This window comes from Diplotaxodon limnothrissa, linkage group LG18, assembly GCF_057381915.1.
Source record: "Diplotaxodon limnothrissa isolate DT_005_m linkage group LG18, D_limnothrissa_male_GT1.1, whole genome shotgun sequence".
In the NCBI taxonomy this organism is placed as follows: domain Eukaryota; kingdom Metazoa; phylum Chordata; class Actinopteri; order Cichliformes; family Cichlidae; genus Diplotaxodon; species Diplotaxodon limnothrissa.
Genome location: NC_140613.1, coordinates 17,894,218 through 18,016,113, shown reverse-complemented (window position 1 = coordinate 18,016,113; position 121,896 = coordinate 17,894,218). Strand labels below are relative to the sequence as shown.

General features: G+C 42.9%; 3 protein-coding genes across 10 annotated transcripts in view; 1 reads left to right on the top strand and 2 right to left on the bottom strand.

Moving 5' to 3' along the window:
* Positions 1-464: 464 nt before the first annotated feature.
* On the bottom strand, positions 465-88,960 carry LOC146613402 (zinc finger protein 521-like). Of its 3 annotated transcripts, none has more exons than XM_085378269.1 (9): positions 88,267-88,960; positions 81,138-81,194; positions 74,194-74,394; positions 45,396-48,907; positions 45,176-45,260; positions 44,827-44,859; positions 17,329-17,460; positions 11,395-11,510; positions 465-844 (listed from the first exon to the last, which is right to left on the bottom strand). In XM_085378269.1, exons 1-9 carry the CDS (start codon positions 88,304-88,306, stop codon positions 815-817), a joined length of 4,206 nt encoding a protein of 1,401 aa, XP_085234395.1. In that variant the 5' UTR covers positions 88,307-88,960; the 3' UTR covers positions 465-814. The 3 variants fall into 3 exon arrangements, with proteins under 3 accessions (XP_085234395.1, XP_085234396.1, XP_085234397.1); XM_085378270.1 differs by having other exon boundaries at positions 81,138-81,191; XM_085378271.1 differs by lacking the exon at positions 44,827-44,859.
* A 21,748-nt stretch (positions 88,961-110,708) lies between these two features.
* Positions 110,709-120,812, bottom strand: ss18 (SS18 subunit of BAF chromatin remodeling complex). Of its 6 annotated transcripts, none has more exons than XR_014907078.1 (10): positions 120,667-120,812; positions 120,108-120,184; positions 119,922-120,006; positions 118,001-118,157; positions 116,591-116,821; positions 116,195-116,365; positions 115,794-115,871; positions 114,228-114,350; positions 112,282-112,900; positions 110,709-111,527 (listed from the first exon to the last, which is right to left on the bottom strand). XR_014907078.1 is itself a non-coding variant. In XM_085379116.1 (10 exons), exons 1-10 carry the CDS (start codon positions 120,733-120,735, stop codon positions 112,327-112,329), a joined length of 1,140 nt encoding a protein of 379 aa, XP_085235242.1. In that variant the 5' UTR covers positions 120,736-120,812; the 3' UTR covers positions 110,709-112,326. The 6 variants fall into 6 exon arrangements, 5 of the variants coding, with proteins under 5 accessions (XP_085235242.1, XP_085235241.1, XP_085235240.1 ...); XM_085379116.1 differs by having other exon boundaries at positions 110,709-112,344; positions 112,770-112,900; XM_085379115.1 differs by having other exon boundaries at positions 112,770-112,900.
* A 633-nt stretch (positions 120,813-121,445) lies between these two features.
* The window catches only part of psma8 (proteasome 20S subunit alpha 8), a 3,307-nt gene continuing 2,856 nt past the window's right edge, over positions 121,446-121,896 (top strand). Inside the window, exon 1 of the mRNA XM_085376960.1 lies at positions 121,446-121,640. Within this exon, the coding sequence (XP_085233086.1) occupies positions 121,539-121,640 (102 nt within the window). The 5' untranslated portion in view covers positions 121,446-121,538. The remainder of the gene's footprint in view (positions 121,641-121,896) is intronic.

The window sequence follows — 121,896 nt, the reverse complement described above, 5'->3', positions numbered from 1 at the left end:
CACTGCGTTTGCATATATCAGCATCTTGTCCTCTGTCCTGTTTTTTCTGTTCTCTGGGATGATTTTTTAATTTATTTTTTTTCCTTTTCACCTCTCGTCTGAACTCCAGCGCAGGCAGTGGAGATTAGCCGCACCACAGTTCACAGCTGGTCCTCTGGCAGCCATATTAGGACGAACACACAGACAAGGTTTCAGCCTACGCTGGTGAATCGAGCTTTTTTTTTTTCACCCAATAATGATTGACCATGTCAGGATACAGAGTGACGTACTGCGCAGTAGGAGTGGCACTGATGAAAAGAGTCTTCCTGACAACACTCACCAGGTCCTACAGTTTCCTATGCTCTCAGTGGCACCCTGTTTCTCCTTCAGTCCCATCTGGTCTGACTGACAATGTAATGAATCTTTTTTTCTTTCCCTCCCTCCCTCCCTCTTCTCTGTCTCTCATTTTTTTTTTTGGACAAACATTTTGAACTGTACATCGGCAAATACTGTATAAGATTGCAATATAGCTGTAGTTAAGCAACACATGAAGAAGTCTATGTACAAACAAGTTGGCTTTTTCTTTATTTCTGAAATAATGGTTAGTAAAGTAGGCCTACTGAGAGGTTTCTTTTTTGTTCTCCCCCCCTCCTTCTTTTATTTTCTTTGCTTTGCTTTTCTTTTTTCTTGCTCTGGCATCGTTTCTTGTGGTGTAACTGAAAATTTCAGTGCAAGACAGTCAGTGGGAAACTGCACTGACGGTAATTGGCGGTCGGGCATAATTCTGTGCGTCATGTGATCCTTGTTCTCGGCCACGGCGCTGAGCTTTGCCATGTTAGCTGCTGTGCTGAGTCAACGTGTGGTTCTGCAAGGACACAAAAAGAAAGAGGGAAAACATTATGATGGCATACACCGCAAAAACAGAAATCCAAAAAAAAAAAAAAAAAATCCTTCCCCTTCATTAAAAAGACATAACAAAACCTCCTTATATGGCTGTAGATGTTCTCAAAGCTTACAGTTCTGTTTAAATTCGATGATCCAGACATGAGCACTGCCGTGTGGTCATCTCAATGTTTGAATATCATCGTCATTCCCTTCTAATTAACTTGCAAGGAAGTCAAATCGGTCTGTAGATCAATAGTAGTCAGCTTTGGGCCCATACCACAGTTAAATCTCAGACACATAAGACCACTGACCGATAACATCCCACCCTGCCTGTCCAATCAAAAGCGAATCCATAACAACACACTGACAGACCCGATGGAATATCATCCTTGGAGTTCTGTCTGTCCGCTGACTACGTGCATTAAGCATGCTGTAAATGTACCCCCAAAAAAGGAATACTTCACACGCAGATAAGGCCTCAGAAGATTTGATCCTCCACACTTCTGTAAGTCTCTAACTGTGCACAATTCACTATGACAGGATAACAAGCTGACAATATCGCACTGTTGTGCTGTATCTTCCAAAATTATGCAAGCACACACACAGACCGTCGAGAGTGGTTGTAGTGTTGCAGCTGTGCCAGGTTCTTTAAAGGGAGTGTGGACCAGGGGGTGTGTAACTGGTGTCCCTGGTGGGCTGAATCCAGGTCATCTTTTGAAGTGACTGCTAATCCCTTTAATGCAAACTACATGCCCCACTTGCTGTGCTCTGTTTAAAACACAGCCTTGGACTCTCTAAACTGGCATGGACTAGACACACCTGTCACAGAGACATCACTACGCATGCATGCACAAATACACACATCCGCCGCACACTCGGTACACACATACATTTTACCCTACACATAGGCACGGAAATGTGTAATCAAAGTATGTGAAATTACACTACTTTTACTGCTTAACTAGCCTTTCAAATACAACCGAAAATGAGTAGCGCAACCTCAGTCTGAAGGTTTACCAAAGCAGTCACCTTCAGTGGTGCAGAATCCCTCGGGCAGCAGTAGGGAGCAACTATTAGCCCCCTTGCATTCATTCCTTCCCTCTTTACCCTTTCGGCTGCCTCCATATAAAGCATTTAAACGCCTCGACAGCTTTCCTTTCAGCTAGGACGATTACTTCCCGACAGGTGGGGTAATAAGCTGTTTGACGGGGAACAGGATTGTGACCCCCGTACGGGTTAGTGTAGCTCACCTGGGCCCTGCGCTCCCTTTTTTAAAGAGAGGCGGCTCCGGACAGCTCCTCTGCTTCCATCTTTCCTCTCTTGCTGAAATAAAGCTCCTTTAAGTGAGTCTGGGAGGAGACTCCCCATGGGATGCTCTCTCTCTCTCTCTCTCTCTCTCTCTCTTTCTCCTCACCTCACCTCCTCCCCCTCCTCACACTCCACCAACCCCCTACCCCCCGGTGAAGACATCCTTGGCGTTGCTGAGGAGGGACAGGAGCACGGCAACCTTATTAATGAATGCGGCCCATTACCCGTCAGCCTGGCTCCTCAGCGACTCCCAGAAGCCCCTGCAGTACGTGACTTCAAATGGCAGGATATTGACACGGGGAGAGCAAAGCGGCTAGAACTGAGTGTGTGTGTGTGTGTGTGTGTGTATGTGAAAGAGAGAGAAACACAGAGAGAAAATTTGTGCTCAACTGAGTGTGCATGCCTTTGTGTGAGTGTGCCAGTGCGTCTAGGTGTGTGTGTGTGTGTGTCTGTGGACCCCAAAGGAATGTAGCTCCTTGGATATAATGTAGGGCTCGTAACAGCTATTAGAGGGGAAAATAACCCCTCTGGGGAATGGCTCCCCCCTCTGCATGTCCCAGCTCTGTCTGACACACACTGCATTCTACCTTTTCCTTAAACATGCCAGGAGTTTTCTCACTGAGGGCTTTCTCAAGGACGGTGTTAAACGACTTCAGTGGCTGTGGCAGCCATGCAGACTAAAGGGAAATAGAGGAAAAGAGGGAGGGAGGAATAAAAAAAACATTAAAAGAAAATGAAACTGATACCTTTATCTCTGTGGATACTGAACTCTGCAGAGTAGCTATAAACTGTTCTGTGTACGAGTGCGGAAGGTGGTAAAAGGGAGGGAGAGTGAAAATTCACTTTCCTGTCTTCATCCTTGTCAAGTTCTTCGAGTGCCTCGGCGCAAGTGTTGGATAAGTAAAATACCCACGGTGCGCTTCAACAAATGTCACGTTACATAGAAAATCGCATTATTCACATCAAAATGACCAAAATGTCCACTGCCCTAGGAAGGAGGATGTCACTAATGGTGTCACACTAGAATCACTGCAATTTAGGATTAGATGCCCTCCATTAAGCCTTTTAGCTCTCATCTTAACTCCCTCCTTCAATGCCATCCTATTCCCCCTGAAACTCTGCCATTCCCCTTATCATCCATTTCCTTCCCTTATATCCAACCCTTAATCTCCTCCTCGATCCTTTCAACCACCTGCTGGCCACACAGGCCTGCTGCAGGGCCCAGTTACCAGCAGTGTTCAGGTAAACCATAGCAGTCAATTCTCCACTAAATTAAATTTTGCACTGATCAATAATGCGCACCCGCTTCTCCCTTATGAGCACTGGCTGCACTGGCTCGGAGCGAGCCTCTTCCTCCTCTCCCGTTCTCTCACCGACTCCCCGCCACCGTTAAACCACCACTTTCATCTTATTACATCACCTTACTGCAACGCCCTCAGGGGTAGTGGAAGAGAAGGGAGAACACCTGGCAGGGGTCTTGTGTACCCATGCAAACAGGTGCAACATGTCTTAGGAATTTAACGCGGCTGCAAAGAAGGAGAGAGCGAGGGGAAAATATGGGGAACGATTGGGGAAGAGCGGAGACCGGGAAAGAGCAAGCAGGCTAGGGAGCTGATTTATTAACTAATCATTCTTTATGTCGTTCCCCATTGCTCTGGTCTCCATCGATAGCACCCGGTCTCCAGTGAGGCAACAGAGGTGCATCTCTTACATCAGCTCTGCAGAGGAAGGCCAGTGGACTAGCAGACACGTTCTCCCTTTCATCTGATCTTGCCGTATTAAAGACAATCTTCAGATTGCCCAACATCACAGAGAGAGGATGTAAAGCTTAATCACAAAGCTAACAATGTTTGATTAGCATAATGTTAATACCTGCTGAGCACATGTTAAGTACATTGTATCTGCTCTTCTACCTGGTGTTATCCGGCATGTAACATTAAACCCGGGCTTTATTGAGTGGTTAGAGAGCTGAGCGAACAATAATGACTTTATAAGCTATGGCCTATTTAAGGCTTCTTAAACAAATAAAACATTGTGCAGCGTTGACTAGTGAATAGACCAGAATCTGTCGCATTATGCCACCCTCAAAAAACAAGTGTTGAAAATGTAACTGACCTGTAATTAAATGGCTTAACTGCTGCTATAAGCTACAATCGTAAGAAGTTTATGATAAAGTCACATTTACACTAGCAGCATAATTACTATATTAGTAATCCATACAAAGGTAGGAAGAAATGCAGCTAGAGTATGATAATGTTACTCACTTTTGATTTTTAGTAAAGGAAGCTCTAACAAAAAGAAATAAAGTAGAGTTAGAGTCTTGGAGTTAGAACATTTCTTTACATGATTGGAGATGCTGGTGTGACAGCAATCCATAAATCAAACTTACTTACAGTGGAGATTAAAGATCAGATTAAAGAAACTGTTTATTTCAAGAGTTCAGCACATCCATGTAACACCTGCAGCCCAAGTTCCTTTTTTTATTTATCTATGATGAAATATTTAAAAAGCTAATCAAAACTATAAACGCCGCCCTCCCGAAGCTCCGAATGAAAGCCTCTGCCTTTACATCACATGCCTGGCATGCAGTAAGTCTGCATAGCCGCATCTGGAGCACGGGGACGACGCACAAAACCACTGAGACCTACGCATACCCGTAGTCATCACTCAGGAATTTAATTAAGGCATAAGAGAGAATGTCACCGAACGATACTAAAACAAAGAACCTGCATTCGTTTCTGCAGCCTCCACATTGTAGACTGACTTGAAGGAATTTAATCACTTAGTTATTTAGGCTCATTTATGTTTGCGTAACGACCGAAAGATGTACAGCGGCCTTCGATCAGTAATGGCCGCTCTGTTTCTCTGGTGATTTTTTGCGGTTGCAATTCATGCTTTGCTGCCACGTAAAATGTTTTCTCGCTGTTCAAAACTACTGTGGGGAGTTTTGTTTTTTGTTTTTTGATTTTCGGATTATGTGATGGTTTCAATTACTTCTATCATTGTAAGTATTCTTCCCTTATGACTTGGATGTAAATTAAAATACTATTTCAGTATTTAAGGCAGATAACCTAAGTATGAAGAATGCTTACATGATGTACATACTGTGAATGCCTGCTTTTGAAACCTTAATAAAAATATGAATTAAAAAAACAAACAAAACTACTGTGGGGATAGACAGGAGCGTTGCATTCCTTCTTGATCTTTAATGGTGTGCTGAACTCGGCCCAGTATTGACTCAGTCCTCCCTTTGTGCATTCTCTGCTGTTGACCAGTCCACTGAGGGAGTAATCCCTTCCTGCTTTGACCTGAGGCCAGGCTTACTGCTGGCTAGTTTAGCCAATGAAGAACACAATCAAATAAATAAATAATACAGCGGTTGGCATTCTCCACAGTCATCACTTATCAGGCCGTAGGGAGGGTTGACCCCAAACACTGTTATGCCACAACCGGCCTGGTCTCCTTGGTAACAGACTGCCTTGTTTGAAGCGAGGTGCTCGGGGAGTCATAGTCATACAGTAACAGCAAAACGCTAGGGTGGAGTTGACAACAGCAATGGATTTCAGCGTCTTCCACGTGAGTCATTTCCACACCGAACAGTTGTAAAAATATATAATAAATCCATAATGTTCAAAAAAAGCTTTGATTAGATGTCTAACTACCCCAACCAAATACTTCTGAGGTGTAACTGGAGATGACTGACCACCCTTTTTTGCGAGCTGGTGCTTTGTAGCTCCAAATGATACTCATTACCCTGTCTAAGTAGACAAGTGAATGGTACTAGAAACACACTATGCAGTGATCCCGCTGTTTGACTGAGGTAGCAAAACAACTGCACAACTGCTGTGTTATTATGGGGCCTCATTAAGTGAGGAGAGAGTGGGAGACGGGGAGAGGGGAGAGAGGAAAAGCAATAGAAAGAGGGCCAGCAAGAGGCAGAAAAAGAGAGAACGAAAAAAAAAAACACAAGAGAGCGATACAAACTGTATTCTGAGGTGATAGCAACACACAGATGCCTTTCCAGCCAAAATGAAGACTATGACTAAAGAACCCAATTAAGGGCTTTCTTAGGGGAGCCATCTTGGGAGGGGGATGGGTCTTCCTGGGACATGAGCCCTGGGCTACATCCTCTAATTAGACAGAGCGAGGGGGGAGGATCTCTGCCTGTCACTAGGAGGGAGATGGGGTCCATGGGGTTCCACATGTCAGTCCCAGAAACAAAACACAATTACTTTCACATTTAACCACTTCAGTCAGGGACAGACTTTGACTAGGGATACTACAGAGCACCCCCCCCACCTCTCCAGCGCCGCTGCAGTAGATATGCCACTTCACAAATGCAGCAATTTATTTGAGGACTATATTTTCTCTTGCACTTCCACGCTTTCACACGAAGGCGACAGTCGAGCTGCGCTCTCCTGTTTTCCTCGCCAAAATAGAGGAGCGGATCGCAAAATAAACTTTTAATTGACCCACAATTGGTGCCATTCAGCCTGCTTTTCCAGAGCTGAAGAGTCAAATTACTTGGCTGTTATGATGTGCGAATATGAAATTCGAGGGGGGAATAATTGTTCTAATGCTGTTTATTTTGGCCTCTGTTGCATTTTGTTAACATCAACAGCATAACAGACACTTGAAAAATCAGATCACCACGGAGAGTAAATTAAACCTGTAGTGAGTTTCCTGGGAAGCGCTTGAAATGGTATTTTATCAAAGTTGCTGGAAAAAGTCAACTAAGAAAAGTAAAGGAGACATGTTTGAGGGAGAGATCCGGTGATGGATTCTAGCACAGTACACCAAGCGTCTCCTCTTTTGTTTGGATTTAACTTTCCCCAGTGGTGCAACAGAGGAAAAAGGAAAAAAAAAAGAGTGGCTCAAAGGCTTCTGGGAGTTTTTGTCATGTCTCCCTCCAGACATTGTGTTTGCATGCACATATCAGACCCTGGGAGAGATGGAGACAAAGACAAATACATACAGCACGCACGCAGATGTATACACACAAACATACTCTTGCACCAAGAAAAAGAATATCCTCCTAGGATCATTAGGTCTGTCATGCTGTCTAATTCTGATCCACCTACAAAACTAGAACACCAGTGATTCATCACGAGTCGTCTAAGAGAGTTTATGTCCCCGTTTACAGTGCAGAGCCGTGTGTGTACAGTGTAATTACAAATACGCTAAAATATTAATGATGGCACCTCACAAAAGCCACCGTTACTTTCTTCCTAATTCCTTGTTCTTTTATTTTGTAGTGCAACTTTTTTTGAAATGGTGACAGGATGCGGAGCACCTGGGGTGATGAAGAAGAAAACAAGTTGTCATATGAAAGGAAATATATATAAATATATATGCAACTTCCAAAAGCGTGAAGAGCTGTCACACTTGGCAGATCAAGATATTCAGAGAAAATTTGGTGTTTGAGCACCACTTAGGGACAAACACATGAAGCTTTACTTCTTTTTTTTGCCGCACGTTTGGGACTCGGGGCAGTTAGGGCATTTTTTCGGGGCATATTTTAAAATTCATGAGGCAAAAAAAAAGAAAGAAAGAATAACTTCTGGGGAATTGGGTCTCTGTGCTTCAGACTGAAGAATGCTTCATGAAAAGGAAGGAGGGAAATAAAACCCAAAAATATTGTTTTTGCTTTTTTTTTTTTTAAAGATCCATCACTCAGAGAATCAACTCCAGACATTTGCTGCATTGTAATGCGCAAAGCATACACTGCGCTGATTTCTTTGGCAACAATTATTTCCATCTAATACAGCTACCCCCTTCTTCTCACTCGGTGTCCATCAGTCCCCTTTTTCTCCCTATTTTCTATCCTGGACACATGTTATGACATACATAGCTGTTTACAATGACCTGGTGACCGCAAAGCCTATAAATATGCTTAATTAAAACAGCAGAATTGGACACAGCTTGGCAATAATGGGTATCACACGGGGAGAGGAGAATCTCATTTGTGTGGGGAAGTAGAACATGATGCAGATGTGCTCTTGTCACTTTCAGCACTCATTAAGGCCAGGGAGCTTTGAATTGTCTTTGAAGGAATCCTTTTAAAAGACACTCCAATTAAGGTATGTGTCCTGCGGGCGTCTGAGGAGAGAGGGAGAAGTCATGCAGCATCTCAGTCCTTCCACTCCTCCGTCGATCACGGCGCGACTTAACACATGACTTAAAATCTCATGTCACTTCCAAGGAATGATAATGAAACTGGAGGATGGAAGGAGCAGAGACAACCCCAGCTTAAAAGGAACAAGGGAGTCTCACGCAGAAAATGTCATCTTGACTGTTGTGTAACTTCAGCCTCATTGTCTTGTCTATGGAGAAATTGAGATCATTGGGAGAGAATCCTATGATTGCAGCCCTCCAGTATACTGTGGTACGAGAGCTGAACTTGTCCGTTTCTTCACAAACGAACTGCACTCGGAGAAATGTCAGATTTAAGCTGTGGCTAATACTGCGCATCCATCAGTTAATGAATCTGGCTAATTAATCCAGCCTAGCAGCATTGTCAGTGGCTCTGTTCTTTCTGCAATGTGAAAAGCTACTGTATCCGACGGCAACATGAAGGGGAAAGGAAGTTCATTATCAAGTTTCACATTGCAATATGGCCTTTATTAGAACCCAGGGACATTTTTTTTTTGTCTCAAACGGGGACGCTAGCAACGGGAAGACAGTGGATTTTATTTTGGTGGGAGTGTATTCTGAAGTGAAGCTATGTCTGTTTGTTGCTCAAGGGGTGGGCAGAAGTTGAGGGTCAGAGAGAGCAGAGCACAGCCAGCCTCCTTGCCCTCCCTATCAGCACTTCATGAAATATCTAGACTGCTCCATATTTGAGGGAAAGGGATGCGCAGGGTGCAGGCTGTGTGAGTTTGTGATGGTAGAGGGGAGTCCTCCGGAGATCTTCGAAGGGAAGGATGGTCTATGCGTCTCACAGCTTATTTTTGTGAGAGAAATTGAGAAATGGAGGGAAGGTGAAGAAGAGAAAGAGAGATTATTCTCCATTGGAATATGGATTCTGGGGCACACAGGCCCAGGAGTCAGTCAATCTGGCCGGTCTGAGGGGGGTGGCTGGGCGGGGGGTCCTAGGAGGGCTGATTAGACGGATGCTCTCCCATCATCCATCTCGACAGGCTGGCGAAAATTGGCTAGCCCCTTGCAGGGTAGAGTTCACAGGGGGAGGTGGTGGGGGGATGATGTGGAGTGGTGCGCTGGATACCTGTCACAGCCTTTGGTCTGTTTCCGGATCTCAGCAGCAAATTAATAAAATATCTTTCCTGCTTCCCTTTACCTGCCGTGGCAGCTCTCCCTCTCGCCGCTCCTTCTCCCAGCTTGCACCGGCCCTTTGACCCCTCCGACTACTGTGAGAGATGAGGAGCCCAGGCAGCCAGTGAGTGGGCCAGAGTGTCAGGGAGAAATAGGGAGAAACTCCAAACTCAAGACCCGGCGAAGAGAGAGAGCTCTCGCTGCTGGAAGACAGCTCCACTTCTGACAGACTGACAAACGACTGCCCTGTGTCAGTGAGACATTTTGAAGTGTGATGCATGGGAAATGGCAACCGCAAACAAACAGCAACTAAAAAACAAGCCTCCAACCTGCACTCTTTGTAAGGTTTTAACTGGGCGATGCAGCAATTCCAACATTTACTGAATCAATTTTTAGCATGCTAATATAAAAATGTGAAAAAATAGCTTGAAGATACGAGCTGGCCGTGGCATGTATACAAAAAAAGTCGCTGTTTTTGCATAAGAAAGCAGTGCACATATTTGTATCTATATGTGCTCCGTATATGTTTGAGACTGTGAGCATGCAGAGACATGGGACTGCCTTGAGAGCATGGCACATGTTGAGCATAATGATCGTCTTATCCCCCAAGCTCGTTCCTGCTCTCCTTTCATAACCCTCTGTTTCACAAGAGAGTGCCATAGGTCTTTCATGTTCTGCTCTTGTCTCTTCACACAGAGTAAAACAATATAATCATGCATGAAACATCACCTCCGGGAGGTGGAGATCACTTCATTCCAAAAAATGTCAGACAAAAAAAAAAAAAGTAGGAAAACATCCCCAGGTTATTTGAGATTGTTTACAGGTACCTGCTACAACCCTCGCTATATAGAGAACATTTGTACCAATGAGAGATGAAAATGTGATAAATAGCAGAGCTTGAAGTGAATGAAAGGCTTCCACATTGGCAGTTTGGTGGAGTGCGAGCCTTGTTAAATAATCTTCTCTGCAGTGGAGTTGCATGTCAGTAGATCAGGCCTTGTTTTATTCATGTTTGTATGCTCAAATGACCAGCAGATAATGATTGCATTCACCTTCCTCCTGGCAGACGCACACCTCTGCGTTTACAACCTGAATCTCAATATGAAAATCATTGCCGATCAATTGCCAGCCGAGCCCTGGATATTTCCACCAGCTACCCGGCTAATACATGGCGCAGCTAATCCAAGTTTCAAATAGATGCACATAGAGGATATGGTCAGGGGCTACTGGCTTCTCTTAGCACTTTAAGGTGAATTAAAATACTTTAAGTGATTACGCTGAACACGGTGTTCTTTTAAGACCGCTCATATTTTAATGATTTCGTTTCAAAAAGGTAAGAGATAAAATGTGGATATGAGAAGTGTGCCATGTGTATGATAAAGAATCCCCCAAACAAAACAGAGCTGCTTGAAAGCACCTCCACAGTGAAATAATATAATAAGGTTTGTTTCATTTTTTCAGGTTCTCCAAGGACCATGGAAAAAGATTGCTAGAAAATGGATTATCTCTCTAACATTGCGAGTTCATAAGTCCAACTACTAACTTTGTTGAAGGGCAGATACGGTCTCCCAGAGGACAAAGCTCATATTTAGCCACGAGGCCTCCTCTGTGATTAGAAGGGGAGATGCAGGCATATTGACTCAACTGTGTTTTTGCCTCTGCACCGTATGTAATTACCTCTTCAAAAACGAACATTCCACTAATCCTCTAATTCCAGATATTTTAGTGCTCTGCTGGTCTAATAAGCAAATCAAATCATATCTGCACATCACAAATGAGTTTTGGAAACGGACTGAAATAATTCCTTCTGAGTCTCTCATCCCAGCCGGGATGGAGGGGGATAACCAGAGTGCTGTGAGCGGTGTTTAGTGTTTGTTAAGCTGCCATGTGTGATTAGCAGTCACAGTTTCTGCTAGAGGCCCCTTCAGCTCCCCCCGGCCCAAGGCTCACCTGTAACTCTGTCTGGAAGAAGAACTTCTGCGGGCACTGTGAGCAGTCATAGATCTTATCCTCCTGTCCGTGGGCAGAGAAGATGTGCTGCTGGAGCTTATTGGCCTGGACAAACACTGCTCACATACATGAGAAGGTAGGGGGGGTGTCAAAGGGTAGAGAAGAAATTGATAAATATTAGCATACATTAGCTTACACGCTGCAAGATTAAGACTTGTTTTTTTTCTGCTTCTTCTTCTTATTGATGGGGCTAAATTAAAGAAAGATGTCGCTTCCATCAAGGCAACGTCCTGAGTGCTTTAGCCCGAATAAAAATCAAAAGCAGACTATGTCAAATGGCAAGAAAAATAAGTTAATCACAAACAAATGCATGCGCTATGAGTCCCCCAAAAACAACAGAGAACAATTTAGGTGTTAAAAGTAAAACTGCAGTGGTCATACGCATGGCGCCACAGCTAGCGGATGCATAATGTTTTGAGAATAACAACGGTCTTTATTTAGCGCTACTGTGGGGACAACAAGCCGGAAAATAAACAACCGCAAAAATTGGCATGGCTTCAAGTGCAAAACATGGCCTCCATTAGTCTACATCGCTAATTATATTGACAATATAAATATTCATGGTGTTGCGCTATTTATTCATGCAGACTACATTCACCATCATGGAAACACACAACTTGCTGGTACTTAAAACATATACCGTACATTTGTGCTTTAATTAAGCCACAGTCCACGCTGAGACGCCAAGGGGGACGCAACTGTGTGCGTCTTGAGTGTATGTGTCTGGCACGTGTGTGTGTGTCTGGATTCTCTAAGGAGCACTTCAAACATGCCGTTTGTTATCCCAGACCCTTGTGCTTTAAGGATGGCTGCCTAATCTCAAAGGTCTGGATGCTCTGGAAAAGTTAGCATGTGGGGGCTTCATTTGAATTTCTTACAGCTCGAAATAACTTTTCTTCTAATGCATGCACTGAGAGCCACAAGGAGAAAGAGGGGTGGGGGAGCAAAGCCACAAAAGGTGAAGTGTCTGCTGGCGATTGCTTTGGGGAGGTTGCTGCAACCCCCTTGGCGAGGCTCCGCAACTTCAGCGTGTCCCAGTTTGAGCTCACGTGAGAGCCGGGTTATTAATTACTGAGTCATATAGACTTGAGACGCATCGAATGCCACACGCCTGACCTGGGAAATAAAAGTTTAGATCCAAAGCAGACGCAGTGCTGCGATGCCTTACGACTGCTAATGCCTGGGTGACAGCTGTCTCTGGAACACGGCAGCATGTTAAACCAGAAATGAACAAACCTCCTCTAATTGACAAACAACTCCATGGTCCATTTCTGAAACTAATGGCTGCGGCGATATGAGGATAAACATAACTGCGGCTACACGGCTGCTTTTACAGTCGGGTTACAAAATATTACCGCTCAAGGTTAAGGCCTCGGCTATCATGCACATTTGTGCCTCTTTTATGCTCCAAAAACGATGACAATTTTCTTTGTGGGGAATACACAGCTTGGAAAGGAAAAATAATGTGCTGATAAACAATAGCCTATTTCTTTAGCTGTGTTTTGTCTGCATATACTGTACAGAAACAGGTCACAGCAGCTGCAGGAAGCCTTCATTATGTCTTTGGCTAGAGGAGGAAAAAGTCAATACAGCAAAAATAAAAATGGATTTGAGACTTGGGGGGCCTTCAAATACTGTACAATAGGGCCAAACACAACTGAGATGTCAAGTTAGCTGTTTCTTGCTATTTACATGCATCTCTGGTCCACTTCCAGTAAGAGTTACATTTAATCAGCAGCGCATTTATCAATTTATAGCTTGGCAGTCACTTACACACAAGTGGGAAGTGACAGTTGATTTAAAGCACCGGGGGCCTGAAATGTTTTAATGCCAGTGTAAGTCCAATAAATACTTTTCTGCTAATTTATATATGTTTGTTTTTGACATTTTTAAAGGCTCGGGCTGTATTTATGTTTACTAAAGATGATTGCAAGAATCAGCAATCACTAATATTTACTGTGGTAAACATTTAATTAACAGCAGGGTTCAAATTTGGAGTCCTTTGTCTTCGTCGTTGTTTTTCAAATTAGCATGCAACGTGTAATAAAGGGATAAGCTGAAATGGGCAATGGGGGGACATTGCATTGGCATTTGGCAGCATGAGTCAGATATAAAATATGCCATTGCATTGCCCATTTAGAGGAGGAACACAGGCATGTCTTTCTAGAGGGTTAAAATGAGGACATAGAAAAACAAGGAAGAAATAATCCAAAACCACATCCAAACAGGATCAGTGGCTGCCCATTGTGTCTCTCCCTGCTGAGTATGAGCGAGGGAGAGAGAGAGGGAGGGAGCGAGAGAGGGAAAGAGAGAACTTTGTGGAGTTTGTTGGCTGTGGAGTCGGAGCAGAGCTGAACAGAGCGCTGAGCCGGGTTGGGCGTCAGGGGTGTCAGGGCTGAGGGGGCTGAGGGGCCAAGGTCTCCTCGCTGTGGGGGATATTAAGCCCTCTGATTAGATCTCAGGGGCCGCCCATGGCAGACGTCTCCTTTACTACAGGCCCCAGCTCATCTTTATTTTGGCAGGGTGGTGCTCTCTGCAGGCTGCACTGCACCAATACTGAGCTGTTTGTGCAGAGAGGAAAAATAAGTTTATCCTTCCCCCCCTCTTTTTCCTTTTTCCTTTATTTATTCATCTAGCTTACACGTACTGGTTCCTGCTTAATCCAAGGGTTCACAATGCAGAGGCCGATACGAGAGTTTCGAGGCAACACAAATAAGTCGGCCGCGCGAGTTGATATGGAGCCGATAACTGCGAAATTTCGGGAAAAGGCTAAGCCCGTGTGTTTTATTTGTTTTTGGTGGTAAGATGTCATAATTCTAACATCAAGCACCAGCGCAAACATGCGCAGCAACTAAACACAAAAAAAACTAATTAAACTACTGTAGTTGTCAGACTCGTGTGGATTCTAAAGCAGCGCCTCCTCTAGTTTTTTTAAGTTTCTACTTCACGCTGTGACATAAGTAAAAGAAAAGTGTATACGTATACACACACGTACAGACACACACGCGCGCACACACATACACAGGACTTTCATCAGGCACACTTTCTTCTGTTTTGTTTGTCTTAAGCACATATTCCCAATCACAATTTCCACACCAGCCCTCGCTACTGCTCCTAAGGGTGCAGGCAGACACTTCTAGCTGCAGGCTCCCCCACTTCTGAAACCTGTCAAATCTGTCCTGGGAGAGTCAGCCTCTCTCTCATCATCCAGGGGCTTATGGACCTCTCTCCATTTACCCTCCCTCCCCTACACAGTTCTCTTTTCCTCCTCCACTTCCCTCCTTTCATCTCACATCCAAACTTGCCAGTTGCAACCTTCTCAGTTTCCTCTAAGTTTGTCTCCTTTTCTCTTCTATTTTGTCTCTCCTCATCCACCATCGACAACTTACTTCCCCCCCGCTCCATACTTCTGCTCCGGTCTGTTTTGTGCTAGGTTTTTTTTTTTTTTTTGTCCTCTCGCCATTCCCATTGGTGTGGATTGAGAGTAATCAGGTGTGTCAAAGAATGACATTCATTCTCTACCTCCCGTTGCGTTTTTCAGGTCGCATGGGGGTAGATCAAACTAAAACATGGGCATCACGGGGGGATGATCTTTTAAACAAAGAGTAACCTTGTTAATCAAGCGGACTCAATAACCCAGGAACTACTACCTCCACCACCTAGTTTGATCAAAGTTTTGCTTTCATGTTCATGTTCCAATCATTATACCTAAAATGGGAATCCTTTTAATATGCAAATATGGATTTAAAATGGTGCAAACAAAAATGGTTGATTTTAGAAAGCGTTCTCTGAAAACAAAACAGTTTTAATGACCAGAAGTAAAAAGTACTTCAGTCTATTTGGTAATACACTTAAGTATTGTTTTAAAGTGTTTCGATGTGAATATAACCGTTTCATTTACCATTATCACTTGATATCTGTATATTACAACTTTATGTATGAATCACCGGATAATCTTGTTATATGTTAATGCACTACCTTAAACTAACAGTTAAAATTAGCTCTACTTTGGACAAGTATGTTGCAACATATGTATAAGAACTCATTCATAAATGTACATAATAGCTGTTTTTTTTGTTTGTTTTTTTACCTTTTTGCAATTTTTGTACTACATTTTTCTGATAACACTGAAGTACTTTTTATTTACTTTAAAGTACTTTTGTGTGGTACTTTTTAGTAGAAAACTATTTTTTTTACATCATTACTGCCTCAACAATGCAACAAAAGTACTAAAGTGCAAAAGTTAAATGGCTTCTATGGTTTCCATTAAGTGTCAGTAAAACACAAAGAAATATATAGAAAACATTATTTTGTTTTTTGCTGCTTAAATTTACTGGTATCTTAACTTAATATGTATGTTCTATCGATGAAAAGTTGTAATTAACTTTTTCTACTACTCTGTGTAGTGATAAAAAATCCAAAAAAGTCCATGAAATGAAGCACATAAAAAAACGAACTTAGTGCATATTATCTGACAATATACTGTAAGTAGAGTTATGTTAGGGTGTTAAACAAGTGTTTTTTCTTTACTTTATGTCAAGCTCAGCTTGAAGAGATACATTCAGCTGTTTAGCCAATCTCTCAACTGCTCCTTTTTCTCCAAGTGCTCTGACTTCAGTCTGCCTGTCCCCTGCATCCCCAACAGAGGGAGGCCTTTCCGTTCATCCCATACTCTCCACAGCCTTCCTTCCCCGCTACCATAGGCCTTCGCCCATCTGTCTGTCTGCACTGCGACCGCTGTCCTGAGGGTGTACTCTGTCTCTCCCTCCTCCCCTCTCCCTCCCAGCATCCCTCTCTCTCATGCGCCGTGATCGATATGGACGCAGAGGGAGAGGGGGGACCTGTCTGTCAAAGCCGGCGGTGGAAAATGAAGGCTCAGATGAAGGAGGCATGCTCTGTATATTAAATGCCCAGACCCCTGTGAGGGGTAGGAGGAGGAGGAGGGGGGGGGGGGGGGGGGGTTCGGGGTGGGGAAATATCAATAGGCCTCTCCTAAAAGAGAGATAAGGCCAAAACAGCAATGAGAGAAGTGGAGCAGACTAGAGGGAGGGGAGTGGAGAGAAAGAAGGAAAAGGAAGAAGGAGCGGCGATGTGAGGGGGATCTGGAGTTAAAAAAAAAGATGTGAAAACAACTTTGAGCAACGCGCAAAATGGGAACTAATGATGTTAATTGATGTAACAAGTGAAGGAGAGACAAATTAGTTTTTGTGCAATGGGTGGATGGGGGGTTACAGGAAGCACAAGAGGGGGAAATGAGCTGAGGACCAAAAAAGTGTTAGGAAGAGTAAAGAGCTGAGATGGGAGAAAGAGTGAAGAGCTGAAGTTAACGACTTTGCAGATTTCATTATAGAGATAGTTAACCCTGTTGACACTGAAGGAGGGCGCTATCCTCTCAGGAGGAGTCCGGTCCTTCCACCTCCACGCACAGAGACAGATGAGATCATTACAGCTATCAGCACCACTGCCATCCACAATTAGCACATCTCCTTTTCTTTCCCCACTCCTCAATCCCCCATCTCCCCTCAGCTCACACTGCCTTCCCCCCTGCTCTCTTTCTTTCTCCCCCTCTCACCTCATGACACTTCTTTGGCCTTGATTTGGAGGCAATTTGACTAAATAAAAATCCACATGCAGCAAACTGCTCTTAGCTTTAGCTGGCCTGCTTGATCGACCTTTCCCAACTCATTTAGAACCCATTTGCCTTCAAAGCGAAAAAGAAAAAACATGCAAAGAAGCTTTGTTGAAAATGTAACTGTGTTAGAAAAGTTAACATAAAAAAAACTTTTAATTTATAATCTTTCCATGTGTTCACTGGGCTGATACTGCACGATACACACACGCTTGCATGCACACAAACACATGCACAATACGCACCTGTAAAGCAGACCGGGCACTTGAAGGTTCCACCCATGCCCTCAAAGCTGTGCTCAATCAGGTGGCATTGAAGCTTCGCTGGTGAGTCAAATGACTGACTGCAGAGCTTGCATTCATGGTTCAATCCTTCCTCTGTAGAGAAGAAACAACAAAAAAAAGAAAATACGCAGAAAACCATAAGAGGCGGAAGAAGCAGAGCATGAATGGCTGAGGAGTTGCAGAGATCTCACTTTGCCCTGGTCCTTTTTTCCCTCTTCCCTTTTAACATGAAATTTAAATGTAACAAATTTATAGGAACACTCTTGTGTCTGTGATTTTCATGACTCAAACAGGAAAAAAAAATATTGTGTGATCTGCTCCCATCAGGCATAAATTGGATGACCAGCTGGGGTCCTAATAGCTCAGACGAGGGCTTGCACTTTGAACATGGCGAGTGTCATCTTTTTTTCCCTTTTCTTTTCATCAACTTACATAAAAATAAATCTGCAAAGTCTAAATGGAGGAGGAAAGAGTCATATGTGCTTCGCAGACTGCGAATCAAAAATAAATCAACAATAGTCAAACAGTGCATGTCAAACGGTGCAGAGGGTCATTATCAGTTTTTCAAGGACAAAATCCCCCCCCAAATAACTGAAAAAATGCTTCTCAAACCTTACTTATATGTCCCTGATCTCGGCTCTCATCAACTCGTATAAACCCAACTCTCCTTTACAGCACGCTCACTTGCACGACAGATTATCTTCTTTGCTTTAAAAATACCCAAATGTCTATATCAACATTTGACTACCTCAACCACAGCCAATGATAGCTTAAATAAATGTCATCGTGGTAGACCTGCACATTTCTTTGCAGCACAACAATCTGCTGACTCAGACTTTTAGAGAACTGCCCATCTCCAGTGTGTCAATAAAAGGCCTATGCACTCTGCCAGACTAGTGCTCGATCAAACTCTTGCTACTGTACGGCAAAGGGGCGGGGGTGCATACCTCTGGGACTCAGCCATGGTTTATCCCCAGGTCTCTGCAGCCCAGTGCTCACCGCATAGACCCTGGGTGCCAGAAGCATGTATACATAATCCACCTAAACAGCTGTGCAGAGCTTGATTCCTGGTGGGTCCAGGTAGAGGGTTAGTTGAACATGCTTTAGGCAAATTTGGCAAACAAGTAATCTGAAAAGCAAAGCTTTCCAAGAATATGGTCACCTTGGCCACCACATTTTAAGCTATACTGGGCAATTATTTCTAAAATATTAGAGAATGAAAAAAAAAGCCTTAGCTCTAAAATGTTTTTCTGAATTTCTTAAAGCTGAAACTAGACATAAAAATAGGCAGTATCGCAGTGTTTGCACTCATCGACTGATACTGACAAATAGAGACAACTGTGACCCAATAACCCCAATATTCTGGAAAAAAAAGGAATGAAAACATCTCCTACAGTGTCAGGCTCTTTGCAGTACACTGCAGTTTTTACTATAACACATTTTTTCCATTTTTTTTTCTTCTTAATCTTCTTTCATCATGCATATCCTTTAATATGATGTCTGAAACCTAAAAAAACCCAAATTAGTTGTGCATCAGCACAAGCTCACAGACAACATTCCTGTATGTCTGTCTCACAAAAGGTAAAAGCTGATCAAAGCAGCTCATGGTAGTTTGAAAGGGAAAGAGTTGATGCTGTGTTCTGCAATCATGCATTTGACAGATGAGATACTCTGTAGCCTACATGTGCATCTGAGTGTAGCAGCAGGCATCAGCGAAAGAGGGGAAGGGGAGGGGGTGTTTGCCACGAGCGCATCCACGCAGCCGTGCAAGAGGATCACTGTCCTCTTTGATCACCATTCAGTGTGCTTATCTGTGTGACGGTGTACACTAAGGTCAACCTTGCTGCAGCGTGCACAGATCTGTTCTTCTGCCATATGTGCAGCCCTCATTTGACCCTAGTGCACAATGCGGTCCCTTTGGAGACCTGGCCTGCTTCATTATGCATATAACTCTGCACCTGCCTGACTGACCTTGCATGTGTGCATGTGTGTGACTGTGTCTGTGAGCAGGTGCATCAGGTGAAAATGACAGATATAAATGAAACAGAATGTTCCCAATTTAAAGAATACAGGAGCAATTTTGTTTTTTTCTTACTGTTAGCAAATCCATGCCTTAGAATGATTTCTCTACAGGCACTTTATGTGGCCACAATGCTCACAAGGCTTTTGGCCACAAAGCTACTTATACTTGTGGAGTCAAAGTATTAATTTTCACATGATTTGTCAACATTAAGATGACGCCACTGTTGATATATAATATCTTTTAGTGTTGAGGATATGCGACTGAGAGGGAAAACGAGGTTTAAGTGAGGGCCTATCACAAGCAAATTCTGCTCCGTTAGCACCTCTAATGTAGCCTGTTTAGGGCTGGGTTTGTATTCAGCAGTGTAACAGGGGTTGAATCAGGCTGGCAGCTTGTTTCTTAGTGAGAGCCAAGGGAGGAAGTCGGCTTGCTCGCCCCTATAGCTGCCTCATTGGGCTGAGGTCACTTCCTGTTGCTCCCCCAGCCCTTCTCTTGGGCTGCCCAATCAGCATGGCCCTGCGTGAGCCCCCACCCCTCTCTATCCACCGAGCAGACTCTGGATATAGTTACAGGGCCACAGGGGACTGTCAGCCCTCTCTCTCTATCCTCATCTCTCTCCCTTTCCCTCCTCCCACTCTCTGTTTCAGAGTCTCCCGGGTGTTCTCCACTGCCACCACCCTGTCCCTCCGCACTCCTAAGAAAATCCTTTAGATGAGAACTGCTCCTGTGTCTGCTCCCTCTAAGCATCCCTGACACCAGCAAAGTAAGCCCATCTGCATATCCACAGGGCCTTGCGTTCCTGTGGCTCATGGTTTATGTATTTCACAGCTCCTTAAAACACAAACGCCTAATATCTCTCCCATGTGGAGGACAGGAGAGGGGGAGAGGAAAAAACTATTCTCAAAAAGAATGGTCTTTATTTCTCTGTGCTGTTTACTTTTTTCCCTTTTTTTTGTATCCAGGCTGAAGTTCATGTGCCGTTGAAGGTTGTTTGGGACGCTGGGGCTTGCAGGTCTCGCTTCCATAGTTTAGTGAACTCTTTATGTAACAGCGACACAGCTGCAGCATATTGAATTTTGTAAGGCAGCGGTAAAAGCGCCTGCGATTCTGATAGATGTTTTATTGTGCTTAAGAGTACAAACGCACAGCCGTCAGCTGACAGTGACTGAAACCGATGTAACTAAAAGGCGCTCTAACTTTCTGACAATAATGTGTAATTAAGTATATCGCAGGGCATTGCTTAATTAAAAACTCTCCCTCAGCTTATTCCGTTCCAACGCCACCGCTTCCCTCACCACCACTGCCCCTTTCTCCCTTTAAACAATTCTGCCGAGGAGCAGTGAGAATGCGAAGGGAATTCAGGACCACTTTCAGCGTTTGACTTTGGACAAGAAAAATCTGATACTTAGATCTGCGCTCTTCTCTGGGGCATAATGAACAGTTCTCTGAAGCTCAGGCTCACAGGGGCCCGTGTTTCTCGTGTCGCCAAAGCAGATGATATTAACGGCATCAATCAAGGCACTTCTGCGCTGAAAGTAATGAGCAAACAACTGGGGGAACAAATTGGGAATATTTAGTGGTTGTTTTAAACAAGATACAGGCACAACAACCATAGTAATCACAGGGAATGCGTGAAGAATGCGTGTGTGTGTGTGTGTGGGGGGGGGTCGATTTATAACTAACAGGTCAGTGCTGAGTTTCTAAGCTGCCAAACCTAGCCATAAAAACAGAAATGCCTTTTTTTACATTTATTTTCAGAACAATCTTGTTTATGAGGAATTTCACCTTTAGCAAGAGTTTGGTTTCTATTCCACCATCTGTCTCCTGCTATTCAGCCACATATTGGAGTTATATGTTAATAATCCAAGAAGATTCGGTTTTCAGCGGACTCACTGCTGTATATACAACCCACCATGGGATTGTGGATGGTAGCAGAGTAGACAGCTTCAGGCCTGTAAACAGTAGGTGGGTTTACTTCTCTCTTCTCTCCGCGGGAACTATCCATTAACAGATAATGGGAGGAAAATCAGAGTGATTAAGGCCCAGGGAATTATGGGTGAATACAAATTGACTCCACCTCTGTGTGGTGCGCTCTCTTGAGGTGGAGGCACTGCTCATAAGGAATAAACTCATTTCAGAAGTATTGCTACACCCATTAGGGCCTGGTGAATGCAGCATGTGGGGGTAGGGAGGTTGTAGGTGGGAACGCAAAGGGATGGACTCCCCCTGGACTGAAGCTGATTGGAGAACTGCCCGGGGGGAACAGCACTAATATCTATCTCCTGCCTCCACAGTTTTAGAAGGACAGAGTCAATCAAGTGCAAAATGTTTGAGATTCAAGTATAAGATTTTACTCAGGCATTGTAAAATCCCCCCAACCCCTCCACACACTCCATCAAAGACCTAATGCATTACACAAACAGTGATGGTAATGTGTTTGAGCTAGCTAATGGAATCGAGATACTGGAGAACTTACTACAATACAAAATGAAAGGTGTTGGTACTGTAGTAAGACCTGCATGGAAAAGATATAGCCTGTGTCTGCAAGAAAGAAGTAAAAAAAAAAAAAAGATAAGCTGAGCCCCCATGTCAGGGTCCCAACGCTGGAGCGCGGCTGATGCTGCTTTCCAACCTCCAGAGGGAGAATGAGAGGTGAAGTGAGATTGTTGGCTGTGACATGTCAGGCAGTGGTGACGCCCTCGCACAGCGAGAGCAAAGGATTCTGGGGGAACATGACTCTCGGAGAATGTCAGCTCTGATGCATGGCAGCTCGTTGGAGGTGCTAATCAGAGCAGGGCTAGGCTCCTGCTAGGATCAGCCACTCTGCGCCTACATTAACCGCTTCACAGCTCCCTTGGCTACCACGCCAGAGGTAGAAACACCAAACTGGCAGGTTTTTGTGTCGAGATAAACATGCGTAACGCTTGAATGGGTGTTACAAAAGGTTTAGCCGACTAGAACACCTTTTGGGTTTTACAAAACAAGAGGGATGCAAGCATAAGGACTTTTCTCCTTCTCCATAAGCACAACGAGCAGACATTTTTAGTTGAGCTATTTGCTCCGATTCCCTACACATGTATATAGCAATGCTCAGATTTTTATATATGTAAATAAAAATGTAATATATATATAGAAAAAGGCTATAATTAACAGTCATTACTGAATTATTAAGGACACCGCTTCGCTATGAATTACTACAATACATTAAACCATTTTCTACTAGAATACCTGAGGCCAGTTATGCAAAAGAGTCTGTGTGCCACTGACTACATGAACGCCAGTATTTGTGCAGAGCCTTCTGTGCTTTGTTTTATGTTTAATGACTCACCTTTATGACAACTTGACTACATAACTACATAAAAGAAAAATTGGACGGAAATTATGCAGACCTGTTGCCTCTCATCCAGGAATATATATATTATATATATATATATATATATTTCAAATAAGTCCAGATATCTTGGAATATCTGGTGTAGTGGCCAGAACACTGTCTATTTTTCAGTTTTTGTGCTTACAGATAATTTTAGATTTGAAACAGTGAATTGAATGTTTCACTCTTCAGTCTGCCAAAGGGAGAGTAGCTGGTAAAACCAGATGAAGCTGGCGTTTCAGCAGGATTTGGATCTGCAGTACCGTTTGAAGAATGCGCTGCCATTTTGTGTTTCCACGCTACCTGCAATTCTCGCAGCTAAAGCCCGCAATGGCTAAAACTCGGTCAAATGAACAGTGTGCAGGTCACGGAGACAGAACAGAAGAAGAAAGAAAAGGGAGAAATCCACAACAACAAAGGCAAGAGGCGAATACTTGTTAACGAATGATATGTAGGCGCTGCAGCTGCAGGCAGGTACGGAGGTCCATTGGGGACAAACAGTGCAGGCTGCTGAGATGGATTGCATGGAGTGCCGGACCCCCTGCAGCCACACAAACACCATTCTACACTGAAATGCTCTAATTTACTCTATACGTGCCTATTCTAAACTGCTGGGCTTTTTTTCTTGTTAGAAGGAAACAAAGGTCAAGTGACTATGCCCTGACTTTCCAAGGATCTTGTACTCTATGAAAGTTGCTTCGCAAAGTGAGGGAAATTTTTTTTACAAAGAAGAACAGAAACACAACAGCGAGGAAAGTAAAAGTAACGTAAAAGAGCAAAAAATAAATACATGAGATGTGAATACAGACCAGACTCTCTTTCAGGTCTCGACAGAGTGAGTGGCCTGAATGTAAAAAGTTCATTATGGACACATGACCGGCTTTTTTTGGTAGCCTCACTGTGGCATTGTCGCGCCGAGGTTTGTGGGTTTATGGGGTTTGAGGTCCGCACAATGGAGGAGGGAAGGAGAGCGTTGAGCAGAGGCCCCATGGCTGGGCTCGCGGCATGGAACACTGTACAATTAGCCAGCCTCTGCGTTCTGCCGGCTTATAATTATCAGCGCTTGCCTTAATTGACTCCCTTAGCCTGCTGCAGAGGGACCCCCCCCCCACACCCCTTTCCCCCCTGCTCGATGGAGGCCGCCAAGCGCCACGCCAGGCTCTCCAAAGTCATTTAGAAAAGCGCTCATATTTTCGACACAAAAAAGGGGGAACATTTGGTGAGAGAGAATTCATCATCAGGTGTCTAGAGGTTTTCCTTAATAGAAAAGCTGAGTCCCACTGAGTGCGCTCCATGTAGCGGCCAGCCACGCATGCTCAGGACCAGCAAGCCGCCATTCGCAGCGGGCCACAAGACATTAACATAATTTTATATAACACAGGCACCCGCACTGGAAATTTAATACATCTCAGCAAATACGAGACAGCCGTTTTGCATAATTTTTTTCCCCCTCATTCTCCACCTAGCTTTCTCTCTCCCTTCTAGCTCTATCTGTCCTCCTTCCATGTCTCTCTTCCGTCTCGTCTTCCCTCTCTCTTGCTGCCACTCTCCTTTTCCCCCACCCCCCCTGCACAACCACCCCATGGTGCTGCTCTCACTAGGAGAGGGGAAGTTCATTACCTCAGCTAAATCAGAATTAGTCCCTTCATTTTGACGGGGCGAACTTCATTAGAAAGGCCCTTCCTTAATCCAGCAGGGAGAACTGATGAATCTACATGGGGGCAATAATTTGCTTCATGCAGCACATTCAGCCACTTCCTCCACACTATCTCTCCCTTCTTTTTTCGCCGTGTTTCTGGCTTTATGTACTTTGGTCACATTTTTATTAGATCTACAAACAAAAAAAAAACAACAATGAAAAAAAGCAGAAAGGAAAACACCTGCATATAATTAACTAATAGTGGTGGAGATGGTGTAAAGAATGAGTTATGCTGTTTGGAATGTCCTGTCTCCCCAACAGACTTCTGGGTCTCTGGAGCAGCCACGGCTGACTTGGCTGACACTCAAATACAGACTGAGTGAGTACAGCCAAAAGCAGGCTTGGTCTGTGGGCCTGAGGTAACTGCTAAAGATGATTTTTAATGCCATGATTATGCTCCAGAGTTTTAGGATATACAAATCTTTCACGAGCATGTGATTAGAGGAAATAAAAAAAGAGAGCTGTAGAAGTATAAATATTTGCTGTTATGAAAGTGAGACTCCATCTGTCCTTTATTTTTGGTTTTCTTTTCCAAAAACCTGCACAGTTTTAAGAAGGATTTCAAAAGAGATAGGCTTCAAAAGTTGTCCAGATCCTTACAACAAACTAGAGGGCGAAGAGACGTGAATCGGGACAGACAGCCCCTGACTGCCATACCACAGCGCCTGGTGTCAAACAGATGTGCAGCTTGGCAGCTATGCTCCCCAGAAAACAGAGAGCCCATGGATTCCAGGGTGGTGCTGGAGTCTTGTTGCCCTCCCCCTTCCCCCTTCCCCCATCCTCCATCAGCCCCAACTCCCTCACACTGTGCCCCTGCAGTCGCCCTCCCTCATCACCTCCACACAGGGGTCCCCTGACTGGTAATCTCGTCCCTCGAATGTGAAATCTCCGACAGTGCTGCCCCGCACTTTTACCCCCTACCTCCACGGCTGATGGGTAAATTGGAATGGCGCACCCTGCTGGTGCAGAGAGCTCTGAACAGACAGCAGTACACTCACGCTGAGGCACCCCTCGCACGCTCCGTCTAATATAGTGGACATGCACACGCTCTCCAAGCTGCAATATCCATGCACAGACACATAAGAGTCTCACGCTCACAAAGCTTTAGGTAAATAAAAAAAGAAAACAAAAAAAAGCCTCATAAAGATACACACATCGAGATGCAACCTAGGTGTGCCATGCATGATGCGTTCACCCTCATCTGCATAAAGATTGAATGTATGATAAATAAACGGAGAACTCCATAGTCAATATATGTACAAATTTAACCCTTTACAGCCGATCGGAGCGGGCACGCTCTGTTTTGCGTAACTATTTTTAAATCCCGGTAGCTCTGCAACCAAGTAAGCTAGCGCAATAATTTTTTTTGCATATGAAACCGGAGGAGTTGTACTTACATCTTATGCCATCAGCTTGTCCTAGGTCACAGTTTCCTTCCACATATAGCTTTGCAAAAACTGCATAAAAATCACTTGCAGCAACAAAAACATGATATTCCAGAAACACGCTTCGCCGATCCATCAGCTGTTTGTAACACTTCCTACGTCCATCAGCGCGAACTATCACATGACCGCATGACCTGCCCGAAACCGGAAGTGACGTCATTTTGCGGAAATGTAGTTTTTTTACGATCGGGGCCTTATGAGCTTGTGTTTTACTTGTTATGTGTTTTAAAAAGTTATGTTTGACTTTATGACTTTCTGTGTCGTTTCTGGGATGCTTAAGACTCATATTGCACTGCTGGAAATAGTTTATTTTGATGCATATGCTGTTATTTTGCAAATTTGCACTATAATATTTATTTTCGTTTTTCCTGCAGTATATAAAAATTGGTGTATTTCAAAAATAAAACTATGAAGACACTCAAAATAAATTTCCTGTGGTGGGAAACTAGTTTGTGTAACTTTTTTGTATTTACAGTTTTGAGGGATAAGCCTCTTAAATTTCTCTAACTAGAAATATATGTTAAAAAAACAAAAACGATTTTCAATTTTTTTGTAGTTTATTGCACTTTTTTGCAATTTATGTAATTACTATGCACCTAATGCAGACATATTATTAAAGTTTGGGCTATAATGGTTGTATTGATGTATAGCAACTTGAAATGCTCCCAAAAATGGCTCCACAGCATGTAAAAATATAATATAAGCTCTGGCGAACTTGGTTCTATGGTAGGTCTTAAAGGGTTAAATGCGCATCATCTGAAATGGCTCAGCTTGGGTCCTCTTACAGACACTGCATCTGACTTCTGTTACCATGGGGTCTCTATAATGTGCACAATGTAGGACAGAACACACATAACAGATAAACAGCATAAACCGCAGAGTAAATGTGCACATTGCTAGGCTCCCAGTGCGTACGATAAGCATAGCCAACTTGGTGTTTTCCGTAAGCGTACTGTAAAACATTAATAAATAGTAACAGGATAGAGGTTATTTGTTATAAAATGCAGTCGGGAATCAGAGTAAAATTTCCCACGGGGCTTGTTTAGCTGTCCAAGGCTCCCACTCTCATCTATCTGTCTATTATCTGTCTATCACTTGGTGCTCTGAAACATGTGTGGACGGTTGAGTCCACCCTCAAATCACAGGGACATCCTAAATAGTCAGTGGGACCTGAAGGGGCTAAAGATCACTGCAGCAGAAGCCACAGAGGCCTTCCTGTCAAAGGCAGTGCTTTCAGGGGGCCAGGGGTGAGGGGAAGCCAGAGGGAGCGAGCCAGAGACATGACATACATTTCATTACACTTAAACCAACTGTGGGTTCAACTCAGAGCCCTGGATTTCCAATGGCGTCTCAAAGGATGGAGTAAGTGGAGGTGTAAGAGAATGGTTTTTACAAAGAACACAATGGGTAGGTGGACAAAGGCAGGCAGCTGGACTAATTGCTTGGGGCCTTGCAGGAATATTTTTCTAAGTACTTCTGTTTAAAGCTCAATTTAGTGGCTTATGTCATGCATCTGCGAACGAAAACGGTATTTAGGATTCATATTTGTTAATGCATTTGCAATTTATCCTTTAATATTTAAATGCTTTCTGTTGTACAGTGCTTGTTTGACATTAAGGTGGCATCAAAAGCATCCGCTCTCCACCCTTGTTTTCTGTTTTCATTGCTCTCTGAAGGCTCGGTTTAATTTCTGCCCCTTAAAAGCAACCTTAGATGGGTTCGGGGCAGAAGAGGAGAGGAGAAAAACGTACTTATTCCAGCGATGACGAGAGCAGTCTTTTCAGCGAGAGCTCTCCGATCCTCGTAGAGAATACTTGTCCATTAAGACTGTCAGAGGATGCTCTCAGAAATGAGAATCCATATCTCTGGAGAGGACAGCAGGGAGCATGCTCAGATAGGGGTTAAAGGAAAACGAGCAGGATGGGCGTCCTGTAAAAAAGGCCAGTGTGGCCTAACGCTTATGGCGTCGTCACATGCAAGCACTGTAAATACATGCAAGCACTGTAAATACATGCTTGTAGTCACAGCTGCTTCATTATGGAAAATATAATTTGCAGTCTAACCTACTTTGTTTTACAAAGAAATGTCTATTTAAAATTCCTTAGAGTATCATTATAATGGCGATAGAATTACAAAACACTATTATTATTGCTCGCTTGGGGGGAGCCCCCACTCATTAAGCTTCTAAGATGTCGTGGGTTTTGATTATTCTATCAGCGTCATGCTCTTATTATAGTGACAAACTCCTGCTATTTTGTTGCCAATCTCCTTCCAGCTGTCATATCTTTTGAAAGATCAGAAAACCCTTCAAACGCACTCGTGATATATCTTCAGATTCACCAGACGTTGCTTGATTCCCCCATTGAATTTGCAGGATTAACTTGAGGAAGAAACGTCTCATATTTCTTAACTGGTTGCTATGTCTGACATCAGAGTGTATGAGATTCTAGCATACTGGTATTGTCCAGGGGAGGTAACCCTCACTCTAACCGTCAGCGCTTCACCAAGTGGGACAGAGATGATTAAAACACACCATGGCTGTGACTGACAGACTCCCCACTGCTTCCAGAAGATGACATGTCTCCAAGTCACACAGAAAAGCAACTCCTCTAATTTTAACTCTGACTATAACACCAACCCCCTCTGTCAAAATCCACAAAAACAGCCATGCTGAGATTCTTAACCACAATAAAAGTGATAACAACTAAACAGAGAAATAAGTTTAAAAACAACAATGGGGAGGGAGGAGACAAAAGGGCTGAGAAGGCGCCATTTCCCTCTGGTGCACACAAACAGCAGGAACCTGTGAGCTTGTGACAACACCTTCAAACATTTCTGTTACTTTCACAGAAATATCTGATGCTGATGCTCCAATGTGATGCTTCTGCAGCAGTCTTGTCCCAGCGCACATTCGTCTTGGCAAGCTCTTGGTTACCAAGAAGAAGAAGAAGGAAAAAAAAAGGGTTAGAAAAAAAAACCCCGCTCTCCTAACTGACTGTGTTTGACATTTGTCATGACAGGAATACAGTGAGAGAAGGAAAGAGAAGAGGAGTGAGAGATGGGAGGGGAAGAGGAAAATGGAGGAGTGGCAGAGGGTGATCGATGTGTGAAATTGTATGTGTGAAAAAAATAATTCTGCATTCTCCGGGTTTGTTGCAAGTCTCGTTTTTTCATGATGAGGAGGACAGAGGGGGGTTTCCTGTTATTGTCACGTTGTGTAGAGAGCTCAGGGTCGCTGTACTAAATGATTCACAGAAAACTGAATCTTTTACATTGGCGTCAGCAATTCAGCCGGGCGCCCTTGTGGGGGAATTCTTTTTGTGTGTTTTTATTGAAGTCTGCATTGAGCGCGCCCAAAAGCTCTGACAGGGGGCCCCCGAGGGCGCTTGTCTTCACCTCCAAATCATAAGATGGAGAGACGAAGCTCCCTCTGTGCTCTAAATTATACCCCTCAACACCCCCTCTTGCACACAGACTTGCAACCCTGCCCTCCCCACCCAAAAAAATAAAACACAGAGGCAGAGAAGAAAAGCCTTCAGTAATACACTCCCAGTGGAGCGCTCCACGATCGCTCCGCGCTGCCGGAACAGCTGACAAGCTCGATGCGGTGGGTCCGTTCCCTGCGGTCTGTCAGAGTTGGTGCTACAGCATGACGGTTAGTACTTCTTCTCTGGGGACGGGCCTTCTTTGACTGCCCCTATGTGCCCCTCATATGACGGGCCCCTCCGCTGACCCATGGAAGCTCCGTGGCTTTGACCCAATTACTGTTGCGGGTAGGTAAAACTCTAGGTTAGGTGCCCCCTTTTGTCTCGTTGCCTCTCCCTTGCTCCCCGGTGATGGCGAGACCCATCTGAGGCTCCTTTCATATTCAGAGGAGGTCAGGGGGAACAAGCAGAAAGGGCAGAAGGAGGCGAGGTTGTTACAAGAGGGTTGGTGTAATTTGATCGCCGGGCACAGCTGCATAAACATGGGTATCGAGGAATTTCTGTCTACTTGATGGGATTGACTTTGCATGAATGCCCCCTATTTCCCCTCCAAAATGGGCCATTTTCCACATGTCTCAATGAATATGACAACCTCTCCAGCAATACGAGTGCAGTACCGAAACTGCAAAAACCAGCTCAGGGTAGCTTGTGCCTTTTTTCGAGCTGTGAAACTCACCCTCTCTGGCTGTCTTTGTTAAAGACCTTATCCAAGTCCTGCTGCCTGAACTGTCAAAAGCAGCCCCATCCTCTCCAAAATGCCCAAACAAAATAAACCAACAACCGCTGGCAGGGTCAGAGGGCAGCAGCTCTGGGTGCCTGGACTCTGGCGAGCCCTCTGATTGGTGGAAAGGGCAGTGAGTAAAAGGGAATCTTTTCAAAGTGAAATCTCCAGCTGATGGCTTAGAGCTCCACACCCCACAGTTTGTTTCTCTTGCTGCTGTCAGGAGTTTTGCCCGAGCCATTTGGAGGGATTAGAAAAAGTAGGGAAGGAAAAAAAAAAAAAACCTCAACTGGGCAGATCGTGTGTACTGTAGGGTCTGAGTGATGGCTCCAGGACCCCTTGGAGAGTGATAAACCTTTGACCTTGACAGCCCCCTGTGGTGACCCCTGACCTCTGGCTTTTTGCCACAGACTCAGTAAGACAGGTGCAAGCAGGAGAGTGACCACAGCCTCACTGTCTTGGCCAAATTTTCCCTCATTCGACCTACAGTACCTGTCCTGGAAGTCAGCACAAACTATGTAAAGGAGTAGAAACAACTGAAGCTACGATATAACTTAGATTTAAGCAGGAGTGCATAGAAATATTAGCAAAGTGCACACAATATGTATTACATAAACCAAAATCTTTGTGAATCAGTAAATTATTCTAAGAAAAAAAATGCTAATAGGAAAAATGGGAGGGGGGGGGGGGGAATTCAGGCAAGAGTACAGAGGCTCTAAACTAAAGCCAGTTTACAAATGGAACAGTTCCATTTTGGAAAAAAAACCACTTTGTGAAATAATACATGTTGTGCAAGAAATCTAAGTGTGGATATTATTAAAGATGAAGCACAGTGACACGTCACACAGTTTTCTGCTGCACAGCGGGCACTAGCTCCAAGGTCGCGCCAGTCCGCGCCAGTCTTTCTGCAGATCCATTTCCTCTCCCTAGGCACTTCCCTCATGTTGTTGGCCTAGTGATTCAGTGCCTTGCATTAAGAGCAATTCACCTGCCTCCGGCGTCCCAGCGGCACAGGTCCCCTGGGGAAACCAGGTGGAGCATAAAAAAGTTCCACATATGGTAAAGTCAAGCTGCTTGGAGGCTGCCGTGTGTCTGCTGTGGGGATAGAGGCTCCTAAAAGGCCCAGCTGGTACTTGGAAAAGGGCTTCTGCATTACTACACCTCAGTGTCTGTTTGGGCTCCCCTTTGCAAAGTGTTGGCCGGTGCACATGACCAGCCATTTTAGATTTCTCCCTCTACCCCGCCTCATCCCTCGCTCCCTCCCGTCTTCCAACTGGTTCTGTATCCAATTGAACATTTGGTCCTACACTGCTGGTTAATCAAATTCCTCCATCTGGCCCCCTTATCCCTGTGGAACACAAAAGGTGCAGCCTGAGCCCGGGTCCAAGTGCATATTGGGAGGGAGGAGGGGGGATGGAGACAGGGACTGCCTACCTAACTTACACAGCCCAGTCAACTAGATCAGGTAGAGAGCACGAGGCCAGGCCTGATCGTTTTGGGCAAACAGGAACAGCTTGGGACTAAGTATCAGAGCCCTGCTGTTCATATAGAGCTCAGGGACTGCAGTGGGTTCATATGACAGTAGGAGGGTTTTATGAGCTAATACCTCCACATACACTGTAGAATACAGAATAGAGTGGAGCCTAAGTACTACTGGCTACAACAGAAGGCAAACACTGCCCTGAAACACTCATGTTATTCAGTCTCCATGGCAGTAGAGGGCACTGCTCTTATCTAGGAACAAAGAAAAAAGAAAGAAAAGGGAAATAAAGACATTTATGTTAAAACTGCAACTTTGCTTGTTGTCTTCTCACACCGCTTCCTTGAGTTCAAAGTGTATCAGCAGCTAAGTAGCGTCTTTACTCTGATCAAAAAAGAGCTTTCTTAAGATATCACACAAAGCCAGCAGGGATCTTTTAATTCTCTAGAGAGACTATGAAGCCTTCACAAAATATCACATTAACTACACATTTATTAGAAGAGACCTTTAAAAAAGCAGTCCTGCCTCCAAAGTTAAACAGGTTTCAAAGTGCGCTCACTTCCACATAAAGCTTCCCTTACAACTTTGACACACGCAGCCGATCACGACTGCTCTTTGCTCTGATTCAGGAGGAGGACCTGAGGCGAGGTGAAGAAGGGGACATAACGTGAGTCACATATACGGAAACACATGGCATCTCAAGTGCTAGCTCTACCCTTTCATAATATCTATTGTTTGATTTCTATTCATGTCCAACCATCCTCTCCCCTGCCAGGTGGCAAAACATGTGTCAATAATTAAACTGCTTTTACATAACAGGATACAGGAACACAATGCAATTTGCTCCCCATATTTCATTGGGCCTTTATGAAAGCACATGAGAGAGTGTAATTAATCAAACCACTGGAATATGTGAACGGCAATTTCCACTTAATGGCACTTACAGGGATTGGGTCCCTTAAGCACCACGTTCTATCTACCAAACGAGCGGGCTTCATTTTCATCTTCATAGTTCAGACAATAAAATCTGTGGATGTTAAACAACACCCATTTGACATTATGAAGTCAGAAAACAACATCAGACTGGATCCGTGTAGCCATGTAGGTCTTGTGCTTTTGGACACGCACACACTGTAGCAGTCGAGTGTGCTCCGGCCAAGTTCGGGGTGAATGCGAATGACTGTTGTGCTTGGATTTCAGAAATTAATATTGTTTTTAATGATCTTGCTTTGACCTCAAACCTGAGTGTATTTTCTGTATTCACTTAACCACGGGAGGCTAACCAACTCCCAGCCTGGGACAGGAAGAGGATCATTCATTGCTTTTAGTGGCTTTCTGTGAGAAGATGGTCCTAGTCTAAATGGCACCCATGTCCCTAAAAGTGTTTCTCTCTTCCCCACCTCTCTTTCTCTCCCTCTGCCTCTCCAAAGACTCCTCTAAGTGCAGCATCTTGTTTCAGTAATTCAGCCAGGGCAGAGACAGTGGAGAGAGGAAAGTAATCGATTTCTCTCTCATTTGGTTCCTCCTAGACTTGCTGTAAGGCCTCTTAGGGGAGTTCTGGACTATTGGACAGGACAATGTTATGGGAAAGAGTGTCATTGTGTTTAAGGTCATCGTTACACCAAGGTTTCATTTTGAGTGTATTTTTATTGGTGTATGGAACCAAGTAGACAAACAAACAATGCTGCCGCCATTTCCAGGATGGCAGACATCAAGATAGGCCAGCGCTGTTCATAATGGCAACACCATTTGAATGATAGAGAGAAATATCATGCTCCACAGCAACATGATCCACTGCAGAGATATTCTCAGAAAACTGCAGCTAAGTACTAAGCTTTTAGGTCCATAGGTAAATTTGTGTCTATAAAAAGCCACTCTTGCTAAATAATTTAGAGGAAATGTCTTTACTGTATGATCACTATTTCTGCTTCATGCTTCATATCATCTTTCCAAAGGAGGAATAAAAAAAAAATGACATGGAAGAATTGGGGAGGACTTCATAGTTTCAGCAGAAACTTTAAAAAGGTCAAAACAGAGAAATTCATTATTTTTACATCTAAATAATCATCATGGTGAAAAAAATGTTGTTTTTTAACATCTTATGCATCTTTAAACTGTGAGCAGGGGTACAATTCACCTTCTCTGACCCCTTAGGGCACCTTTGCTGGGCAGTAGTAGCGAAATCTTTAGCCTCTATTCGGCGAGGCCTCATCAACAGGTCGGTAGCTGCTTTAGCCAGTCTGCATCTCTTTTGCATCTGGGGCTCTTTACAGTGTCTAATCATTCATTCTGTGTTTCAACTCCATGCCAGCCTCCTAAATTCTTAATAACAGTCGGTAACTCTCAGGTTGGGCTTCCATTCATTTACATCTGATTGAGATATTCTTGCACAAAACCAATTAAAAATGCAGTTTTACTACCTGCACCTCTTGGCATGCATTATTTTCAAAATAGAGACCAATCTCGTGTGTCATTAGAGTGCGGCAGCTGCAATATAAACAAGACAGATCTATCTATTGTTTATTACCACCTCGGGCTTTTTACCCAGAGGGCAGAATAAGAAAGGGAGGGGCAGAGGTCAGCGTAATTACCATTCACTTCTTCCTTAGAGTCAGACAGTGCTAAGACATGCATTGGCAAATTCCATGGCAGCATCGTATATCACATTACCATAAAGCCCCAAAGAGCTAACCTTTGTTCAATTCCATTTGATTCTAAGAGAGGAAAACACTGACAGCCTCATCCAGGCCCGGTGTTTCAAGAGTTCAGTTGTTTGTCTTTCAGTCTTGTGACTGTTCTTGCTAAAGATGTGCTATTCCAAAAATAACGCGTCAGGGGACACTGGGGGATCACTGAATCATCCTGGGTAGAATATCACATCATCTGGAGAGATTCAAGGTTCAGTCTCAAATTAAGCCTGAGAAAAAAAAGAGGCAGCTTGCCTTAAAAACATTACAAATTATTTATTTCCAAGCCTTTTTAAATAAACACCCTAATTTAATAATTGTATATTTTTATTCATGCCAACATCATCTATATTTCTAATCACAATAGCTTTATATTTTTCTGTGATGCCTGATACTGTGCCCTTAAAGAATTCACCTGAAAGCACTTTCCATTTCGGCTTCTGTTAACAAATAGCAAAGCACGAGCATTTGCAGCATCACCTCACTCTAATATGCTTTTTTTTGACTGAAAATACGAACACCGGTGCTGACAGAATGTGAAATACTGTTTCTGAGCAGAGGGGGCTTACTCCCAATGTCTTCAGTCATGCTTAAAGTCAATAGATCCAGTGCTTTGTAGCAGTCTTTAGGTGGCACAGAAGGACAAATGTTGCCATGGAGGATGAAAGAAATGCAAAGATGAGAAACGAGTAATAGACCACGCAGGAGAGAGAAATGCAGACGACAAAAAATAAAGAAATACAAACATAGGAACGGGCAGAAAAGGGGAAAATAGAGAAAAAGGCTGTGAGGAAAGAAAGAAAGAAAGAGAGAAAGAAAGAAAGAAAGAGAGATCTGTGAATTTCCTCTTCCTCCCCTGAGACCTCCCTTGATGCCAAGCATTCATCATCCAGCCTCTAATATCAGTTATTCTGTGGCTCCTCTGCTTACAGCAGAATTAATTTCTGCTTTAATTACTCTCATCGGCGGAATGCTGATGAAGGAGAGGGACGAGGCATTCTGGGACTCGGGCCTCATTCCACCGCTTTAATTTGAATGAATTCCACCCGGAGACGCTGGCAAACAACTGGCAGCCGAGCCCCGGGAGCCACTCTGGGACTGCGCAGAAGAGCTGCAGCCATGGCCCCCACCAACCAAGCTACCTTGTGTGTGCGTGCGCCTCTGTGTGTTTCCGTGCTTATGTGTATTATGCGGTGTGTGTGGATTGTGCGTGATTCCGAGTGCCGAAGTGAAAAGGCGTGGAGGAAGAACACACAAGATGAGGAGGAAAGGAGGGAAAAAAAACAGATTGATAGATTAAACGATGAGCGCCTGTACAATGTGTAAACGCGCTTGCAGTGTGTGAAGTTGCATGTGTTTTGCATCCAGACATAAATGTACTTGAGGATATGGGGCGAGAGAGCAGAACTTGTATGGAAAAAACAAACTGTAAATGATTTCATAGACACACGCACGCACGCACACACGCAAGCACGCACACAAAGATTCAGTGCAAACAGCTCTGTATGGACACAAAACATATGAAATATGAACAACACCACTGACTGCAGCCCACTGTGCAACACAAGTGTTAGTTTGAGAGCAAAAATCATTAATACTTAATTTGATTATTCTAGATATGGCACATCACACTCTCCAACAACCCCCCAGTTCATGTATCATACAAGAACTGCAAGTATAAAAGAGAGAAGCAGGAATTAACCACACGAATAGGAAAAAGGTTGCGCGTGTGAGATGCACAGTCCAGATTTGCATAATGAAAATAACTGCAGAAACGGTATAATATCACACACAGCTACGTCGGCAGTGGATGAGAGAGAGTACGGCCATAATTGACTTCTCTCCAAGCCAGCTTGGTAGTTACAGAATGTAGCATATTGGATAAGGATTGTGATTGATTATGTTGGTCTGCCATAAAGATTCGTTTGATTAAATGTAACCATGGGTTTCTTTTCCAAGTCCTAATGAAGCAGCAATTTGAAACTGAGAGACTGGAGGTGGAGCCAGTCTGGCTTGCACCATCTATCTATGGTGATGATGATATAAGGCTTCAAAACAATAGCCAGTGCAAAATGTAAAGATTTTTTTTTAAATCCAGTTAACACAAACGTATTTGTAAAACTCTAGTTTAATGCAAACAAATTTAGTATTAGTGTAGTGCCTCTAAAATGGGCTGAAACACGATTTAATGCCACTTAAGAATTAAAGGATATAATTCCCCATATTACTATTTATTTAATATGTATATATAAGACAGGGGATGCACACAGTCACGGTCAAGCCCGAAACATAGCCCGTTCCATTACACTTTTTAACATCATCCCACATAACACAATTCATCTCCTCCAATTTTATGTTCTGAGCCATCCCTCCGCTAGTTCAGCAGAGTGCAGAAAGGGAGGTAGGTGTGACCTCCACTGACCCTGAAACCTCTGGACAGGTGGGCGGTGGCCTATGTGCACTGTCCATTTTGGCAGCAGCTCACTTCCTTCCCCCGGCAGGTAGCTCGGGCCATGATGAGCAGCTGGGTCGCAAACACTAAGCACATTAATATCTTCTTAATGATAATAATCATTATGGCATAAGCACCTTCCCCAAAGTGGGAAAGCACACGAAATGTGCCAGAGTAGCATCGTCGTTAAGGTAAAAAAAAAAAAAAAAGACAAGAAAACCTGAGATGAAATGACTCTTTTAATGGGCAGCAACTTACAGCCACGGATAACGCAGACACTAATGTAATAATGTGATAATGAGATACACCGATGACATTAGGGAGACCAAAAACTCAATGAAACCAGTGTGAATTGCTGCATGAAATCTGCACTTGAAACTGGCTTTGACACAATTATCAAATCAGATATAGATATCGTTGCATGTTAAATACACAGCGCATATATAAAAGTGACGTTATCAGAGAGCTACATGCATGCTTTAATTAGTACAAGCTACTTCTTTATGCCTCACATGCTTTTTTTTCTGGAGTTAGTGGTGCACTTTACCACCTTGTCTCTGCATGGCTTTTGGAATCCATGCTGCATTTCCCATATACTCGCCTCATTTAATATAACTGTCAGTATTCACCTATCATAGGCCATTATCTGTCTCATCCGCGTTCATTATTGAAGCTAATGATCTGTTGTCCTCTCTGCTCCCCATTGAAGGAGGACTACATTAAAAGTCTCTTACTAACTTAATTAGTAATTATAAATGTTAAAAGATTAATCAGCGAGTGAGTGGCTTAAGGTTTACGTCTCTAGGCAGCAGTGGGACGAATGGAGAGACAAAGAGGCCATGTCGCTTCAGTGTTCACACTCCACTGTCATGCGAGAAATGGAACAAGGTATCTGTAAAAGGAAATTGGAAGTGTGACCATTTTTCTTTTTTTTAAATTCATTTTTAATGAGCATGTTTGCGTATGCAAAGAAGTATGGCAAACAACGTGCTAGCTCGTGTGTTTTTAGCCCTCGTCTTTAAGCGACAACTGTTTCAGATAAACATAGCATTTCCTTTCTATAATCTGCAAGCACCACTCTAGAAGATATAATGCTGTTACAGGAAGCAGCATTTAATATGGTAACCTATGATGCATGCGGTACTCACATTATCTCTTTCTAACAAGATGGAAATAGATCCGCTTAATTAAATCCTGGGTGTACACTAATTCCTTACTAAATCTGCACCTCTCTGACAATTCTACATCAGCAACACCGCGCACTCAAGTAAACATATAAGCACTGATATCAACATTAAACCTTAATAACGCATAAGGCTTTCATCCAGGGAGTTCCTGTGTGATTTCCATTAATGTGAGGGGAATCGCCCAGGACCATCTCCCTGTTTTCCGGAGTGTGTTGATGCTCAAGCCGGGGGGTTCGAGAGGAAAACAAAAAGGAGCGTTAGCTGTGCTTAGTTGTGGGATGGCGGAGTTGCTAAATTTCTTGTCTGAACTTGAGCCACACTCGCGAGAGAAGCTATACTTTTATTTACTTCGCCGCTTCGGTCAAAGGAGACGGAAAACACTCATATATAATGGAGACGGGGAAACATTTCGCATTTAGCTCTGCCCTCAATCCCATGGAGGAGAATTGCTGGTGCTCTGACTGTTGAAGTCTTATCACACAAGACACGCAGAGTGGGGTGATAGTGGGGAGGCTGGCGGGTGGCCTGCAGCACCTGAAACCTATTAGAGAGTTTTGGAACATTCCACAGGGTTCTTCCACTTTGGCCAGAGGGCATCATAAAGGTCCTCGCAAAGAAGGTTCATGCGACTCAGATGCTGACAAACAGCCAGCAAGGTGAAACACTAAAAACTGGATATGGGAGAGTTTGATGAAGAAAAAAAAAACTGTGTTATGTTGCTGTGTTTAGGAAGAAAACATGAGTCTTTTAAAGTCCAAAATGGTCTACATTTTCTGCACTTATATTCAGAAGGAGTTTGCCTCCATAAAAGAGCTGATTAAACACATTTACTGTTGGCAAGCAAAGCGAAACTTTTGTCAACTTTTTATCAAATGGTTTGCCATCTGGATTTAAAGCAGTAGGGGCCCAATAGAGTGCTGATAGTAAAAATAAACATGCATAAACACAGACATAGCTTACTGCCAAATTTCTTGACTGCAGCCTTGCCTTTCATATATATATATATATATATATATATATATGCTGTGAGGAAAGAAAGATATATATATATAGATATATATATAGATATATGTGCGTGTGTGTGTTTTAGTGGTACCAATGCCCATCACTTTGGCTGGATTTGTGTCCATGCCTCAGTGTTATGCTCACTGGGTTTAGCTCTATGGGTGTCTGTGGCCTCTCCTCTGGCCGCCCGTGTCCATTTGCTCTGCGGGTATGGCAGGCCTGAGCTGACAGATGGCCGCCCCTCTCCATTCCGCTCCAGAGTAACACAGTAACTGGTTTTTCCTCCGCCGTTGACCTTGCCACAGCCAGCCAGCAATCCAGGCTGGCACTCGGCCTGTCGAACAGGAGGGTAATGAAGTCCAGCGCTGCTCACATGATTATTAAGGCTTTGACGCTGGGGGGCCTTTCAGAACCCTATTCCCCTCCCCGCTCCTCCCCTGTCTACCATTCACACAGCCAAAGTTTGATGAGGATAGTTATTTGTTACATGGTACTTTGGAAAACCACCATTGTGGTCCATAAAGCTAAAACTTTTTTGCGGCACTCTTTTGTTCTCTGTTTGTTTTCTAAAACAAACCTCTCTACACCTATGAAGCTTGCTTAATAACAGCTTTGAGAACAACACTGGAAGCCATTTCTATTCAGCAGCATATGATAGCTACAGAATGACATTCCAAAAATACACCAGGTAAGAGCCCCTACACAAAGTTAGGTCATATCTATCACACTACTGTTGGTGCTGACAACCTCTAAAAGCAGTGCAGTTCAGTGGTTGCACTCCACTTCATTCTCACTGCAAGTCTCCCTTACCACAAGCATCTCTAGGCACGCCTGGAACCCAGGTCCCATCAGGGCCAGAGTGGGATTTGAGAGGTGTAGGTTGCAGATCTGACCTTTACTAAGGCAGGACTGTCTGTTTGCACTTCTCCCATAAGCCCCCCTCCAGTCAGACTGCTAAGCAACCCCAGCAGACCAGGGGTGTGCATGCACCTCCGGCCTTGGTGACATCTTAGAGACCATGGGGAGGTGGAGTAATGCAGAGGTTAATTCTGATCATCCAGTATTTATGGGCTTCACTTCAGAACAAGGGTTGGCATTAACACTCTAAAGGAGACATCTCTCCTGTATATCAATAAAACATAACAGAAGGACAGGGAGAGCCTACCTTTATTCAGGTCGCCAAAGTCCTTAACTAAGCCTAGGATGGGAAAATTGGAAAAATATGCCAGTGAATGTCTTTAAATTCAAGGTATTTAAATCTAAATGCTCCTTTTGAACTACTATTAGTCCCGTACAACGATTAACTCAACAACTGAGCAGATTTCAGCCAATCACTGGCAGGAATTTGCCCCAAGTCACCATGGTGACATCAACCTACCAATTGCGATGCAGTCAGGGGCAGCAAGAGTTCGCCCGGAGTTTGTACAAACAGGCTGTATGAACTGAGAGCATCAGATATTTTCTCACATGTTGGCCTAGTCTGTGAGGTGTGGGGAAATGTCAGGAAAATCAATAGATAAGGACCACATCAGACTGAGCTTGTCTGGCCTAGCAACAGAGCATCCCCATGGTGATGTCAATTACCTCTGCTTTACAACAAAAACACCAGGAAGAGCAAAACAGTCTCTGCAATGCTGTTAAACTTTTAATACAGTCTCCTGGTTACATTGAGGAATTTGTAAAGAAAAAAAGAAAGAAAGAAAAAAAAAGCCCAACTTTTTCTTGTTTCCCATCCAGACAGGTAAGTAACACAGTGGGTGCGAAAATCTTATTGATAGCTCTTTTTTATGCAGCTCGCTCTGATTTCTATTCTCCTCATGGACCCCACATTAGTCAGGGAGAGGTATAATGTAACGAGCAGTAAGGTGCGCATAATTGCATATTAGCAGCAACACACTTGGCTGCACGGGAGGTGACTATGCTAACGAACAGAGAGGCGTTATTAATCACCAATTAATAAAAGCAGGCAGATATCACGCTCAGCATAAGGCATGCATGGTTTCCTTTGTTTCCAATGGCTGGTCCAAACCTGTTCTCTTATTTATTTCATAAGATTGATCCTGTTCCTCTGCTGTGTTGTTTATTGAGTTCTGACTCTGATTTAGCCCCCTAGGAGTCAAATGAGGAGTGTTTGGTCATGTTTGTTAACAGATTACATGTGTATGTGCTCTATGAATGAGCTCTAGAAACGGAGGGAACACCATCAGACGCACCTAATCAAAGAGGATTATAGGAAAAGAAACAAAGAATGAAAATACCACATTCTGCTTATGTATCAAGAGGGAAAAAAAGCACTTAATGGGGTAGTAAATGTGTTTCCACCAGGGCAGAGACAGTGATGGAGACCATATAATCAACATACACTGGCCAAGCTGCTCTAGGGGCCCAAGACAAGAGGATATGTGTCAAGGATAATTTGCGGCCCTTAGCAAGAAACAAAACAAGGCTTTCAGCTTCAAATACTGTTACAGTGTGCCTCCTGTCGGTTCTTCCAATAACAGCCAACACAGTGTGCTTTGCCAGGATGGAGCTCAGTTAATATGAAAATGCAAACACTAGATACTGAGACAGAGGAATATTGAGAGATAGTGGACAGGGGGAATGAGAACGAGAGAACAGAGCGGAGGAGGAGAAACTAGAGGAGAGCTAAAGGCCTCTCACTCGCTCTCCTCTCCAGCTCTGTAACGGCCCACAGTGCCTGCTTCACACAGAGCGGCCAGCTGTACAGCAAATGTGCCTTTCCCTCTCCGCCCCCGAACCTTTCCACCCCTCCAGTGCCCCCCTTTGCCTGGGCCGACCAGGCCACTGGCTCCACTCTGAGAGAGAAGCCTCCTCCCTGACTTGGCTTCAAGCTCTGTGCTGTCACCAACCCAAAAAATCTGTAGAGGTGACCCCAAAAAACACTTTTTTGGGGGGGGGATGTGGTTTGGTTTGTTTGTTTACAGTTGTCCTTCTCAGTACTGCCACCTTGGCAGTAGCTACTTGGAAAGGACAGAAGTGAGATGAGAATGAGATTGAAAGCAGATATCACAAAAAAAGCTAAACCCTCTTTCACCTTCAGAACCCTTTAAGACAGAGCCCATGCTTCAAAACATGTCAGGGCTCTGAAAATCCACACAGGGACATTTGAAACAGTGCGATAAATGGGCCAAACGTGCCCCCCATGAGGCTCCAAATGTCATAGTTTACACTGGGGTCAAAGTGAAGCAATGGGGTGGCATGATGGCATGCTGATAAAACCAAACAGGCTTTTGTGTCAGTGAAGGACCTTCAAAGGTCCTCTTAAAAAAAAAAGAAAAGAAAAAAAATGAACGGGGACTACTATTTACATTTTTTTTTTTGCAATGCAGTTATTACATCTCAAAATGAGAAATTTTTATTCACGAAGAGGCCTTTCTTCTAATCTCAAAGAAAAACAGAAAATTAAAGAATTGATAGTGACTGCGACAGCTGAAAGCTGTATAAATCTGTCTGTCTCTGGAGAAAAATCGGACACCCTCAATTCTGTAAGTGTGCCATGCCAAAAAAACTCTAAACTAAAGAGTGGCCAGCTGTCTTCTGGCCTGCTATTAAATTGCTCCTTGGATGGTGGCGATATCATTTTTTTCTCCATAGGAGTATCACACCAGGTCCCCAAACAGAGCGACCAGCTGTACAGCAAATGTGTACTGATCCATCTGGGCCCTAGCAGGCTGCAGCCTCCATCTTAAGACACGTGGGGCCGTTCACAGGCTTGGCTGGGGCTGGTCCGCAACACACCCTTCTGCACCCACGGCTACCTCCGTCCCTTTCATTTACCTCCATTATCATAGTAAATGTTGAGTAGCTGAGCACCAGAGCTGCCCTTTATGTCTGAACCAGGAGCGTCATCATCTGAGTGTAATATCCATGCATCAAAATGTGCTGGCAGTCGGACAGAAGAGGCAGCCGCGACCACTTCGGCCTGATGGGAGGAGGTAAGGGGTGGAGGCTCATTGCGCCGGGTTTGAGGGAGACTATTGTATTACAAAGGCAGCTAATGTGGACTCGTCTGGGTGAGACGGGCTCAGGTTTTGTTGTTCCATACACTTAGCACTATGGTTATGTCACGGCACATCACTATATATAGAGTTATCAGTGTGAACTGACACCATGGAGCGGGGCATGGATGAAAACAACACCCCTATGAATCCAGCGTCTGCTCCATTACCTACGCTAATAACGCTGACAGCTGAGCGGAGATGACCCCAGCCCCCTGTTTCCCCTCTCCTGTGCAGATGGTCATTAAAAGGAGAAAATGTCCCTTTTTTTTCTGTTGAAAAGATATTTAGAGCTTTTCCAAATGTGCATTTTTTGGGGGGTTGTTTTTGGCCCAAATTGGCTCTTCAGTGATTAAAGTGTGGGTTGAATTTAACCATGCTCCAAATTAAACAGAGCAATTTTTCAGAGGGTACGTAAAAGAACAAGATCAGCGCTTGAAACACGGCTCACATGTCGTACCTCACGCCTTGTCCATTAAACACATTTCCTTAACTTTACTTCATTCTGCTCTGTTTTCCTCTTGTTTGTTTGACAACTTCACATTACAATGAGTTTTGTTTTCTCCTTATTTTAGAGATCACAAAGCAAACGTATCTAACAGAAACCCTTTTGAGAAGTCAGATGAAACCCGTGATCATGTTGAATACAAAGCGATGGCATATCAGAGAAGTAAGACATCAGACAATAACCCAATCACCTATCCTCCTGTTATCTTAAGCTGTCTGAATTCCACTATTACGGGGAAACTGTGAGCTTGTGCGGCTGAAAAACATAAAATAACCAGTAGGGGGGTTTGTTTTCTACCCTCCCAGTGTGCTCCGTGCCTGCCTTTGCGAGAGAAAGGACTAATGCTGGCATGGTACTGTATTAGGCACCCCCAGTAGACTAGTGGGTGAGCAGATCGCAAAGATGAATACAAAATACACACCTACACACTCTCAGCTCATCTCTCTCTTTTGCAAATACACCGCAGCATCAAAATCACAAATCACATGCTTCTGATTGTTTATGCACAAACAGTGGGTCCCTGATAGAATTGCCTACCGGTCCTGATAGAATTGCCCACCGTGTTTAAATTCACCTGCGCCTAGAAGCGTGTCCCAAACAGAGAGGCGGTTTGGTTCCAGATCAATGAGTCTCTCTCCCACTGAAGACAACAGATAATGCAGTGTAATGAAAGAGCCGCCAAACGAGCTGAATAAATGAATGAATAAAGGAACGTGAGACCGGAATTCAGACGCCTACTTACTGCAGGCAAGAAAACCTGTTTTCCAATTGTCTGTTCCCTATAAATTATTCTGCCTGCATACAAATGACAACCAAAAGTAGAGACATTTTGAAAATGTGGAGCTTAGTCGTACACCAGCACTCTTAGCTGAGAAATCTTGCGAAATGAAATGCAAAATTTGGAATATTTCTTTTGATATTAAACACCGAAATGGCAAATATCCATTTTTTCAGTTGATTTGACGTCATAAAAGGAGAGAGCATGAAAGTATAAAATCTAGTATGCAGATCTCAGTCATCTGAAAACAGTACTTGTGTGACAAAGTACAACAGACAAACAAACCAAAAATACATATAGAAGAACTAGAGAAATTTTTACCTTTTTTTTTTTTTCAGAAAATTGATTGATAATCTTTGGGATGATCAGAATGATCAAATCTGTTTGATATTTCAATATTTGAATAATCTGTGTATTTTATTTTCCACTACTTCAAACTACCTTAATTACAGAGTGGTTTGAAGTGGAGAAATTCAGCTTGAAGCATGCACACGGACCATATTATACCATTCACATGCATGGAGAAATGAAGCTTGTGGGTTTATGAAAGCACAACACTGGGGATGCAGTTGATGGTCAAATAAAAAAATAATTCCACCTATTTGGTGATGTGATCCAGATACTTGTGAGCCTGAATGAGACAGGGTCAAATATTTTATTACATATCACATTTATTTTTAGTATGTGATTCATCTTTAAAAAGGTAGGAAAACACTGAAATTGGGTGAATTTTTCTTAATAATTTGCACACTGCGCGGGTGAGATTTTAACACTTAAATTGCATGCCTAAAAGATATGTTGATTAAATTTACGCTAGATTTTAGAAACACTTGGGAAATTTGGACAAACATATTTGTATATATTACACAAGCACTGTATTTAATGACTCTTGTTTCTGGAGTATAACAGAAACCATAATAAATGAATCAGAAAGTGCTATCTCCTACCCAGCATGTGGTTGGCCACATGAACTTGGATGTCCCATTCACTGTAGAACACCATCTGACATTTGATGCACTGGTATGTCTTCTTCTGTAAATCAGACAACAGGGATTACAGTCAAGTGTGAATAAAAGATATATGGTAGAAATATTTGTGTCATTTGTAAATTGTAAATTCTCTGCATGTTTTCATTTACTTATTTAGTGCGAGGCTACTTAGCAATACCTCTTCAGTTTGCGATGGACTGGCTCTTGGCATGGGAGACACCTGGGGGGTCTTCAGCTGTCCACTGTTGCTGTCCCCAGACTGTTCCCGATGCACTGTCTGGACATGGTTTTGCAACTCTGCCTCAGATTCAAACTTCACATTGCAGCTGGAACATCGTGTCTTGGCTGCAGACGAGGATGACGTGGAAGAGGATGAGGACGATGAAGAAACACCTTTGCCTTTTCCATCTCCAGGGCTGAGACTCTCCCCTTGGACCCATGTGGCTGTAGTTGTTGCTGGAGTGGTGGCTCCCCCCTGCTGCTGCTGTTGCCTCCCTCCATTCACTGTTGGGCTGGAGCTCTTGGAGCCGGCAGCCGCCACACAGGACGCGCAGAGTCCATAAGGCAGTCCGTTGATGTCCAGCTTTACCAGGTCTAGTTTGGACCGGAAATCTTTTAGGCAGGAGGCACACTTGAAAAATTTTGGGGCGTGGTGTTGCTGCTGGTTTTGAGACATGGCATTGGTGCGGCCCATGGGTTGGTTTGCGGACATAGTGCCTGTCTTTTGCATGTGGAAAGTACCATGGATCTTGAGCTCCAATGTGGAGGTGACCGTCTGCATGCAAACAACACAGCGGAAACCTGTAAGGGAGTTCCTCAGGTCAGGGTGCATCTGGCAGTGCTCCAGGAAGTCCTCCTCACTATGCAGTGGCATCTTACAAATGCGGCAGCTCCCCGTGTCCAAACTCTTGCTATGGGTGACCTTGTGCTCTGTCAGGGTGAGCAATGAGGGGAAGCGCTCCCCGCAGATGGGACACATGTAGTGTTTGACAGGCCCAAGGTGGGTCTGCATATGTTCCCTCAGCCCAGCCTCAGAGAAGAAGGTACGGGAGCAAACATTGCACTTGTGGTTACCCTTGATCATCTCAGCCTTTCTTTTTATCATGGCACTCTCACCAGGGCGTATATTGTGATCTCTCAACTGGTGGTTAGTGAGCAGTGACTCCATAGTATAAGATGCCCCACATATGTCGCATCCATACATGGGCTCTGCAGTGTCCACCTCTTCCTCACTTCCATCATGGCTGTTCTGGGACTCCATCACAGATCCACCTACTGCCCCTGAACCATGGCTGTTAGTTAGGAGACCTTGTAGCTCAGCATCTTCTTTAGGCTGGCTTTCCCCACCAACTACAGTAGAACCATTGGCGCCACAGTTCTGTGACTTTCCCTCAAACACACAGTGTTTCTCCCTCAAATGTTTCTCCAAAAGAACAATGGCATGGAAAGCCTTGCTGCAGAAGCGGCAGTTATACTTCTTGCTATGGGTGGTGATGTGGCACTGCAGCTCCACTTCCGTTCCAAAGGACTCCCCGCAAAAAATGCAGCGGTGGGCACGGCCTTGGTTTTCCAGGTGGCTGTGTTTGACGTGAAGCTGCAAGTCAGTCTCATGCCTGAAGTCCCAGTTACAGGAGGTGCAGCGGTACACTTTCTTCTCGTTGCTGTGCTTCACAGCCAGGTGGAGCTGAGTAGACACTTTTGAGTCGAACACCTCTTGGCACAGAGTGCAACGAAAGAACACAAAAGTATGCATGTCGAGTAGGTGCTTCTGCAGGTCATCCACTGAAGTGAACTGCTTGTCACAGCTCTCGCAGATGTAATAAGTCGACGTAATAGTGAAGTGAATTGTCACATGCTTTAGCAGAGATTCCTGGTTGGGAAACTCCTTGTTGCACTGCGGACAGGTAAGCTGAGGCTGCAGACCATCCAGATGCGTTTTGAGGTGAGTCTGGAAAAGGTCTAAGCTTGTATACTTGGCACCACACTGGTTACATATGAACTCACTGGTGGCACGGGAGGCTGAGCTACCTTGTTTCAGCACGGCAGTTTGTTCCACAGATATTGGCGAAGAGGGGCTGAGAGTGCGGAGGGATTTCTTCCCATTGTTGATGTAGTTCAGGGCTAGTGGAATGTTCTTGTGATTCTCCTTGATGTGCTTGTTAAGCTTTAGAACACTGTTGAATATGGGGGAGTTGGTGCAGTATGAACAGGAGTACACTTCGACTATTGGCTCCTTGGGAGTTACAGCCAAGGGGGAGTCAAAGCGTAGGCTCCCCCCATCACAGTGAGTCTGGCGAACATGCTCCTCCAAGGTAGCCTCTGTCAAGAACCCCATGAAGCACTGGGGGCAGAAAAAGGCATTGCTCTCCTTGGCCACTGGACTGGGAAAGCCATGAGAGCAGCGGATGTGTTCCTGGAGGGCATTTAGGTCATTTAACACCTCGGGGCAGAAATTACACTGAAGGAGGGCATCAGGCAAGCTCGCTAACAGGGCAGCGTGATCTTCTGCATTGTGGACCTGCTTAAGATGTTCATTCAGATTTAGTAAAGAGGGCAGAACTTCCAAACAAAACTGGCAAGTGTGAGCCTGCTCTGGCTTGTCCAGATGCATGGTTCGCAGGTGAATTTGAAGCACAGCCAAACTGGAGAACACTTGCTTGTTGCAGTAGATGCAACTGTAAGAGACTTTAGGCTGCTTAGAGGAACGTCCTCCCATGTCTGAAGTGTTCTGTGCAGCCCTCTTTCTCCTTCCCCTGGTCTTGGGCACAGGTGGTGCTGTCTCCACCATTGTGGAGCTGTCAACGGAGAGGTTGGAGTCCGGAGTTGTGCTAGACACAGAGGTGTAGCCTACAGTCAGCAAGGAAGGGCTGTTACTATGGTTACTAGATTCAGGGAGCTGGTGGATGTCCATATGAGCATAGAGGTCCTCAACAGACAGAAAATGCTCTGAGCAGATAGCACAGGTGTGGCCCTTCCTATCTCTGCTGTGGGCTTGGTCAATGTGGGTCAGCAGGGTGCCCTCATCGCTGAAAGGCTCGTGGCAGTAGATGCACTGCAGGGTGGCACCCAGGCCTCCATCCTCTGATGGGGAGCACTCAGGGTGGCATTCTGCGATATGCCTTTGGAGCTCTTCTGGAACATCGAAGCCTTCCTCACACCGGCTGCATTTGCGGGTTTCTTTCAGCTTCCATTCATCAGCCCTAGAGAAACCGGATCCCGTGCCATCTTTGCCCCTTTCGTGTACTTGCATGTGGCCGTGGAGAGAGCTGGAGGAAAGGAAGCCTCGACGGCACACAGGGCACTTGTGGGGTTTGTTGGAGGCGTGGGTTTTCATGTGGATTTTGAGGTGATCGCTGCGGGAGAAGGCAGAGTCACACTCTCCGCAGTGATACTTCTTATCACCCGTGTGTAGCTTCACGTGTCGATCTCGGCTCCGCTTGTGTTTAAACAGGCGGCTGCAAAAGGTACAGCTGAAAGGCAGCTTATCACCGTGGCTCTGCTCGTGACGCTTGAGGAAACTCAAACGACTGAAAGACTTGTCGCAGAACTGGCATGGGTACGGTAGGCCAGGGCCTCCTTCTTCCTCGCCAAAATCATAGTCCTCACAGTGTCCTGGAGAAGTCTGATCCTTACTAGAGGGAGATGATGCTGGCCAAGAACACGATGGGTCATCCTCAAGATCAGCGCCGTCTGGAGAAGAAGACAGAAAGAAATGTAGAAATGAAGGCATTGAGGGCAGGTCAGAGGGAAAAAGATGGAGGAGGAAAAATGGAGAAAGTGAATGAGTTAGAAAGGTGTTTTGTAAGCTAGTCACTATATTAGCAAGTCAGTCTTGAAAAGGTAGGCCACCGTGGCGTTATTTGTCATAGTAATTATAAGGTTGTGGTGTATGATTTTCAAATTCTTTGCAATGTAGACCATTTTTTCTTCAGCTGAAACAATACCTCTCCTTAGGTGTTATCTAAAAAGTTACATTAAATATGCAATTTAAAGTATAATTAGAGAAGAGAATAAGTGGAAATACTTTTACTACAATTAACCTTGTATGTGGCCATGTAATGGCTTAGCCCACTGTGACTCAAAACACAATCTCTCTGACATTTAAAGCCAACACAAGACAATGGGTCTACTCTAGGATGTAAGCCCTGCATGAGGTAAATTAGAACATTTCTATTATTCCTGAAGAATTATTTGAATATTTTTGAATAACAAGAGCCCTTGAAATGACCTTAAGACAAGAGAAAAACAGGCAAAAGCAGTTTTAAGGATGAAGGAGAAGATTAAATATGCAATTTAAACCACAGCTATGCATAGCCTTTGGGAACGCTCTGCTGCAAAACGGATGATTTTCATGAAACATAGACCCATCAGAACATCCGTCAATAGATATCAGATTATAGAATATGCATTATTACAAAATTTGTCTGTGCAGTCTGCGTTAAGCTGTGAGGCAAGTGATCGTGGATGGATGAACGTGCCATCCATGTTCTGATGCAAGGAGGGGTAGGGGGTAGGTGGCTAGTGGTGGCTTACTGTCTCGGTCAAGGACAAGCAGGTGCAGAGAATGACCAACTTTTTTTTACAATCACTTTAATGTGTTCCTATTCAAATGGCTCCAACATTCCAATCCACTGGTTCACTGTGCGGTTATATGCATGGAAAACAGAGCACCACTTTCCACAGGTTCAAAAGGTTACAGGCCACTTCTTCCCGCTGCTGAAATCTAAGTGATGTGAACTTCCTTACCTAAATAAAACAACATAATCCCAACCTCTTCAGAAAAAAAAAATGTCAAAAGGCCATAACTTGGAATGGGAAAAACAAGAGGAAGCTGCAAAGATTTATGAGAGGGACGGAGGAAAAGCACGAGCTCTTTCCAGGATCCAACCTCTGTACTCTCCTTCAGCTGACAAATCTAAGTCTTTCTCTCTCTCTCCCCCTTTCTGTTGTTTTTGCTGGGAGATCTGCCCTTTGTCAGGATATCATGCCCTCTCTGAGCACTTACCCCCATCAGGGCCTATCTTCAGGAAACAGATGGGGTCGGAGGCCATTCCCTTGCCCCTCCAAACTGCTGAAAGCGGCACATTGAGAGCCCACCTCCACACCGTGGCCCTCCCGGAAACCTCCCACCCCTGGCAAGGCGCCCACTCTGTACACACATCTCACTGAAGGAGCAAACCTTGCCTGATTTACTTGCTTTATCTTTCATACATGTCTCAATGTTTTCTCTCTCTCTCTCTCTCTGGTTTGAGGGAGGATGGGTGACTCAGTGCTATGCCCTCCTCCACAGAGGGGGCGGATCTGCCCTATCTCATACTGCCTCTCCGGGTATAGGAGAAGAAGACAGTGCAAGAAGAATGACCCCAGCCAATGCCTTACAGTCAAACGTATTGGCTTCGAGACAATAGTATAAAACAAACAAATAAATGGTTCTGTATACAAGGCTAAATGAAATTCTGCTGTCTTAAATGAGGATGTCTTGATGCCTTGAGACATTACTAAGCTGTCAGGACAATCTCATTCCATTCTCGTTGTTTGTTTGCTCAGTGTATATTATTTATTTAGGGCCTTACGGTGATGACATATATAGAGTAATATCTGATTCATATATATGGAAGTTGCAATGAAGGGTTTTGAATAAGTAGCTATGTTAAAATTTGTGTCTGGATAGCAAATATAACACAGTTAGTAATAATGCATCATTTGATTTCACGTTGGACTGCATAGGGTATAGTCACACTGGCCAACAAATACGTTATAGCCATGCTGTAACCAGTAGACAAAGGTTCTCCTTTTGTGCTTCTTCACCTATTTTTTCTGGTGAGTCGATAGATAAAACTATAGAACTGCAGGAGTTTTACTGTGTACCGCTCACCCCCACCCAACCTCACACCAAACACACGCGCACACAGAGCAAGAGCACACTTGTGTGCATACACTGACAAGAATATACATGTGCACACATAGCATGTACACATAGAATACACAGATACAAGTCCAATGGCCGAAGCAAGTGTGTGAACAACTGCAGATGAAAGAGCAATCTTCCTCAGGAGACCTCAAGAGGAAAAAGAGAGAGAGAGACTTGTTTTTTTTTCCTTCTTCACCCAGACAAGAAATGCCCAGGCCTCAGCAGCAGCCTGAGTAAATAAAAGAACGGGCCTTACTTCCCTGTCTCTCGGGCCGGGGGCCTGTGCACGCCAGCACTCTCTGTGCCGCTGCCAAAGGGGATGCTGGGGCCTGAAAAACTACACCCTGCAGCTGAAGGGCTGTCTTTGTTGGTCTGCCAAGGCCTTCCTGAGCATCCTCCAGCCAACAGCCTGTCACGTCCTGGGAGGAAGACCTCCATCTTAAGGCCTGTCCCTCTCTGGGAGTTCTGTCCCTACCCCCCTCCCTCCTTTTTTTTAATGTCTCCTATATGGAACAAAACAACCTCATTTGGAGTTCCCCTATAGGGAATGGCACAAAATGTGCCACTGCCACATTTACCAGAAAGATAAACATTAAAGTCGAAGCTAAAGTAACTAAGAACTTCTTAAAAGTCACAAAAATATAACTTGGCCTGTGAAGTTCACTGATCAAAATATGCTAAATTAATAAAGACGTTTTCTGTTCTATACAAATTATGTTTTCTTTTTTTTTTTTCCTGGTACTGCAGAAGTAACCACTGAGAATTCCCGATTCACACGCAGGTCTCAGTTTCCTCTAAGCCAGTCTGAACTGCCTTTTGTGCAGCACTTCCTCTGTGTTCATTTATAGCACCCTTTCCCAAAGTAAATACCCCTGTTCAAATAAGATCCCTAATGCTGGGAACAGGTACGCTTACCATTTTTCTGCACAGCAGAATAGCTTTCCAAGCCCCTGAAGAATCTTTTATTTATGCAATTAATGCATTTGAAAATTAGCATGCATAAATATTTTTTGAGAGCAAGTCATTAATTTTCATGATGACATTGTTTCCCTTTGGACTTTAACACATATGGTGGCAAACTGTGTCTATGTTTTAAAAGCTAAATGATACAAAAATGTTTAAAGAATAATGTCTGTTGATTTCTTTGTAGACAAATACTATTGGGTCTCAGTATAATTTGAGCGTAAGAGTTTAAAAGAAGGCAACAAAGACGGATTTTCACATAAACTGTTCTTCAAATGTATGGCTGTATGCTGTGCTTAGCAGTGGCCCAATAAATAAAATATCCAAGTTATTGATATTAAAATCTAATAAAGCTCCTTTCCGTTAGAGACTGCAAAAAGGGAAACAAAGGTATACATTAAAGTTCAACTGGCAGGAAAAAAAATTTAAAATGGGATTATAAAAATATTTTAATGGCCTTTAAGTATTTGTAACAGGAATGAGTGCACACAAATGTAACTGAGTCTCTTGTTAAATGTAATTGAGATAAAGCATGGGTGCTTGGTTTGACATTTGGTATAATATTTAATGCTTTTGCATGTATATCCTAAAAAACTGCATCTTGCTTTGCAAAAGCATTTTATTGCTTTCATACACATGCACATAGATGTCTCGCTTTTTAAAGATAATTATGAAATGTCTCATACAATATGAAACAACTGAGCAAAAACAGCTACATCTGTATTCAAGCTGCTTTTGTGCAGAGCTTTTAAAATACTGAAAATATCCTTGGTTATTTTATTCCAGCTGGCTCAAAATACAAACCATGCCTCAGTTGACCAAACATTTTTTTAGAAGTGTTTTTTTGGGGGGGGGAATTTATTTTTTATTTTTTTTGTATCTACACTTTTTTAGTCCACATTATGAAAAGTACAAAAAAAAAGCAATAAAAAAAGCAATTATCTACCTTTTTTTGTGTTTCAGAAAATGTAATTTTTGCAGTTACACCCTCTTTAAACCTTTCAGGGACCGCATCATTTGGGAACAACTCACTTCTGGTGCCCAGACCTTCGTGTCTGAGGCACTGGAAGCTGTTCATGATGCCTTATCACTGTCTGACAGCAACAGAGTACATCTCCTCTATTTAGGAAGCCAAACTCTTATCCAGGTCCAGGACCTTATCTTATCAGAAAAAATGTTTCCCCCCCCCCCATCACTCATCTGCCACTTCTATAACAAGCTAGACTTTGTTCAAAAGCCATTCTAGTGAAGCAAAGCATGGCCAGGCTTTCAGTCGCCAAACCTTATCTTCCTGTGTGTTGTACCAGAGATCTGTACATAGTGGTTGTCATAAGAGATGTGTTTGTGTGAGTGTATTTGTGGCACATTGGGGATTGGGGATTCATTGAATAAACAAAAAGCTGACAACTTGTCTGATGTAACACCGTGACCCCACTTCATATTCAGAGAGGGGATCTTTTTACAGTTACTGGGAAAAGTAGTGAGCCTTTCCCATGAGATGATGCATGTGTCATCTCAACACTTTTCCCTGTTCTGATGTCCAAATAGCAGTGCGTGTCTGAACAACACGTATTCATGTACGCCGCTTTGTGACACAATCACTTAAGATCTAATAGAAGAAGTGGTGTAATATACATATATATATATTTTTTTTCTATATTAGCGCTCTTTTTCCTGACAGAGAAGCAGGATGAGGTGGGCAAGGATAGCTTTTTCTTTTCTTTTTTTTTCTCTTTTTTTTTTTCGGGGGGACTAATTCCAGTCAGATGAACAAATGACTCAGTTGATTCAGGACAGAGAGCTCAGAGGACACAGAGCTATTGGAAGAGGCCCAGTGCTGGGCTTTACTCACAGTAGTCCTGCTACATCCCTGTTTTAAGACATCAAATCCAGTCAAAATGAAGCACTGATAATTCCCAGTAGCTGTCAACAAAAGTACCAGGTGGCTTGATGTGGCTTTTTGCACCATGCAGCTGATTAACACACACAAATAAGCACAAGCACAGCTAGTTAAAGAGGCTGCTTTTTCACCACTTTTTCCCCAACCTCAGACATTGTGTTGTGTATGTGTGTGTGTGGGTACTAGTGTTGTGTGTATACTGGGTTTGTCTCTCTCTTTTCCTCTTTTTTTTTCTTAGCAAACACAATATGTTTTTACACATCGCTGAGAAATGTCAGGTCCCTCTCCCCCCTTGCTACAGATCAATCAAATCCACTATGCTACAGGATGAGAAGGAGGGGTGGTGGGAGACGGCTGGAGGATCAGCGAACAAGGATGCTGTCTTTTACTGGACAAGGTAGAAAAACATTAGATGGAATAAGGATTCACTTCCCGCGGTTTCATCAGTGCCGTAGCAGCAAGTTACTCTGGCCTAACATCATGTACATGCGCAACACAACACATATCCACACACACACAGACACACACAAACTTGAAGGGAAAATTGCAGTCAATGGGGATTTTTTCACGCAGGGCCTGACACAAAGAGCTGGAACATCAAGCGCTGTCCTGACTCTGTGGTCTGGGTGTCCATTATTCTGGCCCTCATGGCTCTGTCTCTCAACCATGGGGAAACGGCAAACTGTCAACTACTTTGTCCACATTACCCACGTCCCCCAGCTCAGACAGGAGCACTTGGTCACTGTCCCAGAAATCACAGCGCCCCAGTGGCAACACAGGAAAGTTAGACAAATGGAAGGCCAGAGCAAGAAAAGTAGGGCGGCCAGTCATCCTTTACTATGCTTTTTTCTCTCTGTGACGGTGAGACACAGCCAAAGAGGAATTTTATTACTTATTGCAAAGATGTGTCACTGCAGCACTAATGCGTCTCTGCCAAAATGGACAAGCTGAATAATAATAATCAATGATAAGGTTTCTTAAAAAGAGGGAGGATGTTTAGTGCATGATCTGACTCATTGCATTTCCTGTGAAAGCTAACATCGTACCATAATCCATAACCACAGCGACTGAACTCTAAAAGCATGTCAGGGCTGTCTGTCTGCTGGATAACACATTTATCATTCTGCATACTATTAAATATCTGAAGCCAGCAACAGACTTAAAACACTTAATATTAATAGAAGATGTGAACTTATTTATGAAAATGTTTTTAATTTAATAATTTGCCGTTTGATGCTTGTAAAAATGTGAATTCACAGCATTTGCAGGGATGTCATCTTGTATCGCTATTTGGCCCTGTGTGCGCCCTGTTGTGTTTTTCTGCCAGAAAAGAAGGTGTTATAGTAGGATGAGGCAAGCTAACATGGAGCGGAGGAATTAAATTGTCAGGAGTGCTTCATTTTCCTCCTTTCAAAATTAAGTCCGTTTTTCAAATGAGAAAAAGGAAAATTAACGAGAGAACGGAAAATCAAGGCATTTAATTAAACTATTATTCAAAAAGGTGAATTTGGGGTTCACCGCAGGTTATTATTCAGAGTAGTAGTGGGTGGGCTTGATGGCTCATGTTGGTGTTCTATCTATCTATCTATCTATCTATCTATCTATCTATGATCAACGCTGTATTTGCGATGTAGTTGGAGCAGTTTGTGTGTGGGAGTGCGACGGTGGCAGTGGTATCATTTCCTCTTCAACTGAGCAGCTGGTGGTGTTGGTAAGGTAGGAGGACCGTTGACCACTTCAGGTAGACTTCAGCACAAACAGGAAGGAGGCTGTTCCTCAGGTCTTGGCTGGACCAGCAGCCACAGTGAGCCTCCCAGGGGGAGAAAGGAGGATGACAATCTGTCCCTCAGCATGGCCCTTCACCGCCTGCCTCACTGCACTGGCTCTAAGGGAGTGCTGGGCCAGGCGGGACTGGACTGGGCTGGGCTTCAATAGGCAAGGGTGCCTGCGTGTGTGCGTGCTGTTCCCTCAACACTGCGGCAGACCAGGCGCAGGACCCAGTGGACAGTCAGCTAGCCAGCCAGCCAGCCAGTCAGCCAATTTGAGAGATGCTGCAGCACTGTGCCGCTACTATATTTTCTCACTGTGCGGGAGTTTACTTGGATGCTCTTTTATTTCCCCCTCCCCCCACAAACACTCTTAGTTACTCACAGAAATGTGATTTATGTGATCACCGTGGAACAGAAAAAAATTGTTGTGCATAGAGAAATATGCTGAGTTACTGTATGGTTGCTTCATTAAAATAGGGTTTGGTCTGCAAGTTTCCAGAGACGCTATCCATTACTTAAAACCCAACACAGCACTGACTGAATTCAGAAAATAGGGTCTAATTCTTTTTAATCAAACTACCTCAGAGTGACCCATAAAACTTGGGCTAGACTTCAAGAAAGGATCGTCTCACTTATTAGTTTAAGTTGCACTGGAGATATTTTAAAAGGGCCAGTTAGTTTGCCAAATGCCCATAAAAATACTTGTATCCTCATCTCTCCCTCTTTTTTCTTCCCCTCATCGCAAACAACGAAGAGAATCACATGCATGTGGACAAACAACCTGGAAATGAACTTGTATTAGGTTTAGCATTAGCATTTATCAGCGAACTCTGACTCTGTCTTTTGACCCATGACCTTTGGTTCCCCCGATTAATACACTGTGGCTTTATTTGATATCTCCTCAATACCAGCCCAGCTTGTCAGTGGTAAAACAACTGGAGACAGCCCAAGAGGGAGAAGAAAACATGCATCGTGGAGAGGAAAGCGGGAGGGGAAGAAAAACAAGCATCAACTCAAGCAAGACGATGTATTTTCATGCATCCCTGTCTTAAATGTCAAGATTTCTTAACCCTCAGTGACTGCAGTGCTGACACCTCTCCAAGGTTCAACAGAAACCGCATTCATTAATAATTAGCTTAGCTGTGAGGACAGGGAGTGAGAACGAGTGCGAGAGAGAGGGAGAGAGGGAGAGCGAGCCAGCTAAAATTCAAACTTCTGTCCTTTCCCGAGAGAATCGAATTTCACTACAAGTATTTTTTCATTCTTCTTCACTTCTTGTTTTCCTGGTGTGTGTTGGCCAGAATCCCAAAGGCGGCCCAAGAACGAGCATTGCAGACGTCGCATCAGCCTTACTACTCCCTCCCCTCCTTAATCATGGCTCTAATACCCTCCAGATGAATAAACATCTTCATCCCTTCTCTGTTAAAGCCAGAAGGCTCCTCCACTCTCGAATCCAACAAAGGAAGAAAGAACGAAAGAAAGAGAGATACAAATGGAGAGTTGAAGAAGGAGCACAGGAAAAGGATGACAGATGGAAGGGTGGATCAATGTCGGAATGAACCAAACAGCAAAGTAACAAAGCCATGGCAAGATTTTGTGGTTCTTCCCATAATTCGTCTGATCTATCTCCCCCTTGACACAATTATCACAGTCCTTCTAATTATTTTCCTTCTTTAACAGATTTCTAATGGCAGACTGTGTTTTTTTTTTTATGATCATCTTTGCAAAGTGAAGGTTTTGAGAGCTGTTGTGCAACCTTGTCGCCTCAGACTGCGTCCACAGACTGCGTCCACAGACTGCACAGGAAGGGGGAAGGGGGGGGGGGGGGGGGGGGAGAATGAGGAGGCGAGGGGAGGTGGTGGGGTGGGAGGTGGTGGGGTGTCTCTGGAGAATGGGCCAGGCCCCAGACCAGCACTTCCCTGGCCCAGTAACTGTGCCAAGATACTCATGACATGTGTGTACAGTATGTGAGCGCAAATGGCAGACAGATTTAGGGGTTTGCTTTGTTTCCCCTTCCATTGTTTTCTGCTGGTATCCAGGCAGCTCGTCATCCTATCTTAATACTAAAAGATGATAAAAATGCACACACAAGACGCCGATACAGGCAAACAAAATGCCAACACCTCACCGAGCGAAGCACGTTCCTCGCTGCCCCTCACCCTCATCTTCATTTGCAGAACAAGGATGGGATATGAGGCCTGAATACAACTAGACAAATGACTACAGGGCATTTTACTTATTCATCCATCACTTCACATTGATTTATTCATGTTTATCTATTTATCAGCTGAAAAAAAAACCACTTTCCCCTAGATTGTTTTGATAAAAGTTTGCATGCTGACGTACTTAGTGGAAAACTTTCAGGGTCACTGTAGAAAAATCCTTAAAAGAGATTACTGAGGTTCATCTCACCCTTGAATACCATCCCCTCACTCCAACACCTCAACAAATACTTATCTCCCTATTTACATAAAACCAGCGATTCTTGGGTTAGTACCTGTTTACTAAGTAAAAACACCACCTGGGGAGGTTATTTATCTTAGTCTCAGGAGAGGAGCTTGGCATGCCTGCCAAAAAATATCCCCCACATGAATTACCATCAATTCAATACAAGAAAATCAGAGGAAACATCTCAGATGCCCTGTATAATTTTACATATGATTTTTGCATCTGAAGCAACATATGGCGAGTAGATCGACGGTCACAGGCAAATTCTGTGATATCTTAAAAAGGAGAAGAAGAAGAAGAAGAATATATTCGGTCCTTTAATTTTTGTGGATAGTGCGGCCGTTTTGTGACATCCTCTTGGAATCTTCCTATCCTGCTGTAATAACAAGCTGTCCTTCTTACATGTGGCAATCTTAATGTCTATCTGGATGTACAGCTTACTGTGATGAACTCATTTCAAGGAGAGTGAATGTAATAATCCGCCAATATCAGCTCTCACTGACAGCAACATCCATATCAGCTAATTACTTTTCATGAGCGGACATCAGCTGTTATCAGTATATGGAAGGAGCGCACATTACTATTTTACTACTCGCGCGGATGAGCTAGTGTTACAAAACAAGTCCTTAATATAGAAACTGAACACAATGAGATGGTAATAAAACCCGTGTCACTCGCCCACTTCCTTGGCTATTTTAAATAACAAGACCATTTCAAAGAAGGTGACTTTTAATTTCCACGGGTGTCCTGATGACATATACATGGAGCCTTACCTACCTAAAACCAGGACAAATGGGGTATGCCAATAGGTCAGAGTGAAGCTTCTCCCCTAATTTGAAATTTTCTCTGCATTCCTGGGTTAGTGAGGTGACTGTCATCTCTGCAGCTGTTCATTGTCTTAGGGAAGAGCTAGAGTTGGGGGAATATAATCCCACACACTATGCATACAGCAGGGAGAAAATATGGGCACAGAGGTGATGCACGGCCCTCTGGGTAATTTGTAAAACATGAACCTTGGCACCCGAGTGGCATGCCAAACTTAGGGTCAGCTAAGTCAGTCACAGCAGGATTTTGTTCGTTATTCAAAAAAGTAAGGCACTGGGCACTACTTATTTTTAATTGCATTTCTTTCCTTATTTGCTGCCTATATGAAACTATTTGTTTAATTACTTTTGTGACAGTTAACTGCATTAAGTCAAATCTGCATATAATGTGCAAATCACTAAACCTAATAAGGAAAGCAAACCCAAGATCTTTCTGGTAGTATTTCAGCTTTTATCGCAAAGACGATTAATCACACTTCATGGAAAATGTAGTGACAGTGTTTTGGCTGCAGAATACACAGAGCTAAAAGCCTGTTCATCTCTGCTTTTGTTAGCCTTGACTGCTTGGTTGAGGCCGTTATACACTCACTTCTGGGTTGGGTGGTTTGCTATTAACCTTGTGTTAGCATGTCACGTTTGCAGCGACTTGGAGAGCCTTGATCTTGTGTTTGCTGCAGTAGATAGCTGCTTTTGTCCTGGACACAGTGTGCAAACGAAATTCAAAGCAATGTGCATAACTTAACAACTCAAAAGTCATAAACCGTCCTGCAGTTTTGCCATCGCCATGTTTTCACCCTCTTACCAATTAAGGTGAGGAGATTCTGGTGTAAGCGCACACAAAAAAGCTAATTAGGTTTTTTTTCTTTTGCCCTCTACTCGTCATGCAGATAATTGAGGAACTGTAACAAAAGCAAGTTCAGATTTGTTTGATTAGTGATTATCATATGATTACTGAATTAAGTCGCAGTTTTGTGTTACATTACTGTGTCATGAACAAGCTGATGAGATTACAGTAACACATTACATCCGACACTGATCACACATCACATGGGAGACTCCTTGGCACAATTTCCGCCATAGAGCACAGTGGGCAACAGTGTTTTCTCAACATGAAATTCTCCAGGAAATTTCTTGGAATTGAAACTCTAGCAAAGCCTGTTCTTCGTATTTTTTTTATTTTTTTTTTAAAACGATTTTTTTGTTTTATCAGCATGTGTCTGCAACTGAAAACAGACAGTCAAACATCATAGTGCCTTTCCTCTATCGATGAAATACCACTCTTTTGTAAAATTAGTTCCCGCAGGAACACAGATTTTAGAATAATAATATCACAGACATAGCGTACATATAATGCCTCAACCCGTACATGTTGCTTCACCAAGAAGTCTTGATTAGGATTCGTCAGACATAACATCCTGCATTCACGGCCTCTGCTTTGCTAGGCCTCAGATAACCTTTATCCTATAGGGTTTAATTAATGTCAGCCAGTCTACTCTGCCTTTCAGAAGGAAACGACTTATTCCTCTGCCCTCATGAAGCCCAAATCCCTCTGTTTCACTGGTGAGGCCGGCTGCCTTGTTTATCCCAACTACAGGTACTGCTCCCTATTAAGGCCAGCACTTGTTACAGGGAAAGGTTGAATTATTTACCAACAGCAGAGGGGGAGGAAGACAGAGGAACTAAGATGCAAGGAGAGAGGCATTTCATACATGGATGAGATTTTTATGTTGTTGTTTTTTTATAGGTTATGAACATGGCAAGCTTAATGATGCACAGACATTAGATACAGGCTCTGATTAAAAAGGCAGCTGGATTCAGTGAGTAGAAACTATACAGAGATGAGTAAATTGCCCCCAACACTTTGCTCTAAATCTCCTTGATGAAAAATATACTGCACTTTGCACCTTAACGGTAGGCGGAACTTAAAGAATTTGGTCATGTATAAATAGAATAATGTGTTTTGTTAAATAGATAACAGCGATGCTTGTGCACACTCTTCACCCAGGGCAAACTGTCTGCATTCTATCTGCATCTCAGCCTCTGTGCACAATACAACAAAACATACAGAAAACAAAAGGGAACACAGAGGGGGAGAACGAAGAGACAGACCAAACAATAAACTCAACCACAAGAGAGTTTAACTTCGTGTGTGTGTGTGTGTGTGTGTGTATTTATGTGTTTGTGAATCAAAGAGGGAGACAGAAAGCAAGAGAAGGACAAGGGAGATGAAGACAAATGCAGAAAGGGAGAGAGACAGAGGGCGGCAGAGAAAACGAAAGACAGAGGGAGAAATCAAATTTGCAAGAACATAACAAAAAGCTGTATCTCTGACAAAAGAGAACACACAAGGGTATTTGTCTAGCTGTCTGCACCAGCAGGATCCTCTGAAAGTTTATTAAACTAGAACCCTTCAAGAGAAGGCAGAGAGTAGTAAACTATACTACTGGGGAGGAAAAGAGAAAGGGAGAGGGAACGAGAGTAAGAGAGGAGGGGGGTGAAAAATGAAGAAAAAAAAAGCTAGCTTTTCAGCCTCTGTCTCTCAGAAATTCTTTTATTTCAGCCATGCATTAAGTAACCTCCCCACTGAGTTCTGCTCCCCTTCCTGGTGTGGATAAAGCCGTCCCTCGGGGGAGCCGCTGGTAATTTCCAGCTTCGCCAGAAACTCAGGTATTAGAAAAGACCGCTTGGGGACCTGCCACAATATACCTTCACAATTTCATACGCTCTGAAAAAGAGGGAGCCCCTCCCTCGCAGCCTACCCCCACCCTCCCAGTAAACCCCCTCGAGGGTCCCCAGTTCAAATTTCTGAAGTGCAGACAACGGGTGTATGTGTGGGGGAGGAGAGCGTGGTGGTGGGGGGCCCGTGGGACAGAGCACCAGCAATAGAAAATCCACTGCATAGAGGAGAAAAAAGCATTTCCTCTCTGGTCTGGCAGGAGTGCCTTTTTTCCTCTGGCTCCCACCAGAGGCTTTTTACAAAACATGTGTTGCTGACATGTTGACAGATTGCTCAGTGAAGTGTTAGGCGCATGCACACGGCTGGCCATTTAGGGGGACATGGCTTCCTACCCAACATCCTCTACCTGAGGCACCATGTTTTATACATCATCCCCCAAAGAAAAAAGGAAACAATAAAAGGTAAGGGAGTTGCTTCCTTTGTGAGCATAGCAGAATATCATAGAGCAGAGAGAGACTGCGTATAATGCTGCCTTAGCTGAACTGCGGTGATGGGGAGGAGCAAAGGAAATGAGAAAAAGGGAGGGAAATGGTTTCAGGCAGGAAAGACAGAGATAAAGCATAGAGGTGGGAAAAAAAGCTCAAGGATGGATGCATGGTATGCTTATGTGCAGCAGGTGAGCTTGTCAAACCAATAAAAAGCCCACAAGACTCCGTCTTTGTCTTCCTGCACTGAAGCTACCAATAGCAGGCAGGAGGATGAAATCTGATCAAAGGCCAGCTTCCAGATCCAACTTCTGCTCCTATCAGGGTATCGACAGCACACGTCTTAATCGCCCTGCGGCTCCAAAAGTGCTGCCGTGGCAACAGGATGGAAATGGGGATCATAATGTATTCATGGTGCTGGCGACCTGGGGGCTGCGGAGCACGCTCTCTGGGGACTGCACTTTACCCAGAGCCAGACGTGTCTGGGCAAAATCACTCTACACAAGACAGCAGCAGAATACTGAAGAGCCATGACAGGATGGAGAAAAGGAGGAAAGAATGCAAGAAAGAGAGGAAGAGAAAGTGACAAAGGAAGAGAAAGACGGAGATGAAGGAGCACAGAAAGTGGTAGAAATAGGAAATGATAATAGAAATCAAAGAAGAAGAAGGGCTGAGGCATTAGAGGTAAACAACACATGCTGAGTGGTGTCAGAGATTACTGTAAAGGAAAGGATGCTCCATTACTATTGTATAAAACTGAAACTTCAGAACACAAAAGACAAAAAGATCTAAGGCTTGAGGACGGGGGGGGGGGGGGGGGGGGGGGGGGGGGGGGGAGGCTGTGATTGGTGGGAAGGGGCTTGCTGGGATGAGTGGCTCTACCTTGAGAAGCCTGATGCTGCTTGACCAGGTGGGTGGTTGGCTGGGAAATAAATTGCAGAGGAAATTGGTCTAGATTATCAGGGCCACAAAGAGACATGGCCCTTTGGCCATGGGTAAGGCTGGATAAATGGGTGGATGAGTAAATGAACGGAGGGCTAGAAAGCAGGAAGATTGATGGCTGAGCAGATGGATGGTTCAGGTGAACTGAGAATCCAGTTACCCGCCATCCACCCTCCCCATCACTGACCACCCCGCCCTCTCCTGAAAAATAACTGCTTACATTAGATTACATTCTGTGTTTTTTTTTTAACTAGCTGAATGTAATGCACTCTCCGACTATTTCTATCTTAATGATCTTCCCTCCTCTTCACATACGTGCACACACGAAGCCATACACATTCACAAGCCACACAATACACACGTGCGAGAAAAACACACACCTGCACAAACAAACAAACAAACACAAAGCTATACCCTGACCTGCTTTTCCTCAACAGGAGGGCAGCTACAACAGGCACCATGCCAGGTAAACATCCTCAAGCCTTGTGCACTCACTGCAGAGGGTAAAGCTCAATGCTGGAAACATACTCCAAAATACAAGAAATAGTCAATTATGTTTAGGACTGGAAAGACTTTCTTAGAATATATATATTCCTCTTACAGGCCCTCCTGCTGTATTAAAAACACAAACCACACACACACACACAACCTTTGCTGCATTTTATATCAAGGCTCATTCTGTAACAGAAAGTCATAAGACGTCCCCCTAGAGGTGATGATTCAAATGCATTAAGTCTCCCAAAATGAGAGAATTCACCTGCAGACTGTGGCGTGTCCTTCTGCACTAACTATCCTCCACACGTAGTACACCCTCAGGCATTCAACCTAGGGCCACAGTCAACTCCCCTGTCTCTCTTTCCTCCTTCCCTTTAGCTGACAGGTTCTTCGACTGCTAAGCTCCAACGCGGACTTCTGTGTTTGTGATGACTGTGCAGGGCAATCAAGGGAGTGAAATAAAGCACGCAAAAAAAGGAATGATGAAGGGTGTGAGGGGGGATACGGGCAAAGAAGAGGTAGAGACAAACAAGGACATCAACAACGTGTTCACACAGAGAGATGACCCCTGGCCATCCCGAGGCATCTGGTTTATCTGGCTGTCTGGGTAAGCCACGCACACACCTAATGACTCCAGACCGGTCTGCGTCCCATAGGTTTTATCCCGGATTACGGATGGGGAATGACAATGGGCTGGTAAACTACTGTGCCGCACGTCTAAGAGCTCATATCAGACAAGGAGCTCTCCATGATGAAAAGACTAGGCTGAGTTTGAAACAAGGTTCAAAGTTACTGGAAACTTGCAGCAGAAGTTTCTGAATTACATTCACAACATGATTAATGTATCCTTTCAAAAACATGTACAATATAGGTTTAAGACGCCTGCATTTTTATTGCCGCTCTATTGCTAATTGGTATGCATCATAAATAGTATAGCACTTCCCAAACTGAAGGTCAGCTACACCTATAACTCTAAATTGTGCATAATCTTGGCAGCCAACATGGAGACGAAGTTTGGACTCTAACCTCCCAATCCCCCCCCACCCCTACCCTCATGCTACATGGCACTGCTGAACAGACCTCAATCTACTTCAGCGGTGGAGATTAGTAATCATCTAGGGTCTTCATATTGATGGCCAGGCTCAGCTTGTTTGCATATTTACTGGCCTCAGAGCCCAGTCGCCTGAGGTGAGAAGCAAATTACATTTCTGCTTACCCCCACGCACACAACTCTCTCGCACTCTTTCGATTTCTATCCCTCGTTTTCTCCTCTTTTTTTCCCAACCTTGTTTCTCTTAACATGCTGATCAGTCATCTTGCGGTAAGCATCCTTGCCTGCCCTGGTTGCATCTGAATAGCAGTCTCATTTGGCTAACATCATCACAGCGTAATCTTGTTGGAGAGAGCAATCAGTTTACTTTGGAATTAGGTATTCCGTTGGCGGGCCCAGAGAGAGGGAAGGCTCATAGGGTTTAAAGGATGCAAACGAAAGCATGCTCTCCAGAATACAGTCTTGAGCCTGATTGGGTGATAACAACCCACACAGGCTCCATGTGAGAGTAATGAATGGCCAATGGGAGGCCTGAATAATAATGCAATTGGATTAAAATCCAATCATAAGATGGTTTTGTCTGTTGACTTTGTTTGTGGGGTATGTTCTACAAACCAAGTTCATGATGAGAAAGATGCATCATGCTTTGACTGGGGGCACATAATGTCCTAATATAAAGATTACCACTCTGTTTACTACGGCCTGATCTCTCTTGGTTGTCAGTCAGTCTTGCAGGATTTTGTTGATGTGATTTCACTGTACACATATTGCATTTATAATGAGCCTGATAACACGGTGGAGTGACAGCACCAGTAGATGTTCTTTGCCGTCTTAAATCAGTGGCTTATTTAGAGAATGGCTGCCACAGGTGGTGAGTTACTATTTAATCAGGGATTTTAATGTCTCGGTTTATCGCGGAGACATGTTCCAAGCTGGCAGCCTTTCGCAGAATCCTACCCACTCCTTGGGAGGTCCTCTCTAAGGAGAGGCTCTCTGATCAAATCGATTGACTCTTCCAGCAGATTGATCAGCCAGGCAGGTTGGAGGTGGAATAGATCAGATAACCTTTACATTCTCAGTCCCCCCCCCACCCAATCTGTCCACTGCTCTTAACATTAGAAGGACGTCTCTGTGCTACCTGACAGCATGTCTTTACTGTTGAACCATTACATTCTGTTATAGCACATGGTGCTTTCACTGCCAAAGCATAGTCCAGCTGGTGGCCTTGGAGACCTTAAATGACACCCATCGTGCCCATAAAATAACATTTATGAACCTACCTTCCAGTCTGAAAATGGCAATTAGTGCTAAGGAACAAATGTGCTACTTTACACGATATTTGAGAATCCCTGTCCTTGCGGGTGGTTCAACTTCCCATATCCTGAAGTGTAGGAGTGGCTGTTCCACAGAGCCACATAGCAGCCCCCACCCAAACACTGCCCCCTGGCCAACAAAAACAACCCCTGGGAAGGGTAGAGGAGAGGGGGAAATGTTGAGTTGGTGATAGTGTAGCCCCAAAGCTCCTAAACCACAGTGGCTAGCAGGATGCCGTCACAGCTGGCTCCGTTCCTTCCTGTGGGCCCGCTCCACAGAGCTCAGCCTGCAGGGAGACATAAACCTGTCGGACTGGTCACTCTTTCCACCACCCTCCGACTCCCTCCTTCCTTTCCTCCCATTACTGGTGAGTTTGGCAAAAGCCATGTAAGGAAAAAGCCCTATGGGGATCAATGTGCAGTACATTTCCACACAGACATGAGCAAAATCCTAAGACTTTTTTTTTTTTCATTGGGGGAAATTGCAGAAGACGATTCAAAAGCCTGTTTCATTTAGGTGTGCATTGGGGTGAGTGAGGTATACACTGATTGGTGCACCCAGGTCACATCCTCATAACCTGGGGGTGATTATTATTATAGGGAGACATGCCACTGAACAAACGCTATTTGGCATATTTCACATACTAATACAAAAGGATAACTGATAACTGTTATAGTGCCATCTGATTCAAGGTCAATAGATTACTGCAAACTAAAGAAAATGTAATAAATGCATTACTAATGCTCTATAATTTAAAGGAGCATGAAGAAGACAAAACTTTGAACACCTGATTGAAAGATGCAGGTGAGCGAGAGAAAGAGAAATGGGGAAAACTAAGCATTTTACAAAGCATGTGTTTAAAAATGAAACCCTGGATGTCCGTAAAGTAAAAAAAAAAAAAACATTTTTGCCTTTTCTTTGTGTCTAGTTATGTTTCTCTGTATCTGCTTCATCATTATTCTGGTGAGTAGTCCCACGTTTGAAAGGGAAAAAAAGAAAATCATTTGAATTCTGGGGACCCAGAGGAGAATGAGCAAACCCAGAGGTAAGATCCAAGCTCGCTCTCCGTGCCCTTCCGTTGGCTGCCTACCTGGTAAACATCTCCACAAGCTCCTTGCTTTCAAAACACGTCAACCGGTGCCTATGTACTTTAGACTGGCCGGCCAAGCAGGAATTGAGACTTTATTTGTTTTTTACTTTTTCCCGTCTCTCTTCCGAGCCATCGCACATAACCTGTCTGGCATTAATGATGTTGTTAATAAAATACGGCAGGTCTGTGGGTGGATTTGCCTGGCAGGCCTGGTGCCTGTCTTTCTCAGAGATAAGCCCACTGCTGGCCTTATCTACCTCCCACAGCCCCACCCAGCAGTGCCGAGCACTGGACACACAACCCGTCAACTCATCATTGGCTAATTACCACCTCTGACTGCCTTACAAAGAAGGCCTGGACTCACATTGCTGCTAAGATTGGCTCTTCCCTACCTTCACTGTCTTTTCTCTACTTCTTTATTATTTTTTCTGACTTTATTCAATCTAAATATTCAGTTTTTTATCTCCTTCTCTTCATACATTTCACATATCCCTCCTAGCGAGGTTACTCCTGCCTCCTCAGCCACCAGTTAAGCACAGAGTCTACGGCAGCATTTTTCAGCTGTCACTTGGAACAGGGAATAATGCGACGGCTTCATTGTGGGTGGTCAGGTAAATCCTCTGTGCACCTTCCACATATGCATCTTGAAAAGTACAAATGTTTATTTTACAGTCTCTTAGTAAGGGCTTAAGCCATTTGTGAGCTGGAGTCAGTTCAATCTCATAGTTTCAGCAGAACAGCCGAAGTCACTTGTGTTACAGAGAGAGAGAGCGGTTTCTTTTATTCAATTGTTTTCCACTTCCACAAGCGTGTGCCAAGGGGGAGGAAAGCGCCGGCTTAACACGCTCTGCAATTCAACACGGCCAGACGCAGTCCTATTAAGATTTAATGTGCCATTCTTCTGCTTGTGCCGCTGAAAAAGACTTGCAGGCTGAGGAAGAGAGTGAACAAAGAGCAGGCAGAGCCAGGGCCAGGGAGAGATACTGAGTGTGAGAGAAACCGAAACAACCGCTTCTTGGACTGGTCATTGTCTCAGAACTGAAGACAGTAGTTTCAAAGGACCGCTACACAGCAAAAAGGGGAAATAAGAACACTGTTGTTGGTATAGGTTTTCGCTCAGGTGCTTGTAGCTTGTAGTTCTGGGTGAGTGCAGGAGATTATCTCTGTTTTGTCCACATGTCATCTCGGCTTTTGTGGCTACCTACTTAAGAAAGAGGTCAACTGGATGAAGTCCCGGCATGTGTTTAGCCTCCTGGGCGATGAATTATGTGTCGTCTAAAATGCAAAGTGCAGGCACGCAGGTGCTGAGAGGGAGCGTGTGTGCTCGTGCTTGTTAATAAGTGTTTGTGTGTGCACGGATGACTGATTGAACAAGCGAAAACGTGAGAGACACAGAGTGTTAGATAGATGGGGGATGCGGATACGAGAAAAGCAAAGAGTTGCAGTGCTAGCCATTGTTGTTTATGCCTTAAACCCACAAAGCCGAGCAAAAAAACACACAAAAAAACCCTGCAAGTTCCTCTATTCTTATTTTGATGGTTTTTCTGCAGAAAATGCAGCCCTCGTCTGACAAAGACCAATAAATACTTTATACAGTGCATAATATGTGCCGTGTGGAGCACAGGGGAAAGAGAAAGAGGGCGTCCTCACGAGGGCATATGCTTTGAATTCCTAATGACATTCCTGTTAACGTTGCTGGCACTGTTGCACAAAGAGGAAATGCACGGGGACTCTATACCACGGAGTCAACATCTACTTTAATATCTTTTCTACCTCTTTCCCTCCATACCTATTTTTCTTTTCTCTCAGACGCTCACGTAGAACATGCCCCCCACACAAACACATACACAGGAAAGACTCAAGCCCAATTGTAAGAGCTCACTCTAGCATGAGGTCTCTTTTCAGTGGCTGCGTTGTGCCAGAAGTAGCTATTCTCCCCTGACCGCCTCTCCTCCTTTCAAAGCCTTGTAATCAGTGTGCTGCTCTTTGTACCAGGATGTCGCAAGACACCCCGGCAAAAACACAGCAGAATTTCTGATGAACGGCGGTGGCTCAGAGTTCGGCTAATCAGGTCTTGTCATGTCGCTTTTCTTCTTATGTGAGCCCTTTTGAAGCGAATAAAGTCTTTGCAGTTTGGCACATTCTTCTTGGCAGCTACAAAGCAGCTGTTGGATCAATACACAAAGTTAGTAGAAAAAAAACAGTACAACCAATAGGAGCCTGTTGGAAACAGTTAGTATAAAGCACGGACTGCCAGGAGTCTGTTCATAGTTGAGGGTATTACTGAATGTTTCCATGCTGCTGACCCAAAGGCTTGATGTAAATGAATTCAAACACTTCAAGCAAACATGTTGTGGTTGGGAATAGAAGGGGGGGACATTGATCAGCAGGTTTAAAAAAGAAATGGTACCCATTGCAAACAGAGAAAGAGTTTCTATCATATTAGCATGTTCTGCATTGTGAGGAAATGTTATTGTTTTTCAGTGAGTATTAGTGTTTCATTTGTATTTTTCTCATAAATCTGAAATGTGTTTTATTGAAGCTGAGTGCATTTTGCAGTGTCTACAGGGATGAGGAAAAGGGGAAATCTACATAATATAAATCCATATATGGCCCAGTTATCTCTCTCTTTCTCTGTTGCACCCACTCTGATTGATTCCTTTATCTGAGGGAAGCAGAAGACATGCTCTGTTTGCTCGCACAGTGGCCGGCAGGAAAGCAGAGAAAGACACTTATTAAAAAGGTCATCTCACAGAGGGTTAAAATAGCAGGGCACAGATCTCTCTGGGGGGAGCAGACATGCCCCTCCTCTAGTGAAGGACACAAGAAAAGGTGTTGCTCAAGGGAGCTGGACCCATAATGAAAGAACGGCCACTAGGCTGCCAGCCCATGTGTGCACTAGGCTATTCAAATACCTTCAGAGACGCGGAATTGAAGAATTGACCGAGTAAGGCTGTGTGAAAATGCAATCTTTTGAATTAAACTCTGAGCTAGAGGTGTTATTTTTATTTACAGTGTGGGCTAGTAAACACAAGCTGAAATGAGATGAGAAGCAAGGTATTTCTTTGGCGAGTAGGCCTGAAGGCATGTTTCCTTGCCTACCACTGCAATCTCATACCTGGCATATGAACATCTCTTGTGCCAACTGAGAACAAAAGTCAAACTACACACACACTGTTTCTCTTTCTCCATTAAGGATAGGTAACAATATAAGTGTGCGCAGACAATGCAGCGTGATAGTGAGACAAAGCATTTGTGAAGTGTTTTTGGAAAGTCCTATGGAATAGCTATGCCTCCAGCCTCCTGTCTCTTCCCCAGGGTAGCCTAAAGCCATGTCGGCAGGATGCTGATCCCCACACGGAAACCTGATCCGCAGCCATTCTGGAGCCGAGGGGTGGGGTAGGGGGGGGGTCTCCCCCCTCAGAGCCTCTCTACTTCTGCCCCAGAGTTAGAGGGGTGCTCTGGGGGAACATTCTTCTAGCCCTGCCCCAGCCAGCCTCCACTCTCAACTCTCTAGAGGAGCATTCTTCCAGCCCTGCCCTAGCCTTCACTGGGATCTCCTGGGGAGCATTCCTGAAGCCCTGCCCCAGCCCAAGACGGGCTCCCTGGGGACACATTCCTGCAGCACTCTCTCTCCCTCTCTTTCACTCTCCACATCTCCCTTCTTCTCCCTTGCTCTCTTTCTCAGGCGCTCGCCTTCCTCTGCAGTCCAGCATTAGTGCGATCAATAGCACCGATCGCATCGGGGACACGAGGCAATCCATACCCATGTGCTCCCTTAGCGCACTGCAGTGGCCACAGCTTAAGTGCATGGGAAGGTGTTATACCTCTGCCAGATGGGGAGAGACAATGGCCGCCATTGATCGCAGTGACATGTAACATCTTTTTCTTTCTCTCTGTCCATCGGGTGTGGTCGACACACAGTTAGAATCTGTTTAGACTTTATTTCACTTGCCTTATCCGACTGCTTTTATAATATGTATTTTTTAAGCTTACTGACTGTATATGGGCTGTCTGTCTTAGGAAACTCACTGTATATGTTTTGATGGGAGGGGAAAAAATGCAGAGTTGTGTCAGCATGCAAATCTTCATACATGGATTGGTTCCAGTCAAGCTTTTGCAATTTGTTAACCAAAAATAAAATATTTGAAATCGTAAAAATGGAGAGTTTAGCAGGTGCTGGTGGTTGATTAGAAAACGGCTCTAATAAAGGATCCATCTGTGAGTAGAGACTTGATGTAAGGCAGATTAATTGGTCATGGATGTCTACATAATTCCACATAGGAAATCTCATATCCCATATTCCAGAGAATGCACAAACACATACTCACAGACATACACACACACATTCAAAGTACTTAGTATGCCATCTAGAAGTTTCTTTTCTCCCACTGTGTTTGAATACTAATAGAGTGTTTCTGCACAATCACAATACCCTAATGGCAATTAGAATCTTTTGTTTGGCTTCCACAGGGGCTCTTATCCAAACTGTCTTTTTTTTTTCATCATTGAGCAATTAAGAGTTATTTGTCCATAAGATTGACATTTTTAAAAGACAGGCTTAATTATAGAAAAAAAATATGGCTGAGTCAGTCATGACCACATACTGAAAATGCTGCTGAACATTAAAGACCTGTCCCTGAATCAGAAACACAACTTTATAACATTATTGTTTTCTCAGTGTTGTGCAACAGTATAAGTATAGGAAGAACTTTAATTAAATAAAATCCTTTGTGGGTTTTTTTTCCTTTTCTTTCTGCATTCCTCAAATTGTCCCCAAACAAAGACTGTCCACACATCTGCAATGACTTGATTGAATTGGGTGTCAGATTGAAGAAAAAAAAGAGTGACAGGAGACTCTGCACTTTCTTTCCCTTAGACCAGTCATTTTTTTTGTTGGATGACAGTAATGCAGAAGTGAAGAGTGCAGTCAGTTTTCAAACCTTTAGCTGATTGAGTGTCGCTTCTTCTGAATTTAAACACATAGCAGGGCATAAAATCAATTGTGCAATGCACATGTATGCGTTTCTGCTCAAATTAACACAGACAGGAGGGTAACAGAAGGCATTTTTACATATTGAGTACACAAAAACACGAGACTTGAGGCTGTCTCACAGTTAATGGAAAATCTTTGTAAAACTCATGGGATATCTAACCTATAATTTGTGGTTTGCTGACGGTTGCAAAATATGAAATCAAACTGTGCTTGAATGTAAACAGAAAAGAGACTATTGCTGGGCATACACAAAAGTGCTAGCTGAAACATTCTAAGAGGGGGCATAACACACGTAAATACTGTTTCTACCAGCTGGGGAAGATTCCTTACAGTCAGAGAGGCGCATGACCCCGACAACTGTGTCTGTCAGCTAGTCAGTAATAACATCCTGCTGCTGAGTGACCCAACAAAAAAAAGTTGTGTTAAAAAAAAACAACAACCTAAGGTTACAATATGATGTTTATACGACACTTTCTTTCTTTCAAAGTTTCACAATAAAAGCCTTGTTAGGAAGGGTTTCTGTGCACTGAGGTGCTCCAAGACTTTAAATTTGAAATGGATAAAGTAAGCTGTGACATTGAACTTAGAGCACATAACCACAAGGCTTAAAGGACTACCTCTAATGGAGCGCAACAGTGATGTTCTAGAAGCAGGGGTTTTGATTATGAGCCATGGTGTTGTAATGTAGACTTACCAAGAGCTACAACACTGTGAAACAACAGTATGTGTTCTTGTAGGAACCACAGGTCTGCATGAAACCCATCTTATTTGCAATGTCACGGAAAAGAACTACCCTACAAAACTGAAAACAGCGACATCTCTAATTGGTTGAGGTTGTTGTTTCCTGCAAATGCTTACTTACCAGCTTACTTTTTATGTTGCTAGTGCAGTTGAGTTTTTTTTTCTGTCTTATGTTTTATATACATTCATTTATATATATACATTATACATACATTCATTTTCTTTTTAAAATTCAATGTGCTATCTATTCCACTTCAATTATCGAGTGTATCTTTAAGCCATAAACTTTCTTGCTTGCAATTTCTCCTCTTGTGTCCATTTACCATCCCTGGGGCATCAATAAAAGAGTCGATTACTGGGTTCAGTGAGAAATATTAAACATATTAAAGAGAAAAATCCTCATGATAACACATGCAATGACTGTCATTAAAGAATTATGACTGGCATTTTTACACACCATGCACTACATGACTTTAATGGACTTTGAGCCCAAATGAAACAGGCTAGTCATCATACTTAAAGACTGAATGCAACTCAATCGTAAACATCTCTGGGCTTTTCTGTTGAATGACAAACAATAGCGTCTGTACTACATCTGAAACAGAAATAGGACATTTTAGTTCACTTTATTTTTGACAGTAGAAAGAGACGAGACATGTGCCCAAACACTATGAAATGAGTATCAGATGGTGTTTCTCAATACGGGCCTGTCAGGGCATGTAAAGGAGGACAGCAAGTCCAGGAGAAGCACATGGAAACCTTCAGTTCACATCATTAGTTCTGTCTGCCACCTTGTCAGGGTATTTATAGTCCTATTCATCCATCAACAGGTCAATGACACAGTCTGCCAATGGCATCCTTTTCTTTCAATCCCACAAGGTATTACTACTGCAGCTAGCTCGCACTGGGAGCAGCTGAGGGACTTTCCTGGAGCAAAGATCCATCTCCAGTTGGTGGTCTGGTTACTGTGGGACCTACTAGCTCCATGTCACTAATACTCGGTGTTATTGAAATGTTTCGAATTAGTATGGTGCCGTATAAAACCTTGCACTGACACATGTAAGGACACGAGGCTCATACTATAAATACATATACTGCTATCTATTTTAATGGGCACGTGTGGGCCTGTTTAGATGTCGTCTCTGATGATATTAACGTACACCACAATATAACTAATGCGCTATGTGTGTGGAGGCCTGTGCTGCTGGATATCTACCAAAGAAACTGGTAGTCTGGTGTTGTGCTCCCCTTGGTGCAGTGTACTAACACACATAGTGTGGCATATTCTCAGATGAAAGCATAGAGTGAGAGTGGGAGAAGAGCTGAGTGGCAGAGTGGAGGGGAGGCTCGGTGGGCTGAACGTTGTTTACCTGTCAGCTGGCATTGATTAATCTTGTGTTCGGTGAGATCGCTCAGCGACTCGAACACCTGCCGGCAGCTGTCGCAGCTGTGCAGCGCGGGCTCCTCGTCCTCCTCCTCTCCCTCCTCTCCTTCCTCTGGAGAGAGCAGCCTCTTCCTTAGATGCCCGGTCTCACCATCCTCCGCCGCCCTCTCGAGGGCGCACTCTGGATCTGCCGAGCCACAGGAAATGACAGCACCACATAGTCAGAGGGGTGACCCACACAGCGAGGTACTACGGCTTCCTCTGGGTGACAATAAAATGGATTTCTAGACTCTGGATTTAATAAAAACAATAATAAAAACTGTAATAAAAATGCAGGTTCAATTTGGGCCTCTGTAACTCAACCACTCATGCCATAACAGAACTGTTGGGCAGGTGCGGGCGAGAGATATACAGGCGGAGAAGGCGGTACGACGCTCGCACACACAAATCCGACACACACATACAAACACACAAGCACGCACCCTCTGTTATTAGAAATGGTTTTACGTTGTGTTTGCCCTGCTTCACCCAAGCAAAACTTCAGTATATGAAACTAGACTGATGGGAATATGTGTAGTTAATAAATCCTGGATTGCAGTTTTGGCTGGACCAAAGAAATATGAAATTCTGCCAGCGAGTGCTGAATTGCATCAGTCAGCATCTATCAGAGGAGAAAGACCTTGCCATATTACTCAGACATTTAGACCAGAACTGTGGATGTATGTAGCATAGCGCAGGAAGACACACAAAAACTGAGATTGGTGTGTGTTGGGCTGTCGTCACGACACACTTCCCTAAATTATTCAGCTTTGCTCGCAGGCAGCTGCGGGTCGCGCACATCAATATTCTTCAATCCATCTGCAGTTTTGTCTCTCGTTGGCTTTGTGCTGCAGCAGTGCCAGGGGTGGGCAACTTACTACCCTGAATCAGGAGGAACCATCTTTCAAATTACCACTCTAATCTGAAGTTCTTCACGTGATACTAAAGCGTTCCGACAGCAAATCAAACCTCGCATCGCTCACTCGCAGCGTACCACGCATATCTTCATTCTGACACGTAGTTAAGCCAAAGCAGCTTGGAATAGTATCTTATTAATAGGCAGAATGGCCCGCAGCCCTGTCTCTCCTCACATTGCGACCTTTACACTTCACAATACTTCTAATTAAAACACCATACTTACAATCAAACAATCATGCCACCCTGGTTAGGCTTTTGCGGGGTGGAAGAAAAGCCTCTGCACTTCACTGGCAGCCATTTTAAGCCCCACTCCAATAAGTGTTCCTCGGCTTGTCTGGAAACTCCGGAGGGGAACGTTAGGAGTAAGCCTGTTTTTTTCACCCCGCACACAGTTAACAGAGCCTGAGGACAAGGAGTGTGTGGCACCAAAAGCGTGCAGGTGTGGCTGTACTGGTGCTGGGTGCGTGTGCACTGGGGCGGCCATTTTAGGTCCTCTTTCTGTTAGGGTGCTCTTAAACTGTGAAATTCCTTGAGGAAAGGCGGTCGAGAACTCATCAAGGCCACCCAGGGGTTTTTTTCTTTCCCCCACTTGCGCCAAGTATTGATGTAACATCACACCCTCCATTGTCCTTCCCTCTTGGCGACTGAGGCTCTCGGAACATGCCCTCTAAAAATATCAGCACTGTGGTCCCCGGTGGGACCATGCAGAACAGAACAGAAGGTGTTTCAAGAAAATGAAAATCCCAACCCAATCCTCACAGATGCAGGCCTTTCTTGCTCTGGGGGGAAACACTTCTGACTGAGGCCAAAAGCCACACAATATAGAGTTATGATTCATCCGCACACAGAGGCACAGAATTCACAATATGCACAGAAATATGAACACTTCATGTGTGTGTGTTTTTTACAGGGTGCCTGTGGAGGAGGTTAAAACTTTCTTTTTTTCCCAAAGGCCTTCATGAATCATTAAATTCTCTAATATTACAGCATGGTCCTGTCAGGGAAAACAACTGATGGCTACATTTAAGCATTTTATGTCTAATCTGAAATAGAAATACATTCCTCTGAGCAGAGCGTGGATGAATTTCACTGGTATTCTCATATTATTTCATAGATCCACAATAACGACCAAATAAAATACATTTTTTTTATGATTACCGGGGAAAAGGATCAGCGTTATGCATTCGTAAGTTTGATTTCCAATCCCTTGCTTTCTCTTGTTTTAGGTAACAACTTTCTGCTCCAACTTTCAGCGAATCCGAGCTGGGTCACTGCACTCAGCTGAGGTGAGCGACCTGAGCTGTAGCGATGCGGCACTGGAAGTGTAAACTGTTACATGTTTGGGGGAAGGGGATGGGGGCGGTGGTTTGGAAAGTCGCTCTGGGGGCGTGGGGGTTTAGACACGGCAAGGTCACGTCCAACCGTGGGATTAAAGAGCCACATCAATACTGAGGTTCCTGTGCCTCTGGGCCTCATACAGTAATCCATCAGATCAGGACATTCTCTTCTACCAGCCTCTACTGGCTGGACAGCAGATCGATACCAGTATGCTCGGGATGGCTGTGGAATATTGGGCGAAGATGTGTAAGATATTGAGAATTTTTCATCAGGCCCAACGCCCTTGTTAATTTAAAACAAAGGTTCGAATTAACACCCTTGTTAATTTCCGATGAGCATCTTAACAGCGTCGGCGTGGAAGGTAAGGACAAGAGAGAGGCTACACTGACCGCTGATCCATACTCTGATAAGGGCGGCTCAAAGGGAGATGATCATAGCTGCGACTGAGAAATTATTCATAGGGGGGATATAATGAAGATCTAACAAAATGATTTCTAAGGATAAATTTCAAACCTTTATTGTACTAAAAGCACATTAATACTGTACTAATAAAATGTGGGGATCTGAATGGTGATTGACGTCTTTAGAGCCGTGTAATATCTGTCCGGGTCCAAATCCATCCATCACGCGCACACTTATGATCTCTTATGGTGCCTAGTGACATTTATCATGCCACAACTTTCATCTTGTGAGTTGAAGACTCTCCTGGACCCCCTACCCTTATATTATTGAATATTTTTTTGCTTTTAAATATTTATAACCTTTTAATTGATATTCTCTTCGCTGCTCCATTAGCCCCACCAGGGACCCGTGGTCCCTAGCAAGGAAGCGTAGCCTCATCCCCCACTGTCTGGCCCACACACTGTGACAGGTGCAGACACTGACCACAGGGAGAGAGGGAGGCATGAGCACAGAGGGATAGAAGAAAATATAATAATAAAAAACAATAATAATATAAAGTGAACTGTCTGGCCAAGCCTGTTAATAGAATTTTAATCTAAAAAGTTTAAGTCTCTGCGTGAACCTTAACACTGGAGATTTAATATCTAACCCTAAGCTAGAAAAATTCATAAAAACTTGGGCCTACAATAAAGAGAAGACAAAAAAGTAGTTGTGGATGCTAGGCACAAAATTTAACGGATGTCAGGGTTTTAATCTGAATTTGACTCAAATGCATCTGAGACATACTGAGCACAAAAAAGTGTGAAACCACTGAGGGCCATGTTCTTACTTGCCTGTAGATACAGGCTCCATCAGGGTTTAGCCTGACAGAGCCTCCTTTGTGCAGCGTAAGAACTTGGGTGTCAAAAACATCATTACCAGTGCACCCATCTCCTCATTTCCCCATGATGTTACAAAGATCCTGATCTTACGATGCCCCCACTCCACCACCCCACGCCCCTCCCCTCTCTCCATGGCACCCCGTCCTACAACAACCCACCCCCAAGTTCGAATTAAGAATTTATTCCAACCAGCAAGCAGCTTCTCTCGACACATGTCGGCAGGCCTGATCAAAGGTGGGCACGCTTCTTTATCAGAGTGAGGGAGGCTGTCAGAAATAGGAGGACATTAAGATTGAATAACCTTCACACGCTTGCCGGCACCTCATTATTTAAAAATCTGAAACTTTTCTTTTTTTTTTTTTTTTTTTGCCGAGAACCTACCATATATAGGTCACACTACATTCTAATGCCACATGTGCCTCCAAGTATATCCTCCTCTGTGAGGATGGGACTCGGGGCTCTCCGCTTAAACCGTCACATCCACTGATTCGCCATCATTAAAGAATATGATGCGGCGACAGGGCTGTGAGCTTGACACTTGCCAGATTGTTAATAATTGTCAAGAATTTACATGTGTGTGTGTCTAAGTCTAATTATTAGTCAGTCATTTGATCCATTTTAAATTTGAACACCGATTAGCAGAGGTGTTTGTCAAAAGCCATTTCTCTTAGAGCACTAAAGACGAGCTTAAAGTGGTGCACTGGCAGAAAGTGTTTGGCACCTTGTTATAAATTACAAATAAACATGTAGTATTTTTATGAAAATTTTATGATGCACGCTGAGATGAAGATAAGAGTAGCAAAGGAAGGGAGAAAAGGTGTCAAACAATTACAGGAGAGACAAGAACAAACAACGGAGACAACAGAGAGCAGCTCATGAAGCAAGCAGCACATATAATCACAGGTATACAGATGGCATCAACCGCCATTAAAATCTCTGCACCAAAAAAAGATATGAGCACACAAAGAAGAATGGAAATCAAAGAAGCTGAATGAGAAACAACATTTGAACACACCAAATGCTCTTTCTCTTGTTCAGCCGTCTCACTCGCGCTCTCACAGGCAGTGATAATATTGCACGGAGCGCCTTGCTATGCCATTAGTGCAGTAAAACATCAAAGGAAATGAATAATAGAGAATATGATTTTCTGAAGTGGTGTAGTGAAAGAGCCTTTTCCTCTTCCTGCTGTTGCGAGCCCTGCAGTACATTGATCTGTGGGCAGCCTCAACCTCAGCCAGAGCCAGAGTCTCAGACACCGCACCAACACGCAACACTACTCCACACTAGAGCACCTAGCCACTCAGACACCCCTTCAGATCTCTGAAACTCTTCTATTTGCCTCACTCCACTCCACTTTGACAGAGCTGACACAGTCTTCTAAAAAAAAAAAAGAAACAAAGAAAGAAAAAAGCCTCAATCTGTAATAGCCAAGAGCAAAAAAAAAAAAGAAAGAAAGAAAAAAGAAAGGGATGTATATATAAAAGAGAAGAAAAAGCACTGAGCATGTGGTTATAATTACACACAGGCAGCGCAGTGGTAAAGCCAAGCTGCAGATCTTAAGCCTGCTCCAGACTCTCTGGGTAAAAAAGCACACTGCCTCATTAAATCTCAGATATCACACTGTTCCTGCCCCTCTATACTATGCATAATACTGTCTATCTTTTAGAGGGCCTCTTTTGTTAGCATTTCTCCTTTGCCTTTGCTACATATCAAACATGAATAAGAAACAGGATGCAGGGTCTGCAGAATGCTTGCAGAGTCACAGAAGAGCGCAACTGGGGGTCTACTTATGAGGCAGATCCTGACACCATGTCTGGTGAAGCCCTTAGCTTGTCAGAAGTCTAATGGCTATTGTGGCCCTGTCCGTCAAAGCAGCAAACGCATGACAATCAGGTAAGCTCTTTCTGCTGCTTTTCAGTTTGATTTTATGAGGACTTGTTGGGGCATTATGTAGAATTACTGCATTTTAAAACTCAGACAGGTGACAGATAGGCAAAGCGAAAGCTCGCTGTATCTTAAAAGTTCATCGCTGCAAACAACTATTTCCTCATTGACCATTCGTCAAGCTGCATCCTGAGAGGAGGTTAAAAAATAAATCAGTCAAACGAAGTCAAATGAGGAAAGTGAGAAATTAATTTGTGCGCCCTCCTGATTTCTCCACAGGCAGACATCGATCATGTGGCGGCTGTCTCCCCTCGCTCTGGAGATAGAGGCGGTGCAGAGATGGGGAGAGGGGAGATTCGTGTGTCTGAGGGGGTCGTTGTAATCAGGCACACTCATTAGCTCTGCTTTGGCTCTGGATGACAGGAGGTCTCCGAGGCAAGTCTGCCTCTTATGCCCAGTCCTTCATCCCTTGAGCCGGGGTTAGACGGGCAAAGGAGGCAGATTCTTTTCAAAGAACCACCCACCAATAGCCATCAATACAAATTAACACAGCAGAAGATGTATTGGCCCGGCTATTTAGTTTAGCCATACACAAATATGTGGCAAAAGGGTCTAATAGTAAGTCTGATGAAGAGGAAAAGCTCAGTCGGAAACAGATAGCAGAAAAGTGTATGTGCAAAAACTGCTTCTTTCTAAATCAGTGCAGGAACCTCACATCTACCTTAAGATACCAGCTAACAAACAAGACATCAGACAAAAACAGTTACTGAGTACTAGTGAGCAAGTGAGTTAAGCCAGGATTTACTGCAGTAATGCATACAGCTCCTGTATTTTACACAGAGGCACTCAGAACGCTATGGGTAAATGCTGGACTAATGTGGCAGCCTAGGAGTACCCAGGGTCCCCAGCCTGCTGGGCAAAACCATCCATATCGGGTTTAAAATAACCACGCCTGAGACTTAACCTTTACCAGAGACAAATGAAATGAAAATATACAGTGTGGTGCATCAGGAGCAGGCTTCATTCATAGGGGGCTTTCTGCTAGCCTGACCTGAATTACCGCTCTGTTCCTGGAGGGCCACTGTGAATGGCACGCGTGGAGACAGGACACATTCATCTGCGTAGCTCTATTCTACATCATACAGAGGGTTTGGAAACAAAGAGTGTAAAAAAAAAAAAAAGAGGCAAGAACACACAGAAACACAAGGACAGCTATAGGCACACCTGCATGCGTGCACACAAACACGGAAAATGCACTAAAGCGCTTGAGTTATAAAAAACACATGCAACCATTCGGTTTACAGCAAGAAAACCTCAGAAACAGGAAGCACAGACTTTATTTCATTCTGATCCCAACAAAAATTTTTACAGACAGACGCACACACATAGGCGCACACACACAAACGCACACAGAGACACATGATCCACTTTCCAGCCGAAAATGATGAAATATGAAATGGAGCATTACCGCTTGGAATGGCAGTCTGCCCAGGACTGTGCTGGTCCTCTGTCACATTGTCTTCTACTGCCAGAAAAAGAGAAGGGGGAGAAACAGAGGGAAAGAAACAGTTAACAGCGAAAAACAAGTTAGACACATTGAGATTTCCTTCTTTTCTATTATTTACTATTGAGATTTTCTATATGGAAACTCCAGGAGATTTCAGCAGCTTTCCAAAGCTCAACCTGTGGTTTGGCAATCCGCACAAGCCTTTCATATGTATGAGGTTTGGCAACGAGGCAAACAGCCACCCACGTAAATAACATATTGGACTGAGTAATGACGTGATGAATTATGAACGTCTCCCATGAAACACACTCCCAACATCAACAGTGACCAAGTGAAAAATACCTTGATGACTATATTAGTAAGAAGGTTGCACGGTGCACTGGTTAGCTACGTTAGACTGGCATCATGAAAAGAGCACTGCAGCATAAATATGGATCTTCCTAAAGCTGTGATCCTGTGATCCAAAATGAAACCTACAGTAAAGTATACAAATGTAATAAGACGCCAACAGACACATAGAAAATAGATGCAGCCAAAGTGGCTGCAAAGTGTTTTTGCTCTTTAACAGGGTGGGTGACAAAATAGTGACGGCTTGATCGGCACTCGCATCTGCTCATTAGGTGCATGGCAGCTAAACCACTTTTGACTTTCTGACAACAGCACCGGCCTTGAAAAACACGACTTATGTTTAGTAAAAGGTAGGAACCTTTTACATTGGAGCCTTTTTGGAACCGGTGAGAGTTCCTCATGGCATGTCAAGTACGAGAAATGAAATGGATTTTAACAGCGGGAAGAGAACAAAAGAGTCTCCCACCTGTTCCATGTAAAATGAGGGTCTCACTGAGGACTTCTTACGCCTCTGCGTTCCACCCCTGCAGTTGAAATGCATTCTCCATTATGTCTTTTCTTTCTAGCCTTTCATTTTCCTGGGCAAAGAGGAAGGGGGAGTCTGACAGGACCTCCCAGTAGGGGAGTGTGGCAGTGACTGCCAAAGCAGAAACTGGCGCACTTTTAAAATCGCACAAAATATCCTGTACTTTGCATAATTAAGCCAGGATCCTATGGTGGCAGAAGCCTTTTCCACAGGGGAGCACAAGTTAGTGTCAAGTGAGGTGTCAAACTTCAGTGAAAAATGAAGAGGAAAGTGTCGAGCTGTTTCTTATGAAGACAGCAAACGATGGAGCGACTATGGTTCGCTGTCATCCGGTGTCCAGCCAAAAGTGAATTTTCAAGGAACTCCAATATAGAAAAAAAGAATCTTTTATTCAAAATAAACTTGTAAAGAAACGACAATGTAAATTCAGTTACATATAGGGATGTTTTCCGAATATCTTGAATATTTCCCCGAGCAACAATTATAATTGATGTAGGAAGAAAATATGCAAAACAAATGGTCATGGGTCTAGCAATTAATTAGCTAAATCAATTAAAAGTGATGGAGCAGACATAGTTGGACACCGTGGAGGTATATATCCCTCAGAGCCTCCAAAGAGGACTGTTTCAGCCAACAGAGAAACCTTGTCCTCTTAAAGGAGGCCTTAGTGGCTGGCGCCCTGAGAGTTTAATGAGTTTCTCTAACACCGTTGAGCGCCTTGCATCTAGAATCATTTAAATGGGCTAGAGATAGGGGGTCCTAATAAATCCCCCATGGTTCTATCAGAGATTGGTGGTGGGAGCTGGAGTTTTTGTTTTGATTACCGTCCCTGTTGGTGAGATGAGGGAGTTCAGGCAGAAAATTCTATTTTACATTGCCATAAGAACTTAAACATTACAGCAGTTTGCGATGATTTGTCACCACGGTGAACTTATTAAAAGTTTTGCCATTTAAAGTAAACAACTTCCATCACCGTGCAAATTCTTTTCTCATTTGCACCTGTCTGCTAGATAATTAATAGCTAGCTAGGAGCAATCATAGAGGGTAAGCTGTCAAGTCAGGCCAAATTCCTGTGACGTTTCCTTCTAGCTGGACATTTGATGAACAGTCATAACAGTACATATATAAATAGGGTGGGCACTTTTAATTAATATACTCTGAAGCTCATGATTACCTCATAATGACTTCAGCTGACTGCAACTCAGTCCACACTGCTGTAACTGCATCACTGCTATCAGTTAATTAATGTTTGACAAGGTACAGTGTATCACTCAGTCAGTGACAAACTGTAATCATGCCGCAAGGTTTTGTTGATACAATACCAAACACACATGGGACCATTTCCTTTGATTTTCAAAATGCAGAGCAGGAAAAACATAATCCCACAACAAGTGGCACAGCATTAAAGGCCGCTAATTAACACAATGGCCAAACACACACACAAAAAAAATGAATGTGGAGTAACTGTCATTATATCGTGAGTGACAATTCCCAAGACGGGACGCTTACTTTTTAGGAAATGAATTCATTTTCTATCGGAACAAAACGAGGAGCAAAAAATAAAAAAATAACACAAAACGAAACAAAAACCCCCCAAAACCCTCACAACTGAACAACTGAAAAAATACCCCACGCTAATTTACATGCGCACAAACCATGACACGCCATAACAGCAACAACTAATGGCTTAACAGAGATGAATAAGGCAGAGTCGCAGAAGCTTGGACTTTTTCAAATCCATCAAATGAATTCCTGCTGCTTTGGGAAGTGTGTATGTGCACAGATACATGTATTTAATGCCGTACATGTCTTGCGCTTTTATGCGAGCATTGCCACAAATTTGGTGTGTCTCTGTTTGTGTGTGAGGGTATCTCGCAGCACTTCTCAGACATTTAAAAAAAAAGCCCTGAGTGTGTTCCTGGATATGCGTGACTCATCTGCTTGGTTACAGCCAGCTTGGACGATAAAGTGCCGAACACAATGGCTGTGTAATCCGCCCTGACTGACCGGGAAGGAGACGCTCGCCACAGGGACTACAACTCAATTTAGCTCGGGTCACGAGGTCAACGCTCCTCAATTAGGGTTGGGGAGGGAGGGAGGAGAACACACACTGCACATGAATAACTTTCTTAATGAGCATTATTTGAACTGGTGATTGGTGTCATAAATAATTTGCAATAGAGGAGCATGTTAATCATGTTGCATAATATTTATATTCTATATTTTGCCTTGCATTGTAAGCAAAAGAAAAAAGAAAAAGAAAAGAAAGAGAGCGCGAGAGAACTCCACTAGCAGCACTATAAAAACGTCACAAATCAATAATCTCATTATGCAATTATTGCAACTTCAGCTTCCAAAAATATTAATGCTATTCATAAATGCAAACGAGACAAGAGGAGAGGGGGGAAAAAGACAAGAAAAAGAAAGAAAGAAACCCCAGAAACGTAGCATTTCATTTGCGGCAGTGGAGGAAATCCGTCATTGTCTCTGAATCAGAACTCTTTCTCCATGTGGCAGACAATCCATGACAACAAGAGAGACACATGCCATGGAATAAGAAGACATATCGGCCAGCTCCCGCGACGCCCAGTCCGACACACTGAGCTGCATGTCAAGAGCACTGACAGCCGTGCTAATGGGATTTTTCCATGCCTCCATCATAATTTCCTTAATGATAATACTATCCATATTTTTGTGTCACATTAGAAAAGTGTTAATGGGTGTTATGCCACAGATCATTAATTGTGAACAGACTGGAATACTGCAGCTTGCTGTAAACTAAGAATAACGCACCTTTTAGACATGAAAAGAGAAAAAAAGAGTGGACTGTAGCATGCGTCTGCGTTCCAGCTGATAAAATTAAGATTAGACATTCAGACCATTTAACGGTGAACATACTGCAAACAGGCTGCCTTAAAAAAAAAACCAAAAAAACAGGCAAGTTAGTTTTTGACTTGTTTCCGACTAAACTACAGAAGCTTTAACCACCCCTTCACACTTTTATTTATTTATTTTTTGTACATACACAGACCTATGCTTCAAAGTACTGAAGAGAATAGGAGTGGGAGTGGTTATGCGTGTCAAATGTTCAATTTTGTTTTCACTAAAAGGAAAAGCTTCAAATTTTATGGCCAATTTTTTTTGATTAAGCAACTAAATATTTGTTTCAGTTTTTCCCGAAAGGTCTGGTTTCAATACCAGAAAAACGTCAATAAAAACTTTAAATCGAATTATTATGCACAAGCTTAGGAATTCAACCCCTCCCCCAAAACAGACAATTTAATCATTAATTTTATTTTTACAGGCCTATTACAGATTTTACAAATCCACCCAGTGCATGAGGGGTATATTTAAAGTGTAAAGTGATATTTCCTGTCAAGTATATTTAAAGCACGATAACCTCCTGGGATCACTTGTCTGGTGATGAATTTGAGTTTCTTAAAATCATCAAATATTTACGGTGTACATGGCACAGCCCTGATTTCATGGCGATCACCATACCTAATGGAAATGGTGCAGAAAATATATTTATATATGCAATTGACAGACCTGGAAACTTCCTCCTCGGCCAATGAACACCATCAGTGCCAAGACCTGAGAGTGTAATTTGCGCTCCAAATGAAAATATCAACCGCGTCTCATGTTATTCAGGAAGTAGTGGAGGACAGGCAACGTGGCAGTCATCATGCAGGATTTGGAGTGAGATCCTCCTTCCTCGCTGCTCACCACTGACTGAGGCAATGTGCTGACCCAAAGCCTCTGCACATCAAAACAAAATTACAATGTGCCTACAGTTGAGAAATATAGAAGGCTCAGGATTGAGTAAATGTCAGTGGCTGGGGTGAAGTGTTTGCATATAAGCGAATGATGTATGGTCTCGTCCTGTGCCATTTATTCCCCCAAGCAATAACGTAGCCGGATCTGTCTCTCAGACTTAATTGAAACGGGACTTGTAATGTTGCCCTTTTCCTCCATGGGACCAAAAACATAACCTCTGACTCCCACAAGCAGCCAATACTGAGCAAGTGGGTGTGTGTTGGAGGTACACAAGGGAAAAAGGAGTGCCAACTGTCACAGCATTATTTTCTCATCTTCTCTGCATGCACCCCACGTCCATACTATCCATACCAGTCCCTCAAAACGCTGCACATGATGCTCGTTCTACCTTCCCACCACGTTCCATCGGCATCTCTGTTCATTCTCCCCTCTGCAGAACAATGCGTTCTTTCTGAGCAAAGGGGAAAAAATTGGAACGTTCACATTGACCACTGCCTCAAGACAACCTATAAAAGTGAAATCTGAACTCGGAGATCCCGGTCTGCTCGCGAAAAGACACAGGAATAGGAGACACGGGCTCACACATGTATGAATGTGAGCGACACAAATTAGGAGATGCCACAAAACAAGAAACTACAAATAAAATGACCAATCATGTCTTCCTTGAACAATAGAGAAGAATAAAGTGTCAAATGTCAATTAAAAAAAAAAGACAAACAAAGTTATTGTGGACATCTGTATAAGTTTATCTCTGTCCCTGAGGAAATAGATGGACAAAGAACAATAAATAACATCTGCCTGGCCTTCCTTGGGTCCGATCCAAAACAAGGGAATATCTATGACGTATCTGCATTTCTGCTCCGGTTGAGCAGCCGGAATGAAGACATAAAAGTCACGATGTTCCGTGCTCCACATTTTCCCAATTTAAATTTTAGTGACAATAACAAAACAAACAATGTCATCACTCTGACTTCATTTGCATACTGATTTGCTCACTCTGCATCCCTCTCTGCCGCACACTTAGATGTACACAAATCTTAACAGATGTTCTTCTGAATGCACACACACAGTCTCTCTCTCTCTCTCTCTCACACACACACACACACACACTTGTAGCATGTAGGCATGCTGGCAGGAGACGATTATATGTGATATGTCTTTTGAGAATAGCAAATGTCACACCAACTAAACAAGAAAAAAAAATAATGCCAATGCCAATCTGCTCTGAGAAAATATGAAATCTATGTATGGAGCTGTTTACCGCGAATAGAGCAGTGCAGGTCTGGAAACAGAATGTGACAATTTTAAGATGTGCATGCACTCACATTTCCACTCTCTCCTGGGTATTGATTTAAAATGGTGGCTGCATGAATGTACCACAGACCATGTAATCTTCCTTTGAGATGAAGACTTCCGAGAACGAAAAGGGGGGGAGAGAGAAAGGGGTCCACAGACCACAAGCTGGGAATGTGAAATTGTGGACAATTATTTGCTGAGCAAAATACAATGCCTGCCAGATGAACTGGAGCTCAACCTCCAAAAACCTACAGCTCCCCCCACTAAAATGCTACAGAGAAAAGTAATGTGTGAATATGTGTGTATGTGTGTGTGTATGTTGCTCTCCCTTTCTGTCTCTATTTCCCTCTCCCTCCCCCTTTCTGAAACTCTCACAGACATGTACACTCTGTGGCAAATGGTAGATCAGATTACCACCAAACCAACTGTTTAAAGAAGAAAAAGGGAAAAAGTGACCAAAAAGGGGAGTAAGAAAAAAAAAACCCCAAATAACATCATAGACGTTACCGATGAAATTCAGCTGTTTTCAAGCTTTAAGCAACCTGACTGATAAATCCAGAACTTTTTCTTTTTCTTAATGAAATGTCTCATTAGTATTAAACGTTGGGTAGTATTTGCACCTCACCACACACTTGCGAGCACGCACATCACAGCCCCCCCTCCCCAACGTATAAAATGTTTCCTCTTTGAGTTTTCAGACGGGGTGAGTCACGTGACTGTGCACCCCATTCCATCAGACGGCTCAAGTTCCGACCAGGAGCGTCTTTAACGCATCCAGATGTTCGCCAGCGTCGCGCTGCACTGTTGCTCTTTAAACGTATCCCTGCCCCTTCTTTAACTCTCATCAGTATACAGTGAGAACCGAAAGCCGAGCATGTTTTTAATTTTTTATTATTATTAATATTATTAGTATTATTATTTATCCCCCTCCGATGCCAAGTACGTAAACAGTCGATTTCATGCGCAACACAAATAGGAAGGAACACTTCGAAATGCGTAAAAAAGAAAGGAAGAAAGAAAGAAAGGGGTGGGGGGAGAGACAGTTACATTTCACGAGCATTCAGTTCATGCTCGTCCACATTTTGTGTCATGTCCTTAAAAAGCAAAATGTTTTGAGAGCCACCAAACAGGCTTATCACTTACCTTTCAGTGATCTTGGTTTAGCTTGCTTGCGGCGCGACATCCTATAGAAAACGCTGAAGTTGCTCAGTTTCTGCCTGACAATTTGTGTAGGACGGGATAGTCTAAAGGTATAGTCTCTCTAAAATTGACTGACCAAAACCGCGGCTGCCTTTTTACCATTACATAAAGATGCAACTTAGCCCCGGCCGCGCCGTCTGTACACGAGTTTGCTGTTATTTTGTGATGAGTAGGTGGATGTTATAAAATCCAATTAGCCCGATCGCTATAGGCGACTTTATTTAGTTGAGCTAGGTATCGGGAAAAGTGTGAGAATATAGTAATCCCGTCATGCGCGTCCATTCTCCGGGAAAACACACACGCGTGTAGGCATGATGTTCGTTTAGAAACAAAAGCGCAATATTTGCTTTTCGCTTCTCATCTCAAATGCATCCGCGTGAGAAAGACATCAGCAAAACGCCTCCCGTGAGTGTGCAAAAATGCAACAAAACCCAAAAAAAAAAAAGAGGAAAAAAAATGACAATAACACTTTTCACTTCATATCCACCTAACAGCATCAAAACTATTGCAGACTCTTCCTTTTCTCACTCCAGTCAGCTAATCATGAATTAGGTTCGGAATCTGATCTAAGTCTACGTCTAAATTGCTCTTAAAAAGAGGATGAAGAAGCAGAGAGAAGATGGAAGCTCCCTCCTCATCACAAACCTGCAAGGTCTTGGACTGCGCTGTCGCTCCGGTAGTCCACATAATAATGGAAAATGGAAGCAAGGCCCCCAAAGCCATCAGGATGGCTCCAGAGGGGGCCCCTACCCCGCAGGGACTCGCTCTGTACGTAATCACTGAGGAAATCATTGTCAGCCTGCCTGCACTCACACACAGACAGAGAGGCATGATTAAAATCCTAGGGATCATGGCAAGATGCGGATTGCTGGATCTGCTTGTCCCCGGATCCGGAGTCGAACTCTAAACCCAAAGTCGGCTTGCTCACCCTGGCGTCTCCTCTGCCTCAGCTCGCCGTCGGCCACTCTCCGTCTACGGCAGACGGACTGGTCCCCCTTCTGGTAGAAATGGTTAAGCAGAAAGACATTTTCTCTTTTGCTGTTGACATATATGACATGTAACGGCACGCGTGGAATTGGGATATCGAGTGTACTTTAAGATTGAGGGATTTTTAACGTACTACGGACTAGAACTATTACAGCCTATCCCCTAATCATTTCAGTGTTATTCATGAGAAATACATTGTTTTCTTCCATTTCAAATAAGAGGCTACATAGAATGAAAACAACCCACTATAATATTAATATTCCGTGATTTCTCTTGTTTTATCATTTCTTTAATCATCACTTTAGTGTGTCTTAATTTAATGATGTTTGAAATGGCTTTTTTCCTTTCTTTCTTTCTTTTTTCCTTTCCCTTCTTATCAAGATGTTCACAGCGGTGCACTGGAATACACCCTCACCTGCATGTGGAGGTCCATGCCCCAAACCTACCCCTGCTACGTGAAAATGAGATCCAGAGAGGAGCCCTGCAGTGGGCTTCTCACTCTGCACTCTTCCCCTCTGCAGGCTGGAGGCTGCCTCTGCCAGGGGCCCCATCTAAAAATCACAGTCACGCAACTGCTTTCCACCACTTTCAGTGCATTCTTATTTGGACTGATCCACAGAGCCAAATATAAGAGGAAACCAAAGGTTTGTTTTTTTTTTTCAACTGCAATCCTAAAGGGAAGGAGAGAAACAGTCAGTCTGGATATACTCCTGAATACGGGCTGGTGTAGAAGAAGAAAATTAACAGCAACCTTTGATAGCCTTTAGTGTGGCCAAATGTAATGTTGTTAAAGAAAATTCACTATAAAGTCAGCTATAACTATAAAAGTTAATGATGTGGTTGTATAATAATGCTGCTCTTATTCTATAGGGCATACCCAGTTTCTCGTTGGAGTTCATAATGAGGCAATACTGTTACAGGCATTTAAGGTAATCATCTAGTGAGAAGTAATGCACAAGTAATAGAAAATTTAGACCTATAAGGGAGAAGACGTAGCTATTAACTGACAGCCATTATTATGCTCGTGTTTTAAAGAGGCCTTGTTGTTTTCCTTCGTTTCTCCCCAATCAGTAGTAAATGCAAGGCTAAAATATTCTAAGATATGGCTTTCGATGTATATGTGATGTCAAAGCTTTCCCCGGTTTGTAATCGCAGTCCACACCTTTTGCTTTTGGAATAATCTCCCCACCCACATGGTGCCATAAAATGCTCGAAGAAGATCAATAAAAGGTAGTATGACACAGATTGACACGAGGTGCTTTGGTAAATTCAAAGCCCTCACAAACTACAGTAAAGTTGGTAAACACACTCATATAAAACATCTATTTGTAGGTGCTTGGAATCTGTCAGGAGGTCTCAGCTGCCTTAAAACTTCAATCTTAACAATGCTCCAAAGTTCCCCCCTCGGTGTCTCAGCGCTCTGTCAGGCGGCTCTCCCAAAGTTTTACCACCTTGCCCCCCCCCCCCCCCCCCCCCCCCCCCACATACACACCTCCTCTCACAAACACAAACAAACAGTGCTCTTCAGTCCTCGAGGGCTCTTTGCTACTTTCATTAGTGACAAAGCAAGGCTTGACTCAGAGCTTGCACTGTTAAGTCTCTAAGTTACAGTACACTTTTCCTCAGAAGTTGTTTTTTTTCTTCAAGTAGAAGAAACCTCATGTGAGGAATGTTGCTCAAGAAGCTCCAAAAAAAACCAAAAAAACGTGTCTGACATGGCTTCCCTCTTAGGGATACCCTTATAAATAAGGAAAGGAGAACCATGTGGAAATTTTGGGAGCAAATAGGCACAATGAAGATCATCACAAATGTTTTTTTTTGTTTTTGTTTTTTGTTTCAAGTCTCATCTCTGAGGAGAATGGAAAGGGGAATCAAACAAAGTTATACAGAAAAGATGACATGTTTGCAATGAAAACAACGCAAGCCAGGAAATTTCTATTCAGCGCATAAGGTCATGCATGTACCTGCACGTGCCTTCAATATTCAACTATTTTCTTTTGTTTTATAGGCCTGCATTGTAGCTTCACATGAAGCCATTTGCATAAACATCAATCCCCAATATTGTGTTGTGCTTCCAAAAGTCATTATGTGGACTAGAAGTCTTTGAAATGCTATCGAATGCACAAAAGCACAGTCTTTTTTTCCATTTTTATTTTTTTTGCCACGGTATTTGTAGTAAAACTGAGCAGTTGTGCAGAGATTTTTTTCCCCCGCATCTCCCGTAGATTTTAGCTAGACATCGAGGCACCACAGCGAGCGAGCGTGTGCTGCTGCATCACAGATTTCACTCTGCCTCTCAGCAGGGTGAAATGTTCCCCAGTGGAATTCATGGTCCTCAGGTGGTGGGATTCTTCAGCAGTTCCTTTTGACCTGTGGCCTCTTCAACCTCTGTCCATTTGGCTCTAACAGTACACTGTCAAAAAAGGGAGGAAAAAAAAGTAGTAACTGAAGTTTAAAACTCAGAGAAAGTTTTAATCCCAATGAAGTGTCTCCCGTAGAAGTAATAATCACTGAAGGCTATTTAGTAGAATATTCTCACAAATGGTGAAAAACGGCGGCTTAAAAGCATAGTCGGTCAATTACGCTCGTTAGAAGAGGGCAGATACACAGACGTACATGTACACCAACCACGCACAATCACACACTCACACACACACACACACACACACTTGACTTGCCTCATTAAAACCCGTCCAGCTACTAGAACTCAGAGATGTGAATGTTTCCCTTGAGGAGTGGGGCACGTTCATTTTGAGAAAGGCAGAAGACTCGACTTTTTTCTCACTTGCTTATAATTACAGAGATTGCTGGAATGCATGACCCTGAGAATAAGGCTGAGTCCTGAGAGAGCCCACCAGAAGCATCACCATCTTCAAGTCCTGCTCTCCATTGTGTGTCTCCCTTGTTGGATGCCACCCACACCAGGCATGAGTGAGGTCGAGGCAGTGCCCCCAACACCAGAGGAGCTCCTCCCCAGGGACTTTACACTCTGCTCCAACAAGCCAAACTCCTGAGGCTGAAAAAAAAGTGAAGATAGCGAGTGACTGAAAACATTGCCCTCTCCAAGCAATGAGGCATTTTTTTTTCTCACAGTAAACTGATTAAAAAAAAAGAACAAAAACTACATGGAGAGCTAACAATCACAAGGCTTCATTGGCAAGCAAGGCGTGAGTGCTGCTTTCCAACTTTACTGTTATCCAAATTGTCAAGCAATTAAACTCTGGAGCAAAAAAACAAAAACAAAAACATCATATGCATGCAGTTCACATAAACATTGTGTCCCCCACTACCAAAATAAATAAATAAATAAATAGTGCATTTCAATAACTCTGTGGAAACGACATTATTGTTTCATAATTTGAGAAACTGTGTATTATATTGAAAAAAATATATACAAAGAAACGGTGACAGCCGCACTGTGTCAACCTCCTTGAAAACTGAAGGATGTCAACGGAATAGAGGAAATGTGGAGTGAGTGGACGTCGTCAACGGTGACCTTCCAGCTGGATATCCACAACTTCCATCTTCGTAAGCCAAGGAGCCCCATGGTGCAAATCCCAAACCAGGTCATTAGCACAGTGGTGTCACCAGACAGCAGATCATGGGCCAGAGAGGGAGTGAGAGAGGGACTCCTGGCACTGTAGTGGCTGCTGTGCAGTTTGACATTCAGGGCTGGCTGATCTATGGGGCTGGGGAGACAGTGCCCTTGCTCTGGGTCTTCATGAGGAGAAGGTCCTGGCAGTTTCCCCCCTTACTTACTCCATCATAAAACCGAGGGTCACGAGATGTTAGATTCGCATATATCTCTCACTTGGAACGCTGCGACCTGAATTGTAGGGTCTTAGCATGGTTTGATAACTAAATTATCACCCGTGGCGCTGGATCAGGCAATGAAAGGTGGTTAATACCATCAGCTAGCTAATTGCTAGCATGAAAAATTAGCAGACAAACTAAAGCTCTAGCATTCACCAGCTGGCTGCATTGATGTCCAGAATATACACCGGCTAAAATTACTTTTCTAACAATAACCTCCACAGTGATGCGTTACTGGCCTAAAGAATATTATTTGACCACAATGGGATGGTTTCATAGTGTGATCAAAAATTATTTTAGAGGTTTTATGTCCTTCTCAAATGGTTTTGACCTCAGCAGCCCATCTCTCGCAAATGGTGACCACTGTGACCATGCCAAGAAAGAGGATCCCCAGGGACGTTACCATGAGCCAAGGTGAACATAAAAATCTCCCGGTGAAAGATGGACACTTTCCACTTGGCACCACCACATGAGACGGAAGGAAAAGACAGCATACTTTCATGCTTTCAACACTTTTTTTTTTTAAAGAGAAATGAGAGTAATTCTTTTTCTTGCTCATTACCACTCTCTCATTAGGAGATCTTCACTTTAAGGTGAGATCAAGCATGCTCACCTCTCTATATGGTGCTAGTTAACTAGGCTGCCACACATAGCTGTGCTAGCCCCTTCTCATACAGAACATTTTACACAGTCAGACAGACACCTGGAGGGGTACCGGTGTCTGGTTATTTGGTTCACTGGATTTCACACTGAATTAACAAGTTAATGAAGCATATAAAATTAGAAATAAATGTATATCATGTATTACTCAGTGTGTCCGCTGCCTCTATACTGCTTATAGTTTTTATAACCTGGTGAAGAAACACAAACATGCACAGTTCGAAAGTTGTTGTTTTTTTGTTTTCCTGAAATGTCACACACTTGCAAATTGAGTGACTAAACAACGAATTAAAGGTTTTTTGATTATCCTGCAGCCTTATGAGTTATAGTGTAAATTAGAAGTAGTGATCTTCTCATCAGAATGTCCCATTTACTTCAGGATTTTCCCTGGAAAATAGGCAGTTGTTGTGTAGAGTGACTGGTGTGTTGGAGTTTTGTGAAGGCATGCAGATAAAGAAGGCTCTGAAGGATTAGAAGAAGCCTCACTTCCAGGCCATGAACGCATCATTCATCCCACCTCCTCCTCCTCTTCCTCCTCACCCTTCTCACCTTCACCACTCCCACCCACCCACCACCTTTTCATGTCCCCTGATGATTCCTTGGCTTCTCTGACAGTTGCAGCCACCTCTCTCTGGACTATGGTTGCAGGAGCTGGGAGTTGGTACAGTGTTAATTAAAAGAAAAGGTTAACACACTTGGGGTTAGCAGAAGGTGCATTCAGCAGGAGGCTCCCTTGGTAGAGCAGCTGCTCGCTGTTTCCTCCCACAGAGACCCCAAGGAAGGGAGTTGGCAACCTGGGACAGAGGCCAGGTGAGTGGGGGACACCAGAATGAAGAAGTGACTGTGGCATAAAGGATGGATTTGACCCTCAAACTAAAGATCAGCCAGTAGGTGTACTGAGTGGTTCCGCTCACCTGTCCAGCGCCTCCCTGCCTGGGCTTTGGCTTTGAGCTGATTAGTGTGTCCCAGAGAAGGTCTCACCTCCCTAAACACCTCCCACACACACACACACACACACACACACACAAAAACCTTCGTTAGACAGTGGGATGTGTGCCAGGCCCATTTAGAGGAGAATGTCAGAGAGGTAAGGAGAAACAGATAAAAAAAAAGGCAAAATGAAGGGAGACAGAGAGGAACAGAAATGGCCTTTGGTGGACACCAAAGCGTGGGTCAGAGTTTTCTGTGAACCTGAACGTGCAGAAACGTTGAATCGCTGAGATTAGAACGTTGCCATGCCGTACAGCTGTTGTCACTGACTGCACAATATGTGATGTACTGTCTGTGGGAGATCATTAAATAATGATAAATTATCACTTGATATCGCTCAACTTTGCCGCGTTATTTTCCAAAAACTCCAACGTTCACAGGGGAAAACTGTTGACCTAGTTTAGAAGAGTTAGGTGTTTTGCATCAACTGGGAATAAATGATAAATGGATTCCCATTTAGCAGCAATATTTTAAAGATTAATTCATTAAATTACATTAAGAACTCTGCATCTGTTTAATATTCCAGTAATAAGATTTTTTTTATTTTACAGACATTTTATGTTTGGATTTTGGTTCTTAATTTTCACAGTGAACACAACAACGCACTAAGTCATTTTAAATCTTAACGCAAACGGCTCCCATCATTCACCATCTTAGGTCAATACATTGTGACAATCAAACATAGCTCGCTGATTGCCACTTTAATTAATTCCAATAAATACTCATGAGCTTTTAAGACAAACAAGAGGGAGTGAAACAGTTTTTCCTTCCTTTCCCCCCCAAACAAGCAGAGATAATTAAACATCTATCCTCAGAGAAGAAGTGTTCCCACTGGAAGGTTGTTTGGTTTAAGGATTTGCTCAGTGGTTTGACTCACTAGGGACTCTCCATTTGAGTCTCAAGGTTTTATATCTCTAACAAGGCTTTAATTGCCAAGGTAACAGACCACCTGATTAAGCCTGACAATAAGTCTGCTTTATCTGCGAGGTAGGAGTGAGCAGAATAGACTGCAGGGATGAGGAGGAATATTCAAATTTAGCTATCAGAGAGTCATGAATTCACTGTTAATAAGGTTGTGGCCAACAAGCAAAAAAAAAAACAAAAAACATATGGTCGTGCACTTGCCTAAAACATTCTATTTACTGCACATCAACTTTAGAAATGCACACTTCTTGCAGGAAAGATCCTAATTCTACTGAGAGTGTGGAGGAGGCGGCACTCAAAGCCTCAGGTCCCATGCCATGTGCCCTCCTTATTGTAACGAGTGCATTTCTCTCCTCAAACTCTGACTGGTGAGTGTGTCAGGGAGGAGGGGTATTCTTCAGAGGAGACAGGGAGCGTATGGTGGTGAGAAACTCTGTGTTAAAGTCCCATCTCTCCTGTCAGAAGGCTGACACAGGGCATCTAGGGACACGGGGCCTTTGGTGCTCTGAGTCTGGACAATGGCCTAGTTTCACCCCCCTCTACTACTCCCCTCCTTTCCTATTCCCTCCTACAATATACCACCTACAACAACACTCCTCAGCCTCCCCATCTCATCTGTTCTTTACTGTCATCCTGCCCTCAATGAACTGCCCTTCTCCAGCCCCTCCTTTTCATCTTCTCCCTTTGCCCTGTCCTTTCATTTCCTGTTTTTACTTGTTCTCAGAAATCTTCTAAAATCTCGGTACGACTTAAGTCATTTTATAAATAGACATAAAACAAGTGCTGCTTCTGTATTCAGCAAAAAACTGGTAGAGAATCCCAAAATCAGAGCTCATACTAATTTGGTTTTGAGAACACGTTTTCACTGTGTTCGCCTTGTTTTTCCTTTAGATGGATCACCTATGAGTCTGCGTGCGTGTGTCATCATAACAAAACTGTAGCAAAAGTTACCAGAAAGGAGGTTTTGAGTATTTGTCTATGTGAAATAACACTGTCACAAACTTTACAGGACGGCAAATTTGATCAGTAATGGGCAGTAATAATACTACAAAAAGAAGAAATACTTTAGTTATTTCTAAAATCTGGGAAATTACGGCATTATAACAGCCAAAACATGAAAAGACAGCCTAGAAAAAAGAGAGAAAAAGTGAAATTATGAGCAGACGAAGCCATAAAACATCTAAAGTCCAGGCACTCAGAGTAGTTTTGAAAAAGTAATAAATAAGTCATTATTTTACAGGGATAAAGACATTAAAAATTAACCAGTGCACATATTTAAACAACTTAACTCAATTAAATAAATACAATATCACAGAACATAACAGCACTGAGTACTTAAGTACTAATGACTTTTGAATACTTAATGGATGTTGATGGATGACTGAAGTGATCTCATGGCGAGATGGTGAGTTGAGTTTGCTTTTGGTTGTTGGTTGTCTCTGCTCGTATGTTAAGAAGTAGAAAACCCAGAAAATAAACAACACAAACTCATTTACTCTTACTTTTTTATGTTTCATTTTCAGTATTGTCTCACATATGTTGCTGTCCAGTACGGCACGTTAATGTCTGTGCACTGAATTTAGGAACGCTATACTATACATTTTCATAAACTACATACTGTATACTGTAAACTACTTAGCATTTTGTCAAGTCTCGTGCACTTACTTTTTAATTCGGGTCCACACATTCTCTTTCAAAGCTTTGTGATATTATAAAACTGCTACTGTATACAAAGGACTTATCTTATCAACCCAAAAATAATATTCAAAGCACCTCTGTCATGTGAACATGTTGTACATGTCACTTTGAAAAATTCAGTCTGACATGGAGCTTCAACTCTTGCACTTCACATCAGGTGGCGCGTATGTGGCTATGGAAATTTCCCATGTTAGAATAACGCTCCCTCTCATTCAGTCTCTCTCACGCTCTCTCTATCTGGCAGGTGTAAATGGTGCAAGTTTCTGTCTTGTTCAACACCCATGCTATTTTGATGTGTTGGCAATTCCTTTGCCAGACCAATAACTCCCTCACACCAACACTACTCTTTCATGCTGCCTGCTTTATTCTCATTCTTGGGGGAATTCTCCCGAGATACGTAGTGTGCCTCTTAATTTCCCCGGGGATGCATGCGGGAAACATACACTAGTGATTTTCCAAGGATGAAACACAGGGAAAACATTAGACCACAATATATCATGACATCTACCGCTGCTGGGTCAGATAACCAGTTAACTGGGTTCCGCAACTTGTCACAAGTCCACATTATGCACTCCTTTTTCTTTCCTCGTCACCCAGTTTAGTTTGCTCTTTTGTTTTCAGGCCGAGGGTAGAACAGCAGAGCGCTGAGCAAAATGCAGCCAGTCAGTGCTGCATGGTAAAGGAAAATCCCCGGGAGGCAACGTGGCCCGGTGGGTTTGGTTTGTACACCCGTCACACACATCTGAAGGGGTGACGTGCATCACTGCTCCACTGAGGGAGAGCCTCTGCCATGTTTACTGTCATGTTCCAAGGTATGCTGCGTGGCTTCAAACACATCAAACACATCTACAGGAATACAGATATTGGGAATGCCATGGGGATCCACACGAAAGGGTACAGACGTACTCCTCAAAACACATATGCCCACAACTCTGTTACGAGCGCTCACAAACCGCACAAAAAAGCAAATCCACTTTTAAAAATGCTGTTTTATGTATTAACAAATAGTCAGTAATTGTGATGCAGACTGCTTATCCAGAGTGTGGCTTAATATTGGATAGAATCGATTGTATTGTGTCTCATTCATTCTTAGCATTGTATCTAAATTTGACAATATGCCGTTTTTGTCTCTATAGTTGTTTCCATAGTAACAATGGCAACAGTTACACCTAGGATGTAAAAGGAGATGATACAGCCAGTTGAGCCTTTGTTCAGATTGTGATGGCTGAGTGGAAACAAAAACAGTCGTGTACAGCTACAGTATTTGACAGTTTTTGTGTGTGTGTTTTGCGCTAATAGCAGTGTCGCTTATTTCCCCTTACATCCCTTATCTTTACTATAGTTTCTCATCAAATTAACAGGTGATATATGATGCAACTGATACCAACAGAATATCGACATACGGTCAAAAACATGTTGTCTTTCAGCTCAATCACGAGGCTTTTGGAGTGCACTATCACACAGTTGTGCTTGATTTATGAAGAGTCGTCCAGACTGATTTGACTAGCAAAGTGCTCCCCTCCCGGCCTGCTGTGTGTAGTGTTGAAAAAGGCTGAGTTGTTTGCTGTGCCTCTAGGCGTGAGGATGAGGGGGAGCAGCCTGGAGTTCCTGCCTGGCTCAGGGGGAGGTTGGACTGGATTAGACGGCTGACAGCTGGGCCACATCTCTGGAGGCGCAGGGCGGAGAGGCCCCCTGTCTGACTGCCTCTGCACCAAGTGTCAATTTGAGCATGAAGGAAGGATGGAGTGAGCCAAAGAGTAAGTAAGTGAGCAAAGTGGGGCCACTGGTAGTCCTGGGTGGATTGACATCAGCTGTGCATGGGCCGTGCACACCGTTAAGCATCAGGAAACACACTGTTTATTTAGTGGGTTTTGACTTGGGGGCACAAATGTGTGCACACTCGAACAGACACACCGACACAAGACAAAGTACTCTTACGAGGTTGCAGCTCTTGACCTCTCTAGTTCTGGCTGCGATGTTCGTTGCCATCGCTGCATGATATCGGGAAAGCATATTAAACAGGTTGAGCTATTTAAGTTGGAAAAAAGAAAAAGTGGGTTTTGCTATTAGCTGCATTTGCTTCAAAATCAAAGTGCAATCTTTTCTTCACCAAATCAAAGCTGTTCGGTAATGCAGAAATGGCAGTGAAACTGGCTCGCCTCAGGTGGTATCTTGTACAATTAAGTGCAATCAAGAATACAAACTACTTCAAAATCAAACCCACTCCTATTTTATTTCTATTTTCAGTGATGGAATATGTAATTAAATCTGACTCCTCTAAGTAGTTGCATTACTTGATAGGCTGACTTTGAACATTTGCTCCTACTTCCAGAGGAGATTCTTGATAGATGATTTGATTGTATCATGCACAACAACTGGCATAATTTTCTTCAGCAGCACAATGTTAATATGAAGAATGTTCCAGTGCCTTATGAGAATTTTCTATAATAGGTTTTCTCTAATCCTGGGAGACTGCTTTGTGTATTTCCTGCACTGAGACTTGGCTATCACTGGGACGTGGGATGTGGGCCGGAGTCGACTTTATTAGCTGGTGATGTTCTAATGTGATTTATTTTTATAAATGAGAGAGGGGTGGGAATGCAAGTGGGGGTGGAGGCCAGTATGCAAATGCAGACCCTCATTAAACACTACCACCACCACACAACATTATCTGCTGCTCCTCGGATTGTTTGCGTGCATTAACGAGATGCAACCGAGTCGGCTAACTAATGACAATGTAATGATCAGAGCATTTATGATAAAGTCATCAGAAGCCGTGACACTTACACTTTTGATGTATTAGCATGAGCTCTACCACCCATACACTCAGGTGAACCCAGGTTCCGCCACACTTTTATCCATTTGAGAAGTGGGGAAGTGATTACACATTCAACTTTAGACTTGTGACCCTTAGAGGCAGGAAACAACTTATCCCGTCTTTACTTTTTAGCCAGAAACTTTGTGTTTCCACTTTTAGTGAGTTAGAATTACAAACTCCACTGAAACAGCTGAAATCTTTGAGGCCAAGAAAAAGTCTCATTGATAAATATAGGGACTGCTATTTGTTACTCCACGGAGATATTTTGCTGCATATATTGTAAATATCCTGTTCTTGCCCAGGGTGCTAGGGTCCATATTTTTGGACTTTATCGAATAGACTTTTAGCATGCTTAGAATGATTTAAATTACGTACTACAAATATTTAATAATATACATTTTCATTTTCGTTCCGCACACATCAAATAAAATATACGATGCATGAAACCACCACCCACATAGAAATGTAATTAGTGCATTTTCTTCTTAGAGTTCTTTGCTTTGTTTTAAATTTATTTTGTAAAAATGCCCATGCAAGTCTTTACAGCAGTTTTATTTCTGGTCCTTCAAACTTTCCTATGAAGTTGGGATACAGATCTCTGGGGATCCTCACAAGCCCATTTCTGTGTAAAGATGTTTATCTTTATGGCTTTTGCGAGAATGAGGAGATTAACCCCATAACTAGCAGACATCTTATAGTTGATCTGAGCATCATTAGTCCACATTAATAACCCATGGAAGTGCAAATGGGCTTTTTTTTTTATCATCTTAATTACATGACATCTGAGCTCTCTATCTAAAGATGAGTCTCTTCAGAGATGAGACAGGCCCTGTGACTTCGAGGTACTTGTTTTTGTCTGCGCATCTGATGAAAAAAAAATCCTGGTGCTAAAGAACGTGGGCCCATGCGCGCACGCACACACATATACACACACGCACTAAACTAAAAAGGATGCCATTGCCCATTAGAGAGATGGATTGACAGGAAAGCAGAATAAATCTTTGTGGCAGTGAGTTAGAAATATAAATAGAGCACCTAAGATAGATTTGTCTCTGGTGTTGATGAAGTTACCTTTGGGGGTAGAGCTCTACCTTTTTAGTAATGAGGACAACCACAAACAGTTTGGTCTCCTAACGAGAAATGATGTTTTCAGAGGTGCCATACAAAAATGCCATAGAGTAACACCTCGCTTAAGCATTTTCTGTGATTCTCCACAAAAATAGCAAAAGTGAGATGTACTTGTGAAGGAATGGGCCCCACCTGGTGGCTTTGATGTACAATATACCCTGCTATAAATAAAGAGGAGAAATAGCTTAGATTAGCCTCAGTTTACCACAGTATTTCAACACCAACGCAATATTTTCAGTGAGATTTTTGTTTTTTGAGACATCTTGGGTGGATGGAGAACATTATATCTGCTTCAGACTGACTTTAGAAAATATATATTTTAAGCATTTGGGCCTGCAGATGGTAACAAAACAGAAACACATACAGTTGAATAGAAAATAATAAAAGAATTAAAGTCTTATGAGTGTTAAAACGGAGACCACATGTTATTTTTAAGTATCTTTAATCAAAACTCCCCTTTCAATAATGACGGCTATAAAAAATACACCATTAACAGCTGAATAATTTTAATTAGATCAATGAATTATGGTAAAATCAGGTAGGCAGGGGAGGGAGGGGAATGCTCTATTACCCTTTTTATCATCAAAGTGAGTGCTGTGCTAATTATGCTAGTAGCACCCAGTCAGAGCCCACAAGAGACTGATAACAGAGCACTGCCCAGGGTTAGAGTGATTGCACTCACTTCCTCTTTGCCATCTCATTGGGCAGGTTGAGGTTGCTGATATTCCTGCATTAATAGGATGTGCGATGATACAAAGCAACATTAAGAAGGTGTGATGTGCAATGCGTGGTTTTTTTGTTCCCTTTTTAACCCGAGTTCAAGAGCTGGCATCCCATTAGAGCTCTATTGCTAATCAATGTGAGACATTATAGGTTGTATAAATCACACTCTGACACCTGCTGTATGGGTCGTTAACAGAGAACTCACCAGGGAGGGATAGACAGAACAAACATGCAGACAGGCTGAACACAAATGTCTGAGGCTCAGGATAACGAATTGATATTAGACCGTCATTATGGTGACCCAAAGAGCTGATCAGTGAGGAGAAAAACTGGTACAAAAGGGGGCCATACAGCTAAATAACTAGTAGTGATGCGTCTGAGTTAGTAAAGAAAACATTGGTTTAAGTTTCTTACAAAGATGCACTCACAGACTCGCTGCTTTCTAATAATGGTATGTAATCTAGGCTCAAATGATTATTTGCAATTTGCAGTTCCCAAACAACCACAGACCACCGGAGGTGTTTCTCAAATATTAGGAGGAAAGATGAGAGAGGTTCCTGTGAAAATTTTTAATTGAGGATGTAGATATTCTGCCCGAAAAGGCATGCAGGAAAGTGCACACGCAGGCATTTGTAACCTGAGTGTGGTACAGAGGGGGACCATCTGAAGACTCGCAGGCTCTTTGATGTCTTGTGAATACGGGCATAATGCATGTGTAATTAATAAGCCATTTGCATATGATGAACTAGGGCACTTAGTCAATGTTCTCGGGATACAAATACCTGAGGAAAACAATAACAACTGAGAACATTAAAAAAAGGAGTCTACGCAGAAAAAGACAAATCTATGGCCCGCTTCGGATTAGAAATACATTAGCAGCTAATTATGTCCTAATTGCCAATATTTTAGCAGGTGTTTGTACTTAACCAGTGGTAATGCCCTCCTGGAACAAGCTCATCAGGAGTATTCTCAGGTGAATCTCTGCAGTCCTGTGTGATTATTATGCGACAAGATGGACTTGTGGACAAAAACATGGATAATAAAGAGGCTGCCGAACCTGGTGACAGTAACAACAACAAAAACAGCAACATAATAATAATCATCATCACAAAAAAATAACCAAAACTCACAGTGACACTGCTACCACCACCACCACCACCACCACTACTACTTCTACTACACATTATAAGAAGAAGAAAAATAAATGACGTAGGAAAAAACAGAAGAAGAAGAAAGTACTTGAGTCCCATCTGTGATAGAATACCAATGTAATCTTGACAATCATAAACTGTTATGCATGCTGAAATATTAGTGCTGTGAGCACGCAGTTCAAAAAGAAGTATTCATTTTTTTGGCCAAATATTTTCAAAGCAATCAAAGACTCTGGGAGGTGGAATTCTCTCACCTAATCAAACAGCAAATGTAACCCAGCGCTTGATTAAATATTGAGCTACGGAGTTTCAGATATCTTTTTTCATTGGCCTGCTGGCATTTGGCAGCAGGGGAGCATCAAACTCCTATAAGTCCCCAGAGTTAGTCCACTCTGGAAAAGTGCTGAGCCAGCAGATCAAACTGTAGAAATGTCACAGAGTGAAAGAAAATGAACTACAAGCGTGCATCGATTGAGAGTCTTCTCCACATCTTATAGACTTCCATGATGTTAATATGAACAAAACCAAAGTGAAGCTAGAATTTTTAATGTGCCTGATTTTTCATAATAAGACAAAATTAGGGTTTGTTGTATGTCAGTGTCATTGCTTATCACCGGGAAATAGTATCACTTATCACTATTTAATAGTAATTAAATAAGACTGTCTTTAAATCAAGCCTGATTTTTTGTAATTAGGCCATTTTCAGTAATTCTATACTCTTATTCTCATGGTTTTCACTGATAGTGGCAATGCAGCTATTTCTCTGCTGTTCTTCTGCAGCATTATCGCAAAAACTACCTTATTGCTGTTGGGAATCCATCATCTCCTGCTGTGTCTGCACATTAAAAACATTAATCTGCCAAAATACAGAGTCACTATCTTTTATTTTTTCTTCCTGTCACCCTCCACATCTTCCTCCTGGTTCTGTCGGAGACTTCTTCCTGTTAAAAGTGAGATTTTCCTTCTCGCTCTTGCCAAGAGTTTTCTGGTTGTTGGGGTTTAATTTGGATTATTCTAGGGTCTTTACCTTACAATATAAAGCACCTTGAGATGATTGTTGTTGTGACTTTGAGTTATAAAAATAAAAGTGGAATTGAATTCACTATTTTTGGTGAAGAAGAAATCCCACATTTTTAACTTTTTTTTAACTAGAAAATTACCTTTTTTTTTCTTTTCAAAATGAAGACAGTAAGAACAACTGAAATGTGCACTGCCAGACAGAAATAGTTGCAGCCAGAGCGAATGTACCAATCCACATTCTCAGTGAGGTGACCTGCTGTTGCTTAGAAAGCTCTTTGCATTATGTGACGCATGAAATCTGATTGTGGTGACTCATGGTATGAATCAAACGTTTAGTCTGCTGTCACTCTTCTGTTACCTGTTCAATGCATTTCAGCCTTATCTAACTACACTTGTAGTTACCAACACCAACCATAGGTGTCGCCAAATCACGGAGCACTGAAATTTTGAAAGATCATATCTTTAAAGTTATTAGTAAGGCCTGTGCTATTCCAAGATAACAACACGCGATACCTGTTGTAAACATCTGGTGCTCATGTCGCACGGATTCGCCGACACATCGGTAGCTCATCTTGCTCTTCATAAAAAGGCAGATTTAGGCTATGCTCTCAGAGTTGCAAATCCACATATCGTTGTTTGTTATTAAAATGATTCTAAACAATCATTCAGCCCTTTGCCTCAGTTTCACAAGTCTGAAATGCCATTTTGACAGTTCCAAGCTCAATACCCAGTCTTACATCAAATATCTGTTCAACTTTTTCCCCCATATTTTTTTTTTTTGTTCTACTCCCCACACTCACCATTGTATTGTTCGACCTTGAGTGAGATGCTGTCAGGCGCTTTTTAGAACATAAGCGTTGCAGTTTCCCATAATCCACTGGGAGTGTTGAGGTGAGAGCTGTGGCCCAGTAGCACTCTGAGTGGCTGGCAGCGGATCAAAAGCAAACGAGGTTCCTGAGCTCATTCCAATTATAACAGCACACACTATCAACTACAAATACAAACAGCACATAAGTGATAGCACTGGTGGCCTGGAGGACTGCTGCCAGAGAGCAGGCAGCATGCTAATCAGGATACCTCTTGCCATGGGCTATTTAGGGAATAGCCTCTCATCCCACCAATTCCCCATGCCTTAACCAGGGAAACGAAAGAGAAGAAGGGGAGTGAATTCCCTGAGTGCACAATCCAAGGACAAAATATTAGAAAATGGATCTTTATCTTTGCTCTTGGCCAATATCCATATTAATTGCGAGAAAAAAGAACAACAATACAAATGCACTGAATAAAATATAAAGAGATTTGTCAAATACATACAGCTACAAATTAAGACCACCTCCTATACTCTGCTCTTATGTTAATTCAATCAAAAGGCCGACATAAAATAATGTCTAAAAAATTACTTAAAAAAATAATAAAAATATACCACGACTAATTTAATTTTCGTCCCATTTAATGCAAATTCCACACAGGCTTTCATTGACTTCACTAAGTAGGAATCAGACCGTGCCCTAAGGTTTAACCTTTGCAAAAGCAGAATGTGGAAAAACAAGCTCCTCATTCATTTGCACATCACTTCACACTGGTTATTGCAATTAGTCTGATTATTCATAACAACAATCTTCCCAAGCATCCCATTGTAGTCCGCCAATCCAGCAAAGTGATTTATATCCGGTCGACTGTCATGGGGAAAAAGGAAGTGAGATGTTTAGAGTAGTTCTGTGCTAACGTGCGCACGCCCCCACCTCACACGGACATCCCCTCAGAGCTTGGCAACTCTCCAGAGCCATGCAGGGGCTGCGGAGTACAGCGGGAGCCTGAGTGAGAAGCACACATTGTGCACTGCGGGACCCCACCAGCCCCGGCCTGAAGGCACAACTCTCAAGGACATGGAGAACTGGGGCAGAGAACTTCCAAGCTTCCCACTGTTAGGGCAGGCTGAGAAAAAAGGGAGAGTTTCCAAAGTGTCTCGATCTGTTTGAGCATTACCAGTGAAATGCGTTGTTAAAAGGGATATCATCAGTTCTCTTGTTCAGTAAACAATAATCAAGCAAAAGCCTGTTGTGCACAGAATACCTCTAGTCTGCAAGACATTTAAATGTAAAATGTATTATATAGAATTCACAATTAAACCCTATTATGTGTTAAAGAAGGGGTTAGACTGGTGTCACATCTCATATAGGTGGGTTACATTCCAGAGGAAAATGGTTAGAATAAAGTCTGAGTAGAAGTATTGAAAATGTGTGTGTTAATACACAGAGTCTAATCTCCCACTCAAAAATAATTACTGACCTGTATGACATTCGAGCAAGTGATACATTTGAATCAGCGGCTGATACAGCCTCGTGATCTCCATGTTGGGAAGTGTTTTTGCAGACAAATAAATATATAATCTGAAAACGGAGATATGAAGTTCTACTGAATATTTTTGTGAATAGTGACAGTGATAGATACAGTCCGGTTTTCATAAAGTGTATTCAAAAGCAGGGGGAAAAAGGCAAGGTCTTCAACACTGCTGGAAGAAACAGTATTAGCAGCAGCCCTTTACCTTATTGTCCTTCCAGTCAGGAGCTCGGGATTACTGTGGGTCAACCCCCCTCTTCCTACAACAGGGAGAAGAAACCACACTGATCTGAGATGGAGTACCCCCAACAAAACCTTACCACATCGACCCATGCCACCATCCTGGGCCTCTAATGGAAGTCCTGGGCATCCAGATGCCTCCCCCGCTCTGACATGGGCGTCAAGTAGCGCTCTTCTCATCACTGGAAGCAGCAGGCTTCACAGCTCTCCTTTTCTCTCCCTGGGACTGGCTTTTTTGGAACATTGCAGGCAGATGTGTCCAGATGAGCACGTTCTAATTTGTAGGCCCAGGTTAATGCTCTGCCAGAAGCCCTGGAGGATCAATAGCTTTATTTCCCTAAAATGCCGGCATGGTGAGAACCAGCTCACGGGGTGCTTTTAATACCGCCACAGTTCCAGCGATGACTGGGTTGTATTGATTGTGCCCATGTGGAACTACGTGCACCTTCTGGGGAAGGATCTATTTGTGTCACCCTGGGCCGGGATGGGGGCTCCACTGGAGGAGTTGAGAGCTCAGCCAATGGAGGATGCCAAAAACATCAAAACAGCCATGTTTACAGATTACCCAAAGGGAAAGCAAATTGCAGCAATTATGCAGGCTGTGGGAATACTAATATCAGCATACCTGCTATTTTACCCAGAGACTACTTTTTTGAGGCTAGAACACATACAAAACAGCACACTCAATTTGATTTGATAGCTAAACCCTCAACAAACGATGGGATTTAAGCGAAGCTCTGCACATCAAATGCATGCAAAACAATGTCTTTCTAGGGGTACACCCTGTTTGTGTATCATCAGGTCCAAAAAATCTTTTCAGTTGTTTTGAAACTAGATATAATAGCTTACACAAATATGCGTGAAGCGAGCGTGTATCTGGCAAGCATAATGCGATACTAAACGTTGTCTCGACCATATTTATGATTTCTTCTAAACAATGACAATTAATCTTTCTTTGTAAACACAGCAAATTGCTCTACGGAAAACTCATTTACTCTTGCAGCATTTATCTCATACATCAGTGCAGAGACAACATACAAAGGAGTCTTATCCAAATCGCGGGCCTTTTGTTTGCAGCTTTCCTGACATATTCATGACTGGGGCCATAATAGTCAGATTTCTGTTATATCCCCCAGGGAGAGCAGAGAGAATGGTGTCACATCCAATTACCGCAGCACACTGTAGAAGTAAATCAAAACTCGTGCCGTGAACTCTGCAATCCGAGGTGCAAATGCACGCACACACAAACAGACACGCACTGTACAAGCAAAGCGGTCCAACAGTTATATCAACATTGATGGAATATCGGAAAACACATTCTTCTGCTAACTTGGAGGTCATTTATGGATTACGCAGGGAAATGGGATTAGCTGGAGGCTGTTGGCTGCCTTCTCCTCAAAACATAAATTGACATATATAAGATCTAGGAGTAAGTGAGGCAGACAGCGCTTACTCAAGACTTTTCAGTTATGGATTTGTTTGCCGGCGTTCAGAAACTGAATGAGGACTATGATGTGCTCCCGTTTGGATGAGAAACAATCGGGTCACCATACTCACCCACACCTTCTCCTCAGCACCAATTTTTTTTCTTTTCTCCCCTGCAAGAGAGAAATGGATGCCTTTGTCTTTTCCTCCACAGTAGTCTTTGGGAGGCCTGGTGGTTTGGTGGTTGGAGGGTATCTCAGCAGTGCATAGCCCCGTTTCACCCTGGAGCGGTGCAAAGCTCCTGCCCAATAAAACAGGCTGCATCCCCAGGGCCCCTCCCTCAAGCCTCCAGTCAGGGCTTGTTTTTGCACCATTTATTTAGTGTGACACATCTCCAATTAAACTGTGGAGGCTGCTGCATTCCCCCCATAACTACCTCTTATACCTCCCCATAGACTTTCTGTCACACTGAGAGTGTGGGTATGAGAGAGTGAAAAGGAGAGCTAGTGTGGAGACGGGGGGGGGGAGAGAGAAAGAGAGAGAGATCACATCTTGCCTGCCAGCTATGATCACGATGTCATTTTCTCCTCAGTGGTTAGGAGCCTCCTCTGAAAGGTGCCCTGAATTATAATTATCAAAATATTGAACAAGATAATCATCCTCTTAAATGATGCTGCCACTTCACTATTTGCCATCACAGAACATGCATGGTGTAATGCTCTCCTGCAAGCTTTCTTGATAACTTATTTAGATCTGCACAGCCAAAGACATCTTCTTTTCTTCAATGGAAAAACAGGTGGATTTTTCGAATGTTAAGCTTGTCGAATGTATTTCCAACCCTCAAGCATCCACGAGAGCCTAAAAAGCAAAGCTTTTATAGGAAGCAAGAGTCTCCTTGCCACCTCTTCATCCTCCCACGACGGCCCGAGACACAGTCACAGGAGGAGTGACTTTGTCCGACCCCAATACCGTCTGCAAGAGCGCAGCTGAGGGCAGCAGCTGCCAGGGAGGACTGGTGGGGGAGCGCCCAAAACGCCAGCTCTGCCAAGCAGAGGGGCCAGGGGGAGCCCCAGTGGCAGCTGGGAAGGGTGGGGCAGCCAGCTGTGGAGCAGCAGGGTGGTGGGGTGACTAGGCGACGCCACTAAACCTGAGCAGGGATACACAAATGTTCACACAAGCACATAAAGCAAAAATAAAAACAGGCGCACTGCAAAAAAAAAAGTTCTTTCTCGCTTCTTTTCTTAAAGCACTTCTGCTGCACTCATTAATCCAAACACACATTTCATCAGCACTAAGGCATCCCAAGCAGTCCGCAGCGCTCTTAATACCGCACCGCTCTCCCATCACGTGCTTTGGCCACACATCTGGTGTACCATCTGTATCACTCCCCCCAATGTGACAGGTAGTCCCTCTCCCTCTCTGGAGGGAGCAGAAGGGGAAAGAGGGACACGGAAGGTAATTTTGGGTGTAAATGTGGTCTGGACCTCTCTGGATGCATCTGGACAAAGCAGACACGCTGCTGAGCAGGGCAGGGTCATTATCAGTTGGAAACTGACTACCAGATAGCAGATGAAGACAAAACAATTATATCATACTGTCACATTATGACAGCACCAATAGTGCACATCTTGTTTATGCTGTTCAGGATGAATGTTTCTGGTGTCATAAACAGTCTCTTGATAAACTGTCAATATCTATAAATTACACACGGCAAAATATATTAAAGATTCTTCCGATTTATTATAATGTACAGTTATACATTGCCATGACACAAATGTGACCACCACTTAAATGGGGTGCAGAATGAAAAATATTAAAACAACCATATAAACAATACCAGGAGGACACTGAATTCCTCTTTTTATGTCGCTGTACACGTGGGAATCAATAAAATATGCACCATAATACAGATATCAAGCCAGTAATATAAAACTGCACAACCAGTCTTTACTGTGAAATTAAGGAATCGATTTCAGAACATTATTTTCACATCTTATGTTACATATTTGACAGTAACAATCATTTATTCACACACAACACTATTTGAATGGCATCAACTTAGACGTTTATTCAAAGGGGAGGAGGGTTTCCAGCACTGTGAACAAACTAACGTTATCAACTAACAAATGAAGTACTTGCCAGATATATTTGTAATACCGAGTTGGATTCTTTCCCCATCCACTAATTTGCAGTCAATGGACAAGACTGAGGTGCATGTATAGAAAAAGTAAAAAATAAAAACAGGGCTCCAGAGAGCATTTACTCACAATTTTCAGTGGCATCTGCTACATATTACCTCTTCGGGCGCATTTATGAAATAGAGGCCAACAACCATTATTCTGTCAAGTACTGTGGGTTTGGGGAAAAAAAAAAAAAAAAAAAAAAAATTACTCACCCACTTTTTTAAGAGAAAAAAAAAATCTAAAGAACTCGCAGAATACACCAGATTTCTGATAAGTATGATGTTCATATTTGTTTACTGATGAATTACTGTGTATGTCAAAAAAAAATCCCTGTTCTTATATTTCGGTGTTCGCGCTGCTGATGTTGCAGATTTAATTTAATTGTTCCACAATTAAACAATTAAAGGAAATGTGCTGGATGGGATCTTAAAGAGCATTAAAAAAAAACCAAAGAAACAAAAACATTGACACATACACTTGATGAAATTAACAACACAGCTTTAGTACTAGTTTCCAATGTCTTATACAAAGTTAGCTTGATCTAAAAAGCATAAAATATATTTTTACATCATCACATACATCAAGACATGTACCATGGCCTAGCTGGAAGTTCACTTGGTGCACCATTTCATCTTTCCCTGTCCCCCACACAATTACCTACTGCTGGCATTATTGCTTCTGATGATCGGGGAGCTGAAGGATCGAGAAACAATGCACCACGTAGATTCAAACTGTACATTTACATCATGTGTTATCCAAAATTTTGTTAGCCCATTTCACAATCTGCAATGCTAAAGGATAAGGCAGTTCCATTTTTAAGGCATTGCTGCTTTGAGACATACTGGACCAGAGGTGACTCGCTGACTTTGACGTAATGTCAGCAAATATGATAAACATGACTACATCTTATCAGCAAAGATAAAATCCCAAAGAGAGGGGAAACTGTATCTTGTATTTTTGAGCATTGTGTGTTTGTGTCCGAGAGATTAAAACCATCATTAAAGTCTGCTTCGTAACTGACCAGAGGTCAGAGCTTAGAGATCAGAGCAGAGCTGTGTTGGTTGCTGTGATCACTTCTCATTGCTGGTAATTTCCATACTGGCCCTGTGGAGAGAAATGCAACATCCTCGTGATACTGACCTTTTCAAAACAAACAAACAAACAAAAATAAATAAATAAATAAAAAAAATCAGAAGTTTATGTTCACAAATCTCAATAAGGTGCAGACAAAAATCTGTGGTTTCAACCATATCATACTGCAAACCGTGATTTATGCCTGCACTGACTGGTTTTGACCAGCAGATGGCAGCATAACCTCACAACCTGTGAGCTCTAAATTCGAACTTTTTACCTCAGGTTTCAGCAGCAGCATGGCTGAGGACGATAATCCTTATTAAACAGTGGACACTAATTTTCAAGTGAGACAAATTCAGTGGAAGAACAGCAGTATTCTCTTTATTCCTACACAGGGGTCGAAGTATGTGTTTGACTTTAATGGAAAATGCAATGGAAGCAAATTTGGAAACAATGATTTGAAAGATAAAATTTAAATCCAACAAACACACTGGTTATGAAGACCAGTGTCATACATTGTAGAGATTAAGGACAGTCAGAGAATGTGAGCTCCTGTCTGTCTTATTACAATCTAAGAATGCTGTGTTTCTGGACCTCATATCTTTACAATTCGACCCCTGGTTAATAAAAAAAAGAAAAAAAAATAGAAAAGGAAAAATTTAAGAAAAAGAAAAGATGGGTAAAGAAAGACAGACGAGAGACAGAAGAAACAAAACAAATGCAAATTAAGGCTAGGTGGTCAAGCGTCTAGATTGGACGTTGAGGTCTTCACAGCAACCATTACCTTTGCTTCTTACAGAGCTAGTCAGGGGTTCAAATCCCTGGGTCTTTATTTCCTCATGTGCCCCTGAATATTCAAAGATAAAGATATCAAAGTGTAGCTGTGGTCCCCACATAAGACCACAGGAAATACAGGGCAACAAACAGATCTTCCTTTAAACACTAGAGCAGTCTGCATCAAGTTTAAGGAAGAATCTTCTTTAAAGCCCTCATATTTCACTGGAATGGCATACCACATTAGCCAGAACACAACAATATTAACATAGAAAACCCTTTTAGGAAGAACACATTTAACCACCGAATATGATGACAGCATGCATAACGTACTACTGCTTAATTTTTACCATCGTACTTCACTTACATTAATTACTGGTCTAACTGAGAGTTATATATAACATACAACTTAGCATGGCAATAAACACAGTAAGAGAAAGCCTAAGTGCAATGTACAGACAAGCCTCTGTCACTGTCCATTGTTGGGGTTATACTCACCTGGTCATAACCATAAGGGCGCTGCTGTTGGCCCTGTGGGGGACCGGGTTGTGGAGGGCGATAGCCCCCATACTGCTGTCCCTGCCCTTGAGGATAGTTAGGATACTGTCCTGGGGCACTTTGGGAGGGACCTACAAACAAACACATTAATAAATGGAGAACTTTTTATGCTTGTCAGCCTTGAGTGAACCCAAAACTCTTTGATTGCTGGGCACTGTTAACAGAGAAATGAAATGCTTCCACACAGTGTAGTTTATTATGAACACAGTTTATTAAAAAGAAGAAGAAAGGATATGGAACAAAAAAAAAACTAATTTAGGTTGAAGCACTGAAGCATGCAGTGCAGGAAAATTCTATAAAAACTGACTGTCAACCAGTGTTACTGAAGTGTTAAGGTGCAGCATCAAAAACAGGTTTATACTTGAAGTCCTAATCCGGCTCTGATTCTGCCAAACTCATTTCCATTTTTCTTATGCTTTGGACTTGTTATTCTGAAAACTTTGGGAAATACCTGTTAGTTTACATTAACTAGTGGGCTGCAATAAAAAAAAAAGTGATGGATGACAAAAAGAATAGCGGATCTGTCAGACCCATTTGTTACGGCTGCCTCCACCACGCCTGACTCAGTAATGAATGAGAGCGAGTGAGTCAGGCTGGAGACAGGCAGTGGTTCCCTAATGCAAGGAGACATCAAAGAGATTCTGTTGGTCTTCATTAGAGGAGCAAGCATCATTTAAAAAAAAAAAAAACCCCCCCAGAAAGACAGGAAAAAAAGCAGGGGGGAAAAAAAAGGTTGTGTATATATTATATTATTATGTTATATATGCTCCTGTACAGATGTTGTGAAGGACTGGGCAAAGTCTGACTGGAATTGAAGTCAAATGAGGCCCACGCAACATCATTAGGCGCTCATAATGCCTTATGCTGTTGAGCATAACCTTGTGGGGGCCTGAGAGAGCAGGCATGTGTATGTGCCAGATGGATCTCACCTCACAACCTCTGCGTCTCCAGTAGCTCATTACTTGCATGAGCTCTGGCTCAGACAGAGGGTGAGTGATGGAAAGTTGCAGAGAAAAATGGGATGAGGAAAGAAAAGCCTAAAAGCTGCAAGAGCTACACTGAAAGTGCAAGGAAAACATTTTTTGACAAATTTATTTCCAGGTATTGTTGTAAAACATGAATGTTTCTACTTTCAATTATTTTTCAGACAGTTTCTATTATCATGTATAATTTGCTAACATGATATTACACAGCACTACTAAAATTAAGTAACTGTAATCATTAAGAACGGTTGTGTCGTTCAACTCTCTGCTCAAAATGATATCTTGATATGCACAAAGCTTAGTTACATCAAGCAACAGTGTATAAAGGAACAATGTTTTTTCAACGGCTATAAGGCACCCAAAGAGGGCTTATAGCGCCTCCTACAGGGGAAATAAAATTTTTGCCGTAACTCACCATATCCCTGTTGTTGGGGTGGATAGCCCTGTTGACCTGGGTACTGCTGCTGAGGAGGATATCCCTGTTGCTGAGGTGGGCCTTGCTGGTATGCCTCCTGCTGCTGGCCATATTGAGCATTACCTTTGAGGGGGAAGGGGGCAGCAGCGAATGTGAGCAACATGTTATTGACTACAGCACAAAAGCAAGGAAGACTGTGAATAAAATATCTTACTATCCAATGAAGAGATGAATTTGATTTGTAAGAGTATGATATGTGCCAGTGCTCTTATAGAGGAAATAAAACTCAGACACTACTGCTACACTACGGCTGTAGTAGGGAGTGTCAGGGTCAGAAGTCAGTGTCCAGCCACCATATCAGATTTGTGTGAAGTATGAAGTCTAACATCAGTTTTGTATGAATAAGTACGAATATAAAAATAAAGTACAAGTTTACATATTAATAATTTCTTCTAAGATAGGAAAAAGAGGTAACAGGTCATTATTGTGAATTTCAAACATGCACAATCATATTTAATAGCAGCACATTTTTAACATACATATTTTTCCTCATTTTTGCCATTAAAACGACTAAAAAGAAAAACAAACAAACAAAAAGAAAAATCCCAAAGCAAATCACTTGTGTTTGAAAGGTCAAAAGAGAAACAGTGTAGAAAGAGGGAAAATCAAAACAAAAGGAGAAAAAAAAAAGGTAAATGTTAATTGAAGAAAAAAAAAGAAAAGAAAAAAAAAGCTACATTTTAGTAGGTAATCTTAAAAGTGTGTTTGCTTATGCAATTAATACTATCCCTAAATACACCAACAACAAGAAAATCTACTGCACATGAGCCGTTATATTTTGACAAGAATGCAAAGGTGCCATACTTTAAAAAAAAAAAAAAAAACATTTGAAGACTTCAGTGTCGCTACTGCGGCTCTTAAACAAACCCCACAGTTTTTGATTTCAAATGTCAGTCTGCTTTACGTGAAGTGGACAGAGGCACACCTACAAGTGCTTATAAATATGAATAAGGTGGCTGTGGTTCAGGAGGTAAATCGCAAAGTTGGCAGTTCGATCCTCTAATCTACATGTTGAAGTATCCTTGGGCAACATAGTGATTCATAAGTTTCCCCCATAGCATCTATTGTAATGCGAGTATGTGAATGGGTAAATGAGGAAAACTCTTGAGTGCTCAAATAGAAAATATATATAAACACATATGTACTTATCAGCTACTGCACCAAAAAAGTGCAGTAGCATGATATCAGGCTACTTCTGCACAACTTTACCGTAACGCCTCAAATAAGACTGTCCCTGACTTTTCTTTCACCCCAACTCGAAGAGACCCGTTCACGAATAAGCGGAGTCAGCATTACAAGAACTGTATGACTGCTTAGATCCTGATTTATCAATGGACAGCAGCACCTTTGTTTTTTACTTTGATTTCCCCAGAAAATAATGAAGAAACTGAAGTGTTTGCTTTGTCACAGTCTCTTTGCATCATTTGTGTTTTAACACAAGTCCTGGGTTCATTTGTTGAGGTTTTTGTTTTTCCTTGTTTCCAAGCGGCTGGAAGGTTCTCCTACCTTCTGATGCTCCCTGTCCTGCGTGACTGTACTGGTCCCCATAGTAGTCTTCCTGCCCTGGATACTGCTGAGGGGGTCCTACATACACATACACACAACATACACACAAGTAGATTCAAGGTGTTGTTGGATTGGTTGTGTGAGGGGAAGAGTAAAGAGGATGGATTCCTTGCCACTAGTTCCTAGTAGAAAGCTTTCTTTTGGTCACTTGACTAATTTTTATAGAGGCGGGAGGCTCTAGGTTACATCTTTAGTCGCCAACATCTCTGTGAGCAACAGTGGAGGAAATAAGAGGGAACTGGGAGGAATGAGAGTAAGAAATACAGGAGGGTGGGTTAGGGAGAGGAAAGACCAACACTCACAACTCGCACACATAAGAAACACACTCCGAAAGAATATACCTTGCTGTGGGGGTCTGTAGGGCGGCATTGGCCTTTGCCCCATGACATGATTCCCCTGGTTGACTTGGCCAATCATGCCCATTGGGTTCTGTTGTCCTTGGTAGTGCTGTCCACCACCACCAGGAGGCATGTTATATTGCTGTGAGGGAGGCTGCTGGTGCATCATTGGACCTGAAGTAAACAAAAAAAAAAAAAAAAAAAAAAAAAGAGCTGTCAGAGAAATGACAAGACACTGCAAAACCATTTTCAACATGTTAAAGACTTTTCTTTTGTGAATGTATTTTTAGACCTATTTCACGTCCACGATGACTAAAAAGAAAAGAAGGGCGATTTTATACAATAATGCAATTGGAAATTAATGCAATTGAGTAGAAGATAACAAGTTTTCTGCTTTACCTTGATTGGGCTGCATGTTCATGTTTGGACGAGGCCCATAGTTTCCCATGGGTTGGCCTTGGGTCATATTCATTTGGCTCTGAGATGGCATGCCCTGGGAGGAAGGGACAGCGTGATTGTAGCCACCCATGGAGCCGTGGCTGCTGGGGGGCATATTCATAGAGCCACTGGGCATGTTCGGGGGCTGGTTGGGGCCTGGACCAGGACCTTGCATGGGCATGTGATTAGGTCCTGAAAAATAAGAAGAAGATCTCCATGATGCTTTGAAAGGTAACAGAAAAATATATATATATTCTGAGACTTCCAGTAGAATTGTAAGTTACTATTGATGCTATTTACATCCAGATGACTTTTCTAATAATTTCATCACAGAGTTGACAATCATAGTTTTCTTGTCTCTATATTTTTCCCTTGTCGATAACAACAAGAACGAGCAGTCATCTTGAAGGATTCATTCCAGCCTGCCAAATCTAAGTCTCTTGCAGCTTTGAATAACCAAACAAACTGGATAACAGTAGCAAGGATCAGTTGATCCTGGATCACACAGTTAATACTGGATCTTCTAAGCAATGTATGAAACACGGGGTCCAGATATCACAATTCGAAGGAGAACAATAATAGAGTGTTTTCTATGTTGTGTGACTACTCCATTTCTGCACATAGTGCTGAACGATCAGGTCAGGGGATTGTTCGCTGTTGCATTTTCTCGTATCTAGCACACAACAAGAAATACTCCACTTATAGTTTGCTGCCCGAGTGTGCAGGAGGCAAAGGCACATGATGCCCACACACTTGTTGTGAATAGCAAAGGACAAATACCTAAATTTTCAAATGGTTACAACAGGACATTACCCAGATTTTGTGCTACGCAGCTGGCAGGTTAAAGACTGTTTAATGTCTGATCCAACTGTGTATGATGTTACCTTTGTTATGTAACAATAAGAACTGCATGATGGGAAACATGGGAAACACAATGTGTACTACCAGGGCTTGTCAAATATCTTTCATTTTTCCTCAGTTAATTACCATGTGGTGCAGACGTCAGCACATTTTGTTTTATAAAATTGTTAATTCAGTTCTTCTTAAAAAAAAAAAAAAAGAAAAGAAGAGAAAAGAAAATGCTCCCTCCCAAAAAAAACAAAACAATCAATAACAGGAGAAAGACAATGATGCATGCATGAACTATGCTACTTCAGCAGAGAAGGATAACCACAATCAGATGGAGAATCAAGCCCAAGACCACCACAGCTGGCAAATGGGTGACATCATCCTTCAGCATGTTTGCCTATAATACCTTAGAGCGACCTCCCTCACAGTTCTGTGGTGTTGCTAGGCAACCCAAGTGAGACAGGAACTGAGGGAAAAGGAGAAAGAGAAAAGAAAGACAAGGCAGGGGGGGGGGACACATACCAGGCATCTGTCCATTCATCTGGTTCTGCATATGTGGGGCTGGAGGGCCGCCGCTGACCATACCCTCAGAGGGCATGTTGTGACCGTGAGGAGGCTGAGGAGGGGGGCCACTTTGGTTCATGCCACCAGGACCCATGGGCATATTTTGAGTGGGCGGCTGTAGGTGCACAACACAGACAAAAAAATAAATCCACATGACCTCTCTGAAAACAGATCTCAACCTGAGCCACTCGAGATAAAAACTCCTGAAAAAAATATGATAACTCTGATACAGAGATTGAGGCATTCATGTAGAACACTAATGTAAGGAGAATAAAATCTATTAATATACACTGAAAGGAAAAAAGTTTTTCAATAAAAGGAACAGCTAGAAACCTTCAATGATTAAAAAATGCATAGATAGACAAAGTTGCAACAAACTGAACAAAACTGGCTTAAAAAACTAGCCTGAACTAAGACTGTTATGCATGCAGCAGTTTAAACGGTTTATGGCTTAAAAGCAGCAATTAAAACCGTTCTCTAGTCTGCATTTCTTTCAAACAGCTGGTCCTAATCTCAGCTGTTTGAGTCATTGACAACCCCTCCAGAAACATGCTCACCATGCAGCATATTAAGAAAATGAATGTGCCCACACTCATCATCTGAGTTTAAGGTATGTAAGCAACATTTACTCATAAGAATACACTCACTCCTTTACTATATGATTGTTAGCAAATCAGTGACTTCAATCACTTTTGTAACCACTGTGCTTCTTCGCAACTACGGATGGGAATGCAAGAATAGTTCCAGTTGAAAATCGATAACAGATTTTAATGGAATTAATCAAGTCTAATAAAATTCTATGCCTCCAAGCTTATCAATTCTTCTTATTCGATGCCGACAACTGTTTTGCGTAGATGAGCACGCCAAATAAACTGCAAATAAAAGCCTTTTTTGGGCCATTTCTACACTGTGTTCAGACACATTGTACACAGTGTTGCTTGTTGATGCTGGGAACCTTAGGGCTGAGTAATTGATCAAGTTTTAATATGAATTAAGTTTTGGCTTCCAAAGGTAATCGAGATATAATGATGACTCTTTATCCCCATTTGCCTGCATCCACTGTGACTGGCAGTTGCTCTTGTGAGATGGGCTTTCTCGGGCTAACTTCAACCATTTTTTTTCCCCTCTCTCCATGTACCTATTTACATCTTTTATTGGAATTCGGTTATATTTAAAGGTCAAGGAAAGCACACCTTTATTTGAGGTTTAATAAATGTTCTAGTTGATAAACACTCCTTTGAGTTAATCAAGATTACATTTAATGACTTGAAAAAAATAAATTGTGCTTTTAGTTTTTGACATATTTGACTCTTGTAGCCTACTTGTTATTCAAATGGGTAATTGTTACAAAATGATTAAGAGCATGGATAATCCAACTATAAGCAGACTCAATAATTACACTACTACCAATAAAAACAATATCAATATTAAACACTACTAACAAGTGCCTGAGAGCTTAACCAAACTGAGAAATGAATAGATTTTCTCAGCAAAGGATTCAATTTGTTCACCCAAAATATTTATTCTACTTAATGAAGCCTTGCGAATGAGCACTACTGGCAATAAATCCTTAAATGGCAGCTACAACAGCTCAACAGATAGCACTCATACATAAAGAAATACTGCAGTCTGTTTGTACTGAACATCCATAACAGTGAGGGTTTTCAAAAGACTTATTTTAATTTTGCTGACAGGGAAAAAAAAAAATCATGACTTTGTTCAAAATTCTTAATCTCATTAAAAAAATGTTTCTTTAACATTGATGATTTATCTAAAACACCCAAGTGACCTGAATTGGGTATGATCGAAGAAGACAGGTACAGAGAAGACAGTCAGACATTTCAGTCATTCACAACAACCACTAAGAATTCATACTCACAGCAGGGAGGAGAGACTGCATGTTCTGATTGGAGTCTGCTATCGTCGCCAAGTACACTAAATTTCTGTGCAGCATCTGTTGATACCTGGGCAAGTGAACAGTGCAGTGTTTGAGTGAATGGGAACTTGAAATAAATATAACGTGAAATAAAAAAAATAAAAAAACTTAATAACTCAAATAACTTACTGTGAACACTCAGCCGTTTTGCCTTTACTCTGGAAATCCATTATGCACTGGATCAGCTGGTTGTTTTCATCAAGTAACTGCAATGGTAAATTCAGATATTTCTATTACGTGTGTTACTCAATATAACTTCCCAAAATATTCATAATAAAGCAGACGAACTTGGTCATTTGGCGTGACAATTAATTTACTTGCCGAATGTTATTCTGTCTTAATTTTGAGACAGTGAAGGGTCGTGTTTTGTAAAATGTGAGTGTGCGTTTCTAGCCAACAAAAGACGCGTCTTGCTAGCTAGCTGTGCTTTGCTAACAAAACCACAGGCCTCCATTAACCTAAAACACAATTATACGTTAGTCCGATAAATCCACCCAAGACTCGTACTCCACACGTGGAGTGCCGTTTCCAGGGAGGTTCATATTCACCGCGCTCTGACCCTGTAACATTGTTCCTGAGCTGCTCACAGTTGGACTTGGATGGGCACTGCTACATTGATTATCTCAACGGCTAGCCGCGTTTGATGCCACAGCCTCCATTCTGCGACGCGCTAAAATAGATGAATTACCTTTTGTATTCCAGCGGGTGTTATATCACCCTTCCCACGCTGTCTGTGAGGTGCAAATGCCACCGACATGGTGATACTATAGAATATTAACGTAAGCTACAGCATAAAAGTTAAAAGTAGCTAACACACTGAACAAATCGGTAGAACTCAGATCAAGCAGTTGAGAATACGATGCAATTTCGTAATGCGGTGGTCCGTTTTGGGGGACGAAGTAGCACATTTTAACTCATAGTTACTGATTTCTGCTTGTTCTGACCATACATGAGTAATTGATGTAAAACTTAAGATCAGATAAATCATAATATATAAGAAAATGTATTTAAATAGCTAAAATCACACACATTTTGGCTTAATTAAATTACAATTTCACCTATTTTTCATATAATGGAACAGTCTAGAGCTAGACCATAAGACCATATAAAATAAACTGCCAGAAAAAGGGGGAAAGCGGAGCGTTTAGTGTATATATCTAATTAAAAATAACATTGCATATATTTTGGTAGTAATAACTAATATCAGTCCTGGGATTTATGTACTCTTATTCACTCTTATAGCATCCGTATTCAAAGGAGGAACCTCTCTCAATATATAAAGTAAATGAAACTTGATATTAAAATACCGTATATGCTCGTAGTGTAATATTCTACTTTTTACGATTTCTGTTTTTCGGAGAACCAATAAAATTATACAGAGTATTATGTTTTAATCACAAGTTCCCTCTGGGTGGACTCCACTTTTGGTATCGTCTCAGTTCACAGGTCATGCGCAGGCGCCCTTTTCAACACACGGAGTGAATCGCTTGTTGCTAACAAGCTGAATCATTTGGTAGCCTTTTCTCCAGTTTATTGCTATAATACGCGTCTTGCGGTGCAATGGCGGCAAGATATGACAGAGCTATTACTGTCTTTTCTCCCGATGGTCATCTGTTTCAAGTGGAGTATGCACAGGAAGCTGTAAAGAAAGGTTCTACAGCGGTAAGTCTTTAAATGAAACTAATGCTAAAGCTAACGATAGCAACATGGGTGACGCTAGATTAGCCGATCAACGCGCGGCTAGCGGTTTCCTTTATGTGTTTAGCAGTTTTCTTTCTTAACACCTTCTGTTATGGACAAAGGCTTTGTTGCAATTTTACGAGCTTGTTGGCGTGCTAATGTGTAATACATATTTTTAATGCCGGAAATGGCAAACAAAAAGCAGTCAGCGTTAGCTAGCATTTTGTCGCTGTGTCAC

Coding starts and splice junctions, on each gene's coding strand:
- LOC146613402 (XM_085378269.1), bottom strand. CDS start 88,306: ATGTCGCGCCGCAAGCAAGCTAAACCAAGATCACTGAAAG. Junction 17,461..44,826: donor TGGATCACATCACCAAATAG/GTGGAATTATTT, acceptor TCTTCTCTACAG/AGGAAGGATTGAACCATGAA. Junction 11,511..17,328: donor GTGCCCGGTCTGCTTTACAG/GTGCGTATTGTG, acceptor GTATGTGAGCAG/TGTTTGTCCAGGCCAATAAG.
- ss18 (XM_085379114.1), bottom strand. CDS start 120,735: ATGTCGGTGGCATTTGCACCTCACAGACAGCGTGGGAAGGGTGATATA. Junction 116,366..116,590: donor GAACATGCAGCCCAATCAAG/GTAAAGCAGAAA, acceptor TGTTTACTTCAG/GTCCAATGATGCACCAGCAG. Junction 115,872..116,194: donor CTACAGACCCCCACAGCAAG/GTATATTCTTTC, acceptor ATGTGTATGTAG/GACCCCCTCAGCAGTATCCA.